Here is a 138978-nt window from a genome sequence, read left to right as displayed (position 1 = left end):
TCCTTTTTTTTTTTTTTTGAAAATTTCTATGTATCAGGCCATTGAATGACCGTTATATCGTCAAGGTTTCAGGTTTTTGTAAAAAACGATACCGTTGCTTGAGAATTAAGAAGCCGGACTTACACTTACTGAGCAACCAAACAATAGAAAGAAAGGGTTTAACTGTTTAAGAACTTCCTTCCCTCCCTCCTTGTAGGCGCTGGCTTCAATGGCGCAAAACAGACCCAAAATTGCTCCCCAAACCCTAAAACCCAACTTCTGCAATCAAACTCGCAACAATAATAATTCTTTTGCTAGGTCAACTTCCTTAACTTCTCATACTCTTCTTGCTTACTTTTTTTTTGCTCTTAATTTTTAAAATTTAAGTAACGTTGATTAAATGCAGGAGGGAAAAGATTAAGAAGCAGAGAGAATCCCTACCTATAGCTTCAGGTTTCCTTCTAAACCTTCTATTTGAAACTTTATGCTATTTTTGATTTTAAATTTTCACTGTTTTTTTAGTCAAGGAACGGCTTATTCAAGAGGTCAAGGCTCATGATATTTTGATTATTGTTGGTGAAACTGGAAGTGGAAAAACAACTCGTAAGTCTTAATTCTATTAATTATTTTTGTTAGATGTTTTGCTTTATAGAGTTGGTTTTGGTTTTGGTTTTGAATTAATTTAATTAGGTTTGTGTTTTTGCAATTTTCTCTGCAGAATTACCTCAGTTTCTATATCATGCTGGGTTCTGTCGTGATGGTAAAGTTATTGGGGTAACTCAACCTAGGCGTGTTGCCGCTGTCACTGTTGCAAAGCGGGTGGCAGAGGAATGTGGTGTTGAGTTGGGGCAAAGGGTTGGATATTCCATTAGGTTTGATGATAAAACTTCTAATTCTACCAGGATCAAGTACATGACTGATGGATTGTTGCTCAGGTAATTATTCCCTATCCTCAAGTACAGTTATGTTGGAATTGTTGTGGCTTTTTTATTCATTTAGATCTTTTCGTAAAGGTATTTTTTTGCATGGAATATACAGAAACTGTTGTGATTAGAGATATTGTTTGCTATTTTATTGTGTTTGTCATGGTTTAATTATATGCAACCAGTGATAATTATTATCTGTAAATGTTGGAATAAAAGTGTAAAGGAACTAAAAGAATTCAGAACCTATAATAATTATTACTTTTTTTTTTTTTTTTTTGATACACTGAAATGATATAATCTTATATTGCTCGCATTGCATTTCTGTGTTTACCTATTGGAAATTTAATTCTAGGTGAAGATGAATTTTTGGTGTGAAGCTGTTTAGGTGCTGCATAGCTGCAATGCTGTTTCTTTGTTTTCCTGTTTAGGTTTTGTCGTAAATCTTTTATTGGGCGTGAACTGATGCAAGTATTAATATTCTCTAGGGAGGCATTATTGGATCCTTACCTGTCTAGATATTCCGTAATCATAGTTGATGAAGCTCATGAGAGAACTGTACATACTGATGTATTGCTGGGCTTGCTAAAAGATGTACAAAATGTGAGGTCAAAGTCTGCAATCAGCCATGATAATATTGCTGATAAGAAGGCAAAGAATGGCTCATTGAATGAGAAAGAAAATGGGACTCAATCCATTAGTTTTCTTAAGCAATGCCCAAACAGTCAATTCCCTCCATTGAAGTTAATCATTATGTCTGCCAGCTTGGATGCACGAGGTTTTTCTGAGTACTTTGGTGGTGCCAAAGCTGTCCATATTGAGGGGCGCCAATATCATGTTGATATACTGTATACTGTTAATCCAGAGACAGATTATCTCAATGCAGCCTTGATTACTATATTCCAGGTTGTGACATAATGCTCTGCCCAAGTGTAACCAAGTCGTGTTTTGCAACTTTGCCCAATCAAGCAATTTGAGTTCCTCTTCTGATTACCAAAGAGTTTTATTTGCATTTAAATGATTTTTAACTTGATTTTCCAAGTTCTTTGTTGTAATTCATATTAGTCAATTGAATTCCTCAGTTTTACCCAAAACAGCTTTATTGGAACCAGCAGAAATCATATCTTTTATTGATTTTAGTTATTCTGGAAATACTCCTCAAGTGCTTTAACTTGTCCTCAGAGACCTTATAATTATTTCAAATTTATGTTATGGCTTCTTATATTTCTTTTTACCATGTTTGTTAGATTCACTTGGAGGAGGCCCCAGGAGACATACTTGTATTTCTGACTGGGCAAGAAGACATTGAAACTGTTGAAAGATTTGTGCACGAGCAACTCCTTAAATTACCTGAAGCCAATCGAAAGTTGTTAACTGTCCCCATATTTTCATCTCTTCCTTCAGAGCAGCAAATGCGGGTTTTTATGCCAGCTCCTCCTGGGCATCGTAAGGTATCTTAATGATGCATGTCAATTAGCCTCTATTAGGGATGGTTGTTGACATAATATCTACATTGGGATTAAGGCTTACATGGGTTCTATGGTATTGTGGGCATAAAATATTTTTATTGGATCCATACATATTTGGTTTCTTTTGAGAATTGTGAAGAACTGTGTTCGATTTCCCATTTCCCTGATAAAAGGGAATTTATTGATATGAGGTTGTGCTGTGCATGTTATATGCCTTTAATTGAATCATATAGGAGCTAGAATGATTTGTACAATGGGCAATAAATTCAAGAATATTTACTTTCCTAATCTCATTCTTTTGTAAGCCTTATCTGTTGGCCTTAGAACTCTGGCTGGATCCATGTTTCCTGCTCTGCTTTATCAATTCATATGGATCAGCGAATACCTTCAGATATTTATTTCATTTACATACATGTAATTGGTTACTTTATTTACCCTACAATGATGATAATTTTAGTCCAAGCTTATATTATGATATTAGGAGAACAATAAAGCCTGGGATATAGGTTACTGTTATTTAATTGTAATTTTTGCTTACATATTCAAGAATCCAGTCTGTCCATATTTTAAGTACGTGTAGACAAAAGTCACATGGAAACACTCACCAGTTAATGCATATAGTTATATATGCAATTCTGTACTTCTAATCTATATGCTTTTGGTTTTCTGTAATCCAGTAAGTACTCCTATCATATGTGGTAATCACGCTCAAGCTATAATTCATTGTTTTGTAGTCATTTATATTTAATCCAATGCTTTTTATAGGTAATATTGGCAACAAATATTGCGGAGACATCAGTGACAATACCTGGAATCAAGTATGTTATAGACCCTGGATTTGTAAAAGCACGTTCTTATGATCCAGTCAAAGGGATGGAATCATTGGTAGTCATTCCAACATCAAAAGCTCAGGCTCTTCAAAGGAGGTAGGCCTGTTGAACTATGCCTGGGGTAATATAAAGGGTAAAGTTTTCATAATGTTATGGCGCTGCTTGACTTAGGGTAGTTTTACTGGTATTTAGGGTGTTTTTATTTAGTTATTCAGTGTTTATCATGTTATTATCAGTTTCTTTGTTAGTGGTTATTAATGGGGTGGTTAAGCAAGTTACTTATTGTAATGGGTAGTTATTAGTGGGTAGTGGATAGTTTTAGCTTTACATTTAGTTGTTTAAAAGGCTGTTATATCGGGAAAAATGTAAGCAGAATTTTATGAAAAGGTTTTGAGTTCCTAAAACTCAGAGATTGTAGAGTTCTCTCTTAACGAGCTCTAGGAGATTGCAGATTCTCTCTAAGTCTGTCACCACTGATAGAGGGAAGAAAACTCCTTCTAAGATACCCATCTCAAACCTGATTCCCCTAATTCAAAGACCCATAACTAGATCCAAATTTGGGACCATAACAGTAAAGTTTTCATAATGGAAAATATAAAGTTTTTCAAGTATTTTCAAGAAGATTTGTGGGTTTTAATCACCATTGACTAGTAGGTAGCATCTAGTGTTTTATGGTTGTCTAGTTCTGTTAACTGGCATATTATATTGGTAATTGAACTTCCCGCATGACAGACTGGTTCGAGGAAATGTGCAATTTAGTGTCATCATTATTTAAACTGTGAATGCTGTCTTTTTTTTTTTTTTTGGTTTTTGAATCGAGATTCTGAATGGTGTTCATACTTTGTATATTCATTGATTTTCAGATCCTGTATTAGTGCTATCGGATATTCATTACCGTCTCTGTCTTTGTCCCCTTCTATTGCAAGCTCTGAACTCAGGAGTCAAAATTTAAATGATCTAAGAGTAATTTTGAATCATTTAAATAATTCTTAAAATTAAGGTTGGTCTATAAATCTTGTTATTTTTAATTTTCCTTAGTGACACCTATCTAAAACATCTTATGTCCTCATAGTTTAAAGATCAATACATATGATTATTTATATAGAGAAAAGTGGGGCAAGGTGCAACTGCTTGTTTAAAAATTTGTGTTTATGTGTGGGTGTTTTTCCTTAACCTATACTACAAACAATGTTTTAAATATTTATCAAATCAACAATTAGTTATTTGACTTAGAAAGGTTGATTTTATTGTTATTGTTTTATAAATGAAAAAAAAAAGTGGGGTGCTAGTTGTCATGATGAAATTAATTAATTAGTCAATAGACTTATTTTGAATTTTATCTCATACATTGCCACATAAATATATGATTATTTAATTGAATTAATATTTTTATTAACATTTAAAGACATTGTGGTTAAATGACCTTACTAAGTTTCATCAATTTTTTTTTTTTTAATAATGGTAAGGAATATATATATATATATATATATAGAGAGAGAGAGAGAGAGAGAGAGAGAGAAGGGGGGGGGGGGGGTGGAAGAGAAATATAATCTAATGGGAGTAATTAAGTGAAGTTTAGAGTGGTATTTTTGACACACCTATTATCATGCTTAGTATTTTTGTATAGGGTGCTGACTTAGGTGGCTGGAGGCATAAGGTCATTTGATATAAGTTCTTTTAATTTCATGTTCTTTTAAAAGCTTGTTTGCATATGTGATCTTGTTTTTTTCTTATCCTCAGCTTATGTCTTTATGTTGTCATCGTTAAATGTTGGCTTTGTAAGTGCTGAAACTAGAATTATGTTTAGAACAAATAATTCAAAATGACTGTTAATTTCTCACTGCAGTGGACGTGCAGGGCGTGAAGGACCTGGGAAATGCTTTCGCCTCTACCCGGAGAGGGAATTTGAGAAACTTGAGGATTCAACAAAGCCAGAGATCAAGAGGTGCAACCTCTCAAATGTCATCTTGCAGCTCAAAGCTTTGGGTGTTGATGATATTATTGGGTTTGATTTCATGGAAAAGCCATCTAGGTAAAGTTTAGATGTCCTTTCATATTTCCGTCGGTCTATTTCGACAGTCTATTTTAGCACTTATGCATTTATATGTCCAGTTTCTCCTCCAATTTTCTTCGGTTGCTTGATATCCATCTTATGTCTCCAAATCTCCTCCTGCATTCATATTTATTGGTGTAGCCCAAGGTCAAGTTACCTGTTCATTTATGTTAAATGAAATCTTAACTATTTGGCCATTTATTTAGCCTTTTTTTGATATAAATAAGTTGATTATGTTGATCTTCTTAAAGCCTAGACTAAATTGCCTATAATTGGCTTGCATTTAGCTGGTTTGGGTTCTTGGTGTGTTAATAGTGGGAAATTATTATTCAGGTTGGCCTGAACTTGTGGTGATTTACCTGGATTATGATTTCGGGAGTCCTGTACTGTTTTGTGGAACCTGGACCTCTCAGTTGTTAGAATAGTATGATTCTAGATTCAAATGGTATGTTTTGATTTGATTCCCCATTCTAGTGATTCGAATAAATAGGTCAAATGGAAAAGATACCCAAATCGAGGATGAATCAAGTGAATTAATTTATTTGGATGTCCTCCTAAGGTTTGTACAACCTATTAAACATAACTCTTTGAGTTACTTCAATCTTACCTTGTAAAGGTCCTCCTAACCGTCCTCCCCTGGTATCTTGATCTAAGATTATTATCTTTTTTTTTTAAAAAAAAATGAACAATGCCCTTAAACTATAAACAAAACCATATAATTCTTGTGCTTTGCACAATTTCTCATATTATACTGCTATTCTAACATCCTCTAAGGTAACAGTAAAAATTGTGGTATACAAAAGGTATATTGTTGATTAATTATAATAATTTGAGTGAATCTTACTATCCGAATCTCGATTTTGACAACCATGCTTGTGTGGTAATTTGATAGATTTGTTGGTCCAATTGCTACTGAATGCGTCATCTTATTTGTCAAAGATATATTATTTCCTGAGTTCATCAATCATCATATATTTGAACAGGGCAGCTATCATCAAATCATTGGAGCACTTGTTTCTGCTTGGTGCTTTGACAGATGAATGTAAACTGTCAGATCCTGTTGGGCATCAAATGGCTCGGCTTCCCTTAGATCCTATTTATTCTAAAGCTCTCATTGTAGCTAGTCAGTTCAATTGCTTGGAAGAAATGCTGATAGCTGTTGCAATGCTCTCAGTGGAATCTATTTTTTATGCCCCTCGTGAGAAGTCAGAAGAGGTATGCATGTATGAATTGCCTACTTTTTTCCTGTGATAACATACATCAAAGAGTCATCTTCACTATTACCATTGAACTTAAATAAGTTGAAAAATAAACTGTCATCTATCTGAATGTAGACAATATGAGAATTAAATTAATTTATTTTGGAAGATTATTGTTCACAGTATAAAAACCATGTGTTTTCACTAAACAGGGGTATTAGGTGTTTTGCTGGATTTGGCTTAGGTTTGTTCTCTTGGGACTTGAGTTGGGTCTACCTTTGTGTTGGGTATTAATACGGAGTTCTAATTAGCATGGCTATAGATTCTACTTTTGTATTTGGAGTTCAAGATCCATAAGCACTAGGAGTTTTCATGCTTCAATGGTTAGGACCACATCGAGTCTATAGGCATAAGCTTGTCATGAATAAAATTCCCGCAATTATTCTTCTTGAGTTGTGTTATGCAACCGTACAAAGTGTAGGACTTTACTAATTGGACTGTCCCTAAGATCTGATCTTGGTAGCGCGAGGCTAATAATTTCATTTTGTTTGCTTAGTTTTTGTTTGATTTTCTGAAGATAATTAGATCAGCCTGCTTATGTTAAGCCCTAAATTTTTTGTTTTAAGCTCTACAAACCCTAAGGTTAATCTCTAAAATATTCCTTCGGTGTTTGACTTCATGCCTTTAGCTGAAGAATTATATTTGACTAATATAAAATAAAGGCAGGCCAGGAACTGGTAACATCACATGGATGAAGTGTATGAGAGACTCAGAATACTGGGAGTTCAGTCAGTGATAGAAAAATGGTCATGTTTTTTCCAGACTTGGGACCTATCATCAATTCTGCTTGCTGTATAACTGTGTAAATCTTATTACAAAGAGTTCTGCAGTGTCTTCATAACCTTATTTCCATTATTCCTATGATGCATCTGGACTTATGCTATCCAATTTTTGTGCTACCACTGTTATTTTATTCTCCTTGATGATACTTGCTTTTAAGACTTAAGAAAAGCAATTTTGTATTCCTGTTGGCCAGTGGAAAACTGCAATCAAGTGCTTTTCAAGTCCAGATGGAGACCATCTTACTTTGATTAATGTATATAGAGCAGTAGATGAACTTTTGGAAAAGAAAAGGGTGGAGCTCAGTAATGAAAAAAATCTCAAAGGAAAAAGTGAAAAAATTCTAAGAAAATGGTGCAAGGAAAATTTCATTAATGGTCGTTCATTGAGGCATGCTCGTGACATTCACAGGTCTGCTATTTAGTCCTTTTCCCTCTCTCTGTTTTCCCTTGTTCTCTTAGGTTATACACTTGTTTCTCCTATAGGATTCACTATGTAGTGATCATCTCAACATGGCTTCTGTGATTGAAATTATCCTTTAAGAGGTTGTTCTTCTGTAATTCCTATACTTGGAATGAACTTTTGTGTTCCTTTCTTTTGCAGCCAAATTCGAGGACATGTTGAACAAATGGGTCTCCGTATATCTTCCTGTGGAGATGACATGCTGCAATTCCGTAGATGCCTTGCTGCTTCCTTTTTCCTTAATGCAGCTTTGAAGCAGCCTGAGGGGACATACAGGTGTTGAATTTATATTCATCTGAACAGTGAAGTTCATCTGTAGGTCCTTTACCCTTTGTTTGGATGAGGAAAATAGAGAGGATTTGATGTTCTGTTGTTTGGGAAGAGGAAGTAGAATTAGGAGGGAAGGATATTTTCCTTCCAAAATTTATAACTATGGAGGAAAATAACTCCCGTTCAAAGTTCTCTTTCCCCCAATATTTCCCTTCCCCTCTCTGTTATTTTCCTAAACAAGTTGTTTGTTAGTAATTGGACCTGTTTTATAGCCTCTAACAAAGAAAACCTCAGCACTATAGCCTACCTTTACTTTCTGCCCTCCTGTTTATATCCTATTTGTCTCTTCTTTTCCTCATGTTCAGATCTCTCACAGTTGAACTAAATTGCAGGGCTTTGTCAAGTGGTCAGACAGTGCAGATTCACCCTTTTTCAGTGTTATTCAAGTCAAAGCCAGAGTGTGTAGTTTTCAACGAGCTAGTCCAAACCACTAATAAATACATCCGCAACGTAACTAGAATTGATTATTTATGGTTAACTGAGCTTGCTCCTCACTTCTATGCCAATCAGAGTTAAAATTTCTGGTACGATTTCTGACTGCTAAATATTGACCTGATTATTCTGTTCTATGGTCTTTGATGCAAATGTGGTTCATGAACACTGTTGCTGTCACTTCTGGGCTGGGCTCAGCAATTTTACTGATTGTTATCCAAAAGTTCTACTTCTAGGACGGGAAATAACAAAGACTTCACATCTTCATTTAAGTTTGCCGTGCATTCTTCATTATTGCTAGAAATAGAATTCTCATCATAGACATAGATGGTTAAAAACGTGACCTGGTTTGTTGAGGAGAGTTGAAGAATTTTGGAGGATTCTCATTCTTAACCCTCAGTCTGGGTGAAGTTGGCACTTTTTGGGTATTTGCTATTAGGAGCCTATTACACAGTTCTCACTAGAATTGCCTGCTAATACGAAGATGCTGTTTGAATTTCACCTTGCATATTTTAGAGGACGATCACTCATGGCAGGACTCATCACAAGCTTTGCCTGGAATTTTGTCATGGTGAGGGGAGCCATTAGCGTACAGGACTGATTCCCTATTCACCATCTGGGTATAGCATATTCTCTCTGTTTTTTTCTCCCTTTGTATTATTATTTAAAATGTCTTTGCTTTCAGCAGCTCTGCATTTATTTTTAGTGGTGATGCAGTTGTTATCAAGTTAGTAAAATATTTGCCTTTGTGGCTTTGTATCGGAACTTTGAATATGAACTTGTCATTTTTAATCTATAACAAAGTTACTGACCTAGCTTTCCTTTGCAAACATTAACGCTCCGTTTGGTATAAATGAACTCAAAATGTAGAACTTATTTATAAATGAATTTTTCATGATAGGAATAAATTCAAAAAATTGAAAATTCATTTACTTTTATTTCTAAAGTACTCTTAGCACAATAATTTTTGGAAGGCCAGGAAGATTGACAGTTTTGTCGTAAAGTTTGGATTGTTTAAATTTCGTGGAATTCATTTGAAAATATCATCTTTTTTTTATAGAATTTAGTTTAGTTATATTAAAATCCCTAGAATTGAACTCGTAGAATTTAATTCATCATTTTTTTTTTCCGCATACCAAACACAAATTTAGATTTATAAATGAATTTTGCAAAATTTTATAGAATTCATTTATTCCAAGAAGGGGTTTGAGCTCAAGTTAAGTTTGATTTTATTTAATAGAGTTTATTAAATAAACAAGTTGAGTTTGAGCTCAAGTTTATATATATATATATATATGTATATTAAATTAACTAGAAATTATAAACAAGCTGAATTTAAGTTAAATAAGCTGAATTTAAGTTAAATAGAGCTTGCTCCGCTCGTTTTCATTTGTTTTCTAATTTTAACATGAATGACTTACTGAACCTATATATATGAGAATTCGATTTCGGGATGTTCAAACATCCTGAACCAATGAATTATTATTGCATTATTTGGTATATATACAAAATAAGTAAATTGTGATATTCATAGCTGGTAAATTTAGTATTTGTCTTGTATAAATTGTTCATAAGTGTGAGATCGTCACTCGTCAAGGAGAGTGAAAAAAGAAACGTCCAAAGAAATTTGAGAAAAGATTACTGAATTTAGAATAAACAATTGAACTCTTCAAAAGCATTTTTGAAGCATTATTCTAATGTCTTGATCAAAATGTTTGCATATTTTACTTATATCATCTTCTTTTATATTTGCAGTCAACAAATGTTAATATTTTTTTCTAATTTAAATAAAACAATCGAGATCACCTTCCTCCAAAAAGGAAAAAAAAATCCAAATCCCTTTTTTTATTATCATTCCCAATGAATCAGTGCCCCTATTTTATACAGTTGAATCTATTTTCCTTTTGGCACATCCCATCGGCCAAAAGAAAAGTCAACAATAGTCTTCCTTTTGTTTTTGAAAAATAAAAATGAAGGCTAAACAGGTGAGTAATACTTAATTTCTAATGGAAATTCAAATTAAATCAGTTTCATTTTCATTGAATTCGGATACTTGTTTTTAGAATTCGGTTATCCATCAAAACCATTTAGTTTTTTTTTTATTATTTTAATTTAATTATTATAAATAACTTATCAAATTTGTTTTTAAATTTATAATAATTAATTTGATTTGAAATAATCAAATCTAAATCGATTTTAATTCAATTTGAATCAATTTATATATCATTCAGTTTCAGATTCAATTATTATAAAATTTAAAAGTACATTCAGTTAAATTGAAATCGAGTTAATTTAGTTTGATTCGACTCGGTTAACTGATTATTCATCCCTGAAAAACTATACAACAATCCTTCGGAGTAGAAAAAGGTTTTATATATATATATATATATATATATATATATAAAAGCTGTAAACCTTTGACCATTCTCTGAGCAACAAATTAATATATCAATATAAGAATCAAACGTGACTTCAACTATAATTAAATATCTCTTTTCCAATGCTTACTGTCTTAAACATATATAGATGCATATAACTATAACACCTTTCAACTTATTTTCCTTGAAAATCAAGAAATTATGGGAAATTCATTAGTTTGTATAAACCCATCATCTTCAGTTCTTGATAATGAACAGAGAGCCAAAAAGAAAGTTTCTTCCAGTGGAAAAAGTAATGGCTTCTTCCCTCCTCCTCCTCCTCCTCCTTCTTCCTCTTCTAAACCCAAGAAAGAAGAGTTGTTAATGGATGACAAAGTTTTAGCAGAACAAGCTATGGCTGCTGCTATGCTCTTTCGCCAACATCAAAAGAATGGTAATGATCTTCCATTTCCAAGATCCACCTCTGTCGTTTACCATTCTCATGGATCCAATAAGAAGCAATCTTTTACCAAGAGTTACAGTTCTAGACAACGCTCTCTTGCTCATGATCCTCTGCTTAGACCTAATCAGCTTCTTAATCAGGTTTGCTTTTTAATTAATTTTCTTTCTTTCACTTTCTTTTCAGCACCAGTCTATCTTAATTATAATCTTGATACGCCTTTACCCTTTAAAGATTTGGAATATAAATATTTCTTTCTTTTATTTTTCTCACCTATTTAATTTTTTTTATATATATATTGAAATTTGAAAATATATTATCGGTTAAATTGTGAGGTTGCAAATTCGAACCATGAAAATTTTAATTAGAGAAAAAATAACAAAAAATAAATTCTTATTTATATAAATTAATTTTATATTTTTTTCTTAATGAGGTACTTATATATGAAACTAGTTAAGGTATGCAAATTTATGTTTTATTAGTATTTTTGAATGGGTTTATTTTTTTTGGACATTAATTATAATTTAGGTTACTATAGAAATCATTTCTTTAAGAAATTATTATATAGATGGGATGGATATTGCATTGACTGTTTCCACATTAAAAAGTATAGTTTTCCAACCTAATAATTTTGACTTTAAAAATTATATGATAGGCCCTTATTAATTCCATCTATTGGTTCATTTAATTTTGCATAATATATATAATATAGGTTGACGATTTGGTCAAATCTTGTGTTCTAATGAAATGAACTTGCACGATAACTTCCCTAAGAAAAAATGTTTTGGTCACCTTTTAAGTCTGTGTAATTTAAGAGTAAAGAGTATGTTCAGAAAAATTAGTTGTTTTGGTAATTGTTAACTGTTTGAGTAGCTTGTCATAAAATGTTAAAAGTTAAATGTTACATGAGTTAACTTTTCACAAAATGCTATCTTAATCTTTAAAAATTAGTTCAAATTTTATGTTACCGAACACTATAAAAGTAGCGTTCAACGTTTTGACTAAAAGTTATTTAAAAAATTATTACCGAAGGATGTTGAAAAATCATTTTATAATTTATGTTTCTCAATGAATCTTCATTTAATTCATAGGTAGGGTCATAAATCAGATCTAGACAAGTTTTTCTCATATTTAATTTTTTCTTTAAAATGTTCTCCTATTTAATAGTTAGGATATCAAATATCATAGTTAATCTAAAATCAAATTATATTAATCAATGAAATTTATTATAATTCTAACCCGAATGGGGGTAGCTTAGTGATAAAGAGGAAAGAGTATTTGCGGAATTAATTACCATGTCTTAGGTTATGGGTCCAATCCCTCTGTAATGCAAACTTCTCTCGGGACAACTCCTTTACCTCCAAAGCAAACGGGATTAATCAGATTTATCGTAGGCGATTAAATAGACATGGCCAGGACACGTCGTGCAAGTAATAAAAAAAATGAAACGAATTTTTCCAATTTATTTTATTCAACTCTAAGGCCATTTACACTGAAGATGCATTTCTGTAATTCATTTACTTTGGTCATAGATATATTCTTTTTTTTTTTCCCCTTATTTTTCAGGAACTAAAGATTGATCATCAGAGTGAAACCAACCATTTGATACTAGTACATGGAGGGGGTTTTGGTGCTTGGTGTTGGTATAAAATTATGACACTTCTAGAGGAAAGTGGATTCAAAGTTGATGCAATTGACCTCACAGGATCTGGCACCCACTCTTCTGATACAAACACCATTGCCACTCTATCACACTACATTAAGCCACTAATTGATATTCTTGTCAAGCTTAAACAAGGAGAGAAGGTTTGTGATTTTGATTTTTTACATATACCTGAACTTTTGATATATATATTAATTAGTAGGATGAAAATAAAAACTTAATAGAACTTTTTAAATAATTTATAATATTTGTTAAGAGATTTTCAAAATGTTCAAAGTCGACTATCGCTTTGCCTTACTCTCTATTAGGGGTGAGCAATTCTCAATTTCTAATCGAGAACCAACTAAACTGGATCAATTCGATCGGATTTGGATAGTTGTTTTAGAAATTCACTTACCGATCGGTTTGTTTTTTTAATTTTTAGTTCGGTTATCATATATAATTAACCGAATTAATTTTAAGCCTAAATTAGTTAATTTAGTTTGGAGTAACTGATTTAAATTGAACTGAATCAATTAATTCGGTTTGGATCGATTATTATACTATTTGATTTTGAATTTGGATATTATAAAGACATAGTTAGATAAACAGAAACCGAGCTAATTTATTTGGTTCAATTTAATTAACCGACTGCTCACCCTTACTCTCTATCATCGCGTGTGTATATATATATGTGTATACCAGAGCACATAATTTATGTTATCTAATTTTTTTTTATGAGAGTAGCAAAGTTGATGAGTTTATTTTGTTGGATAGGTGATCCTGGTGGGTCATGATATTGGTGGTGCTTGTATATCTTGTGCCATGGAGTTGTTTCCATCCAAAATTGCTAAATCTGTTTTTATCTCTGCAACAATGTTGTCCAACGGCCAGAGTGCTTTTGATATATTATCCCAACAGGTACAGTATTATTTACTTTTAAAGGGGCCAAATTGAATAAAGAAAAAATAATATTGATATTTTCTTGTAATTTTCACAAAAATAAGGGTGTAATTGCTCCTTTAACCACAGAGTAGCTTAGTTTCACATTGTTTTATTCACTATTAGTGACAAAAATAACACGTTGACAATTTTGGGTAGAAAAAAAATAATAAAAAATTTTATTTTTTAACTAAAATATTAGGAGAAATGCCTCGCATTGTTTTTCTTTTAAGTGAAGTCGATAAGTTGATCCTCGTGAATGAAAAAAAATATTCGTAGGAACCACTTTACCCTTTAGTAAACCTATCCGGTGTAAACATGATTTAGTTTGGCTGAAAATACTTGTGGTTAATAAAAATTAAAACAAATTTCGTACTTTTAATAGAAAATTAAATAAATAAATATATTAATTCAGAACTTTTTTTTTTCTCCTGAGAGTTTCTAAACTGTTGTTGTTAGAAACTCAAATTCCAACTTATATTTTATTCTCTAATTTTATATATTTTGTGATCTTTTTTTTTATTTTATGTCACTAGAATTGCTTTTTCTTTTTTTATCCATTATTGGATCCATGTTTAAAATAAATTGATAAGGACAATAATTAGTGGGCACCCCTACCCTGATCCATCAGGCAAAATGCATCTTTGGAAATTTGTCTAGCTTCTTCATTTTCTGTGAGCGAGAATATTCCTTCTTCACATGGCCAATTGTTCAATAATTCATAGTTCATGCATATTCTTTCTTCCTTACAGACCCTTTTTGTAAGTATTTGGTTTTTCATTGATTTGGCTTTATTGAAGATTTAAATTAAAAAATTTTCAATTTTAAAAATATCTTCAATATCACTAAATTAAAATTCATCGATAACCTGTAAGTATTTATTATAAACTAAAAATCAACAAGCGAATAATTAGGAAATTAAAGGGCAATTAAATATTTAATGATGATTTTATCAAAACAATAGATTCAACTAGTAGCTAATTTCTTGAATTAATTAATATTTAATGTGCTAATTTTCATGCTAATTGCAGACAGATTCCACTGATCTGATGAGACAAGCTCAAGTCTTTCTGTATGGAAATGGGAAGGATAACCCCCCAACAGCTATTGACCTTGACAAAGCATTTTTGAGAGATTTATTATTTAACCAAACTTCACCTAAGGTATTGATATTTCACATTTCATATCAATTTTAGGGTTAATTACCTAAACTAAAAATATATTTGGTCCTTATTATTTTAAAATTTTATTTTTTCGTCCTTGAAATTTGTTATAATTATATGTAATTCTTATTATGTATTCTCAGGACATAGCACTTGCATCAGTATCAATGAGACCAATCCCAATTGCACCAGTTCTGGAGAAGCTTTCTCTTTCTGACAACAACTATGGATCAGTTAGAAGGTTTTATATAAAAACTCAAGAAGACTTTGCAATTCCTGTCTCTCTACAGGAATCCATGATCAACTCCAATCCTCCAGAACAAGTTTTTCAAATTAAAGGTTCCGATCATGCTCCTTTTTTCTCCAAGCCCCAGGCTTTGCACAGGATACTCATCGAGATATTACAAATTTTACCCAAATAAGCCTAAATCTTTATTATAAAGTGCATTTGCCATCTAAGATCTATTAAAATGTCTGGCGGGAAGTATCAGGTTCGGGTCTTTGGCCTCCAACGAAAAAAAAAAAATTGTCCATTTTGAGGTTGCAAGCATCAAAACATCAATGGCCAAAGTTAAATCAACATCAACATGTGCATATATGCCACTGCAAATTTGGCATCTTTCTGTCGTCGAGAAGGCTTTATTATATTCCTATATCATATATGTGGTTATACCTTGTAAATTGTAATGTTTCAGAATCAAAAGTGACATTGTTCTTCATTGGTGAATTGAGTTACTAGTATGGAAATAAGAGTGAAAAAAGATTATGTATTTTTTTAATATAATTATTAGCTATTAAATGTCTATTTTTTAATATCAGCTAATATCATTTCAAAAAATAAAAAAAAAAAAATCAACTTATGTGTTCAAACCATGACAACTTCAAATTCCACCTTCTATAAATGAATAAATCGCTTCCTACCAAATTTTAAAAATACTTCATACTCAAACCTTGAATTCAAAATTTTTAATTAAGAGAATCGACTTTTGTCCATCCTTCAGCCCTTAGTGAATAGGTTCGCAAAAATAATTTAGTAAAAATATTACATTTTATTTTGTACTTCACTACTTATTATTTAACATGCGGTAGATACTCGATGAATATTATTTTGTATTGCCAAATTGGATATGAATATTGTAAAATCCAATTAGAATCCGATACATGATTATCTCTAGTTGTAAACAAAGCATGAATCATATGATTGAGTTCTAATTCACCGGATTAAGCATTCCTATATAAAAAAATAATTTAAAAATGGTGGGCTCGTCCTTGCCCAAGCCTTAGTTTACAAGTCATGAAAGGAGCACAAGCACATATTTAGAAATTGGAATCATTGATGCCATGGCTTAAAAAATATGGAAATTGAATTGTATTGTTCACCAAATGAAAGGTTGATGGAACCAACCAAACATGACAACACTTCCCACCTAAATAAGGGCATATTAATTTTATAGTACTCATTTGGTGATTTTCTTTTTCTTTTTTTTTGTTTGGTTGCTTTTTATGATTTGAACTTAGAAGTAACATACATAGGCTTAATCATCTGCATGAAAATGCCATTAGGTCTATTAATTTTGGATTAGTTACTATCTATCCATGAAGTAGACAATTCCAAAATTCCTTTTATATGCAACTAACAAGTTGAGTTAGTAAGTCTTCCTAAAAAGAGTAAACTACTTCAGCATAATTGTCTGCTTTCTGGAAGGCTTAAACCCCTTTTGCACGAAAAGGATATCAAATTAAGGGTTACATGGGCAATTTACTCAATAATTTACTATAATTTAGATAAATTTAATTGTTTTTTTTAAGGGACGTAAAATGTCAAATGTAAGAAGTATTATGGAATAAAAATACTACTAATTAAGAGTGGTATAATAATTTCACTCAGTAATAACTCGGACAAATTAAATGATTTTTTGTAAGAAACGCAGCGAGTTTTGTGATTTATATTTAACCACCAAAAACTATTAATGTAATGAGAAAATATTTCACCATATGCGGAGAGTTATATTTAACCACCAAAAACTGTTAATGTAACAATAAAATATTTCACCATATGCGGAACGTGGAGACGGCGTTTAACCCAAATACGTTAATTTTATTAGTTTTTAAAAAAATGTAAACAATCATGATTAAAATATTTAAATTAATTGATTGGTCGTTCATGTAAGTTTAACGTCGGAAAAAAAAAAAAGAATAAATATAATATTCCTTCGAAAAATCTAATTATTTATCCGTTGTCTATATGTAGCACTCACATTTCGCTTTCCACCTCTCTGAGAGTCTGAGTTCACTTGCTACTGCTTAGTTCTCACGCTGTCCTGCTTTTCTCCAGATCTGAACCTACTAATCGCTAAGGTATTTTACGAAACCCTAATTCCTTTTACATTAGATAAAGAGAGTTGAATCAGTTTCCTCTTCAATTTCACTTATACGGGTTTGATGTTTTCTCTTCACATTGTTACCATTTTTTGTGATCTCAATTCCTGAAGTTGTAACTCTAAGCTGAAAACGCAGTTTCTTTTGTTAGATCTGTGGTTGCTTTGTACTTTTGATTTATAACATTCTCTTCTTTGTGTGGGTGTTTGGATGATTGTGGATTTTGGAATGGGTTTCTGTTTCTTGCTTGTCTTGAAACTGAAATGAGGTGGATCAACAGTGTTAATTCTTTTGTTGTGGTTTTATATTGTTTATTTCTGTATGGAGTCCTTTGTGTTTGGCTTTTATGTTCTGCTGGTTGTATGTTTGATTTTCCGTTCGATTTTTTGGTTGTTTGTTTCAGTGTCATAGTGTATTGGAAAACAATGAAGTCTTAATGGATCTTTTTCGGAGACGAGATTTAAGTAAATGTTCCATGGTTGGATTTTTGAATAATGGGACCACAATATTTTGGGCACTTGTGCATTTGAACCCTAAATGCTTTTGTGCTTTTTTTTTTTCTTAATAGCAAGGGTTTAGTGACTATGACGAGTGAGGAAGCTTGTTTGATGTCACAGTAACGAATGTTAGTGATGTAGATTGGTATGGAGCTTTAGGATCTTATTTTTTTTACATCAATTATGTGATGCTAAACTGCGTGGTGTATTTTTTAAAATTCCAGGAAAATGACTTGCCTGGAACTCTGTTTATTTTTTCATGATTCATTTTTGGTTATGGCTTGTGATGATTGGGTTCCTTCCAACTTTCTGAAAGCAGGGTTTAAATTTCCTTTTCTTGAGAGTTTAGAGAATGGGCCGTGGTGTTAGCAGTGGTGGGGGGCAAAGTTCGTTGGGTTATCTGTTTGGCAGCGGAGAGGCTCCAAAATCTGCCACAAACAATTCCCAACCTGCCCCAAATGATGTCCAGGCTGTGAATAACCCGCCTCCTACAAAACCTGCTGTGGTTCCTGAGCCAGTAGATATCACCAAGCAGATCCCTGCTGGTATTAACAGTACTTCTGCAAACAACTATATGCGGGCAGATGGCCAGAACACTGGAAACTTCCTCACGGTATGACATTCAGTAGTTTTATATTTTTATTTCGCAAATTTCGTAGATGCTTTACATTTTACATCAGGTAAACTATAGCTCTTTGCGTTGCTACTTCCAAATTTATTAATCTGTTTTTTAGAAGTCAAAATTCCTCTCCAGTTGTTCTATGATAGGACTTCTAAGCTTTTTTATGTATTTTATTTCGGCTGATGGTCATTTTTCTCTCTTGGTCTCCATCTACGCCAAGATTTTTTTAACTTGCATGATCTGCATTGCTTCCTTAGTTATATCTACTGTATTCATTTGTGTCGAAGTTGTATATGTTTTATGTTTGAAGGCTTATCAAGGGAGTAATCAGGGATGTGGTGTCGGCTGCCAAAAGATAATGTTACTATGTGATTTGAATTACAATCATTTTCTGAGCCAGGCTCTTTATAGTTACATGGTTTAAGACTTTCAAGTTGGTAATGGTTTTAGTTATATGCATCCTTGCATTCTTGGTAATCCATTTGCCATGCTCTTCATCCATTTGTGGAGGTTGAAAGGGGCAGGTATAAAGTGTGAACATTACGTCCCTGATTTCTTTGATGAAGCGTCATCTCAATCTTGTTGGAGAGAAGCCATAGTTGAAGATATTTCTATGTTGAAATATCAATTATAAAAATAATAGGCTACTTCCTGGATCATCTGGCAACAATATGCGGATAAGAACTTGCTCCTTGTTTATTATAAATGAATTTGAAATATAAAATTCATTTGCAAACGATAGGAGTCGGTTAGTTTTGTTCAATGCCGTAAACTTTTGTTTTTAGCAGTACTAAACTTCATTTACACCAAACATCAAAGCATGAAATTTCAAATGAATTCCACAAAATTTTTGTGGAATTTATTTGTCAACATAATATAAGGGGTTCTTATGGTGTTTTGTGCGGACCTTTTCTTGGACTTGCTTTTTTAAATGGCCAAATATGTGCCTTTTTAAATATTTCATTGGTTAATAAGCATTACTGTTTCACTGCATGCAAAGTATGAAGTTTTCATTCAGCATCCTAACTACATTCTTGCTGGGTTCAGGATCGACCTTCAACCAAGGTCCACGCTGCTCCTGGTGGTGGATCTTCCTTGGGATACCTCTTTGGTGGTGGTAGTAACTAAGATGTACCTCAATCCCTTAATGACGGGACTGCTGCTTATTGATTCTTGTGGAAACCTGTAATTTGCATGAAGCAATGTTTTCAGCATGTGATGTAATATATAGGCGGTTATGATGTTTTCTTTATTCAGTGAAGAGCGTTGGATTTATATGCTTAGACATCTGTTACAAAATCAATCTTAAACATCTGTTACAAAATCAATCTTGATGTCTGATACATAATACTGATTTAAATTCTGTTGCCAGCATGTTTTGCTTTTCTGATATATATTTACTCTTTGGAATTGATGCATCCTTGCCCGTTCACTTGCTGCGTTGTATCTTATGTTAATGCCAATTTTTTTTTTTTTTTTACCATCTATTCCATCTATTGTCTACTTAAAATTAACATAGTTCTCTCAAGGGGAAAGCAGAAACAACAGCTTGACTCTGAGCTTTATGATTTCCTTGGCATTTCCTGTGGGATACTCAGGTAGTTACTATTGCTCAATTGCAACTAAAAAAAAAACAAAGAAAAAAGAAACAGAAAACAGAAATTTTGTTATAAAAATGCTTGCTGAGCACTAATATTTTGTGGTGCTTGGTCTGCTGTAAATTTACAAATGGATTCAACCAATCTCAATGGATGATGAAGCATCCGTGCATACCTTAAACAAATAACCTTTGTCTGTACGTACTTTGAAACAATGAGATATATAGCAAGGAAATCAGAAAATTGATGCACAACCTCTCTGGTGAGCCAATTGCAATAGTAGTCGACCAGGCTACGTCTTGCTCAGACAGCAGGGGCAGGGGCAGGAATTATACCCCATTTTCTACGGACATCATCAACATCCTCGTGAAAGTGCTTCTCATAATATACACACATGAGATCCGTGCACTGCATTCCTGCTCGGACAGCCCATGGCAAGTAGTGATTGAAGAACAATCTCCTCTGCTTCTCACTAAATCTTGCTGTGCCACCTACCACAGACATTAGACACATTGGAAGATACATTTGCTCAAACTCTATCACCTTGAGCGCCGATTCACCAATTAGGTTGGTGGGAAGGCCAAATAAGGTGTGCCAGAAGTCATGCACTTCGCGAGCTCTCATGGCCACATATGCTAGTTCATCTGTGTCCATGAACCGCACTGGGGGGCGGTCATCTGGGGAAAAGTTCCTGGATCCCATGAATCTTGCATAGGCAGCACCAAATGTGTTTTCTGGCAAATCCCATGCATGCGCAACTTCTGCAGATATGACACGTGGTCTCCCCAAGAGTACTGCCTGTCAAAAAATAGTTTGTTTGTTTTACTTATTGCAACTTAGGTGTCAGATATGACCTGCTTTCATAGAAATGCACAAAAGAATCTTAATGCAAAGTTCTTTCTTTTAAGGTGGTTTTGGGGTTTGGGTGGGGAATTTGGTTTCTAATCTTATAGCAAGCTTTGCACAAAAATTCTCTTCAATTTAAATTGTACATATATTTTCAATAACATCCAAGTTCTTAGTTAAATAATGATTCTAGAAATTGTACAGGGGCAGCAAAATGACGGTATTTTCTCTAATTCTAAGGCGTAAGCTACTACAACAACAAGAGGGGGCGAAAAAGGAAAGAAGATTTAAACATGTAAAGCATACTAACAATCCACAGAATGATAGCAAAATGATGATGATTATTTTATACATTTGGGGCAAAAGCACTTTTTCAACAATTAGTTGTGAGGTTAACTCACTGCCAATGTTTAAATAAATAAAGGAAATGGAAAACTAACTTTTATTGTTATAATATTACTGCTGTTCCAGTACCTGCTTCATTTCTTAAGTACCCAGATAAGTTAAAAAATACAAGAAGAAGTTCCAGAGATTCTTTTAGCAAGACGCCCCAAAAATTATTTTGCTGGAGTTCTGGATAATAACTGATTGCCCACCAACTGTTCGAAAAAAGTTCTGAAAGAAATTTCTAGTTTCTCTAAACATCAGAAAGAAATACAAACTTTATTTCCTAAAGAGATTATCGTTCATAATTTGGAGTTTCTATTCCTCTCAGGACAAAGATTAAGAATGTGACAGTCAAAACCAAAGAGACGTATTAAAGATTTCATCATCAATCATACAAAATACTAAGCAAGTATCCTCAATAACAATTTCATGAGCAGTGATAGTGTTAAAAATTCAAATATATGGAAACTATAAAAGAGGAGAAGAAATCTTGACAAAGAGACTCACTCTGCCTTCTGGGCTCCTCTTCATCCTCTCAAGAACCCTTTCAAACGCAGGCTTACCAGTTGTTTCTCCAAGAGCTGCTATTAAATCTGCTCTTCTTGGGTCCAACAATGCACCAATCGCTGAACCAAATGCAACTGCAGCCTGTTGCCACCGGTTTAGCTGCACTCGTGCACCCATTGTCACCGCACCGATCGTCTCAGCCTCTGGTTATACGAGTTTTTTTATAACGTAATTTTAATTTTAAGAGAGAAGCAAAACAAATAAGAAGGGAAAAGATTGGGCCCAAATGCCCAATCGTTCCCTTTTTGGGCCAATTAGGCCCATTGAGATACAAAGAAATCGCTTTTGGTTCTTATATTGTGAATTTTCACTTGCCAGCAAGCAACGGTCAAAAAAGTCTTGCACTGGATACAGTAATCGTGGGGGAGAAATGGATTACCCGCCCACCGGTCGCCGGACGACGCGCAAAGCCCCGAAGAAATCGGAGATTTACTCTACAGTCGTAGTCCATGATTCTGAATCCGAACCAGAACCCGAAACCAAAACCCAAGAACACGATGATGATATCTATGCTACAATGGTCTATAAAGGTGGAGGATCTCAAAACGACAACGACGAAGAAGACGAAGACTCTCTCCCTCCTCTCCTTAAACGCCTACCTAAAGACTTCGGTGGTGGTTCTACTCTGGATGACGACATGGAGGAGGATAATAGTGCGGATTTTGGAACGATGATTGTTAAAACTAGTAGGAATCGACCTCCAACACAATACTCGTCTTCATTTTCATCAATGGCGTCATCTGTAAGGAAACCTAGAAGCTTGCCATTCACGGATTATAGTAAGAGAATTGATGTAGGAGATGATAGTGATGGTGGCGATGATGGACAGGAGTTTGGCACTTTTGTAGTGAAGCCGACAGTGAGTGGGACTGTGTTGAGGAAGACTGGGGGATTGGAAGCTGGATCGACGATGGGGAGGGCAGTGGCCAGCATGCAGGCGGTGGGGGAGTTAGGATTCGGAAAGCAGAGAAAAGGCAGTGGATCTCTCTCTTCGATGGGAGAAGAGGGCAAGCATCAGCAGCAGCTGAGTAAAATGTCATCGAGTTCAATTCCGGAGAGTGTTACCAGGGAAGATCCTACTACGAAGTATGAATTGCTTAATGAACTTGGTGCGTGTAATTATGGATTTTATTCATTTTTATAGTTCATTTAGCTAAGTTACTATCGAGTGTTTAGTTTTGAAAGCATATCATGCAGGGTTCAAAACAAGTATAGTTTTTTTGAGAGTTGCTTAGCCTACCAAGCTCTATTTTGTATTGTGTAATGGATCAGAATATATTTTATGCATATTAAGATAGCCAAGATTTTAGTTGCACTAATGGTTTTTGTCGGGTTTGATTGGTATTGTGGATGCATAAATGGTAAAAGTTCTGAAAATTAGGGTGTTTATAGCATCATCTGATTTAGTGTAACACAGCTGTAGGATCTCCTCTTGTTCCAGAGTTAGAATTTTGAGCAAGTCAAGGATTTGAGTGAGAGTTTAGGTCTATACGGTTCTTAATGCAGTTTTCATTTTAAGCCAATAACTGGATGATGGGATTTCAATATGGTTGTGATTATTAAGCTGCACCTCTTTCATTTTTTTCCATTTCAAAATTTGTGCTGAGGTTGGCTTTGTGGGTGCCAGGGAAAGCGTCTTACGGCGTATGGTGTCTATAGTATCATCTGATTGAATGTAACACAGCTGTAGTATCTCATTTTCTACCAGAGTTAGAATTTTGAGCAAGTCAAGGATTTGAGTGAGAGTTTAAGTCTATATGGTTCTTAATGTAGTTTTGATTTTAAGCCAATAAGTTGATAACGGGATTTTGATATGGTTGTGATTATTAAGCTGCACGCCTTTCATATTTCCCATTTCAAAATTTGTGCTGAGGTTGGCTTTGTGGGTGCCAGGGAAAGGGTCTTATGGTGCAGTTTACAAGGCAAGGGATTTACGAACCTCAGAGCTTGTTGCCATCAAAGTTATATCATTAACTGAGGGGGTGAGTTTGCTTTAAATATCAAGTCCTTGAACTTTTTGGATTAGTTCACGTACTGGAGTTTGATTGCCATGCTGTGTGTATCCAGGAGGAGGGCTATGAAGAAATTCGTGGTGAAATCGAGATGTTGCAACAATGCAGCCATCCAAATGTTGTTCGATATTTGGGAAGCTATCAAGGTGAAGAGTATCTTTGGGTATGAACTCAACTTTTATACTTGTTTTAAGACTACTGCTGAATCAATATAGTTCAATAGGTTTCACAAAGAAGCATTATTTATTGGCATATATTTGCAAATGCATACATACACACTCACACCTTTTTTTTTTGCTCTCTTGAGTTTGGGAAGACTGGTTTCTTGTTTTCTGCAGATAGTTATGGAGTACTGTGGTGGTGGAAGTGTTGCTGATTTAATGAATGTCACTGAGGAGCCTTTAGAGGAGTATCAAATAGCATATATTTGCAGAGAAGCATTAAAGGTATCTTTGAGTTATGCAGTAGGAAGGAAAAAATTATTTTGAATTACAAATAAGGAACTTTGCATGAAACTCATGAGAGAACAATTGTGCCTTTGGGCATGAACTCAACTTTTACACTTGTTTTAAGACTACTGCTGAATCAATTTAGTTCAACAGGTTTCACCAAGAAGCATTATTTATTGGCATATATTTGCAAATGCATACATACACACTCACACCTTTTTCTTTTGCTCTCTTGAGTTTGGAAGACTGGTTTCTTGTTTTTCTGCAGATAGTTATGGAGTACTGTGGTGGTGGAAGTGTTGCTGAAATTATTTTGAATTACAAATAAGGAACTTTGCAAGAAACTCATGAGAGAACGATTGTGCCTTACCTTTAACTGTGGGTTCATGAAATAAAGTGTAGTTTTACATATTTGCTTTGGTTTGAAAAACAGTAGACCAACTTGTTTCAGCTTATTTACCTGTGCCTCATTAGGAATGTAACTGCCTATGTGCATTTGTTTGTGTATGGTCTCATACATGCACCACAGGCACACAGATTTCTCTTAAGTGACACATGTCCTTGAACTAATGTTGTTTGATTGTCAATTTTTCTTTTATTTTTAAATATACTGTTGGTTTGATTTTTCTTGTTCCCGCTTTTCTCTAAATTTTTTGTAGGGCCTTGCCTATTTGCATTCCATTTTCAAGGTCCATAGAGATATTAAGGGTGGTAATATTTTGTTAACTGAGCAAGGGGAGGTCAAGTTGGGTGAGTACCTTTTCATCATAAAATTAAATAGTAAATATTTCAAATTAATTTAACTTATAAGAAGGAAAAGGAATTTATGTGTTGACTGAACCTTATTACCATGCCATCTAATGATTCTGATAACTTTGCGAGTTACGAAATATCAAAATTTCACTTGCCAGTGATTGGTTTAACTTATGGTATTAATTAACAGGCTCCGTTTAATTTCTGATGATGCTTGTTTAGCTACGATGTGTAGATGCATATGAGATAATCAAGCACAAAAGATGGTTGCCTAATTCATATGCATGTTCAACATTTTAAAGCCTATTGGCTAAACATGTAAGGAAAAAAGAAAGAAGATTCAGTGCATTAATGTTTGATCTTTTGAATGAAACCAAAATTTTAAAGTTGGTTAGTAACTCATTCATTCTTGATTTATAAGATTTAAGTTTGTTTGGCTCGACCGCAAACCCTATTTCCATTCCTTTTGTTAGATTCAATGCCCAAACAATTTAACAAATGATGGGTTCAATTTAGGCCCAACCTTTGCATTTTTTTGTTAGTGATGTACAGAGAAAAAACTAATGGTATTGGCACTCGTATGAGATTTGAGGCTTCAGAAATTGATAAAACTGTTGTCCAGGTTGGTAGTTGATGTATTGATCAGGAGACCTGTGGCTTGGGTTAGTATCCTGCATTTCTGTTTTGGAGCCAGCAGGTGTATCTGCAGTTTCACATTCAATTATCATGGGCCACTTAGCCTCTTGAGCAATAGCTTATGTTGTTAACCTAATCAAACTTTAATTGTGACCTTGCTTTTATTAAAATTCCAGCAGAGCAGTATTCTTTTTTTTTCTTTTTCACTTCTTTCATTTTTGTTTTTACAGTGCAAGGTTACAGGCAACTGATTTAGGAATTTTCTGTTACTTTGATGACCTTGTGAGCAGGTGATTTTGGGGTTGCAGCACAGCTTACAAGGACCATGTCAAAGCGCAATACGGTACATTTCTGCTTGGCTATTCAACTATTCAACGCCCCTTCTCTAATGTTTTAAGTTTCAGGATTTTGTGTACCTGAATTGCAGTCTGTTCTGCTTTTGGTGGTACATATGTTGGACTGTATTGTATAGAGTTAGGACCCGAAGGGAAAAAGTGAAAAGAAAAAGGAAATAAAATAGTTCAGGAGATAATGTCTTCTATAATGAGCATTCTGTATTGCATTCTTAATTCTCTGAAGTAGGTGATAGGTAGGATAATAGTATTTGATTTCGCCGTTTTAATTGGTCAGTGGTCCTCATTAATAAAAGCATGAAGTGTATAACAGAATTCTGGAAAATTGAAAAATTAAAAACAGAATGCCTGTCAAGAGATGGGCAGAATATTTTCCTTTTTCACATAAAGACACCAACTAGAAATCAGTTACCTTTTAATCAACATTCGGTTTACTTGCTTTTTAACTTTTGCTATTTTAGAAGCAAACTGCAATTTTTGAAAAAACAAAAATATTATATTCTATCACAAACCAAAATATATTTCTTACCAGAATTGTATTTTTTTTTAATTTAAATATATATATATATATATATATATATATATATATATATATATATATATATGTTGAATATATTTTCTTATTTTTCTAACTGCTCTCTAGAAAAATCAAAATTTGAAGAGAAATACCTTTTAAGAAGAAAAATAGCAAAAGAGCGAATGAATGGAATGCAGACTTGATTTAAAAACATCAATCAGTTATGTCTGAAAGAAGAGTATTCCATGCAAAGGAAGCTACAACTTTAAAGCAACTTGCTGGGGACTCCTCTCAACCACTTGATTCAACTTAATGGAATTTGTTTGTGTTGCATTCCTTGTTGTCTCCTTTTGGTTTTTAATGGTCCTCTTTGTACTAATTCTGAAGCTACATTGTAATTGTTGACACGCCTTTGCATCCTGGTATTTATTTTAGTGCATTCTTTTTGTTTGAGCCCCTGCTCATTGTATCAAAGTCACTTGCCTCTGTGTAATTCCTGTTGCTATAAACATATAGTTATAAGTCAGTCATACTTCATTCTGAAGTACCTTCTCTAGATATAGTTTTTCTCAACTGCAGTTCATTGGCACTCCACATTGGATGGCTCCAGAAGTTATTCAGGAAAGCCGTTATGATGGAAAGGTATTATATCCTGACTGCTGAATTTGATTCTATTTACCAACACATTCTTGCCATTTAAACAAGCAACAATATTAGGTATTATATCATTTGCAGTGAGGTCGTTCACATGTTTTCTTTGACATGTTGGTCATGGGTCCATAAGCATCTTCAAAATATTATGCTCTGTCTTAACCATCACAAAAGAAATAAGTTTGTACTCTCTGGAACAGTTGGCACAGCTCGTTAGTTCTGTGTGAAAGTTTGACCAACATGTGCATAGCATTCACGAACCATAAAAATGAGAAATTGACTTGTCATGCAATAAATGTGCACAAAGTCAATATAGCTCCATAACTTGGACTGTAGATGCATATAAGGATGTGTGGACTTGTTACCAATTCTGATTAATGAGTGCGTGCTCCTGCAATATGTTTAAGGACATGGTGGTGCCTTGTTGCCATGGAAGTTTTCCATGTGATCTGCATAATTTCTGAAGATGCCACATTAACAAGGAAAGGATTTAGAGTGTGTAAGAAAATATGCATCATAGCATCTGAGAAATAATGTCGCATCAGAATTTATGGACTGGAAAGGCATTCAAATGAAAATTGTCTATCAAAAATTAGTTCTCTGAAGTGTTAACATGTCTAGGAACAAAAGAGATACGTAATTGAGTTAACATGTCTGAGCAAGGTTGAAATTTGTTGATACCCTGTAGATTTCACTGCGGATAACTATTGGTTGTATCACCTGCCCGGTTCAACTCAAATAAAACATCAATATTCTTACACCTGCCTGCGGTTAGGTCCTAAATCAAGACCTACTTACCTCAAGCAGGGCCAATGTCCTGTTGTGGCTAGGGTGGGAATGGGTGAGACAGCCCAAAAGCAAGAGTTTGGGCATAAATAATATGTCTATAAATGTGTACTTAGCTGACTAAATACTTTTTACTTCCATAATAAACGAGAGAAAATTTTGGCATATGCTAGGACCTCAAAACGGAAACTATAGCGGGGTGCAGCCCATGCCTATCTCTAGTTGGGACTGATAATTTGACTGATACATTGAACCCTTTCAACATAATTTTCATTGGTTCAGTAATTTTTTCTGATTTTAAATTTTGTTGCATTGCATTATATCATTGATGTAAATTCTTACAGGCATCAGTATTCTAGAAGTTCATCAATGTTATCTAATAACTGTTACTAGCAACTTTTATCATTTAATGTTTCCTTCCAGGTGGATGTATGGGCTCTTGGTGTTTCTGCAATTGAAATGGCTGAGGTATATTTATTCAGGGCATGAGTCTATCAAAACTGTATTTGTAAAAAGTTGATGATCTCCGTAATTGTCAACTTTATTAATGAGTTTGTTCCTCTCTTTTTAATGGTAAATGACGAAATATGCCAATTCTTTTCCGGGTAGAAAAACTTTTTAGGGCAAATGAGCTGAACTTCGGTTATGTCAAGCTTGGCTTGTAGGGACGAGCTTTTGGTTCAACCAAACAAAACTATTACTAACTGAACTTTAAATTACTAGCTTTCTGAAGGAGCTGATTTAACTGGAAAATAGAACTGACCAAAATAGAATTAGGTTCAGTTTGGTTTTCCGGTTTGAACTGAATAAATTTTTTTTTTTTTAAATTCAGTTATTTCTGTCTATCGAAACCGAAAAAGCGAATTCTGATCGTTAACTAACTGAACAGAACAGTGTCGGTATTAGAACCGAAGTTTTCTCTCCCCTGTTGGCTTGTAAATGAGCTCTAAATAAACGAGATCTAAATCAAGGCTCATGCTTGGATCACTTATTAAATAAGGCAAGCTGAACTGAGCAACACCTTTTTCATGAAAGGTCACAAGCTCACACTCGCCAAATCAGGCTGAAGTTTTTTTTCGTTTTTCATAAAATAGGGTTATAAATAAAAATATTAAATAGTTTTAAAAAATTTTAATTTTTTAATTATAAATCTTATAATATTTAATAATATATATTTTTAAATAATTTATATGATATAAAGCACAAACGTTAAAAACTTCTGACCGCATAGCTATATGTTTCAAAGTTAAAATCAAATATTATTTTCTAATATATTGTAAATAATATTATTACATGAGTAACTTTTTGTCAAATTGTAAATAAAAACACATGAATCTTAATCTAAAATTAAATTTGTACTAAAATTTTCATTGTTCTATTTCATGAGCCTAAAACAACCTGACTCGCGAGCTTAAATTAGCTGAGTTTTACCTAGCTGAAGCTTGAGTCATTTAGCTAATGAATCAACTCATCAAGCTTTTACGGAGCTGATCCTCGAGTAGCTTGTGAGTGGCTTGGCTAGTTTCAGCACTAAATTCGGTTTGTTTCATAAGTCTCTTGATTCACTCCTACAACTGTATATGACAACAAAAAAGGGGTTCAGGGGCCTCAGTCAACACTTTGCAATAATCAACATCAGTTGAAAGTGGCACAAGATGATGATAATTGTGTTTTAATCAACCCAGTTTACACCAACAACAACTAAGCCTTAATCTCAAACTAGCTAGAGTTAAACTTGACTCCCTATAACAGAATAAAAGACCACGAGGCTTCTATGTAGATGGGATTCAGACCAGTAACCAACATCAATTACACTTAACCAAGGATGAAACAGCTCTCTCTCTCGCTTCTTCCGTTTATCTTGGGGTTGGAGGGTTTGTTAGAGGTGGACTGATATTCTAATTATTGATATGCTTGTTTATGAGAATCAATTAATGACCATTCATTACGATTTTTCACTTATATTTTTAATTAAATTTCTTCAGGGACTTCCTCCAAGATCAACGGTACATCCAATGAGGGTTAGTGAATAATGTTCATGTCTTTAGACTCTTACTTGTTTGTGCTTTTACTTTGCTATTTTTTTTTTTTCACCTTTTGTTTCCTGGTAATCAGGTTTTTGGTATTTAGTATCTTGCATGTATTGGTTTGATTAAAGAAAAATAGAGAGGTTAAGTCACACTAAATGAAGTTAGGAAATAATCAAAATGAAATTCTTGTGAAATAGTGTAAAAGTTGCTCATTGTCATTAGTTGTTAAAAAAGGACACTGTCAATTTGTCTATTATGTTAGAAAGAATGGTTCGTAGGCCGGTTTAGTTTATTGATGCTAGATCCTAGTACTGTAAGGAAAGTATGATGCACACTTTCATTTGATGAACTTTAACTTTAATCATTTTGCACTTGTGGATTTTGGTCATGGTTTTATTCTGAAGGATTTTAGTGGAATATACTCCTATTGTGTACGGGTATATGCCTCTTAGAATCTTCTTGTTGAAGCTGTGGTACATATTTACAGAAGATGGTGCAAAATAAAAGCTCTAGGCAAGGGTAGTATGGGTGGTAGAGGTGGTTCTAATTGTGGGGGTATTTTTGCAATTGTGAGTTTGTCTTACTCCTACTTCTGAAGGGAAAACTTCATTATTTATATAAATTGCCCTTGTGAACTTTTCCTTCATAATTAAAAAAAGAAAAGAAAAGAAAGATGCACATGTGGCTCTCTTGGATCTAGAAACATTGCCAAACAATGTAAATTGCTTCTTTTTTATTTATTTATTTTTTCTATTTCTGCATTCTTATTTAGTCTATGTTTAAGTTGTCTATTATTTGTCGACATTCCTTTACTAGAGCATTACTTTTGAAGATAGGAAAAAAAAATGAAATCAAGAGTTTGTCATTGCTACAAAGTGTATTACATCAGGTTTCCACTGCTGAGTCTAAAATAGAGGAGAAAAACTAAATATATATCAGGTGGTTTCTATTCAACTTTATTAATGTTTTCCTTCTTTTTTTCCCTTTTGTTGCCTTCTGTTTATTTACTACATTGTCCATGTTTTGAATTCTTCCATTGATATGTTAAATACTGATTGAGCTTATTTGGGTTTAGAATTTTCAGTTTTGAATATGCTACATTTATGGTAGGTTTCTAGTTCTGATATTTAGATATTTAACCAAATTGTCAAAATCAGTGATTGCATTTTTCTTTGGGTGGGGCGTGAGAGTGAGATTTTTATATATCATATTCTGGTTCAGCAGGATTAAGTGGGTATAGATTTGATTTCCTAGCTCCTCCAAAGCGAGGGCCATTGAAAGTTATTTCAGACCCTTGTTTAACAGGACGTCTGCTCATAAGCACAAAAAAAAAAAAAAAAAAAAAGTTTCTTACGGAATATATTTATAATTGTTTTGAGTTCTATTCATGTCTGTCTGCTCTTATATTCGGAGCTATATTTGTGTCTTGTGTAATGTGTACAAAAGGAGAATGGATAGGGTATTATATTTTTGATCTGAATTTTTTGAAAGATTAACTTCTCATGGGGGTAAATATCACATCTACGTTTGGCCAGAATTGTTGTTTGTATTTGCCAGTTACTGAAATCAACTTATAAAATGGTCCAGATATGAAGTACTCATGTTTCACTTGCTGCGACCTGGTCCAGTTACTGCATATAAATGTTCTATTTGGGTCTGCAATTGAAGGAAGATACTCATGAGTCACAGTTCATGTTTTAACTGAAGGAACTTAAAAACTGTGAAAAACTTTTTTTGAGTTTATTCATGCTCTAAGTAGCATGATATGTAAATGTATGTGTTTTGGGTGAATTTATTATGAGAGCACTTTCTTGGCCAATTATAGTTTTCCTCGTAAATATCTAATTTAGATACGATTCCTATGTGTGTTTTGATTTGTGACTTCTTCTTTTTTTTTTTGTCAATTCTAGAAGCATTTCTAAGTTTGTCTGACTTATTGTTTTTGGTAGGTTTTATTCATGATATCCATTGAGCCAGCTCCAATGCTGGAGGACAAAGAAAAATGGTTCGTTTTATAGTACTTCGTGTCCACAATACTCTGATAGCAATTTCTGTCGGCTATGCTATTCCTTTGTTGTGACTTATAACAGCATGCATTGTGGTTGTTCAAGCGTGGGCTGTTTTCTATGGCAGGTCTCTTGTGTTTCATGATTTTGTTGCAAAGTGCCTTACCAAGGAGCCTCGTTTACGTCCAACTGCATCTGAGATGCTGAAGGTGTGGTCATAGAATGATAAGTATAAAGATAAAAAATTTATGTATTTTGGTGAAATCTTAGTGTGTTGGTATTCACACGTGTCCCATCATATATTTTGCACTAACTAATATTGACAGGGTTGTAACCCGTTACTGCTAGCTGTTATGTTATTTATACTTGTTAAATTGTTCAATGTACCTTGTTCAATCTTATAATGTGAATTTGGTTGGAAATTGCTCCTCTATTTGTTCAAATAAAAATTAATTTTATATTATATTATGGCTAACTTGAATTATTTTCCTGTATTTGGAACTCAGCACAAGTTTATTGAAAAATGCAAATATGGAGCCTCAGCAATGTTGCCAAAAGTTGAAAAGGCCAGGCAAATTAGGGCTTCAATGGCTCTGCAAGCACAAAATCTTGTTCCAGTTGCATCAGAAGTGAGTCGATTGCAGAATTTCTTCCTTTCTGCAATTTCTGGTTACTTTCTGTTTAACTCTTTATGAGAAATCATCCATCACTCTATTAATATTTGAAATAGTCACCAGAAGGTCCAAAACTGAATGAGGATTATGGAGATACGGTTCCATCTAAGCGACCTCAGATGGCAGATGAAATACCCACCTCTACGGATGGCATGGAACTGGCAGGAGAAGGTATAACTTTCTGCTTGAATCTTATTTCTTATATTCTCTAGGAAGCTCCTTAGTAGAAGAAAAGTTAAAAACTTAAAAGTGTGTCAAAACTACTACTATATTTGGGAGTTCGGGGAGAGGGCTGTCAACAATGTTTTCGTGAGCTACTACAGAAGTTGCTAAGGAATATCACATTTTTTTATCCTGTGTGAAGATTTTTTTCATTATGTGCCTCTACATCTTTGTTTAAGCTTTAATTGCAAAGAATTGCTGCTCTCAACTTCATCTCGACTAGCAAGCTGAGAAAGGTCATCAAGATAGTTGCTTGTGAGCCATATAATGGTTGAAGTTAATAGTTACACACACTACGTGCTTACTAGGCTGCACACCTAATATGTTGCTATGGATCTGCCTTCCCACAGTTAGGCCTTGACCAAAGGTATTGATCTTATAGAGCCAGCTGAAATTTCTGGAGTTTATACTGGCATAAAAAATGAAATCAGAATTCCTTCCTCTTTTCATTTTGCTCTAACCCCTATAATTTTTTAACTCCATTCCTGCTGAAAATTGTAGTTTCTGCTGAAATTTTAATTTCCAGGCCAGCGTGGGTTTCATGCTATTGTGAAACAGGGTTGCATTTCAAGCTTACTGATGAATAAATGTGATGGACATGTAGGAATTTCTCATCCTTATGGACCAAACTAATTGTTTGGTGTCTAGGGCTCACTATCAACTTCTATTTTATTTTGCCACACAGATATGTAGGTGTTTGCCTAATTACCATATCATTGCAGATGTTTAAGTCCTTAGCTTCTTATATACTGGGTTTAATGTATCAGTTGAATGCCTATAATTAACGTGATCATTGGTATCTCTGCTCTGGAGGTAAAAATTGTTCTGCTATCGAACCTGAAAAAGTTTTCCCGAGTTTATTAAAGTACCAAGGTAGAATATATAACATATTCCAGATAGAGCTGGTGAAATGTTCATGTAGACCGGGCAAAGACTGGTTCTAAACCAGTGCCATACTGTGGGCTCAGCCCAGAGCAGTGAGGCCATTGTTCAGTCCCATTTCACCTAGGAAAGGAACTGGCAAAAAGAAAAAAAGGAGAGAATTTGTGTTTTTGCCTTTCATTTTTATTTTTTTGGTGCAACCACATTGGTTAGATCCAGTGGCAGATGACCCCTCTTTTTTTTAGAATTTTTAAAATATATATGTATATTTGTCTAAATTAATTCATAAAGTTTATTTTATTTATGTCTTTGACTCCTCTTTTTTCAAAAAATTATATATTGACCCCAAAAAAAATATTTCTAGATCCGCCACTGGTTAGATCTATGTTCATGGCATCTTCTGATGAACAGTGAGGGTATTTTCTTTTCTTTTTTTCCTTTTTTATTTTGGCATCCTAAAGTAAACGTAACATATAAATCAGGTAGACTACTTAGAGTTATATCTCTTTTATACAGGATTAGTAAATTCAAGGCATGGATAAAAGAATATGATTTGCTTGTTGGGGAATGATGATTTATGTGATATCTAGGAACAATGAGGTTTACTTATTTTTTGCCATAGCCAGGCTATTATTATTATAACTCTTGAACTTTGTAATTCTTCTGAAACACATAAGCATTTGGAGTAATGTTTTGCTATATTCTTAATTGCCCATTCTTTATGATTTTTGTATACAGTAGACTTTGGAACTGTAGTGATTCATGGCGGAGAGGAGATGGACAAGACAGCTACTCAGACTGCTTTTAATGATGCTAGAGAGTTGTCACAGGATCTAGGACATGTTGAAACCCCATCCACTAGTGGCACGGGGGGCAAATCAGCTGACTCCTGGTATTTCAGTGACCATTTACTTTGTTGTCTATTTTCATATATAACTTTCCTGTGTGTGTGTGTGCCCGTGCGCACCTGGTTCAAGAAAAGAAAAATGGAAACTTAAGTTTGTTTTTTGGAGGATTATTTTCAACATAGGATCATATCAGTGATTTTCTGTTAATAATCTATTTTTCATTCAAGTAGACAATATTCCTGAATAAAAGGGTTCCCCCTTCATCTGTCTCTATTCAAAGCTGATATTTGGTTATTTCTATTAGGGCGGATAATCCAAGAGTTGATGCTGCGAAGGACGTTTTGTTTGGAGAATCACATCCTGTATTACACACTATAAGGGCAACCCCATCACAATCTGGCTCTCCTATGCATTATCTCAGGAAGGGTAGCATATCTAGGACTATGGACACACCGACTTTTATGAATGAAACTGTCAGCAGAAAAGCTTTTGCATTGCAAGACAAGGTTTTTTTTTTTTTTTTTCTCTGTAACTGTTTTTTTCACCAAATAATAGATGAAAAAATCTCCAATTCAAGTTGTCCTCGAAGCAAGCATGATCAAGGAATAGCAATGAGGTGGGACGGGCAATTTTTTCCTTTCCTATATCCTCCCCGTAAGGAAATTGGCATCGCTAAAGATGAACATGCTTTACAGATATTTATACAAGTCAAAATTATAATATAAAGAAGTACTTTAACACTGAGGTAAAATTGCATTGTGGTGGCTTAAAACTATCTCCTGCTGCTGCCTGTATTAGTGAAAAGATAAATGTGATTGAAATGGTAAAATTTTCATTTCTAGATCAGGAGCATAACTTCAAGTCATGATCATTTTGGTGTGAACTGATTTGTTAGTTTAAAATACCAAATACAAACTATAAAAATTTGGTTTTTCCTATGTGAGATTTAATTAGGAATTTCAGACCTCTTATTTTGAGTTAGAAATAGGTAATTGTTTTGAAGTTTTCCCTCTTTGCTTTCTTGTTCTCTTATTTTCTTTGGAAAGAGGACTGGGTAATGGCTTGTCATAATGTTCCTTACAGTCTTTTCGTTTGGCTTTGTTTATGGGCAATTGTGGCTGCAATATGAATCCCAGCTTATTTGCAAGAAATTGTTATGCAGCTTTGGTCCATATATGCAGCTGGTAATACAGTACCTATACCATTCTTGAAGGCAACCGATATATCTCCAATTGCTCTCTTGTCAGACAATGTGCTTGGAGGTGTGCAGTGGGATAATAACGAAACTCTACTGCAAGACCTTTTTACCGGTGATGGACTGTCTAAGAAGGGTCGAAGGGTGCAAAATGAGGTTATGATCTCTCTCTCTCTCTCTCTCTCTCTCTCTCATGTGTGTTTATGTACACATTCTTGTCCAAATAATAACTTCTGATTAGTTCATTGTTCATTTAATGAGTTGCAGATGCCCCTTCCTCCAAGCGTGTACGAAAGATTAAGCACAAGTTCTACACTGCTGAATCTAGCACGGGCGTTGGCCTATCACAAAATGTATATACTTGCTTATTTGTTTCATTATATGTTTGCTGTGCCTAATTCATTTCGAAATGACCTTGATCCGATTGTGAATGTCTGCAAATATTTTTTGAATTGTGATGCCTTTACACATTATTTTATTGATCGTCCTGATGTAGAAATTGTTGCTAGCTTACCCATTTGCTTTTGCATTGTCACAGGTGTTACGAAGATATGCCTCTCCAAGAATTGCAAGCAACGCAAGAACAACAGACCATTCAAAATCTGTGTGATACACTTCGAACTATCCTCCGCTTGTAAATTGTTTGAAAACAATCAGAAAGCGAAGACTGAAAGTGAGAGAGCAGTATTCTTTTGCTTTTCTTTGGCTTTCAGAAACCCAAACTTTGGGCATCAAATTTGTAGTTAAAGCTGTTGTAAGCTTTCTGGTCTACAGCGCTTACTGTTTATATTAGATCTTAAAGAACAATAATAATATTTATTAGATCTTAAAGAAGAATAATAATATTTAGTCATTCACGTCATAATTTCTGAATTTATTCAAATAATAATAATAATAATAATAATAATAATAATAACTATTAGGATTGAATCGTAATGGAATGAAACGTATTGTAATATTACTAATTATGTTTCTAATGTTTCATTATGTGACACTACATTACCGACTCTACTCATACTGGAAATTATGATCGAGGATTACTCTATCAATCGCCGTCTACTTCAAAGATCGAATGGGAGTAGATAAGAGGCTCGTAGGATTGACCTGAGGGGGTAGGGGGCTATATGTCTACTTCAAAGATCGAATGGGAGTAAATAAGAGGCTCATAGGATTGAACCGAAGGGGTAGGGGGGCTATATTTCTTGGAGCGAACTCTAAGCGAATATGAAGCGCATGGATACAAGTTATGCCTTGAAATGAAAGACAATCCCGAATCAGCTTTGTCTACGAACAAACAAGCTAAAAGTAATGCAACTAAGAATCTCCATTAATTGAGACTCGCTAAATGCACTTTTAATCGTTATAAAAAATTATTTCAAGAGCTTCTTATTAATTTTTGCAATATTATGCAGCTCACCTGTAAACACATTTGTATCAAACCGTCATTGTTTTAAATATTATTGGCTTTTCTGTTGTTTTTATTTTTAACTCCAAACAACCGAGTCGTCGTTTCACTTTGTCGGGCTTTTCCATCCGTCCACAAAAACCATACGCGCCGTCGTTAAATGTTCCTTTTCACCTACGGCCGGCTAATGATGGGCTAATTTACGTCACGTCGTTTCCTACTGCATCATGCGTTTTATTTGCGTTCCATTGTCAAATTCAATTGCCTGAGGAAAAATGAGCAGAGGGAATGTGATTCACCGCCTGCTGCATCTACATGCTCCTGGCCGGTGGCTTTACTCTTCTACTTCTTGCCCTAACAAAAGACTTTGCTCTTTCTTGACACACTCACCAACAGAAAGCAAAATCGCCATCGAAACCCTTCAGTTGCAGCATCCATTTCACCATTTGCTTGGTTTCTCTCTTGAACCACTCATCTCTGCTGCATATCATTATTCGTCTTTAACTCCTCGGTTCTTGAACACCAGCTCTACCCAGAGCAATGATCAAGAGAATGCCAACAGCAAAGAAAACCCACTTCTATGTAATTCCTTATTGGTTTCTTTATTGTATACTGTTGCTTGTTTCGCAGTGCAAGTGTTTGATAAAAGTTCTTCAGTCTTTTCTTTTTTCTTGTGTTTGAAGTGATTTTTATTTTTCACTGTTGTTTGGGTTGTATCTTGTTTTTGGGGGAGATAACAGGTCATCTGTTGGTCCTATGGTGCCTGGCCCTTGCATAAAGTGAGAGGGGAACAAAAAAAAAAAAAAAAAAAAAAAAAAAAAAAAAAAAAAAAAAAAAAAAAAAAAAAAAAGAAAGAAAGAAAAGATATAAAAATTATTTTTGGTCACTTGGAATTTTATCAGTATTGGAAAATTTCAATCCGTTCTCATTTTATGAACAGAAGTTTCCATTTTTATTCTAAGTTTAAATATTATGAGGAGATTGTACTTTTCTGCTCTCTTCCTTCTGACAAAGTGAACGTAAAACTTGGTTTTCGGATTTGAATTCTTGCCGTGTTATATCTTTTGTTTATATTTATTTACGAATCCAGAAGGGGATTCTTAACCAGCTAAAGCTGCTAGTAATTTTAACCTTTTGAGTTTTCTTAATGGATGCAGAATTTTGATGCCTTATATGCTCAATTGTGTTGTGATAATTGCAGATGGAACTTCTGAAGAGGAAGAAGCAAGTGGAGAAACAGATGGATGGGAAGAGGAGGAGGAAGTGGAGTCCAAGGTTTGGTGTTTTGACTTGAATGTCTTTCTTGGCCTTAAAATTCAGCTATGCAATTTTCTTTATTGTCAATACTCGTTAATGTAGGCTGGTGATGGTGGGGATGGTGGTGGAGTTGTGTTGCAAGGCGTTCCATGGGGTGAACGGGCTCTCTCTATTGCCCGTGAGGTCTTGTTGCAATTTGATGATGACATAGAGCTCTATGCTTTCAAGACTACTCCTCGTGGATATGTTTATGTGAGACTGGATAAGTTGTCAAATGAGTAGGTTTCTTCTTTTGTAAATTACAACACACAAAAAAAATCCTTGCTTCAGTTTTTGCTTTTGCAACATGGATGGCTACTTAAGATCTCACGTATTATTGATTCCAATAGAACAATTTTTTTCCAGCACAAAGGTTTATGATTGAAGTTGTGTATTACTATCAGAGTTAATACTACTTGATTCTGTTTTCCATTGAGAATGTTAGCCATTGGTTTAAATAGTCTATGTTCATCTGTTGCTTTAGAAAGACTTTTTGAAGACAAAAGAGAAGCGAGACTTATTGTGTATCGGTAATGGGATAGTTTGTCTCCACATTTATAGATATTTTGGTCTTGATAGTCACTTTCATCAGATATGGATGTCCTAGCATGGAGGAGCTTGAAAGCTACTGTCAAGAATACAGGAAAAAGTTGGAGGAAGTTGGAGCACGGGGAGAAATACCTGATGATTTGGCTCTTGAGGTAATTAATGGTTGAACCTTCTTCTCTACTTTGCACAAACTAGGTTCTAACTATCATTTCTTGAGATAATGAAGGTATCATCCCCTGGGGCAGAGAGGATACTGAAGGTACCAGATGATTTATCTCGATTCAGAGAAATGCCCATGAGAGTATGCTACGTAGAAGATCATGGCCCAGAAAAGGATGGAATCTTCTTTCTTGAGTCAATAGAAACAGAAGCCGAGAACTGCATATGGAAGTTGGCAGACGTGAAGGAAAACAGGGACCCTGAAAGCAAAGGTAGACCCTTAAGTCGTAAAAGGAGAGATTGGAGATTAAAATTGCCATTCAAAATGCATAGAAAGGTAACCTTGTACCTTGAATTCTGAAATTTCACTGAGTACATTGCATTTCTCTGACCTACTTTTGTCATTAGCTTTCAAGAGTTTTGTTATGATATTTTAGAAATGGTATTACATATCTTTGGAGCTTTTATGTAGGATTACTTGGACTTGTATTTAATTTAGCTATGTTTCTTGCTCCTTATAATTTGTTAATGAAAATACAGAGAATGCAGTTTTCTGATGTATAATATTTCAGTTACTTCTGTCGGTTGTCGTTTTCCAGCTTTCTCTGCGATTCAACTTGTTCTTTTTCCTTCTTCCTTGATAAATTTTATTAGCAGAAGAGTGAGCTAGATTAATCTCATGATCTGCAGTTAGAGGGCTTTCCCTGGGTAGCCAGGGGCTCAAGCGGGCCCGTGAGTACTTGTACTGGGCTTAATGTTCCGGCATGGATTGAAATGATACTGTTTGCTGATAGCTACAAAATCTATTTAGACTATGTTTAGTAAGCCATAATCAAATGTAATGTAATTTTTTGATTTAGTTCAACTCTAAGGGAATTAATTGAAATTATGTAGTTGATAAATTATAAGGAAATAATAGTTCTAATTAGTTAGAAAATTTTGTTTAATTACAATTACTGTCATCTTAAATTTGTCAAAATTTCAAGGGCCTAATCATCAAATATACTGTCAACTATGCGGATTGTAACAATTATATCCTAAAATTAATTTAACTCTTTAGGACCTTAATTTTTTTTTTTTTTTTGGTTAAAATATTATTATCTCGAGGACTCATTTTAATTTATTGGGTTCACTTAACCAATGGATGGTTAACTGAAACGGGGCGTTTTGTCTCGTTAATTTGGATATTGAAATTCAGATGGTACATATCTAATGGATGCATGGTTGTTGCAGTTGTGGTCACTCGTCAGGATGAAAAGTTTTATAAGTGTAATGCAGTGAGATTGGAAGTTGAAAACTTCATATCAAGTTGGAGCAAGAAACTGACAATTGCATCAAATATTTATCACTAGTTTATTTTCTTCTCAAACATCACTTGTATGCTTCACATGAAATATGAGAGTAGACCAAGAATTCCTACATCAACATTAAATTTGTCTCCGTAATAATCCAAAGGGTGATATGAGACGAGTCGGGTCTTTTCTCCCTGAACTAGAGATTTCAGATTGAGTTCTAACACTTGGGAGGAAACGCTTGTGGGTCTACCCAATGCGAATCTAAATTAATATACTTAATAAACTTCTAATACTAGATGGTTGAATAAAAAAAAAAAAATTATCTTCATGATGCCAATATAAGTGTAAGGAAGAGAACTTTGGCATTATCATACTTTTCTTTGAGATGCTCATTTTATTTTATGAGTGTATATTTGATTCGCACCAATCTGAAATCTGAATGAATAGAATAAAATTTGATTCGAACCTATTTGAATTCGGTTCGATTATTATTTTTTTTTAATTTTTATTATTAAAAAGGGATTCGAATCTAATCTATTATCATCAGATTATAAATATAATTATGATTAAGTTATGTCTTAATAAGTAAAGTGAATTTTTTATTTTAAATGGAATTCAATACAAACCGTATGCCATCCATGGTAAAACTTAGTCTTTTCTATGGGCTAAAAGTAGCTTTTCTTTTCTCATAATTTGAAAAGAAAGTATTTGTGATTTAAATTGGCATTTGGAAAAGGAAAAGAAAAAAAAAATTAAAAAGTTAGATTGATATTGACATAATGTTTGGTGTCGTCAGAGGTAGTTGTTTGTTGGGTTTTCGGTTGATCTGTCCTCTCTATTTTGGTTTGGTTTCTAATATCATTTTAACCTTTCCATCTTTAGAAAAACACTTATACATAGAAAAGGCGAAAAAAAATAATAATAAAAAAAAAAGAATAAAGCCTTGAATATTATTGGCATGACTTTGATCACACAAGGAATATATGACCAGGAAATATGCAACATCAAGTCAGGAAGAAAAAATCATAATATATAACTAAGGAATAATAATAATAATAATAATAATAATCACAATAATGCCAGATACAGAGTTATTTTTAATCATTCAACAATCAATTCTTAAAATCACATATTAATCATTCAACTCATTAATAAATTTTTATTCATATTTAATATTTAAAATTCAACCCAAATAAGCGATTCTTAGAAATCATTTTGATTGATTAAATTTGAGTGATGAAATTTAAATATTTATAATAACCTTAATTTCTACCATTTTGAAATAGAGATATCCCGCCTCAATTTACTCAATTCAAACCACATAATTTCATTTAAAAATTACACTTCAAATCTACATATTTCATTTTCTAAACCAAACGATAGAATCCAAATTTTAAAACTCTACAAAATTTATAAAACATAAAACAGAAAATCAGGGTTTTAATAGTTAATATTATCATTCTTATGAGAATTTGTTAATATAGAGAAAGAAATTATAAAACATATATACATGTAATGTGTAGATATGTTTTGATATGGCTGTGAGAGAGGGAATAGATGAAAGTGGAGGATTAAGATAGAGCATAAAAGGAGTTGTCAAGAAAAGAGAATCAGTCCATTTCTGGGAGGCCCTCAAAGGGAACGTAGGAGGTTGAATTACAGGTAAGTGGACCATTAGCAAACAAGTGGATTTTTCGAATCCATCTTTTATATGATTTGGACATTTAAATTGGCACTCATGGACAATCCCAAAATTAGGTTACCCCAATTCCATTGGCTCAGAGAGGTTTTTTGTGCATTCAAAGAGTCCCTTTCTAGCCTTCAAATTTGTACATATTTTGTCATTGTCGTAATAAAGTTGGTTAACATCAAATGGACATTAACATTTTGGCAATTTCACAAATATTCTAATAGCCGAAAAGGCTAAAATTCCAGGATGAAGTTCGCCTATTAGGATGCCAAAATTACTTGATTACGTTATTAGTTAAATTTTGTAAATTTGATCATAACTTATTAGGTATTCAGTATGTAAGAAATCAGATGATTTGAACTTGATATGATATTTTTTTTCTCCGCTGATGAAGAAATGTAAATGTTCAATTATTAACATTATTGTATACTCTAATCCATAAAAAATGACTCTTAGTGATGAGGGACTTCAGTTTAGTAGATTTCTCTAAGGTTAAGGAGTTTAACTTGCAGAAAAGATATTTATGAATATAGACAAGGAAAAATTATGATTTTATCCCTATGTTTTGTAAAATTAACTAGTTTATCCTTGTATTTTAAGAAATATTATTTTTTTTCTTATATATTGCCTCCGTTAAATGCTATACCCTTCATTTAAATTTCATACGTTGAAAATTCTATAAAAAGATTAAAAAAAAAAAAACCCGTATTTTAAGAGAACCACATCTTGATCTCTCCCTTGTAACTAACAAAACCCTAATTCACTTTTTCTCTTTCTTTCCTCTTTTTTCTCTCCATCTCCACCTTAAACCAGTCCAACACATGCTCTTCACAGCCCTCACTGCTTGACTTGTGCTTATATATCTCATTGCAAAAGAGGGAGTGTGAAGGTGAACAGTCTCTCTATTATTAGGATGAACTCTGTTTCTTTTTATACAGATGTTGATCTGGTCTTAATAAAATAAATTTTAGCAATTTCAACTTCTTCCTGAACTTCATATTTAATGATAATTTTGATAATGCAATAATCCTTATTCTTCTCTATTATTTCAAACAAAATTCTATACAAAATAAATCCATGTGGTTAAGGGTAGTTTTGCCATTTTGATGGGTGATAAACGATAAAACCCTAGAAAAATAGACAGAAGGGGATAGCAGTCTAATGAAGGCAATATATCGGGAAAAAATAGTGTATTTTTAAAAAATATAAGGATAAAGTAATTAGTTTTGTCAAAATATAGGGATAAAATCATAATTTTCCCTATGGATAATTATAGATCTCGAAACGAGATTAATCTCATCAGATATTAGCTCTCAAATTGTTGAACTATTAGTTTAATACAATTTTCTCATTCATTCAATATTTTCCAAATTAAAGATATGTGGGTAGGTGTTTATAATCATCAACAAGATGAAGAAATGCTATTAAATAGAAGAACTAAACCATTGATTGGAAATACATAACAAGGCCCACTATTGATACTGATTTGTCATACAATAATTCAAACCCTATGGCCATAGCCAAATGAAAATTTGCATCACATGGAAAGGGAAGGGAACAAAACAAATTTAGGGTTTGCATGTTATCAAATCAAAATGGGTATGCAATACACACATTAGATATTTTTCTAGGTCTACAGTGACATTTAAAAAAAAAATTTGTATATGAGAATATTAGATTTTTTTACATATATATATAAATGGTGGAGTTACTATAGATTACTAATTACTATTTGCTCCTGAAGAGACAGTAAAGAGTGGAGAATCCATGGAGAAATGTTGAGACTATGTACAAGAATCTTTCAAGTGCAATTATAGAGATACTAAACTGATTTAGAGGCTCCATACACATGGTGTGTATGAGTGCTCTGCCATCAAATGGGAGAAAGAATCTTAGAACTTGACATGTCTAATTATTATTAACTTATAATTTGTGATATCTATTCATCAGGCCAATAGCTTGTGGCCATGTGGTAAAATGCCGAATATTTTTTAATTTATATTTTCACATTTATAAAGATTAAATTTGTTTATCATCTCAATTAATATATTATTGTAGATTTCTATAAGTGCATTTTTACTTACGTTTTCTTGTATAATAAGTCGTAAGTCTTCATAGGATCTATACATGCTGCAATCTTATTAACGAGAATAGTAAATCCTAAATTTGACTCCATGAAAGAGCAAACATAAACCTTAAATTTGCTTTTCATCGAATATGTATTCATAGACCATTAATAATTACTTAATTGAGAGGAAGCTAAAAATATGAAAATTATTGTTACAAAAGTTGTATTAATAACATATCAAATTAATATTTTACATATGAAAAGTCAAAAAATTTAAAAATTTATTATTTGTAGCCTGACAAAGTATGAAATTATTAAAAAAAAGGAAAATTCAGAATACTACAAAATGGATTTTAATATTTACGATGCCACAATATTTTTTTATTAAAATTTTATAAGTTAAATTATATATTTAGCCTAAATTCAATCTTTAATAACCTTTTCTTTCAAAAATTTTGAGAATAGTAAAATAAATTAAACCAAATTTTTTATTTTTTTATTCATATAATTAATTTGACAATAAGCGATGAAGAAAGACAGATAATAATGCAGTTTATACAATGTGTACAATGAAGCTAATTATGTGGCAGTTTTTGTGTAAGTTTATTTGGGTGAGTAATCTTCTTTTAGAATAATAAATAAATAATTAATTAATTAATTAATTTATATTAATAATAAAATAAAATATATATTAATTCTCCATTTGAAATATTATGGATAATATTTGAAATCATTATTATATTCACGCTTAATATAATAATTTAAAAGTTATAATAATTTTAATTAATTTTTATATTGTATAACAGTTTAAAAATTAAGAAAATTATAAGATACAAAATATTATAAAAATTATATCCTTATTATAAATTTTTTATTAATTAGACCCAATTCTAATACCATTTAACCGATAACGACTTGTATTTATAGTAGTTATTAAACATATGACTATCAACTACCGCCAACTATAACAGTGAAATGAAATAAAGTAACATTGCAAAAAAATTATTTTTTTTATCCTTATATTTCATCAAAATAAGAATTTTGTCCTTTCATTTTTAGAAATACATAATTTTGTTCACATCTTTTGCCTTGATTACGTTGATATATCCTTTTGTATTTTTTTTTGGTACTTTTTTAATAAATACAATGACAATTCAGTTAATTTTGAAAAATTATAGAGATAAAATAGTCGGTAAATACAAAGATATATTAGTTAATTTTGACAATATAGGGATGAAATAATAATTTTTGACAGAAAAATATAAAAAATTAATAGAATGATGCAATAGTGTAACAAAGAAAAATAAATAGAGATAAATTTATGTATTTCTAAAAATATAAGGGCAATATTTATATTAAAAAAAATATAGAGATAAGATCATAATTTTAATTGTAGAAAAATTCAAGGATAATAATTTGAATCACGGATTTCTGCCTACCATATATTGGGGTGTGTATTAAATGGTTCAAACAACAACATAAATAAAATTATTAGCTTTAAATAATTTATTTATTTAAATGGTTGATTTAGAATTTGATAAATTGGTTTTAAAATGATTTAATTTAATTTGTATTTAAGTAAAAACCATTCAAAATCGAATTAAACTGCGTTAATTTGAATATAAAAAAAAAATACCCTTCACTAATTGAAAATGATAAATTATATAAATCAATAAAATTTAAAATTTAAAATTTTAATTTCATAAAATTTTGTCAAGTTCCATAAATTTTAATATTCTCAATCTAGACATTTAAGACTACCTACATTAATTTGCAAATCACTTATAAATTCATTTATCGTCTTTAGTAGTTGAATATTAAATTTTTAGTTTTTTATTGATTCATATTAAATCTATAAAATTTTATTTTTAATATCAAAAAATATTTTATGGAAAAATTAAAATTAACATGAAATTCGTTCATAATGCTTTTTAAATTACTAAATTATAATATTGCTTTGAAAAAAATTACTACCTTCGTTCTATCAACTTTGACACTTTTTAATTTTTTTTTTTCACTTAGATGACACTTTTAGAAAATTAAGAGTATTAATTATGTTATTTTAAATTTATTCTTGTTTATATATCTCCATCAAATTTAATTTATCTTTCTTAATTTATTACTGTGCAAAGTAAAAAATGTCAAAACTATCGGAACGGTATTTAATACATAAAATTTAAAAAATAATGATACATAGACAAATCTTTCAATTTTTTCTAACTTTAATAATTTTCATGATATAAACTTAATTTATATTTTTTAATTTATTAAATTTTCATTGATGAATTTTCCATCAATATTTTAGTTAATTATACTAAATCACTTTCAATGTAATTTGATTTGGATGGAAAAATTCTCAAACTGAAATTTCTGATTAGATTTGAAAATTTATTCAAATCGCAGGAAATTAAACTGTACATACCCATTCGGTCCAAAAGCAGAATTTTGATTGTGTTAGCTTACACGCAATTCAAAATCAGTTTAACCAATCAAATTAACTTCTTAATTCATGAATTTATAAATATAATATTCACAAATAAGAAAAATAATATTAATATTTTATGATAAAACATTGACAATTATGATATTCTGATGAGCATATGCTTGTAACTTCTAAAATCATATATATGAAAAACAAACATAAGTTTAATTCGTATAAGTTAACTCAAAGATACTCTTGACAGTTCTTAGTGACTTGGAAAGTGATTGAAATGTACAAGCAGCCAATCAAAAGTTAACCATACTTGCTAAACCAATATTTCTCCTCTTACTTTATTTATTTTCATGTTAATAAATCAATATTGTTCCCCGACAACGCGCCAAAAACTTGACAGTGATTTTTCGCAAGTATATAAAAATCGCAACAAGTAATATAGAATGATTTGAGTATCGTTTTCCACATGAATTGTATACCAAGTACAAAAATTATGTTAACCTATTATTATTTAAATAGCAATAATGGGAATTATTTTAAATTCAACAAATAAAAGAGAACAAAAAGAAATCAAGCAACAATATTTGACGAAAAGAAATCAAGAATTTAAAGACTACTAGGGATTTTGACTTCACTTAATTCTATCCAATTTATTTTATTAGTTTGATAATCAATTTTAATTATTCAAGTAGGGAAAATAACCCTAATATCAATAACAAGCTCTCCCGATGTATTGTTACCTATTTTAACCCGGTCTAATTACCTATCTTCCAATAGTGCAATCAAACATGAATTAAATCATTAAGATTTATGGTTTGTTTATGAATTCATAACCTAAGGTCATTAACTTATGAAAACTCTTATGAGTCAAACCATATAGCTTCCGCATCAAGTTATTATTCTCATGTAAGTTATTACCCTATTCATATCAAAAACTCTTCTCCCGATAGTGATTAATGAAATAAGTCAATCCAAAGGAAAAACTCTGGTTGAAAGCATTAAGTTCAATAATAAATTATATTATGAATAAGGAAAACCAAATATAATATTATAAATTGAAATCAAAATTAAGCTACATCAAATTCCTAGTATGAGAGTTTTAGTTCAACATAGTAATTAAATAAAACTCAATTAAACTTGTAAATATTCTCATAATCAACATGAATATTGAAAATAAAACAAGAAAAAAAGTTTAGAAATAAAAACTAGTTAATGTTGACTTGTGCGGCTTCCTCGAATCTTAACACAAATCTTGAATACTTGAAGTCTTGGAGAGAGAGAAAGAAAACAATAGAACAAAAGATGAAATATACAATGAATCGATCCGTCTTTATGGCTAGTCTCTCTATTTATATAGACTTTCTAGAATATTTTAATGTTCGTTTTGAAAAGTGAATTTTTATTGAGGAAGATAACTTTTGGAGATAGGAAATTATTTAGGCTTTGTATTTCTTCCCAATTAGGACTCTTCCAGCGCCTAGATAAGAGTTAAGCTGGTTTCCAATAAAAATCTTACAAAATTCCTTAAAATCAAGTGAAATATGATTAAAGGAAACTTTACACAAAAACATAAAAAGAAAAAACATAAATAAAACTAATTAAAATAATTAAAAATACTAAAAATCCTAATAAAAATTATATTAAAAATACTATAAAAATAACACCTATCATTACTCTCCTATCATTTCTCTCCTAAAATCTCATTTGCTCCTATGTTTGAAATGCTACCATTTGATCTACTTTTCTACTTATCATACAATGTTTGAACAAACAAACTTCTCTTCTCCTTGTGAAAAGGATCTCATACCATTTTATCTTAATTCAAATCCTTTATTTCCCCCAAATTTAACAATCACATGAGGATGATATTGGCAATATAAATAGTATTATGAAATGAAATTCCCGATAAACGATATTGGTGCTTCCAGTAACGTGCGTTTCCCAGAAATCGAATTTGTATTCTCATCCTTATGAGGATTGAAGTTGTTTACCTTCCCAACTAACACTTCATTGGTTAATATAAATAAATTTTATTGGAAAAATGATATATATATGGGTATAGGATAAAGGAATTGCAGTTGAAACTCGAGATTTCAAAAGCATGTTGGGGAGTTGGAAGGCATAAAATGCATGCTCTAAACTTGACTATTTTCTGGTTTAGGTTAGATTCATCACATCAACAAGGTACAAGAGACATAATGGTGAGAAGCATAGCAATCCTTGTTTTAGAGGAGACCAATTATGGTCTTGTAGTTTTAAAGTACCTACTTCTATTTCTCACAATTTTTTTTTTTTTAACATTCCAAAATTATATATATATAATTAACATTCCAAAATTGAAGTTACTATTACAAAATTGGAGAAAGTTCCCTTTTTAAAGATGATTGTGCAAAGTTCAAGTAAAGGAAAGCAGAAAACAAAAGATGGAAAAAATGAATAATATTGATTTTTCTCCTTGCTCCTATTTTGTTGTAAAGAAAGTTGAGAAGTAGCTCTCAAGGAAATAGCTGAAGATACAATGTAGGATTGATAAGAAGTAGAGTTTGTCTTTTGTGTACAAAGTCGGAATAAGGAATGGGTTCATTTCATGGCTCTCCCTAAAAGGAGTAAACAATGTAGTGCCTACATCAGTAAGTCTGGCTTTTTATAATGCTAGATTCCTGAAACTCTTTGATTTGTCATCATGTGGAGTTTTTTTTTCTTGGACTCTTTTTATAAACAACTTCTCTCTCTCTCTTTCTACTGTTTCTTGAAATTGATAGGGTCAGATTCCCAACTTCTCTTGATATGTTCATCATTATTTTTTTTTTCCTTTTCTTTCTATGGTGGTGGAGGAGGTTGGAGAAACCAGAGAAAATGATGGCTGACATGATTTTTTCAATACAATCAATTTGAAAGGTGACACAATGCTTGTTTATCTCAAAAAAGAAAATACCTCCAAAGTTTCAAAATGGCATAAAACACACTTTCAACTACAACAACACATACAACATAAAATAAAACAAACTCTTTGGATGCTGCAAACCAAGTAATAATTACATTCATTAAAAAATTATTTGTTTTATTGATAGATAAAGAGATGGGTGTGAATGGGGTAAATTACACTAATAGCCACCAAACTTGACATTTAGTTTCATAAGATCAGGTCTTTCACCAGAATAGTAGTCTTTATAAAATGTGATTTACCCATTGTAATAAAAATAAAATATTTTATTTTAAAAATTTATAGAGATAATACATTAATTTAGAATCTAGCTATTAATTTATTTAACAACTAATTTCATTTATAACATTTTTTCCTTTTCTTTTTTATATTCCTTTGTGACTACGATTTTTTTTTTTTTGTGATGTATGTAATTTTAATATTATATTATTGTTTTGATTACCGGATTCTGATAAATGACGTCCCATTTGAACAAAAATTAAAATTCAGTGACTAAAAAATGACAAATTGAAAATATATAATCTAAATAAAATTAAGTGCAAAATTAGGTGACCGTTAATATAATTTATCCATGTCAATGAGTTACAATACTTGGTTATTTAGATTTGATTTGCAAAATATTGAGATTTAACTCAATATTAATATTAATAAAATAGAGTTCAAACTCAATAGCTAAAAAAGTAAGTTGAATTAATTAAGATATCACTTGATTTTGGTAATTTACAAAAATAGTAATTAACTTTTTTAAATTGATCTTCAGTTTTTCACTATGACTTTTTATTAGATCAGCAAATTATTTTAGTTATGACAATTTTATTTTATATATGGTATTTAAAAAAGGAGTCTTGTCTTTCCATTATTTTTTTTTTGAGTGGATAATATTATTTATTTATTTGTATGGATTTGAAATGATTAACGAAATTCTAATATATATTATCTTAAAAGGTCTTAGAAAATTTTTCTATTACTTAAAAAATATGTAGCTTTAGATTTATTGCTCAACTTAAAATAACAACAACAATAATAATAATAACAATAATATTAATAACAAATAAACTTTCTAAAGATATATCTCTTTTTGCAACAGAAAAATTGTAAAATTGTTCTTATAAATTTCATATGGCAACATCTCGTCCATGTTATTCTATTAAAGGAATTAGTTGGCATGAAAAGAATTTAATAATGTTAAACTAAGTATCTAAAATCATTAGGGGCCGTCCATATAAAATCAATGGTTACCTTAAAGCGCAGCATATCAAGATCCAATGTGGAGGATTACATATTATATAATCTCCAGTGGGGGAATATATGGGATCAAGATTCAAGAATGTGATATAGGTAAAGTGTAAGTCCACAAATACATACAGAAACATATAAAAAGTGTAAATTAGCTGGTTTTGGGGAGACAAGCTGAAAGAAAATTTAAAAGAAAGCAAAGGAAAGTAAAAGAGAGAGACAGTCTCTTAACAAAAGAAAAATAAAAACCAGATAGAAAGTTAAAAAAAAAAAAAAAGTTGTAGTTTTAGTACTACAAGACAAAAGTCCTAATTGGTGCATATGTCAGCTTATGATTTGGACAGGTGTTTGGTTTCATAGGACTCTGTTTCTCTCTCTCTCTCTCTCTCTGTTTCTTTTTCTTTTTCCTTTCTCTTCTTTTTCTCATTTCCTTTATATCCCAAAAACAATAAAACCCATCAATTTTACACCTCTGATCATGTATTAGAAAACCCACTTTCCTTTTCTGAATTCTTTGTTTTATTTTTCAACAATGATTGTGGGTTGGTATAGTCGGTAGTTAAAGGGTTAAAGGAGATAGATAATAGTATATTGCTTTAACGGTGGAATATCTAATTAAGTCAAACCAATATGGAATTCCTATCAAGTTACTTCAACTGAATTTCGAACCAACTCCTTCAAGTTTATCTAACGTTTAAGAGAGATTTTCTCATTAAGATGACAAGACAGAGAGTTTTTCGTTTCTTTGCGCTTTTTTTTTTTTTTTTTTGCCTCTGTCTATCAATTTTACCTGTTGACTGTGAGAGAGAGAGAGAGAGAGAGAGAGAGAGAGAGAGAGAGAGTTTTGAGTGTGTGTGTGTGTTTTGTCACCATCATTGGATGCACGTGGTAGCCCAGAAGGTAAAATTCTTCTCAAAACAGAGTTTTTATTTTATATATAAATAAAATCAGTAAATGGATTAAGTTTGCATATAAATAATTATATAATGTTAATAAATCATTTATGTAAATGCATATTTTATATAATAATTTCGTGTTTGTGTTGATACCCACCTTCCATTTTCGTCAGTTTTTTCTGCTTCCCTCTGTCAAACCGTCTTTCTTCTCCTTTTACTCCTTCTTCTTTGTAAGCATTTCATTCCTTGGCTTTCTGTATTTTATACTGATAGCAGTTGCATATACACATACCTTTTTGATTGCATGAAAACTTCTTCTTCTTCTTCATCTTCTTCTTCTTTTGCCCTTTCTGTTGAGGGATGATTCCTTTCACATGTTTGTTTTCTATAGTTATTGCTGTAATGGGCTTGAATTTTTAGACAGTTTTATGATCTGGGTATGTTTTCGTTTTGTTGTGAAATTAATCTGTTTAATGTATATCTGATGGATTCAGTTCTATTTATTTGTTTGTTATGTATCTTTCTTTTTTCTTTCTTAATTTCAATGACCAATACCAGGTAGTTGAATTGCTATTATATTGCCAATCAGGACTCAATGTGTGCGGTGCTTTCTTTGATGTTTATCCCTAGAGAAAAAATTTACTATATGATTTTAATTCACAAACTCTATATATGGGAGAACTGAATTACTTTATTTTTACTAATTGAATTCTGTTTTGGAGAACTGGGTAATCTAATTTTGAGTCATGAGCTTTGCAAGGGGGGATAACGATCTCTATCCTTAATATTTCTTTGTTTTCAATGTTCTTGAACCTTGAAATCATTGGCTATTTGAGGATCTCTTCCATTTTCTTTTCTTACCAGTCTGTCCTCATTGATTCTCTTAGTATTGATTCCAAATAGTGTGTGATTTGTTTCTTCTTTTGACCATAAATTTGTTTGAGGTGTTGCATTTGTTTAAACTTAATGATTGAGCTTCTACACTTCTGTTTTAAAGGATGGCTCTTTCTGGGGTTCATAAAGATAGAGGAGAGTTGAGGATTCATGAAAGTTTGGATGAGCTTGGCACTGATTTGGCAGATTATATTGCAGAACTATCTGAGGCATCTGTAAAGGAGAGAGGTGTTTTTGCCATTGCCTTGTCTGGTGGTTCTCTCATTGGCTTAATGGGGTATCAGTCACTTCCTTTTTTTTCATTAATTTGTTCTCAAAATATTTGTGATGCTTGTGTTTTGATTTCAACTTCTGTTTGGCAATAGGAAACTTTGTGAAGCTCCATATAGCAAGACTGTAGACTGGGCTAAATGGTATATATTCTGGGCGGATGAACGTGTGGTGGCAAAAAACCATGCTGATAGCAATTATAAACTAGCAAAGGATGGCTTTTTGTCCAAGGTTTGTTGTTTTATTTTTCTTCTCTTTTTTAATGGTTTTTTTGCTTTTGCTATCTAAATATAGGTGATGTTCAGTAACCAAAGGGAAGAAATATATGAGAGGGAAGAAAGTATTTCATGGTTGCTTTGTCAAACATTAAGAGCATTTTGTTTTCCTTCTCTTAATACTCCTAAGCAACAATGGATTGGCCTCCTGTTTTCCTGTTAAAATATGCTAGCTGGTCTTCATCCCATTTAGTTTTTAGATTATTCCTCTTTTAAGTGGCTAATTTTTATTTATAATTGGTGCCTAGTCTCTCCTGTAACCACTTTAATATGCTCATTTTTGCAATGGTGATTAGTCAAATATGCAATTTTTATTTTGTGAAATTGCATTTGATAAGTAACATATGTCTTTTTCAGCCCTCCATTTTTTTTACTATGTAGACCCTTGCTTAATGCTTTTTTTTGATTTCATTTAAAATATCTACGTTCTCTTTTCTATCCATTTGCTACTTAAATTCAGTAAATTCCACAGCTCAAAAAGAAGTGTATTTAACTTCTAGAGGGTAGGTTATTGCCCAATATTTTTCTGGTTGCTTTTGTCAGCCATCTGACATAGTGGCTATTTTTTATTCAACAAAATGCAGTGACTAGATACATGGTATAGCCTTTTCCCTTCTAAGAGCTGTTATGTGATATATTACTTTCCTCAGCGCTTTTTTTATTTTTTTGTTTCTTTTCTTTTTGGTCTTTTCTTTTAGATGCCTACTACATAGGATTGGCGGAACAAGTTTTTGAATCAGTTTTGGCTTTTTAACCTTGAAGGCCCATAATCATCAATAGATCCTAGCAATTTTTGTTCGTCAGCCACTCAACCGTTTTATCATCTTTCAGCCTTTCTCATGTATGTCCACCCTTTCAACTTAAACATTATTATAGGTGTTACACAGAGTAGCAACTCAAGTTTAGAAGAAAAAAATTAATTAAAGAAAGACATCTGTATGTGTGGTACCTGGAGAGAGCATTTACACAGTGTCTCACATTCAAATCCCAGATTTCGCATGTAGAAGACCGTCTATTCTTTAAAAACTTACAGATACTGTCTTGAGTTGTTATCATCTTATTCCAGTTTACCATTTTTGTTACTAGAAACTTGCTAGTCAATTCCAATTAATCCCTTTATAACCTGTTTGGTTGGACTTGTGCGATTTTCCAATATGTTTTTGACAATTTCCATACAATCTTCTCAAGTAGCCAAGTAAAGATATAAGTTCCATTGTTAATGGAGGTGATTACTAAATTTCCTTAGAATTATCTGTTGAATTGATGCATGTTCCATGACTTTGGTTCATGAGACTAGTTCATTATGAGTAAATTTATGTTTTCATGCTCAAGTCAATGTACCTGAAATTTTTATTTAGGTGAATATTCCCTTGTTGTAACCTAAGAGATGAGTCACTGTGCCGAATAAGGTTCTATCTTTTTTTAACAAAAAAAAAAAAAAAGAAAAAAAGAGAACATTTGGACCAGATAATATAATACTTCTGCGATCCATGATTCTAGATTCTTGACTCATATGTCTCTTTTATTGCAAATGCAAAAACCTTAAAATCATCTAGGCTTGATTGGGAAGACACATTTGATGGATTTTGCTTCCAATTCCTTCGTGGGAAAGTTAGTTGATAAAATGCCTGAACAGCTACTAAAATTAGAGTACCTTGAATATATGAATTGAAACAAGGAGATTTTTTCCCGTCTTGTCACTGGAATGTGTTTCCATATTGCGCATTATCATGCTTTGTCATTGCATCTTTCCCTTGTTTACTAGATGTTATCACTCTCTTACGAATTTGCTACCTTTGAAGTGCAAATTAACATGTCTTCTTTCTTGAAATATGGCCATTCCCTGAACAAAAGCTCAGGCAAATTTGTGTGCACCGCATAAAATAGCATTTGTTGCCATTTTCTGGTCATCCATTTAATTGTTCAAGGAAATGAATAGCTATGGCATCTCAATTCATCAATTTTTTGAAGTATGGCAAAATATAGCACATCAAAACTCATAGAGAAGGAAAGGAAAAAGCAAAGTTAGGGCTTGTGGGTAACCTACTGTAATCAAAATTTTGAAATTTTTAGTTCGGTAACATACAATTGGTCTGTAGGCTTTAAACAGAATGGATTAATAGGTTCAACCTTTTCTTTCTTTTTCTTTAATTTGGTCATTTGATTGGCAATTATCTAAACTTTTGTAATTTTATGCTTGTTCTATGTTAGCAGGTCCCGATTGTGCCGAGTCATGTGCATTCCATCAATGATTCAGTATCAGCAGAGGAAGCTGCAAATGAGTATGAGTTTGTTATTCGACAATTAGTGAAAACACGAACAATCAGTGTTTCTGATATTAGTGACTGTCCTAAGTTTGACCTCATCCTTCTGGGAATGGGCCCTGATGGTCATGTTGCCTCTCTGTTTCCTAGCCACTCTGTACTTGATGCAAATAATGAATGGGTTACTTTTATTACAGATTCCCCCAAGCCCCCACCTGAAAGAATCACATTTACCTTGCCTGTCATCAACTCAGCATCCAATGTTGCAGTGGTTGTGGCAGGTGAGGGCAAAGCAGAGGCTGTACACATGGCAATTGATGATATTGGACCTGACTGCCCATTAGTGCCTGCTCGGATGGTTCAGCCAACAAAAGGGAAGCTGGCGTGGTTTTTGGACATGCCAGCTGCCTCGAAACTCAACAGCTATGTATTTTCTGAGTAGGATCAAGATTTCATGGCCAATGTGTATGTTTGTATGTAACAGAGGGGTTGAACAGATGTGGATCCTTTTCTCCCCTTGATTTTGGGTTAAATTCTCCATTTTGGCTTTTATGCTCTCTTCTCTGGAGGAGTTGGAGAAGTGTGATTATCCTTTTTGTATGAAGAATAAAATTGGAGCCTCAGTGCAAAGGCATTTCTCTGGTTTTGATTCTTATTACGATTGTGTTTTGAAGCTTGGATAGTTGTCTAATGGGAGACCAGAGCATCGGAATGTTGATACGACCCTCTCCCACCTTTTTTATGGTTTACACTCAGATGAAAACGTTCCGAGGAATTAAAAATTTTGATGTACAAGCTTTTCTCCATTGAAAAATGGACAACCCTGTCTAATTGCCAATAATAGAAGTCATCTGGAGATAATTGTATAAACTAACTAATATATCCAAGAATCTGGCATGGGAGCAATTGTACATCAGTCTCTACATGTAGAGTGGCGCATGATAATTGGAGAGGCATTTATGGGCATTAATCATTCAAAGAACTTTCAAAAACTGAAAAACAAGAACTTGACATCGCTGTCCATTAAAATCAAGATTAGCTTCTTTACCAACCCTCAATTATCAGCAAATAAATAAAGATGACACCATCTCTCATCATTTCTTTGAGAAAGTGACTTCACTTGAGTGTGTGGGGTTGCATATTTTTTGCACGGTTAAGCTAACTTGTCCTCAGAATTCATAGATTAAGTTCATTTCTGTCTAGGTGGACCACACAAAATTACTCTATAATAGGTATTGTCCCTGTAATAAATTAATGTGCTAACCTAATAATTTAATGACTAATGATACCACCTCACTTCAAGTCCTAACAAGCCCCACTTCACTATACAAGTGAAGAAGATGTACTATAATTTCACCATAGGGTATCTTGGCCAGTCTCTAAAGCATACACATTTCAGAGCAAGATTGCTCCAGTGGAAAAAAAAAATTGCCCCTGTCGATTCTGAGCCTGATTATATTCACTTCTTGACAAGTTGAAATTGAAATGAACTATATAATAGGAGGGAAGTTTTCTCCTTTTTCAAAAACGTCCTTCCCCGTCCTTGTGTCGAACATGAGACCTCCCAATAAGAACATCAATTCTTGACCACTGTGGCATCTCCTTCTGAATGAACCTGATTAAAATAATGAAATCAATATTTTATAAGTCGGTCTAATTAAAGAATCAATCACTAATTCAGTTGAATAAAATAAAGAAAAAGAGTATACTTGTCAAAGGAACACATGGATTGTTATTATAGATGTGGTAAACTACAAAATTGGAGTTTCACAATTGGCTCACATCCGATAAATCTAAAACCAAAAAAACAATTTTGCTTTACAGGAGGAAGAAAAAATCAGGCCTTTCAGAGGCATATAACTGACAAACAAAGATATGTCTATTAGCCTAACCAGCAAATCAACTCACAGGCTCAACTGTGCGGTATTCCCTTTCCGTTATTGATCTAATGCCGTTCATATCAGGCTCCACTTCTTCTTCCATGTCTTCCTTAGGGGGAAAGCCACGCACCCGTCCTAGCAGCCACTGATCTATGACTCCACAGTCAATAGCATACTTGATTGTGTGCTCCAAGTACCCTTTATCAGTAATGAGGTGTGGCTGAACTGAAAACATTCTCAAGATGGCTGAAAGCATGAAAGAAAACATAACTTAGAAAAAGTAATAGTTTGTGAATGTAGAAATTAAATAAAATAGCAGCATGAGTTCATATCATCCCGACCATGTAGCAGACACATTTATCTATATACTGCTGCCATTTCAACCAGGAATATGAAAGTCATAAAAACAACACCTATTCAACAAATAAACTAATGTAAACAAATTATTGGGCTTCTCCATGCTTCTTGTAGAGCACATGCTACTCTCACAACCTGCCTCCTGAGATAACATGAAAATCTAGGTGAAGAGTAGGCAAGGTGCAAAAGTGCAAAGCTCAACTGCTCTCTTTGTTAATTCTATCAGCTTAACATATCACCTACTCTTGGAAATCTAGGGGTGGGGGAACTTTTATGAATAATTGTGCACATGCATGATACTGTACCTGCAACAATGCCATCTCCAGATGCAGACATATCACATGTGAAAGGCGTAATTGGAGCATCCTCCATGCCATGGACTGAGCCATTGTGCTCCTCGGTGTAATAATGTATCTTTGAAGTCCCATTTGTCACAAACAAAACCTTCAGATTTTCATGCCAGAGTGGTGCCACCACTTCTGGTCCATAATGGACAAACTTGGATCTGGCATTATTCTTGGTGTCAAATTCGTCAGCGGGCTTGATCCCACAGAGAAACTCAAGCTCTTGCTTGGTTACCTCAATAATATTTGCATGATTCCACACTTCTTGTATGAATAATTTGGTTTCTTCACTGGACTGCCACAGCGGCAATGGAAGGTTTAAGTCATAGAAAATAACCCCTCCCAACTTCTTTGAAATCTTGATTGCCTGCAATGTAGCTAATCGCATGCTTCGAACAAGCAGGGAATGTGTAGTGAAGTAGAACATTTTTGCCTGCATAAAAGGTGGTTAAAATGTTGAATGAACTGACAAAGAAATACAGCCTACCAAAGTTTACTTACCAAGCAACTTAAGCACAAGGATAAACACAGACATATTAAAACGTGTAACAATAGTGGCAAACATTTAGTGATTTCAGAGAATCAGCTGTTCATAGAAGTCATATTTTAAAGAAACACTAATTGCAACTGTGTATCTTTAAGCAAAACATAGGATTGCAAAATAAGAGAAGTTTAGACCATCCTTCAAAAGTTCATAACAGAATAAGATACAAAAAGATAACACCATCCAACAATCCCTTCATTTAAGAGAGATGTTAGAGATTGGAGAAACAAAGAATTGCATAGTATGCCTATTTGTTTATTTATCTTGTAATACGATAATCTGTTTGTTTATTTATTTTGCTTGCTGGATTCCTTCAAAATAAACTGGTAAATCTTTCAAATCTTTTTTTATCTAGGCAGTCGATACCTATCATTTTTAAGAAATGCGTGTAATTTACCAATAACGGAAGTTTGATGCAACATGAAAAAAAGGGAGGGGGGGGGGGGGGGGGGGGAGGGAGAGGAGGGGAGGGGAAGTTGAGAACAAAATGCTACCTCCTTCAACACATCAATGTTTATTTCAGATTTAGAGAAAGAATCCTCAGCACAGGGTTTGACACAAGTCATTCTCAGACGACCTTTCTTAGGAATCTTCATCTGTGATACAGCCGTTGCCCTTTTACTATCAGTGCGAACAGATCGTGTTTGAACATTGTTCACGTTCATATAGTATAGCATGGATTGACCATACTCATCATCTCCAAGTTTTCCCATAAAAGCAACCTTACCTCCCAAGCTTGCAAGAGCAATTGCAACACTCCCTGCAGATCCTCCAGGTGCTCTTACAAAGTTTTTTGGTGCCCATAATGCATCCTTCATTCTTTCATGGATTTCATAATCTATAAGTCTATTAGCTGGCCTTCCTGATGGCACAAAAGCATGCTGCGCAGCTCCAAAGCAACAAACAAGGGGAGGCCAGCCATACGTGTAGCTAATATCCTCTCCATCATCTTTAATCAGTTCTAAGTCTACATCACTCTCATCCTCAACATCTGGAACAAATCCAGACTCCTCTAAATCGCTAACATCAGATTCACCACCTTGATCCTCAACATCCTCGTCCACCTTCTTAGTCTTTCTCCTCCTGATTTTCTTCTCAGTTTTCTCTTCTTCCACCGTGGAGGCAGCTTTTGTAGCTATGGATGATAAAGCAATGAATTTAACACATACAAAACAAACAACGTCTATGTTAAGAATACATATACATCAAATGATAAAAAGTCTACCTTTTCTTTGAGTCCTCCTTCGGGTTTTCTTTGAATCTTCACTTGATGCAGGGACAACAGTTTCCTCACTCGCAGCATCAGTATTTATGATCAATTCAGAACTCTCATCTGGTATATCAGATGTTTTCTTCCTAGTTTGAGTAGTAGCTCGTTTAGACTTCCTAGTTGTCCTCTTTTTTGAAATGACACCATTTTCACTATGTTCTTCTTCAGGTAAAGACTCGGAAATTTTCTTTCTAGAAATAGCTGCAAGACAACATTTATTTTGCAATCGAAAATCTTGAAGTTGAACAAAGTTCAGGGAATGGTTATTTGGGCAAGTTGAATACCACCTGCTGATATGAAGAGTCAAAATTAGTAAAACCCACGCAGCAAATGATTTTATTCTTCATCTTCTAAACAATACTAAAAAATTTGAAGTATTGCCCATAAGCCGAAAGTATGACCATCCACAAAGCCTCTAATCAAGCAAATAAAGTTCACTTATCTTTGAAACAAAACATACATTCATAACAGAAACGCAAACACTGCAGCATTTTCAAAGACAAAAATAAATACTCATATATTAGCTGTTGTTACGAGTCAATAAAAATGATATATAGATACGAAATTATTCTATTCAGAGCCCAAATTTTAGCAGTTGAAAGGAAGTTAAGTTGAAGAATAAGAGTTCAGAGATAAGAGAGAACCTGGGCAACGAAAGGAAATGGGTTAAAGAGAGAGACGCCATTAACAGAAGTTAGTAAGAGCTCTCCGTCCACCGATTCTCTGAATTATCGCCGGTGGTTTATCCTTTACACGAATTAATTGCCCAAAAATGCGTTGGGGTTTATGCAAGTCAGGGGGTTTAAGAACGGAAAAGCGTTCATTTCATCTCTCAACAGCAATTAGCGGGAGAGGATTTTTATTTTATTTACGTAAGAAGCCTTCCAATAATTACGGCCTTAGGTTTCAACCTTTGACCTTACAGAAAAACTTAGACATCCGTTGCAGGTAATTTGGTTGGAGATGTGATAATTGTTTTTTTTTTTTTTTTTTTGGGAGGATACGACATGTAAAATTATTAACCATATAAGTTAAAAATTAAAAACTTTGGGCAGTATTTTATTAGTGGTAATTATAATTATAAAAATAAAAAAGTAGGTGTATATATATGTCATTTTTTTATTACAATATATAATAATCAAATTTTATGCCGTACACCTTGCGTGAGAAGTTATTAATGATGTAACATTAGCGAATGAGTTTAAATGTAAAAAAGTAAATTAATTTATTGCTATTTTGTGATAAAATATTTTCTGGAGACACATTTTAATAAGATTAATAAAAAAATAATGTGCTAAACATTTCAATAAAAACTAACATAATGCTCGATCTTTATGGAATGACAAATGAGTGTGTATATCAAAAACAAAAATGACAACCAAACCATTAATTGCATGGAAGCAAATGGTTTGTCTATATGAGTGTTAGCATTCAAAGCACACACAATGTCTTGTATTAGAGTTACTCAGAATTAGCCTAAAAATGCATTTGACAAGAAAGACATCCATCGTTTCATCACATCAGAAGTTAAGAGCTATTCTGTTTCAAAACTTCTGCTTCAGCCCTTGCCATTGGGTCATCCTTGACTTCCACTGCATCTTCCTTTTCCCCTTCTCGCTCTTCTGCCATTTTCTTTCTATGCAATTCTTCTGCAGCTTGCATTGCAGCCCTGTTCTCCGCCTGAACTCGTTCCATTTCCTCTTGTTGTTGTTGCCGCTCAAACCACGTATCAGCATCCGCCCAAACTGAAGAATTGAAGAACAAAGTCAATCTCACAAGCATATAAATTGATCTCTGTGACTTTCAGCCCCATGAAAATATAACCCATGGAAAATGTCTGCTTTTAACGCTAGAATCCTAGAAGTCTACTGCATCAAGACCTGATGGGTTTAATCTTCGATTAAGATATGAAAAATGTCTGCTTTTAACGCCAGAATCAATCGATCAAATTTAAGCAGATAAAGGACACCACTTGCAATCTCCAAAAGCAAGACATATTGCATATGTATTACATGCAAAGAGCAGTAAAAGCTGATGGCACAAATTTATGTAACCCGCCTAAAATGCTATTGACTCAATGATACCTGTGAATTGTGAACAAGTTAAATCTTCAAAAAAAGCTACTGCACCAGAGACAATTTTACTCCATGTAAGATTGGTATTCAAATGGTTTCCTTTTTACACCACAAATAACTAAGTGCAGATAACTCATGAACTTTAACATTGAGAAACAAAACTCAATACCCCCTTTACATAAATAATTGAAGTTTTTCCAATCGCATCTTAAACAATTGATTAACTCATATGCATAAGATGTTTGCAAATACAAGTTCCTCCTTAATTTGATTGTTTGCACCAGCAAATTCAGTCACAGTAGAAAATGTCAAGCACGTGCTAGCAACAAGTTTCTGATCTCATCTAAATCATAAGACTCACGTTCATCAAGTCCCACATCAGAGTTACACATCATAATACACACATTTATCAAGTCCAAATCAGGGTTCGACAAATTCTTGTAACTATTCTTATCAATGCATCCTATAAAAGACAAAGACTTCTAGCTATTGAAGAATTGCTTGACTAGTTTTTGAGAAAGCCAAGCATTTAAACAATCACAACGGCCATCAACAATCAAAACTTGAATGCATTAAGAGGAAGATTAGCTACGTATCAAAAATTATCCACCATCTCAAGAAATTTTGATCAAATAGTTCGTTGTTATGATTCTTCAGTTCATTGCCCAATTAGCTATAATCAATCAATTCAAAGCAAAAACCCTAAACCCCGAATTACCATAGATATTACAGAGCGTAACCTAAAATTAAACTCAACCAAAAACCAATCCACCAATTCAAAACCATCAAAACCCAATTCACAAAGAAGACAGAGAAGATTGCGGTTAGGGTATAAGCATTTTAGACTTTTTGAAACAAAATTTAAAAAGGGAAAAAAGCAAGAAGTTATATTGAAGAAATAGGAGAGGAACTTACTAGGCTGGGCCGCCCAACCCTGTTCACCACCCTTGATGCGTTCAGGAAGAGCGTAATTGACAGTAAGAACACGGCCATAGAGCTCGGCACCGTCCATATTGTCCATAGCAGCGGAGGCGTCCTCTTTTTCAAGGAAAGTAACGAAGCCAAAGGACCGGTGCTTCTGGGTAGCTTGATCCAAAGGAGTTTTAACGTCCTTAATGTCACCAAAAGGGATAAAAGCGGCGTGGAGAATAGACTCATTCACTTCCTCTGCTAATCCTCCTACGTACAGTGTGTTCTTCTGCACTTGTAGTTGCTGCTGCTGCTGCTGCTGCGCCATGGTTTTATCACTATTAACAAAACTATCACTCTCTCTGCTTCTTGCAATCCGTTTCTTTCTTTCTTTTTTCTGTTAGAGAAGATTTCTGATTTTGTTTGGTGAGTTGAAATTCGGAAGGCTAGATCAGGAATTCTGGATGGGACTGTTTTGCTACTGATAATTAACTATTTAGACCCTAAATGGTCGAAATTTCAAATTATTATTAGATTCTTACCGTTTGTAGTAAAATCACGGTTAAATGAGGAATTGAATAGTAATTTTCTTTTTTTTTTTTTTTTTTTTGAAAGGAGAATTGAAGAGTAATTTAATTATATACATGAATGGCTAAATAATAATATTAGCCGTAAATGATAATAATTAAAAATTACAAGTATTTAACTGTAAAGTGTGAGTACTAAATAATTTAATGATGTTAAATCTCCCAAACCAATAAATAATTTTGATAACAAAATTTTACAAAAATTTAAGAATTAAATAATTAATTAACGATGATTATATGATAATGCTTTTCTATTGTTAGCTCATATGTATATTTATCACCGCGATAACACTCACTTTGACATACAATTTATTAAGAATTGGCATCTTGAGTTGCCTCTTATATTCTTTTCTTTTTTACTATACTCAAGAAATGGTCGGTTGTTATTTAAAAAATAGTTTTGTTAATTTAAACCAAAATCGAACCGTAGTTTGGAATTATCAATTTCAAGAATATCATTCCTTCTTTATTTTCTTTTTTAAAGACATTAAAATTCTTGAATGACGTAGAGACATTTTGTGCTAACAAATCATGTTCATATCATGCTGAGACACTAGTACAACGGGCTATAACCATTAACTTCATTGCATTGCATAGAATATCCAACTGCAACAAGCTTCAAATCTATTCAAAAAGTTATTTCAGCGAGTTACTTATTTCAAGAACTGTTCAGGAATAATCTTGCAGGTGCCCATGCCGAGACACAGAAAAGATATGCGAGAAAACACAAAAAGAAACAGAAACAGAAAAAGAAAAAGAAACCCCAAATCAAAGTAACATGATGGAAGTAAACCAGTAAACGTCAAGCATTCATTCATCTGCAATTTTTGTATGCATAAATTTGCAGCGAGACTTACTCTCAACTCCTGTCGTGATGTAAATAAAATCATAGCATTCACTTCTCAATCCATTCATCTTTCTAACGTATAAATGAATTGTAAAATAATGATGGAGCCGCTTATCTCAATGATTAACCTAGTCATTCAAAATTGTGACAACAAAATCTTCTCAGCAGCCAAGATAAAACTTTTGGATTACTCTACTTCTTACGCAAGTATAAGAAGCCAACAACCACAGAGATACCAACAATGGCTACTGGAAAGGCCCAATATTGCTTTGTCAAGTCCTTGAGCTTCTGGACATGCTCTGCTGGTTGTTTGTTGAAGTCAATTTTGAGTTCTGGGATAACCGGGGCGGATGGATCAAGCTCACCAATGCAAAAGCTTTCTAATAGCTCCCTTGCACTTTCGCTATGGCCAGCATCTTCAAACTCATCTGTTGCATCTTTCCCTTCAATGAAATTACAAGCACTGATTAGAATACTGATTCATGACTAAACTATTGATAGTTGACTTATTTTTTAGTTGAAATTTCTGTTGAGGCATTTTATTTTCACAAGATTGAAAAATAAAAGAAAAATACCAATTGTAGCAAGGACAACATCGTCTCCACCCGGGTGCTCATCCAAGTATGAACTCACATCATATACCTGGTATGGGCCGAAAAAATTAAATACATATTTATGCAAAATATAGGGAGGATAGGGGGAAGGGGGTTTCATGTTCTCATCATGAGATAAGAGACGATGATAACAAAATACAAATTTGCAATTAAATTAATCAGTGAAAATCCAGCCATGTGCTGACCACTGCAGTAATCATTAATCGCAGATAGTGTTAAGCAAATTCAGCAGCACGCAAGGCAGCCAACAATAGAGTTCATTTTTGACCGATAGACAGCATTTAATAGGATCCTTATAGACAACATACCTATAACAATTTCAGGTAATCCAAAAGAGAGTCTATTTGTCTAGAAAAAAAATACTCGAGCAACAGAGATCCACCGTTTCAGGTAACTGGAAAAGCCCTTGATAAGTACAAGCAAGAATAACTCATATCTTAAAATTAATATTAAACCCTTCTCATAATATTTTTATTATGTATTGACCCCTATAATTTTTTTTCTAGATTCGCCTTTGCCTATACCATAGAGAAGCAACAGAGCTCCAGGCCACTGTTTTCATTGAACATTCGCAGCATTAAAGAACAGGAGAAACTCAGATAGTTATCTCATTCATAAGAATTTTAAGCGCTAAAAAAGTTGTCTCAGTAACTGAAAGTGGATGAGGTGGCTTTGATACCTTACTAACTAGAGCACATGGTACTCTTATTTTAACTGTATTGCAACTATAGTTAGCCACTGTTTTCTAAGCATGCAAGCAAACGATCTTAACAATCTATCTATACTACTGTACATGGGAAACCAATTTAAGCGAACACCTACCTTTTAGTGCAGATTAAGGACCAACCCTGTTTAAACTAAAGTGATCCAACCTGAGTCTTGCCAGTTAGAGCATATGCTCTTGCAAAATCATGCACACAGGAAATCTTTTTTTTTTTTTTTTTTCCCTTTAACTACCCAAGGAAAAAGAGAAAGATACAAGACAAAGAATTCCATTAAAACATAAACCTAAACAAATGGAATGTGTCTTTCGCCCCTTTTAAAATACTAGAGTTTAAGGTATCCAAGAAAAGCGTAATCAAGCCAGTTTATTAGCACAACATAAGTTATACCCCAAAGTAAAAAGGATAAATTCTGCAACTAAATTCCCATGACCAACAGGCATAATCATTTAAAATTTAACATTGTAGACATCATAAAAAACACTTCAATCACTAGAATAAGCTGTTAATCCAAAATCCCCACACTAACTAACACAAGGCCGCCTATTGCCTATAGTCTATAATGTATATGCACAATTAATAAAGATTTTCCCAAGAGCCATTATTCCATGTTTAATTCAAAAAATTTATGTTCTAAAGGGATTCAAGCAAGAGCAAACACATCAACTACAGTTTGAATTGAACTATTACTAATTCAAATTCAATACTTCCACAGGCAATTGTTCCTTTTGAAACTCCAACAGAATAGATATCTACAGCCAATTATTATAATCCAAATTATTATAATAGCAACATAAGAATTTAACAATAACCCAGATCTAAAAACATAATAATCTAGCTATAAAACCCAAAAAGGAACAAGTTCAAAAGAACCAGACAACACATAAAAATATGACCCATATAGACTATAATTCATGAAACCCAGAAAAAGATGTAAAAATGGTACCTTGCCATCAATAACGATCCAGCAGTCGTCCTTTGTATTGTGTTCGGCTGCTTCTTGCATCGTATAAAGCTTCGTAAGAGTAGGCATACTGTTTGTTGGTCGACTATCTCGCTTTCTCAGATATTCGGTATCTCAAATTTCTTTTTCTCTGTTGAATCTTTGTTGGTTTTTTCTTCTATTAGTTATCACATAAGCCCTCTCCCTTGCTTGTCGTACGGACAAAGATGATTTCTGAATTGGACTTCTCTGACTCTCTTCTCTGCTAGAGAGACCAAACCTAAACCAAATGGTCCAAAACCCAAATAAGTCGGACTTGAGCCTGATCCAATAGGATCCAAAACGATCGTTCTTTTGAACATGTCGTTTCCCTGGACGACAGGAAAATCTTTTCCATGGGAAAAGTTTCCTTAGCAAGTAGTAAAATATTACTGTTATTACGTGTCTTGTGAACCAAATTGTGGTTTAATATGTTTCTTCGAGTAACAGGAATTCAAAGCTTGTGTACGGACAAATCTCATGCACACTTGCCACTAATCTATATAAATTTTATATGTTCATTAAAGAATAATTTATTTAGAGAATTAAAAGAGTAAATAAACACCAGCTAATTAAAGTTTTTATTTCTCTATACCAAAGGCTAAAATAAAAGAAATATGTTAAACTGAAACAAGTTCACAAGACAACAATATCATAAACATCCAAATGACCAATTATTATCAATAATTTTTCTTATTTGGAAAACAAGTTTAATACTAAGGGTAAAATATATCTCAATCCTTAAATTAATACTTTCTCTCTTTACTTCCAGAAAATAACTATAACATATTTAACTTTGTTTCCATTTCATTATCGGATCTTCTGTTTAAAAAAGAGTTTGTATCTTCAATTAAAAAAGAAAATGATTAAAATGACTTTTCTAAATATAATTATTTGAAGTATTCCCCTTTGATAAAAAAAAAAAGTAATCTTTGATTATGTCGTAATTGACACATCTGTTTCTTTATTTTAAAAAATAAATATGACGTCTCTAAATAAAATGATCTTTCTAAATTGAAAAACCTGAAGATGAGATAGAAATAAAAGTTAGAGATGTTATATTTAATTCTTGAAAGTGAACGTATAATCTAGGAATTCAGATATATTTTACCCTAACACTAATGACTCATAAAGGAAAAATCTGAAAAGGTTTAGCTTTTTATGCTATTTAGAGTACGTTGAAACCAAAATGGATTTCCTTATGAACCACCCAAATAAAATGTCATAATCTACAGGATTTTTACGTTAATGCTAATATCAAAAGGCAAAAGACCTTATACTATTAATAATTCCCTCACAATTCTTCTTCTCCTTCTTCTTCTTCTTCTTCTTCTTCTTCTTCTTCTCGCTGATGGCTCGTAATCTAATGACTACTGTGGCTTTATTCATAGGCTTAACTTTACAGTATTTCATAATCACGGCATTTGCTTGCAGTAGTGGGCAATGCAAGGTCTTGACACTATTACATATATTCTAATTTCTTTTTTTTTTTTTTACTTCTCTTTTGTTTCCTTTGAATTTTGAGTTTGATTATTGTTTGCTTTGTTTTGTACTGTAGCTTCAAGATCAATGCTCTTCTGATGCAGATTGTGAGGCTGGGCTTTATTGCCTGTCTTGTTCTCGAGAATTTGAAGGTTCAAGATGTGTAAGATCAACCATAACAGACCAATTCAAGCTTTTGGTAATTCTATTTCTTTTTTTCCCTTCAATTGCCAACTTCCAATTATCAAACAATAATGGAACATAAAATGAAGGAATTTTTTAAATATTATTTTAAAATAATTAGTAAAAACTTAGAATAATCATAGTTGATCACTTAATTTTTTTTTTTTTTTTTTTTTTTTTTTTGAGAATGGAAAATTGCTTCTATTAATTAAGAGGATTGTCCAACAGAACAAAAGGAACAATAGAAGAAGGAACTTCTTCCATCCAAAACAAAGCATCAACAGAAAATTGAGCCAGCTTGGCCAATTCATGAGCTACCTGGTTTCCAAGCCTACGAACATGAGAACATTCAAAAAAAAGAAAGACTAGAAATACATGCCTGTGTATCCAAAAAAAAAAATTAAATACATGCCTGCTCTACTAGGTTTTGTATTTATTACATTCAGCCGATAGTTAATTTTTATTTAAAAAATTGTCACTAATTATTTTTTTTCTCTTTTTTTATCTTGTAAAAAGACACTCATGCAGTTATTTATGCAATTATCTATTACATTTAGTGACATACATTAAATCAATAATTAATCGCCGTTTAGAGAAAAATTATCATAATTTGTTACTAGTTTATCCCTTTTTTTCTAGGAAAAATATTTGTTGATGCGCATGGCTCCATTTATAAGCCAAATCAGTGAAAATAAAAATTCTTTAAAAATTGTTTACACTTTATCATTTTTTTTAAATATGATAAAAAATATACTCGTTTTTCATTGTTTTTTGCTTTTTTTTCAATGAGAATACACTACCAAACTAATGAAAATAATGATTTTTTAAATATTGTTCTTATTTTTATCTTTTTTTTTTCTACTATGGTATGAAATATTTTGGTTTCAATAAAAATTCTTATTTTTAATTAGTTTGGTCCATGGATGAGGCTATAAACTCAGTTTAGATAAGTATTTTCCTTTGTGTATTGTATGCTGCTCTTATACAAGGTGCTGGTAAGTCTAACTTGAATGTGTAAGTATAGGATTTAAGGAGATTTCAGAATTAACTTTGTTTTTGTATCAGGGCTCTATTCTCATCAATCTCATACTTGATGTGCTAATTTACGGTGATTAAAAATTCAAATCTTGATTAAGAAAATTATTTCACTGATCTGCAACAGAACAATTCTCTGCCTTTCAACAAATATGCATTTTTGACAAGTCATAATTCATTTGCCATTAAAGGAGAGCCATCTCGTACTGGAGTTCCTCGACTCACCTTCACAAATCAAGAAGACACCGTCACACAACAGCTAAATGTAAGCCTATCTCTGTATATCTGTCTGCGTATGTATATATATCTCTATATATTTCTTTGACAGAAAAGAAAATTCAAATGTAGCATGGAGTTCGAGCATTAATGTTGGACACTTACGATTTTGATGGAGATGTATGGTTATGCCACTCGTTCAAGGGCAAATGCCGGGACTTCACAGCATTTGTCAGTAATTCTTGTGTATATATATTTCTCTTTATGTTATTATTAGAATATTTTTGTTTCTTTCTTTTTATTTGATATATATATATATACAGGAACCTGCTATAGAGACGTTAAAAGAAATAGGAGCCTTTTTAGCAGCAAATCCATCAGAAATTGTAACGCTGATCCTGGAAGACTACGTGAAGACTCCCAATGGATTGAGAAAGGTTTTTAAAGATTCGGGTTTGATGAAATATTGGTTTCCATTGTCAAAAATGCCTGAAAATGGACAAGATTGGCCACTAGTTAAGGAAATGGTTGCCAATAATCAGAGGCTTATCGTCTTCACTTCTGTCAAATCCAAGCAACAAACTGAAGGAATAGCATATCAATGGAACTTTATGGTCGAAAATCAATGTAAGAAACTGAAGAAATATATTCAGTCATCTTATAGTTAATTTTTCTACTGATGTTATTTTTATTATTTGATTTCATTTCAGATGGGAATAAAGGGCTGCATGAGAACTGTAAAAACAGAGAAGAGTCATCAACACTTGATGACAAAACTAAGTCTTTGGTTCTTGTAAATCATTTTGGATCAATTCCTGCGAGGACACTTGCTTGCGGGTTGAACTCTGAAAGTCTTATCAATTCCCTTCACAAATGTTACACCGCATCCGGTAATCGATGGGCTAATTTTATCGCTGTTGACTATTACAAGGTATATATATATATATATAATGTAAAGTTATGAGATTTTTTTTTTATTATTATCTTTTTACTTCCAATATGCCATTTTTCTATGATGATTGACATTTGACAATGGCGCAGAGAAGCAATGGAGGTGGAGCATTTGAAGCCGTAGACACACTAAATGGAGAGCTATTGTGTGGCTGCAGTGATGTACGCGCTTGTGCGGTAAGATTTTATGCTTATATGAATCATATAATATAATTTGCAAGAAAATATTAATTGCCATAGTAGTAATTTATATCATTCAAAATTCATGAATAATTAATTTCCATCCATATTATATTGCTTGCAGCGCGAATCACCGACAAGATGTACTCATTAAGGAGGAAAAATAGACAAAAAATTGTAACTCTCTTGAGAGTGTATAAATTATTATTAATTATTTAATTTATGTATTATCAATTCAATTATCTCGAAAGTAAGTCGTTCTACTTCATTATGTAAGAAAGGAACTTACTTTATATAAAGCTTTGTAAGTTGCATTTTTTAATTACGTACAATGAATTTACCAAATTTAACATATAATACATTATTATCTAAATGCACTTCAAATCATATTGCATACGTTATTGTCTTTTAAAATATCAATTTTAACCTTAATACATTTGCAATCTTTTTCCTGCCACTTAGGAAATGAACTTCTCTCTATTAACCTAATTTTCTCTTTCCTTTTTCCTCCAAAAGCTCATATCAGCTCCAAATTTATAAATGTTTCGAGCCAGAAAACAAAGAACCCCCAATGAAAAATGAAAAAAAAAAAAAAAAAAAAAAATCTGATGCATTTAGTCTTCTCCAACAAGATTTGAAAAATGTTCCTGAGAAGTAGGTTTCAATCCCAAATCATATTGACTTTAAATGGTTTAATTCCATGATCCGAAACGGCGGCCAAGGAAACGCAGAGCCATAGCACATGGCTTTCTGATTTCTCTGGTTCTAGTGTTGTTTATTTAACTTTGACTTAGATCAAGATTGGCTACAGGAAAAAAGCAATTGAAACAAAGACAGACCATACAAAGCATTAGCAACAAAAAGATGGCGGCGAGAGGAACTCACCACATGGTGGTTGGTGGCTTCAACTTAGCTGTGGAGCCAATGCAAGATTTATAGTATCTATTCTGCAACAAATTGAAGCACTTTTGTCGGTCTTTACATTTTTTTTTTTTTCTAACATGAAATAACCTTAAAGATAGCCTATTTTTAGTCCTCTAAAGTAAGAGATGAGGTGAATTATTAGTGATTACATCTCAATGAAACTTTGTTTCTCTTGATATTGGATTAGTTCACGATCCTAATAATCATTATCTGTCTCTGCTTGCTTAAATTCAGTCCGTAAATCTATTTATAGATCAAACTAATGAAAATAATTTTTTTATTGCAACGAAGATAGTTATAATCATTCATTGGGAAAAAAAAATAAAGTGAAAATAAATTTTTTAAAAAATGAGTTCGGTCCATAGATGGGGCCGTAGACCAAGGGTAGGCAAGTCTAATCCTTCTTATATATCTCTTTTTTTAATGTATCAAATAAAAAAAAAATCATCATTTTGACCTCGAACTGTTTTGATTATTTGCTATTGAATTTAGTAATTCAGTAATCGAATATCTATTTCATATTATAAAAAATTCAAGGACCAGAACTCTAACAAGTTATATATCTCGTTTTCTTGTGCGTCAAATAAAAAACATTAATGCCAACCAAGTTTGGCATGTTTGGTCTTTTCACTAACGTGAGTAGTTGGAGGTTTCGAGTTTGATTTTTCTTGACCATAAGAATTCCCACTAATTTGGTGAGTTAAGGTGAGGTATGCATTTATTATGTAGGACATCGTGTTATTTCGACCCATTGGACCTTCTAATGAATAAAAATAAACTTTAATTTTTATCGTACAAAGAGATTATTTAATTATTAATTAAAATTGTAATTTCAAATCTCAATTGAAATCCAATAAATTAATTACAAGTAAAAGACACAATTTTAAATAACATTAACATGAAAAAACTTGCTCATAAGATTATAGTATTATTTGACATGATGTGAAGAACAAATATGTGCCCTGTAATTATTTTTTGGTGCCATTAAATTGTAAGGTACAAACTCCTTTCTTTTTTGTAGCTAAACTTTTTGTTGAACATGTAATGCTGTAATTAATAATGGCTAGCTTGTCTTTTTTGTGGGTCTAATAGATATAGGAAGGCAAAAAAATGTTGAATAGACGTTCTCATTTTGGTACCACATCAAGAATTCAGAAGAAAAATAATTATTGCATTTGCATGTTCTATTATGTACCAGATGAGAAGACGTTGAGAAAGAAATATATATATATAAAAAAAAAATATATCACCCTCGATTGGACTTGAATATTCTCCAATTATATTCGTTGATTTTTCCTTTTCCATTGCTTATATTAAAAATAACGATAAATACTTTAAAGAGGATAGTAATTTTTTTTATTAAAATGAGAGATAGAAATATTCATCTCACTTGCATTAAAGAAATAATATAAATTATAAGAAATATTTTTTTAAAGCAAAGTCACTAATTTAAATTACATATGAAGAGATAAAGTTTCATGATACTGCCGTAATCTCAAATGTAAATATTACAATACCGATCAATACTGAACGCTCTTAAAAACGGGTCGTGGATATCATATTTCATTCATTAATTAAATTGCGTAGATATTATAATAATATGACTTAGTGGTTCGTATTTGGCAATAGTTTTTTATGTATTTTTTAGCATTTTGACTGAAAACATTAAACTTCTAGAGTATTAAATAACTTTTAATATTTTGACTAGTCAAAATATTAAATTTTTATAATGTTTCGTAACGTAACATTTGAACTAATTTTTAAATATTAAATCACCGAATTATAAAAGTTTAATGTCTTAGATTTTAACTATTCATGAAAAAAAAGTTATTTTAACAGTTATAAACACTATGAAAAAAGTTAACAGTTATTTTTATTGACTCGACTCGATAATTAAGGGCGGCAAAAAGAAGGATGGAAAAGCAGAAGAAGCAATCAGTTAAGAGCAGAATTTCCGTACCATATAAAAGCAAAGAAATGCACGTGGGGACTGTGAAGAAGACATACTTCTTGCAAGTTCCATTAAAAAAGTCTCACCCACTCACTCTCTGCCTAAAGTCAATCTTTGCGTCAATCTTCTCTTGTCCCCATCATTTCATTTATTATTTTCTTTTAAGAGTAGATCTCTTGTCCCCTTTCTTCAACATTGGATCCCTCTTTACCCCCTTTTTGTGCTTCAATTTGTCCTTTCATTTTTGAAATTGCCCAATTTTGTGAATTTGTGTGTGTGAGTAATTCATAATTTTGATTCTTAAATACTTAATTGGAGATGTGCCATTTTGAGGAGGTGAATATGAACAAATTTTTAAATTCAAATGCGGATCAAACGGTATTGTGTCATAAAATTCATTCAAAAAACAATACAATTTCAATTGTTTTATAAGTAAGATACTCTCAATTAAACTTAAGAGTTTGCTTTTATATGAATTGAGTTCATGAATTGAAATTTTTGAGTGAAAATTTCGAAAAAAACCCATTTCATTAGTGTTCTTTTATAACCTAAATTGGAAGTAATAATGTGCTTTCATTAGTTTCTCTATAAAATAAAGTATTCAGGATAAACGTAAAGTTTTATTTTCTTTCAGTATCTTAATTTCTATTTCTTAAACTCTAATTTAAAAGTGTAAATTAAACTTTTTATTGCTAAACTACCATCTGAAAGTAGAAGTTCAATAATCTGAAACCCTAGTTTCACTCCTCTCCTCTTCTTTATCCTTTTTGGCTCAAACTTTCCTCTCTTTTTTTTACGTTTTTTTTAGCGATCACTAGTGATAAATTGAACAAATTATATACTCTGTCGATCTTATCAAACCCTTTAAATCCTATTAAATTATTTTTATATAAGTGGTTTGATTTATTCATACAAAAATATATTTTTTTTTATTTGTACTTTATTCTTGTTCTCTATTCCTAATTAATGAAATACCTATTTTATCTTTTTCCTAAAAAAATAAAAATTGAATATTTGAAAGTTCATTAGCAAGAACATTTACAAGATATTGAAAAATGTAGATTTCCAAAATAATAATCCATAGTAAAAGATATTCCAAATAGTATAAACAAAATCACACCAAGATTTTATATATGAAAAATTCCTATACAATTTATTGTTTTCAAACTTTGAATATTTTGGAGTCCTCTTCTAATGCTTTTGCTAGTATTCGCCGTCGGTTTGGTGTTCCTTGGGTGGCCCCTCAAGAAGTTTGGGTTAAGTTGAATTGTGATGGTAGTAGCATTTCAAATCCCGGTTTCACTAGTGGGGGTGCTTTGTTTTGAGATTTTATGGGAACATGGTTGGGTGGTTTTCCATTAACAGTGGCCATTCAACAATATTGGTAAGAGAACTCACTTTTCTAAACATAATTATTTAAAGTATTCCCCTCTGATAAAAAAAAAAAAAGTAATCTTTGATTATGTCATAATTGACACATCTGCTTCTTTATTTTGAAAAATAAATATGATGTTTCTAAATAAAATGATATTTTTAAACTGAAAGACCTGAAGATGATAAAAATAAAAGTTAGCGATGCTATATTTAATTCTTGAAAGTAAACGTATAATCTAGAAATTCAGATATATTTTACCCTAACACTAATGACTCGCCAAGGAAAAATCTGAAAAGGTTTAGCTTTTTATGCTATTTGGAGTACGTTGAAACCAAAATGGATTTCCTTATGAACCACCCAAATAAAATGTCATAATCTACAGGATTTTTACGTTAATGCTAATATCAAAAGGCAAAAGACCTTATACTATTAATAATTCCCTCGCAATGCTTCTTTTTCTTCTTCTTGCTGATGGCTCATAATCTAATGACTACCGTGGCTTTATTCATAGGCTTAACTTTACAGTATTTCATAATCACTGCATTTGCTTGCAGTTGTGGGCAATATTGGTAAGAGAACTCACTTCTATTAAAACTGGTTTGATTATTGCTTAGGACTGTGGTTTCAAGAAGGTTGTGGTGGAAACTGATTGTTTGAAAGCTGTTCGATTAGTCTCTTCATATTTGGAGTCTTCTCATCCTTTAGCGATTCTTGTTCTGGATATTAAAATTTTATTGGCTTGGACTTGGGATTGTTCTCTCCATTAGGTTTTTTGCCAAGTTAATTTTGCAGCTGATCTTTTGGCTAGGTTAGGTCATTCTATCCCCTTTCTCCTTATTTATAAGCATTTCTTTTTTTAAGTTATGACAAACTTTGATATATGTATTAGAAACACTTTCACAGTGAAAATGATTCGAATTTGACATGAGATAATTGATTAAATCAAATATAAGTGTCTTGAAAATTTAAGTTTTGCTTCAATTACTTTTAATCAAAGACTTTCAAGAAAAGAGTTATATTTTTTTATGCTTTGCATGTTGCTTAAACTCATTATATATGTCCGTGATTTAATTTTTTATATCTAATTTCTATTAATTTTTGTCTACGATTTGATACAGTAATAATTTCTTTAACTAAATAATAGTATTTTACTATTATAGTAAAATATTAAAATTTTTGGCAAAACATTAACCCTTAAAATTCCTAATTGGATAGGGAAATTATAGATAAATACTTCTCATTTTTTCAACTTTAGTATTAGAATATCTAATTGAGTTTAAATAACAATTATTTATTAGAATTCTTAACTAAGTAATGATTTTCATTCTTTAATCTTAATTTTAAGATTCCTAATGTTAATATTAGGTCAAACAAACAAAATTTGTTAATAGTCAAGCACCTCATTTAAAACACTTGTTAACCATACATCAATTTTCTCCATTAACTGAAAAAATTAACGTTTTTCTAAATTAATAAATAAAACTTTGTTTTAAGTATTAAGAATATATATATAAAATGAAATTGTCTTTCTTTTTTCTTTCAAACAGTTTTTAACTCTTTTTATATTAAAAAAAAAAAACTCAACTTTGATAAATAATTTTTTATTCAATTTTAATATAATATCTTCAATTATAAGAAACTAAATTGGACTTTTTTTTTTTTTTTTTTTTTGAATGGAAATTGGACAGTTTAAGCTAAAAGAAACCCTATAATCGGAGTTGTTAAGCTTTCGATTTTGGAGGGAAACATATATATGCTATCAACATAATGTAATAAAAGAAGCATGAAAAAAAGAAACAGAGAAGAGAAAAACAACCGATCAAAAGAAAGGAAAAAAGAAAAGAAAGAAAAGGTAATTATACACATTTGTATTGTCTCAATATAATGAATGTTCATCTCTCCGTCATTTCAAATTTGCAGACTTCCTTAAGTATTAGTAATGCTCATACTTCATTTTAACTAGCGAATTTGAGTTAATTATATTTACTATACAATATGATTGCTGAATCGTAGTCTTAAACATTAACTATCCAAATTTCAAAATTATAGAAATGGCCATAATAATTACTTTATTTGTTAGTTTTATTATTCAAAATGATATAAATTCATTTGTTTCGTTACAAGATCAGCGAACTATATTAACTATTAATAGTAAAGTTCTACGTCTAGTTTATATGTTTATTTGTAATTCTTGAAATTAATATTCATGAATTACATTTTCAAAAAAAAAAATTACTTTATTTGTTTTAATATTTGATTAATGATAATACTAGGATATTTTTTATAGAGATGTATATTAAATAGGAGTAGAATAGATTAAAAAGATATTAGTTGTGGTGGTAAGTAACCTCAATCCCTATAAGGGTGAAAACATATTTTCGATAACCAGAAACATTTTACTGGGAGATCAAAATTAGACCTTTATGTTTTACTATATGAGAAAATTTCTCCTACTAAGTTTATAAATTGATAAAAATATTATTAAGAATTTTAATTCTTTAAGGATTTTAAATTTATTGAATAAAACACAAAGACAATTTAGTTTTGATTGGTTATATTAATTCCTATTTAAATCTCAATTCCATTGCATAAACTAAGAAATTAAATTTTATACTGAATAAGGTATATATATTAAATATGTTAATTTTATTGATTGAGAGAATAAAGGTAATTTAATTTTAATTGGTTATATTATACTATATAAAGTACATATTAAATATGATAAGAATATAATATGCTTAATTATTATTTTTAATAAATTTTTAATTTGATTGGTTATAATTCTACAAATAACTTATTTTACAAAGAATAAATGTAATTTGTTATTATATATTAAGAAATATATTATAATATTTAATATATAATATAGAAAATAAAACTAATTAGAAATATATATATATATAAAAGAAATTATATTATATACTATATATAGTATATATAAAATATAATAATACTATTCGATTCCACCGTTCTTATAATTAGAACCGAGGGTTTTGAAATCAAATCATATAATATAATATTAAATAAAATATAAAAAGTATTAAATATGGTAATATAATATAATATGGTAATACTATCATATAGTAATATATATATATATATATAGATATTTATATGGTAATAAAATATAATATGATAATATTATTAATGGATACTAAATAAAGTATATATTAATATGGTAAGAATATAATATCTTTAATGATTTTACTTTTATTGGTTGAAAAATAAAGGTAACTTAGTTTTGATTGATCATACTATACTATATAAGGTATATATTAAATAGGATAAGAATATAATATATTTAATTATTATTTTTAATTTATTTTTAATTTGATTGCTTATAATTATTTCTTCCAAAAAATTTATTGTACAAATAATAAATATAATTTATTATTATTTGTTAAATATTATAAGATTTATTATTATATACAAAATAGAAAATAAAACTCAATATGTATGTTGATATAACGCGTTATATTAACATACCATATAATATATTGAAAAAATTCTTTTCTCAAAAAACAACTTTAAAATTAGCTACATGCTCGTATACTCCAGAAAAAAGTAAAAAAAAAATGCAAAATACCAAAATCATAAATGATAATCTAAAATATAATGATAATAAAACACTATCATATTATTAATATTTTTTTTTTCAAAAATATTATGGTATAATTTTTTTTTTTTTTGAAAATTGGTATAATGTTATATTTTTATAACACTGTAATTTAAACGATTTTTTTTTAACACAATTTAAAAATTATAAACTATAAACTATAAACTATAAACCATTTAACGACATAACTTCTAGACAAATCATCTGGTTATTATTAATATTTATTTCTAACAATTATGACTTTATTTTATTTTTTATTTTTTAATTAATATTTAAAATTTTGGAGACAGTAAGTACTATTATGATATGAGGTACCATGACAGGAAATAGCAGAAAATATATATTAATGCTAAATTCCAGAAATAGCTCTCTGATAATTCTGAAAATTTTCCAGATTTAGGTTCTTGCAATGCTTTACATTACTTACCCGTACAGGTACAGTAGATCAACTATTGAACTTTTAAGCAAGACAACTTTCTAATTAGAACAGACCGAATTTATAATATTAATATAATAAAAATAATAAATTGGAGTAATAAGAATTTACACTGCACTTTCTAAAAGTAATAAATAATTTAATAGGAATCAAACAATTCAAAATAGATATGATATTTTCAACGTGGTATTTTAATATTCAAATTATAATATATTAAATCATATTATATATATATATATATATATATATATATATATATATATATATATATTTGCATGTAAGTAATTTCAATATTCAAATATAATAAATTAAAAGTTTTCTAATTGAAATTAAAAGTCGATTTACTATAATTGAAAATGCTCTAAAAAGATATAAATTTTTCTATCATCCCCAACAAGAATTAAAACAAATTAAACCTATAACAATGTAATTTTGAATAGTTACAGAGTGATTAGATTGATACAACTTTCCTTGTGAAATGGACCAAAGTGAATGTAGAAGATCAGGCTCGTGGGAACCCACAGTAAAGCTTACCTGACAAATTATCTTAGCCATACGTAACACGACAATGGTTACCCAAAAATTTTACATAGAAGAAGATTCTGCTGGGTATTTAGTACAGACGACCACAAGTACTACATATATTGTTCAAGTGGAGTGAAAGATAGTGAAATTTTTTTTGCCCGCTATAAATTACTACTGTTAGGATTAATTCAAAATAATATTATTAAAAATATTTTGGGATTTCAATTTTATTTAGCGTAGATTTTCTGCATAGAATTTGATATTTTTATTATTAGGATTAATGATTTTTAGAATTATTTTTAGATCTTATTTGATTCGCTTGTAAGCCTATAAATAGGCACATTTTTTTGTTAATTCTACGTAATGCAAAACATTATTAATCTTCTCGTGCATTTTTATTTTTCCTTCCAAAATTTCAACAATTACTCTCTCTCTCTCTCTCTCTTTCTATATATATGCGAAAATAATAGGTCACTGAGTAGGTGCATGGTCTGGCCTATTCAGCATTTCCTTTCTGTCAATATCTCTATCCTTATAACAAAACGCCTGAGCAAGCCATACCAGTTTGCAGCAGCAAAGCACAGAACACAACTCTTTAGAGAAAGAAAGAGAGAAAGAATAGTGGGATTTGATTTCCTTTTTCTTGGGAGCATCAATGGCAGTGTTAGTGATGGTGTTTGGTGTTGGGCTGTTTATGGGATTGTGTGTTTTATTTGCTATGTTCTTGAAATGGAATGAAATAATGTATGCAAGAAAAGGGTTGCCTCCTGGTACAATGGGTTGGCCAGTTTTTGGTGAGACTATTGAATTCCTCAAGTTTGGACCTGACTTCATGAAAAATCAAAGAGCAAGGTATTTTTATTTCTTTTTTTCGTATAAATTAATTAAAATTTTAATTAATTTTCTTGGTGCACTTTCTTTTCTTGTTAAGACTGATAATCAATTCTTTCATAATCTACAGTTTTTTCTTTAAAAAATTGAAAAAAAAAAAAAGGGAATTCTTGATCACACTATATGTATATAAATATAAACATTTTAGAGGAACTAATATTGTTCATAATTTTCTTTTCTTTTCCTTCTTGATAGGTATGGAAATGTCTTCAAGTCTCATGTCTTGGGTTCTCCTACAGTTATTTCCATGGATGCAGAGCTCAATAGATACATTCTTTTAAACGAAGCAAAAGGACTTGTTCCTGGCTACCCAAAATCCGCTCTAGACATACTTGGAAGCTGCAATATTGCCGCCGTGCATGGCTCTACCCATAAACACATAAGAGGTTCAATGATATCCCTTGTTGGCCCTCCCATGATCAAAGAACACCTTCTGTCGAAAATTGACAAGTCTCTGATATTCTTTCTTGCGGACTGGGAAGGCAAAACCATTGATATCCAAGAAAAAGCTAATGAGGTTGGTTTGTTTATTTGTTTTCTTGCTCGTAAATAAAAAACAAAAGGTTTAAGCCAATTTGGTTTAATGGCACTGTGGTCGTTTTCAAGATTAGGGATAACATTTCATCTCAAAAAAGCCCAAAAAAAAAAAAAAAAAAAAAAAAAAAAAAGACAGATTAGGGATAACATAAGCCGGTTCCGGTTCATGTCACTCTTTAACCATTACAGGACCAGCATTCCAGTGAGATTCAGGCCGGTTAGAGGTGCTAAAACTAGAATTGGGCCGGTCCAATCCTGTTCAGAAATTGACCTTCGATCATTTGGATCATCCTGACAGACTAAAAAAAAAAAAAAAAAAAAACACCAGCTTAAATGTCGTAGTCTATGTTACTATCCACTATAGTTTAATGGCAAAACCATCTAATTCACTGTTTAAAAGTCTTTGTTTGTTGTTATTCTCTAATTTTCTAGTTACTTTGTTTAAATCCAGACAAAAATGGCCGATTAGCTTGTTCCTACTACTGTGAATTAGGAAACTAGAAGGAAAGCAAAATCTTTTGAGCTTTTAATGTAACTTGACAATATCAGTTACAACTATAGCTAGCTTTTAAACCCAATTCCTTAAGTGCTTAATTAAAGCATATTAATTGAAGATAGCTCTAGTTCACCATTTGATGTGCATTTAGTGTGGTCACTAGCCTACGTGAAAATGACATTTGAACGAATATTTATCCAGAAAATATAAATCAAAAGCATATATTTTCAAGATTGCAAGATCTCTTTCCTTTCTTTTTTCGGTTTAATATGAAAAGTAAAATATTTTAATTAATGTTTTTTTTTATTTTGTCAGATGGCGTTATTCATAGGCTTCAAGCAGATTCTCGAAACTGAATCTGGTTCAATTTATGAAAGTCTCAAATCAGAATTTGATAAGCTATTACTAGGAACATTGTCACTTCCTATCAACATTCCAGGCACAAATTACTACTCTGGATTCCAGGTTGATTTTTTGAAGGCTGAATTATTGGATTTATTTATTTATTTTTGCATATTTAATCTGAAATTCTTTGCAGGGAAGAAAAAGAACTGTCAAGATTCTGAAACAAATTATTCAAGAGAGAAGAGCTTCTTCAATAACTCATAATGACATTCTGGGTCATCTTCTAAACAGCAAAGACCCAAAATACCAGTTAAATGATCAAGAAATACTTGATCAAATTATTACAATTCTATATTCAGGTTTCGAAACTGTCTCAACTACTACAATGATGGCCATCAAATATCTCTATGAACATCCTGGAGTTCTTCAGGAACTTAGAGTAAGTCATATTAGTGTTCTCTAATTTTCATTTTTCAAATGTCCTTCCTTTCTTCACTAAACTTATATTTGGATTCGTACTATTAGGCAGAGCATTTAATGATTCGGCGAAGGAAGAAGGCAGGGGAGATGCTTGACTGGGATGACTACAAGTCCATGAATTTTACTCGTGCTGTAAGTAAATTGCAAAGCAGAAAGGAAGGAAGTCTGTTGCAATGTTGAAAAACTTTTCAAAGAACTTCAATCGTAATTTTTAATTTTCAACGCAGGTGATTTTCGAAACATCAAGATTGGCTACAGTTGTAAATGGAGTACTAAGAAAGACAACGAAAGATATTGAATTTAATGGTATACTTTTGCCTGACTAAATAGCAGCAAACATTTATGAAAAGTAACATTATTTCTCAAGTTTATGTGAGATCTTTTCAGGGTTTTATATTCCAAAAGGGTGGAGAATATATGTTTATACAAGGGAGATTAACTACGATCCATCGCTATATCCAGAGCCTTTGACCTTCAATCCATGGAGATGGAAGGTATATATAGCTCAAGTTTATTCAAATTATGAAGAAAGCTAGTTAGAAAGCTCATGTATCCAATGAAATTGCAGGATGCGAATTTGGAGTCTCGCAATTATTGTTTCCTTTTTGGAGCAGGAACAAGGCTATGCCCTGGAAAAGAATTAGGCATAGTTATAATTTCTATATTCCTTCACTATTTTGTCACACAATACAGGTTAGTTACATTATATTCTGCTTTGTACAGTAAACTTGCCTTTTGCCATTATAAAATATAAACTTGTTCTTAGGTCAAATTCCTCTTAGAAAATTTGGCCTTTTTCTAAGGCTCGGCCATCCGAAGTTTGTGAAGCAGCTGCAAACATGTCACATAATAATATCTTATAATAGCAAAAGGCAAATGAAAAATCAATTTCAAAAAAAAAAAAAGGGGTATAATTTTGGTTTCCTTTTTGGGAATTGAATATTAATAAATTTTTCTTGTTGCAGTTGGGAGGAAGTTGGGGGGAATGAAATTCTGAAGTTCCCTAGAGTTGAAGCACCAAATGGGTTCCATATAAGGGTATCCAAGTACTAAAGATTAATCAGAATTATATTTAATATTTAAATATATAGAATAAACAAATTATATAATTGCAAAGTTTTTAGCTTGGTACTTATAAATGATTAAGTGAGAAGAGAAGGACAAAAAAAAAAAAAAAAAAAATGCAGAGCTTCAGTTCATTAGAGTTACAGTAGCTAACTGCTGAAATGTGAAATTCAGAACATTGAAAATGTAATTCGACAATTTAAATGAACAAAATTATACTGAATCTTCTCCTCTTCCATTTGATTTTCTTTTTTTCTTTTTTTTTTCTTGTTGGGCTATGGATTTTTCTGAATGATTTTGGCCCCAGAATTAAAGTTCTTGGGCTCTGCAAAAGTGAAAAGTGAAACCAATCAGCCTAATAATTCCTTTCTTCTTTTAACAAGTATTTTTATGTCCAAAGATCAATCAAGTTTTAGATTAAAAAAAAAATTATTTTACACAAATATATAATAGTGAAATAATAATAAAAACTGCATCTTGCATGTAAAGAGGCTATATATATATATAAAGCAGCATGTGATTAGTGATGGTAAACACGTTGATGGAGAGGTGTCAACTGCAAATTATGGATACATAAATATAAATTATAAGAAATAAATAAAAATGTATTTGTTGTAGTGGTGAACATGAAAAATTGCAAAGCGTGAATGGTTTTTAGCTGTCACGAAAACCCCAAACCTGCCCATATTCCTCTTTGACAGATGCAATTTGCTGTAATAAATTCTCCTGTTAGGAGCTTAATTAATATATATGCAGCTGCTGTGCTGGCCTTTCTAGTTTTTAATGTGCAAGATAATTTTATATATTATGATCCTGACACAATATGAAATTATTGAGATAAATATGTAAATTCATATGACATCCGATATAACTCATATTTAATAATTTGTAATTGTGTTTACCTAGTTGGTGTAATTGTGTCTACCTAGTTGGCACTTGAAGTCAAACCTTATAGAGGTTTGATATGAAATTGAATCAAAGGATAATTTTTAAGTGTAGATTCCACCAAAATAATACTCTCCAAAAAACTATTTCACAATCTAATATCATTTCAAAACTATTTACCAATCTAATATTTGTCCTGATATGAAGAGAGAGTGTTGGTAGTTTCAATGCAATAGAAAAAGTTGCTCATACTGACAAACGGTTGGCAAAAAATAATTATATGAATAAACAATAATTTTTATTTTGTATCGAGATCACTAATCCAATTGTTGGTTTCAATACAAAATGAAAATTTGAAGTTGTCAATTTACCTTTTCACTAAATCACACAATTTATTTGGTGGTTTTAGTGGAGCTATAGGATGTGACCACTAGTCAATAAAAAGTATATGGAAAATAGTATTTTATTAAAAGTCCACCAGATTAATTAGTGGTTTCAATAAAAAAAATATTTGTTCACGCAAAATATTTTTTCAGCAAAACACACATATCATCTAGTGGTTTCGGTTCACAATTATTTCAAGTTAAGTAATAACAACATAATTTTTCTTACATAGTTAAAAATTACCAAGAGTAATAAAATGCTGCAAGTTGAACTTATATTATGTTAAAAATGTCTTAATAATAAATACATGAAGAATTAATCATATTAATGTCTACCCACATGTCCTCCTGTACTACACCCTGGAGGCCTCTATTACGATGTGGATTTCTGTGTACTGCATCTTCTTTAATACCTTGGTATTTTTCTCCATGCTCAATATTTATATAGACACTCATATGAGGAGTTTGAACCACATTCACAAATGATTGTTGTGGGCTAGAAAATGTCAGATAAGTCTACCACATTCATATATGGTTGTTGTAAGCTAGAAAATGTTATATAAGTCTATTGATCGGGTACCATCACCATATCAAAGAAATCATTAAATAAGTGTCTAGCATGAGATGTAGATTCATCACGTGTACCGAAAAACATCGTAGAAGTATTGAAAGCATGTATTGTATATTGAAATGGAGTTGCCTCGCCTATTTCGAAGAAAGAAGTATGAGTTTGCTGGGTTGTCATTATCGGAGTGTAATGAATGTTCAATAGTATTTCTAACGCTGCAGATGGTACACTCAACTCAGATTACACCCAGATTGTGGTGCAGAAGATGATGTGCCGGGCATATTAGCGCGATAACATTTATTATAGTTATATGCCATAGGGGGGAGGGACTTGAGGGGCATGTTGAAGCATAGGATGAGTTTCGGTGCAAATTTCTTCATTCATTGCACCAAATAGGCTCTAATCTTTGACGGAATGATAGATCTCTAAGTGTTGGTGATGTTGAACTGTGATATATATGTTGGAGCCTATCTGCTTGTATTAAAAATATATTATGGAAATAAGAGCAAATTTTATTATTCAATTAGATTAAGAAATTATAAGATAAGATAAAAAGATATTGAATAATTATCACAGCTCTAACTTCTACACCTCGAAATGAAATCCAACGTCTAGTTCGTTGCATATACCATTGCACAACCACCAGAACATATGTGTGTTTTGGTGAAAAAATATCTGGAGTGAGCAAATATTTTTTTATTGTAACCACTAATTAATCTCGTGGACTCTTAATAAAATATTATTTTCTCATGTACTTTTTATTGACTAGTGGTCACATCTCATAAATGCACTAAAACCAACAAACAAATTGTGGATTTTAGTGAAAAAGCAAATTGACAATTTTAAATTTTCATTTTGTATTGAAACCACCAATCCAAAATAAAAATTATTGTTTATTCATAAACTACTTTTTGCTGGCTGCTTGTTAGTACGAGTTACTTTTTCTATTGCACTGAAACTACTAATTAAGTTGGTGGTTTCAATACAACAATCTCTCTCCATGTCAGGACAAACATTAAATTTGTAAATAGTTTTAAAATGACACTAGATTAGGAAATAGTTTTTTGGAAAGTATTACTTTTTTCAAAAATCCCAATAACTTCATGTAAATTTCATGATATATATTTAATTGAGCTGAATAATTCAGCTCGATTTATTTATTAAGAAGCCAAAATTAAGTCAATTGAAATTAAGTGCCACAACTTAAATGTAGTACTAAAGGGCCATCTTTTTTTTTTTTTTTTTTTTTTTTTTTTTTTTGACATTTGAATGATGGTTCATATTATTAATAAAAAAAAATGAGCAATACAAGCGGGAACACTATCTCAAGTTTGAAAACAAGCCTCACTAGGAACCGATTTAGCCAACACATGAGCTATATCATTTGCTTGTCTTCTAATCCAAGCCAAGGTGACATTAGACAATTGGACTAAGAGTAGCTTACATTCAGAGATGACAACTCCAAACTCGGACCAGTCAGGAGCATGACTCTTCATAGCATGATAAACTTGCAGGGAATCGGTCTCAACCTGAATCGTTCGATTAGGATGGCCTGACAGCACCCAGGAAAATACCTTTCTTATAGCTTCAGCTTCTACTACTGCTGGAGAAGAACAGCCTTGCAATGAAGACGTTACTGCTGATACAAACCCGCCATGACAATTTGAGATTACAGCACCAACAGCTCCATGGCCTACAGAGGGCCATCTCTTCTTTCGCCCAACAAAGTTCACATGATACCTTAGTACGTTTTAAATCTTCAAACTGTCGGTGAGAGGAACAACCCAATTTCCATTAACAAATCTCAACTTTGATTTCATTCTTAAAAGAAAAAAAAAAAAAACTTTGATTTCATCATTAATACTAATAGCAATATATATATTAAAAAAATAATTTTTTATAGTATATAATTCATTTCAAATTGTATAATATTAAATAGTATTCATACCTAGAGCGTATATTCATAGCGTATATTCGTAGCGTAGAGACTCGAACTCGGGACTTCTCACTCTTTATATTTTCTATAAAAAAAGTAAAAAAACCAATAAGACTACACTTTATTAACAATATATCTTAACTTTATCAATGGATTTAGAGTGTATATTTATACTAATATAGTATTGAAATTAAATATTATATGAAAATTAGTTGTTGAGTTGTAAAATGCCATAACTCGATAGCTTTATATTTAAACTATATTCGGCAATAATTTTAATGTTTAGAATTTGAGGAAGTAGATTTTAAAAATGTTAATTAAATAGTTGACAGTTATTATAATAACCAGTAGTTATCAAAATAGCTAATTTTGACGAACAGATTCTTACTCTTATATATTTATATATTTATAAACTCTTGGAATACAATTAAATCAAAATTAATAATTTACAAACTAAATTAATAAAAAAATATCGATTAAAAAAATATATTATTAAGTAAAGAAAACAGAAAAAAAGGGAAGAAAATGATTATATTTGTTTCTCTTTGGCTTTTGAAAATTGGGTTTAACTACCCAACTATATATGAAAATCATCATATTTTATTTATAAAATAATTTCATAATTATTAATTTTTGGAGGGAATTTTATACCACCTTGCAGGTTATGTTATATTCAAACGAATAATTGCATAATCGACATACTAACTATATTGGATTTGAAAATATTAATGGCAAAGATTTTGAATACCAAAAAATAACATTAGCAAATTCCAAATGGATCCCGACGGATGCAATAATTGTTTTAAAAAATAAATTCACGGTGTTGATTGAAAAAATTAAAAGAGTTGATAAAAATTGTTAAAACATGTAAAGTTCAAGATTTATTTGACCATTCCATCTTTTAAATTTATTATACATTTTTAATTTTATTAATTTTCTTATATGACTTTTTTTTTTAATATTACAAAAGAATTCGAATTTGAATCTTATTATTAAGTCATATGTGCACTTATCACCGGTCTATAATTTGATTACTCTTAGGATTGTATCTATCTTTTGTTTTTACGCAAAGATTCTGTGTCGGTTTCATGCAATACAAGTGCAGTGGAGATTGAATAAGAAATGGCTATGCAAACACCAAATCTAACAATACCTTAAAAAACCCCAAATATAATATAAATATAAAAACTTAAATTATATTATTGAAAATTCATTAAAAAATTTATCCATATATGTTTTTCAAATTTAAAGAGCAGTTATGTCAATTTAATGCAATTTGTAATCAATGCCAGCTTTGCTTTTTTATATTCAGTATTTTTTTTTTAAATGCACTCCAAAATACTCTAAAATTAAATATTAGTAATTCATTTTTGAAAAATTACCCAATTTTGTTGATATTTATTGAAGTATATTAAGGATAAGTTTTAATACATCATAATCATATAAATTTTATTTTCTCGGTTGAATCACTGTTATACTAAACACTCTCTCCATCTCATTTTGTTTGCTTATTATTATTTTTTTTTTGGATGTTCTAAAATATTACAAATTTTTTAAGTTTATATACTTAAACAATGATTTTTTTTTTCATAAGAATTTTTATAATTTTTTATTAAATAAATAATTTTTATTGATATCTAAATGAGTTCAGAGTAAAAAAAAAAAGGTAAAATGATTTTTATTGATTGAATATATGCGTATATGCGTGTTTTGTCAAAATACACAAATAAAATGGAACAGGAAATATTAATTTTATTTACCACATATTAAATGAGAGGAATATATTAAATAATAACTAATACGAATAAAAAAGTTCAAATAATCAATTAATTAACCATAAACAGATGACATTAAACATTATACTTAATCCTCCACAAAGTCAAAGTTATAATTTCCCTTCTGAATTTTTACAAAGTCAAATAAAAAAATGAAAAAAAATTTTCTTTACAAATTTTCCCCATTTTTTCTTATAAATAAATCCATCTGTGATATTTCCTTTTCTGCAGGCTCTCCACTCCACCAGGGACCTAAATGATATTTAATCAAACCTGATTTTTATTTCCATATACACCCTTTAGAGCCTCTATATATCAATTGACGCAGCCAGAAAGACTAGCCACCACTTTCCTAGTTGAAATCCATCTCTTAGATTTCTCTTCTCTGCTTCTACCCTGTTTAGCCATGGCAAGATCTTCGATCAAACCCACTCCTCTTTTGAGAGATGAGCTCGATATCGTAATACCCACTATTAGAAATCTTGATTTCTTGGAGATGTGGAGGGCATTTTTTGAGCCATACCACTTGATCATAGTCCAAGATGGTGACCCATCAAAGACCATTAAGGTTCCTGATGGTTTTGACTATGAACTTTACAACAGAAATGATATTAATAGGATTTTGGGTCCTAAGGCCTCTTGCATTTCCTTCAAGGACTCTGCTTGTCGTTGCTTTGGTTACATGGTCTCGAAGAAGAAGTATATCTTCACTATCGATGATGATTGCTTTGTAAGTTCTTGATTTTTCTTCCTTTTCTTTTCTTTTTCTTTTGTTGTTATATTAGTAATTATTAAAAAATTTGCTTTCTCTTGATTTTGAATTATGAAGAGGGGAAGATTTAGATCTTGGTGTTTGTTTCAGATTCTTTGTTTTTGTTGGTTTGATTTCGAGAAGCAATTAAGAATTTAAAGGTTTATTGATTATGAACATGTTCTGATTTTAAAATTTTCTTCTTCAAGAATCTGGATCTTGATTTCTATTAATTTAAAATGACCTTTTTATTGGTGTTTTGATTCTTTTTTACTTGTGTTAAGTGGGTTCTTATACATTACTGGATTGCTTTTCATATTTGCATTTGTGATTTAGCATTTGTGCAATGCTTATTGGCAATTCTTTTCCTGCTAAGGTGATTGTTGTTCTGACAAGAATTTGAACTCTAGATCTTTGACGCCAGTTAGATCTTGCTTTACTATTGTTTGGAATGGAAAGCTCAGATTTCGGGATTATCATGCATGATAGTTATTTAAATGAATTTTAGGTTTCTGTTAAAGTTTAAAATTAGATTATCTTGATAGTATCATACCAAAATCTGTTAATAAGGTCCGCTGCAGATAGAACTGTATAGTTTTTTATATCCATGAAGAGAACCTTAATTTTTCTCTCTACATGGTATCGTAGAGGATCTGACAACAAAATGGCATCTCAGAAAGCCAGGGCTTTTCTCTCCTGTCGGCTCTTGGCTCGCTATGGTGCCTACAATAACACAACTAAAATCATTTTCTTTACTTATCATATCAGAACAACCTGATGGATTTGATGCAAAAAGAAATAGGTAATAACTATCTTGAATATTAATTTTCAGGTTGCCAAAGACCCATCAGGCAAAGAGATTAATGCACTTGAACAGCACATCAAAAACCTTTTAAGTCCATCGACTCCGCATTTCTTCAATACTCTTTATGATCCATACAGAGACGGTGCAGACTTTGTCCGTGGATATCCTTTCAGTCTCCGAGAGGGTGTTATAACTGCTGTTTCTCATGGCCTCTGGCTTAACATCCCTGATTATGATGCTCCCACACAGCTCGTGAAGCCTCTTGAGAGAAATACAAGGTTAAATAGATTTCAATCCAAAAACTAATTGCTACCACATGGTTTCAGTGATTGACAGTGAGGGATGGATCTTTTTGTTTCTCAATTCATTCATTCATTCATTTTCAGGTATGTCGATGCTGTTATGACAGTACCCAAAGGAACCCTTTTCCCAATGTGTGGCATGAACTTGGCATTTAACCGTGAGTTGATTGGACCGGCAATGTATTTTGGGCTCATGGGTGATGGTCAGCCAGTTGGACGCTATGACGATATGTGGGCTGGCTGGTGCATGAAGGTATTTGATTTCAGATCTAGCGTGTTTAGATGGTTTAATTCATTCATTCTTTTAGAAAATATTATCTCACAAACCTTCTCAACTTGTAGGTATTTGATTTCAGATCTAGCGTGTTTAGATGTTTAACTCACATTTGCTTAATCTCTGAACACTGCAGGTGATATGCGACCATATGGGATGGGGAGTTAAAACCGGTTTGCCCTATATATGGCACAGCAAAGCTAGCAACCCATTTGTTAACCTGAAAAAAGAGTACAAGGGCATATTTTGGCAGGAACAACTGATCCCATTCTTCCAATCTGTTGTGCTTCCAAAGGAATGCACCACCGTCCAGAAATGCTATATCGAACTTGCCAAGCAGGTTAAGGAGAAGTTTGCGGATGAAGATCCCTACTTTGTTAAACTAGCAGATGCCATGGTTACTTGGATTGAAGCTTGGAATGAACTTAACTCTCCTGAAGGAAAATCTGCAACTGGAAGTGCAAAGCTACTCAATGGCACTGCAAAATGAGCAATTTGAAAACCAGTTACTGCTTACCTTCTTAGTACTAAATCTGTTAGTTGCCTAGTTGGTTTAGCTTCAATATTATCATTATTTATTATTTATTATTGTTATTATTATTATTGAATTTTTTTCCACTATTGAATGAATTTGAGAGGATTTCTAGAACTTTTAGAAAGGTAAATTCTAATGTATTTAATATGGAGCTTAGATATTTGAGGCAATGGGATTTGAAATTGAATTGGGCATGATTTACTGGAAATGATGGGGTTTAATTTGAAACTTTTTTGGGTGGGCCGGCAACTTGAATGTTTCCTTAATGTACCTGTCTTGTCTCTGTGCTTTTGTTTTTTGTTCTTTTAAAGAAAGAAATGTTCATTACATCATATTGATAAAGAAGTTGGAAAATAAATAAAATTCATTAAAATTTTAAAACAGTAATTATAAATATATTGAGATTAGGATCTCAAATTTAAAAGCTTTAGTTTTATTAGTAAGGATGAATTTGAATTCAATATGGGAAAATCTTTTGATTTTTCAAAATCTTCCATTACCCACTAGACAAAGCTTTGATTGGTTTGTCTTGATTGGGTTAGGCGGGCTGTAGAAAATTGAATTCCTCTTTTCCTGAAACTGCGGTTTTTATTTGAAAGTGCATTTGTCTATTTGTGTGGAACTTTAAGGCCCACAGCTCAGTCTATGGTGGTCTTGTGTTGGGTTGGCAGATTTGTCAGCTATTATGGAGTGGATGCAATCTTGTTGGAATTTGCGTTTCCCTCCGACACCAGGCATATTTCCTTCGTATCAAAATATAAAATGTTTTTAATGATTGATTTGTTTTAAAATATAAATTATTTCAAATATTTTAAAAGTAAAAAATAACATATTTTCAATATTATTGTTATTTACATTAGTTAAAATATGAAATTTATTATTTTAAAAATTATGATAATTATAAATCAAATTAATATTTTATATATATATATATATATAATTTGGGGGGCTTTCGCATTAATTACCATTTTGGTATTTCAATAGACTTCAAATGAAATCCGTAAAATTGCCAACTCCGAAGGACCCAGAACAGGATCACAGGACACAGGCAACACGCGACTGGAATGCAGAAAATTTAGGGCACATTAGGGTGACGGTAACAAAAATTATATTCATTATTTAATAATATAAAATAAGTTTAATTTAAAATATAATAATATGATAAATTAAAGACAAATTAATCTAAGATTTTAATATGTTTTAAATAATATCTAATGGCTATTTTAATATTGAAATAATTTTAGATACCATAAACATTCAAATAATAATAATAATAATAATAATAATAATAAAACAATCATAAAAAGTGTCAGCATGTTTTGAAAAATTCAAAACACGCATTGAACGCAATGATGCAGGTTGAGCACGTCCATTTCTCAAGGGAATAGACTTCGACAAATTGAAATTAGTCTATTCATTTTCAAAACTGAATAAAACTCAAGCGCAAGAGAAATGTTGAACAGAGAAAAATTAGTAAAGTAAAAACGACACAATTAACTTTATTACACTCAAACTCAACAATTGAATAAGCTTGAAAACGAAGATATGAAGCTTGCCAATTTGTGTTGCTTGGCATCTAGGTTGCAAATATTCAAAAAAAAAAAAAAATTTTTGAAATATTTGCAAATGGATTCTTTATTGAAACTGATTCATTAATCTTCATTTACCATTTTATATAGATGTATCCTTTTTATCATGGTCTGCCTGTATAAAGAAAAAGCAAAAGGAAGACTTTTCACATTTGTTTTATGATCAAAGGCAATCGGAAAACCTTGTCAGGTTATCAATTGTAAACAACTTCTCCAGCAGGTCATGAGCTAACCAGATGTGAATATCAGGAAAGAGAAGAAATGACCTGGTTTGCTCATCTCTTTAATTTATGATAAACCAGTAACTGACCACTTTCATCTGCCACTGCCACCACACCTGACCCTGAATCATCCGCAGCAATGCACGAAACGCTTCCGCCTAACAACACAGGAAAAGGAGTTTATAATGGAAATAATCAAAAATTTCCAACCAAATAACTGATGTTTCATCTTTCTTGATGTTGGACACTGTTGAAAGGAAGGTATTAACGCATTTGGATATGTTTATAGCTAGCCACCCATATTTCTAAAATATAGATGTACATGTCAAGAAGGCCAGTAATTTTAATAGATTAATGTAACATACATATTTGGCGTTCAAAAGAAGTGGTCTGACATCAAACCAGATGAAAAACATAGCGCGCATGCAGGAAGGATATCTCAGAATTTCCTTTTAGATAATATAGTAGGCTATAGGAACCTTAATTGCCAAAACTGAAGTATACCTTTGAATTTATGCAGAGTGCCAAGTTTGTCTCCTGTCAATAATTCCCACATATACACAAGTCCATCAAGTGTACCAATGATTCCATGACCAGCTGATGTACCAATGGCAGAAACCCTGCAAGAGATTTCCAAAGTCAAACTTATGGCATCTCTCGAGTTGATTGTAGTTCAGATGCATGAAAGAACTTTTGTAGATTCAGCCATAAGCACGTAAATCTATTTCTTTTGGCACTAATTGCTTTTACCATCAAATCCACAGCCAGTGATGCATTGTACAATATGCTTCTCGTTTCTTTGAATTTGTCAAACTAATTTCGTGAAAATGCAGAGGGATCAGATTTATAGTCCAAAATGAGGTCGTCATACTTCAAACTAAATTTGTTTCCATCAACTTATATCCAAAGCAGAAGTTAATTAGAGAAAAAAATTTGCAATCTTTGGACAGAATCACTCAATTTAATATTAGGAAATAAATTTTTGTGCACCTTGTATCTAATGCACTTCCCAAGATTATTGTATTTTTCACCAATAGAGCTAGCCTCCACCATCCAATTGGATTTATCTGGGAAGCACTTGATTCATACTTATGCTGAGCATCAGTGTTGAGGGCAGTTGAGACAAGACACCAGATGGCAACATCTTCCCCCTTTAAAGGAGGAAAGGAATGGTTCTTGCTGTGTTCTGAAAACTGAACTTTTGTTGCATCAATGAGTCTATTTATGTGAGCTGCAACATTAGGGTAATTGGAAGCATGGACTTCTCTTTGCCAACTAAACCAACTGATAGGACAGAATTGACAAACTGAAGTGCCTGGAGTAGAGAATCTTGAGACAAAGATACGTCTTGAAATATCCCTGAAAGTACAAAATTAGTAATCAGCTACTTATGAAATTGATGCAAACGTAAAAGATATTACCCTGCAGTTATTCCATGAGGAAGAACAGTGAAAAGGAAAAAGTAAAATATCGGATTGGAGTGCGAGGATGGGGACCAAAACAAAGTGCAATGCTGCACAACAAATAGGGTCATTAATTGCAGAAGTCATAACTTCCAATTGATGAAAGAAGACATCATGTAAGCAGCATACCATAAAGTGAATTCCCCAAAGCCATTATGCCCAATAACTAGAGAAGCACATTCCGGAATTCTCTTCAACTCCATAATGCAAGGAGATATGTAATCGTTAGATGTTATGGTGAACTCTTCTGTTGGAGCACTGCAAATTGTGAAAACAGAAAAATAATAAATTTCTTCATAAGGAGTAGATGGCCACAACAGAAAGAAATATTAGGTTTAGCAAAGATGAAACAAGTACATTACATCATATATATAAAAAGCCTAGTAAAATCATATACATCTTCATTAAATAACAGCTAACCTTAATGAAACAATGATTGCATAAAACTCATAAGCTATTACTGTGAAAAATATGATGAGCTCAGGAAGAGAAAAAAAAATATTGGATTCTTCAACGCTTCCTCAGACAGGGACCATATAGTAAAGCTCAAAAAAAAAAAAAAAGCAACGGAGGCCAAGGGTCAAAATGTTGGAGTGATTGAAGAAAGAAGCAAAAGTGAGCATGAGGAAGCTGTTTCCAGTATGACTTGAGTACATACAATTGCAGATTTATTGCACTTACAATTTAAAATCATAAGGGCACTAAGCCCATGAGTTAACAGTAATAAAAAGAAAAAGCTTAAACTAAAATATTTGGGAATACCAATAAACAAAACAAGGCCATGACAACATTCAAAGAACTGAAGTAAAATCAGGTTTTGCATTCTCTTAATAAATTCACCTCCATGTTGAATTCATGGTCCACAAATTTAGTCCCCTACTCTCTCCAGCAGCAATGATATGGTCAGGTTCACACACCAATATGCATTGCAAACTGTCAGTTGTTCTCAATTTTAGTAGGACTGAAACATATCCATCTTGTACTTGTACAATCTTCACTGTACTGTTCTCATTGCAGTCTGTTGTACATGTTGAGCATAGACAATCTATTCTTCCTTCCCTGGATTCATATATAGCATGTTACTACTCAGAAATTTACTCTTCGGGAGATTTAATTTTGAGTAACACAAAGACAGAAGTAAACTACCTGCAATAGGGTGTCCTTGTGTTGCCAAGTAAAACAAGACATTTTCCATCTGGTGTCAGTTGCAAACCAGATCTTTCAAATGCAATCTAGTAAGGATTAATACAGTTGAGAAATTTTGACAATAAGTGGCAGCACATCAACCAAAGAAGTCAATAAATATAATGACAGAAATGATTTAATATCTTACTTCTCTACCAAAAATATCTGTTGAAGATGGCCAGGCTACTGACGTGTGACCTACAAAATATGGGCATCCTATTTTTGGCTCTTCAACTGCTAACTTGTAAAGAAACAGAGTTCTGTTCTTATCTACCGGAAGGCCACACACAGCACAAATATAGATTTCATTCCCTTTTCTGCTCAGCAACAGTAACAGAACAGGCATGGGGTGGAAGTAGCATCCCAGAAACTCAACAGCATCCTCCAATTCATTGTTAAGCTCCAAATTCCTCTGTTTCTTCAGTTCTGAACTGCCTTGAACTTCCTTAGAAATGAGTGTCTTATTGTGACAGAATAATGTTCCTTGTTTCTCAGATCCAGGATTATTAGCATCTGAAGTAGTTTCATCCCCAACCAGCCCCACTTTAAAATGTGGTTTGGGTTTTTCTGTAGATCGAACAAAAAGATTTGATGTATTCTGGCCTTCTGAAGGGCAGTCAGATTTTTGAGTTTGTGATATCAAATGTGCATGGCTATCAAACACAGGGTTGGATGTTATAGTAGTTTTGTCTGTATGCAAATCATGGAACTGCTCTCCAACCCTCGTATCAGCACTTAACAATTCCTTTTTATGTAGTCTGTCGACAGAAAAGCTCGTATAGGACGGCTCTGATTGAAGCAAAGCTCCTGTAGTTTCTGGGATATAACCATCTACAAATTTTCCACATCCAACACTTTCTAAAAGTGAAGGACTATGTTTTCTTACCATAGGGTCTGTATTTGGGACTTTTTTTCTGGTATATACCTTTTTTGGTTGACTAATGGATATATTGCCGATTCCAGAAGCCCCAGTATTAGTAACAGTATCCTTCCTTAATAAGTGCACAGAACTTCCCAAGGCTCCGGCACTAGCATCACTTGTACCTACAGCTAAAAGAATTAATTGGCTTAGTTGAAATCTGGGATCAAAAATCTTAGAAAGCATAAATTTATAGAGTTTAAAATCATTCAATCGGTTCATATACCGATTTAGACAAAACTACATTGCACTAACTACAGATCTGGAATGTCAGGCAATTGGAAAGGTACTACTGGGTTCCCGAGATATATTATTAATGAAAAAAATAATAATAATATGGAACTACACTTCTTTCAGGAGACAGAAGGTTAAAAATATCAATTTTAGTTACGAACATGTTCTAATTGTGTGACAAAGAAATGCAGAATTTATTGTCAAGGATTCCATAATTAATACCTTCATTACAATGAGATGCAGCTTTGAAGTCGTCAGAATGGATCTCACCACCTAATGAATTTTCAACCAGATTTTTGCAAACATCCTGGTTTACTTCAGAGGGAACTTTCTTGCAGATAGACATGCAACCTAAAATAGACTCAGAGAATTGTAGATCACCGTCCTGGGACCTTTTACTCAAATTCATTTGCATTTTATCATCATGTAATATATCTCTACCCCCTCTAGTCTCAACATGAGAAACCCATGACTCCTTTACATTGATGTTAATGAGCTGTTTCTCAATCTCGGGATGATATGCATCTTTACCAAAACTAGGTTGATCAGCTTCCACATTATTGGAAGGTAATATTAGTTGGTCCATTATATGATCCTCCCGTTGTTCGTCATCTAAGGTGTCAAGAACATTAGACTTGGTAAATTCAGAACTTTTTAGGACAGAGTGATCTACACCAGCAAATTGAGCCTCCACAAAGAAGCCAGTTTCATTATTTTCTTCATGAAGTGCAGGTATAGAAGGCAAATTTTCTGGGGGGCTAACTATTCTCTTTTTCTTGCTTGAGGTTTTCTTGAGCAGAGGAATAGCTTGTGGAAGTAGAACTGTCATCATTGACTTGGCAATATCTTGTCCAACTGAATCGAAATCGCTCCTTTCAGAACTCAAATGTGAACTGGATGTGCCCATTTCTTCCTTTGGGTATGGTTTATTCGCCAATTCTTCAGAATCAGCCACTTCGGTTGCCATTATCTCTTCCTTAATGACACGAGTAAATTTATCGCAAGATCTAGGACCAGAATTGGCAGTATCTGCATCAAAGTAGTGTCAGACACAGAAGAAAGGAGGTTTATCAAATGAATTATATTATCAAGATGCAAAATGAGAGCTCAGGAAATTGCATTTGAGCAACTTAGCACAAAAGTGGGAAGGTTGAGGAACACCTTGCACAAAGTCTAGTGTGTCAGGAGCCCATAGATCAATATCATGGACGCTTGGAGATTCTTCTGGACATAGTGCACCTAAAGCTTTGATCTCCATTGATGCTGGAAAATTGAACCCTTCCAATTCACTTTCTCGCACCCTATCAAGCTGTGAGACATTAAGAATATTTCTCATAGAAACACCAATTGAGTCTGAGAGCATGATTTTTCTGACAACTGAGAGAAATAATAATTTGTTGAATAGGCATGCAAAAGAATGCCCTTGACTTTGATGCGAACTATAACTCATATGTAGGAAGAAAAGAATGTGAGCACAGCTCACAAATAACAAGATATCAACGTCTCAACCAATTCAAAGCTTTTAGACAAAAAAGTTCAGAGGTAATAGAGGGTTTGTACTTACAGGATTTTCTTCTGCACTAAATTTTTGGACTACAGTGGATTTATTATCTTCAGAACTAGCAAGCTTGCTTTCTTCATAGACAGGGACAGTTTTCTCCCCAAGATGATCAGAATAGTCAACAGACTTCGAGGACAGACCATCTTTGGCTAAGTGACTATTTTCTCCTCCAGTTGCATAATCTGATTGCACTCCTGTAGATGATGCTCCTAGAAGTCTACAAGAGTCATCCTTCAGATGAAAACTACAAGTAGAGGGAGATGAGGAACTGCCTTGCTTAGGATTCCCATTTATTGAATTTGATGGCTCAACAATGCATTTCAGGTTTCCAGCACGCAGTCTTTTAAGACCATCAATACCTAAAGACTTGGGATCTATAATTTTAAACCTCTTACTTCTTTTCCCCGTAACTTGTGGTCTTGACAAATACGGTAACAGGTCAGAACAAGTGTGTGAATCCTGACATTGATTATTATGCTCCATATTGGAAGCCCCATTGCAGGTCCCAGAAGGTAACAAACTGTGTTCTGCTACTCCATTGACATTTGCCACCAGTTCCCGAAGTAACCTTTGCACAAATGGATTTCTGAACCCAAAGAACTGCAATCTCAGGCATAACAAAAATAAATAAATAATAACTTAGCAAAAGTATCCCGGTCCTTTTAGTTACAATGTTAGACTTTTGGAACTGGTGATTTTGGAAATAAATACAGAACAAAAACGAAATGTGCATCCTGCTTGCAAGCAGGCCAAGCTGTTAAAAATGCACGCAAAGCCAAGATCATCAGTTACTCCATTCCTTAACATAAAAGACTCAAATTGAACACTTAACATGGGCATGGTTTCTTGGTTTTCACAGTCCAAACATAATAAAGATTACAAGAAAAAATATGCACATCCAATACCCACAACAACATAGACATGAAGAATCAAGAAGGTACAACTAAATAATCAATATAAGCATTTATCACAAAGGTTGCAAATAACAGAATACCATGAATCCAGAAGTGCAGAATACTCAAAACATTACTTGCACACATTTAGTTCAATAATTCAATAACATGGTTACATAAGTCTGATCGTTATGATTTTCAATATCGCATTCACATTCATATATATACATATATATACACACACATTCAAATGTCACAAACTCAAGCAATAGAGGAGCAATATGACAAATTTTAAAGCTTGCAGTTAACCTTAGATGAATTCAAACTTTACAATGAAATAAATGAAACATAATTTTCACATAAGAATTACATAATTCAGCTCCACAAAATAAATCTGACCAGCTTAAAAATGAAATTTTGTTGCTTTTGTTCAAAATTCGCTGTTTGAAACAGAAAATAAGTCAATCGACATAATTATTCCCAGGCATATGAGATATGATATGATTTGATCTAGCAACAATATTCCTCAAAACAAGGAAGAATTTTGTCAGTAACTCATGTTTCTCTCGCACTCAAGATAATAAAAGCAAGATATGAAATTTACACTTTAAGAACATAACGAGGATTTGATTATATCACTAGAAGCCTCTTGTTAACACCATCACTTGATACAAGAAATGATCAGCCATTATTTTCACTTCAGTGAACATTAATACTTCACAGTGCATAATTAACAGATTCAAACAGATATTGATAGAATAACCAAAACAACAACAGAGGAAAACTAAAGTCATACAGAGATCATCAAGATATAACTCTTTGTAAACCTTTAAGAGTATGTGAAAGCCAAGTTTTATCCCAGTTTTTAAAAACTAATTGTACATATGGGGATATGAGAAAGGGACTGACATAATTACAATTTTATTTGTATGAAATGCAACTTGAAACTTAAAGCTTTTTGTCAAAGTTTCTAAGATGTACCTCTATACCATCTATCTTGCACAAAAATCTTTTGCCGTGCCAGATCTTCATTCGTGGGCAACCTTTCTTCTGAAATTTGTCCCAAGCAATGTCTGCTGTTTGCCCAGAACACAAGTGTCCATCAGCAGAAGTAATCTGAAAAAAATGGTAATGCATCTTTTTAGATTTGCATGAAACTAATCAGCATTAGTTGGATAGCCACAGGGTCTGGGTACAAACCACAAACAAAGGCCCTTTATGACCTTCCTGAATTTCCATCTTATAAGTGCCCCCATTATAAGCTCGGCGAGCTTGATATCCCACTGGATAAGGATAGCGATCTTTACCCTAAAAAAGTATAAATTGTGTCAACTGAAAGCATGAAAAAATAAGATGCAGGCACACAGAATTTGCAACAGCCAACGACCAGCCAGGGAAGTCTATGTTTGTTGATTTAATTAGCTATTCTTGTTCACAGGAAACATTCAGCTGTAATCAAAATTAATTCTGCAGCCATCATCAATTTAGCTGTTGTTTTACATGGGAAATTCAATTTTGGCATGGGACCCTTTGTAGGTACATCTCTTTTTTTTTTTTTTTTTTTTTTGGAGTTGTGAAACTGGACATTAAGTATTTGATTTTTCATGTCGGATGGGTTACTTCTCTCTCTTATTTACACATTTACTCTATTTCTGGTTTCCACCTTGCAACAAGACTACACCAGTTACTACAGCAGCAGAATAGCCCACAGTATCTACCTTTTCTGGCATGTTTCACTTCTAAGGTCACAATACTCACTGCTTAGTCATTGCAAACCGCACGTATTTTCCTGGCCTTTGTCACCAGAATCAGATTGACCTATTAAAATTTGCCTTTCAAACCCTAACCTTTTTGCAGTCAGAATATTCCAGCAACTAGATTCCTCATATCTGATCCTCCTTCCTTCTGCCCTTGCATCTCACCCGCATCAGATCACATTTAAAGAACAAACTCTAAACCCTAGACACTAACCCATCAAAGCAGCAAAAATAGATAGATTGTTCTCAGTTGTTACCAATTAATTTGACAGATGAACAAGACAATAATTAAAGAAAGAAGTTACAATAATGAAACCTTGTCAATGTTAAGTGAATGAATGACTATAATCAAAAGTCTCTTACACATAAAAGATCATTCCAAACAACTAAATCCTAACCCAAATTGTTCCTATGATCAGTTGAAAATCAAACAAAACTTGTAGAAATGCAGCAATTACCGACCGATTAGGCAAAATATAGTACTATTGTCCTGGAAAGACTCTCCAATCATTTTACGTCCTCTGTTTGACCAATCTAGATCAGGTTTCAACTGCCCAACTACAAAATTTTCGTGAAACGTATTATTAAGTCTCCTCCTCTTCTTCCTATTTGCCTGGTTTCTATTGCACCTAGCATGAAAAGGTTACTTGATTTGCTCATCTAAATTGGCCCAATTTTTTACCAAATAACAATTTGTGTCAAAATTCATATCCAATCAGCATTGCTCACACTTTTAGATGCACTAATTTCCTATCCTCTTTGTTCATTCAATTTCACCGCAAAATCTGCGTCTCCTTGGCAAAATTCAAATAGTTCGGAATTGCAAATTAAAAAAAATCAGATCCAAAAATATGAGGAGGAGAATATCAAACCAAGTGTAGAAGTTCATAAATAATGAAAGATATTTGAGGATTGACGAAAGGGGAAAACAAACCCTAGAGGAGCTCCAATACTTCTTGTCCCAGGGTCCACTGTATAGAGATCCAACAGAAATTATTTCAAGGCCGTCTGGCTTCTCTTCTTCTTTTTCTTCTTCTTCTTCTTTAGGTTTCGCCATTGGAAGAAAATTGAAGCCCTGGATTTTCAATGAACGGTGATTGTTAATATCCGTAGCAGAAACAAAGAACGAGAGACAGACGGAGGGAGGACTTTAAATGGCGGGAATGAGCACTGAAAGTCTCAAATTCCCTCCACGGTTGAATAAATGATATTTGAAACTATTACGAGTAAAATTTTTATGCTAATTTTCAAAAAAAAAAAAATACAGAAATAGGATTTTTTTTTTTTTTTTTCCTTAAGATAAACAAATTTGCTTAGTAAGTTCAATTTCTGACATTATAAATAATATAAATATATTAATTTTTCAATTTTAAATTTAATACAATATGTCAATGACATGTATCTTACCATCATTAGTTAATAATGAAAGATTTATTTATTTTGAAAAGCATGTATAATTATGTTAATTATAATAAAAATTAATAGTAATAGAAGCAGAAATTGAGGCAATTATTTAAAAAATCTAATAATTCCAGTTACCCTTAGAACCCATTTTAGCAAGTCAATATATATAAGCCAGGTTGTACAAATATGGACACAATGCAAACACGAATGTGGACATGAAATATGGTAATTTTTAAAATAGTAGAATACCGATACGTTTAGAATGTATTATATTAAATAAGTATAATTTATTAATAATTTAAATAATTAAATAATTATTTCCAATAAATAATAAAAAATACTACTTAAATCTTATTTCGAAATAATTAATTAAATTTATAGATTAATATCATTATTGAAGATCATATCATCTCATTTAGAGATAAAATTGAAAATTTCAAGAATCAAACATTTTTAGAAGATATTAAATTAATCTCTACGATATTTGATATTTATTTTGTTTAATACAATATTGTCGACTATTTTTTTTTATATATATATAAAAGCTTTGTGAATTTCTATTTTTAAATTATGAATTAATTCATAAATTTGATAATAATAGATACATAATAAATTACAAAATGTATATTATAAGATAGAGTTTGTCTATTTTTTATTTTTTTTAATTTTATATTTGAAGTATTAATAATTACAAATGTATATTTAAGATAACAATTTTAAAATTTTTATTAAGGAATTTATCTAAAATTTTAATAAAATTTTAAAATATATCTGTAAAATTCTACAAAATGTCTTAGATATGTCTTTAAAGTTTTCTCAAACTAACAAAATAAAATAAATAATATAAAATATCTTTTAAAGGAGTATCCAAATAGTGTCGGCATCCAACATAAAATCTCCACAGAGTATACAAGACTTATACTCAAGAAACCAATGATGAATTTCTACCTCCGAATCTTGAGAGAGGAATCGTTTAATATTCCAAATCAAAGAGTCAAATTTCAGATTAAAAAAAATAAAAATGGAAGTTGCCATCTCACAATCTCTTATCAGGTATTATTTTGACCACGAGTTAAAAGTTTAAAGTCAAGTAAATTTCAAAAACTATTATTCTAAGCACAACGTTAAAAATTAAAAGTTTTAATCGATTATAAATATTTATTTTAGAGTTAATTATACTTGTGATTTCTGAATATTTTATTTTTTTATTTAATGTTTTAAGAGAAAAATTTTATAATTGAATGTCTATACTATAAAAAAATTGCAATCAAGTATATTTACCAAATTATTTTTTGAAACAAATAAAATAAACTATTTTACTTAATAAATGATATCAAACATAAACATCTATTATATATATTTCTCTTTTTTATTTTTCTTTATTTTTTTATTGGATTATATCTCCTTTCTAAAAAACCCTAAAAAATTTCTTCTACTTTTATTTCATTTTTAAATATATAAAAGAACATAGAATAATTAAAAAAAGAAATATCATAGTATAAAAATAAATTAAAATAATCGGACAAAATAGTTTATTTTGATTTTTCAGTGAGAAATTCTAATTAAGTGTACTTAATTATACGAAATTAGTTTGTTAGACAACAATTATTTTTTCAATTCAGACTAAAATATAAAAATTAAAAAATCCAATCACTGCAATTCTACAAAATATAATTAACCCTTTATTTTTACTATTATATATATATATACGGTATGTAAAATATATTTATAATATGTTGTTGCTTATATATATTATTTTGTCTACTTGGGCAATGAAGGTTCATCCTCGCATCGCAGCCATTCCAGCCCTTTTAGTCCCATGAAGGCCTCTCAAGCCCATTTCTACCGATTCTCCGAATTTTAGCACAAGTAAAATTACTTATTTTAGCAGCTATTAATTATTTTAATATGGTTTACCTGTTAGTTATTTTAGTAACTTTTTATTTAATTTTTATAAAATATTATTTTAACTTTTAAAAGCGAGTTCAGACAATATATCACCGAACATTACAAAAAATAAAAACTCTAAAAATTATTTTAAAAGTTATTATCAAACACAATTTTATTCTTTTTATTATTATTTTTGGCATGAATCCACACAAAAATAAATAATTGCAACCTAATGGTAAAATTAATACAATAAATTAAATGCCTAACCTAACTTTACCTATCAAAAACGCTTCAAACAATGGAGAAACATAACAAACAAAAAGCCAAAATATGTATTTGTAAGCGTGGTTGCACTTCATACAGCATTTAGCATTTTAATTTTAATTTAATCAAAATATTATTTTTATTATTTCATATTTATAGTATTCAAGAACGTAGTGTTTATACTAATATTTAGAATTTGAGAGAGTTGATTATGAAATGTTACTCTCTTTAGTGTTTGATAAAATATAATTAAAATAGCTGATAGCTAACAATTATTAAAATAACTAATTTTGTGAAACAAGTCAATGATTATAGTATTATTGAATAATAGTATTATCAAGGTACAGTCGGACTCTAATATTTAGAGAATTAAAGAAAATTTTTAAAAGTTAAGAGGCTAAATAAAAAATATTTTATAAAGTAATCCTCCATTTCTTCGAGTTGAAAGTTACTTAAAGAGAGAAAAACTATCTTAAAAACAAAATTATGCTAGGAATTAGGTAAATAAGCACCCAATTAAGATTATGAAACACCAGCAAAGGTTTGTTGAAGAAAAGCAAACAAATGAAAACAGTTTTGAGATAAAAGAAATGAAAAAAGAAAAGAAATGAAAAGGGGGAGAGAGAGATATCAATATCATAAAGATGGAGATGTCTAATCAGAATTTCCAAAAGGGCTAAGAAAGAGGGTGAAGATAGATCCAATGATTGTGTTCAAATCCGTTAATGAACAGAACTTTCCTTAAAGCAAATGCATTTATATGTATTCATAAGAATCTCATGGCATCCAACACATGTCCTATATATCCACAAAAAATTTTTTTTTAAAATATTTAATAAAAACAAATTAAATTTTAATTTTTAAAGCAATAATTAAAGAAACTATATACATCGGACTAAGAAAAGACCTTGAGGGTAATAGTGACCTAGGGAAAGTCGATTTATACAAGCACAGAAAGTTGTGAATACCAAGTGCTAATGTAGCTTTGTTTCTATATTTGGTAACTGAGGAATAGTCCCATCACAATAACACACAAAACCCATCTTCTTCTTCTCCTTCTTCTGCTTCTTCTTCTTCCTTCTTCCTTCTTCCTTCTTCTTCTTCTTCTTCTTCTTCTTCTAAGTTCATTTACTAGAGCTATATAGGTAGCTAAGTATGTGACAGTGACTTGTGCTTATAGCTTATGTCTCTTTCATTTTACCTTCTTTAGCATTGCACCCACAAAAGACGGAATGCATGGACAGGTTGCCCTCTCTTCACTATCTTTTCATTCATTCAACTTCACTTTGGCCCACTTTAACCTTTCTTTCAACTATCAACTATCTTTTCACTTCGACCCTAATTTTTCTTCTTTTCATATTTCTGTCAATAATGCCATCCTCAAATTGCTAGAGATTAGCTTAGCTTAAGCAGAAAGTGGGTATACTTCTTATCAGGAGGTTTAATTTTTAGTATCATATTAGGTATATCTTAATTCCTTTTTTTTTTTTTTAGAGATGTTTGACTTTAATCATATTTATTAAAGAAATAAATTTAATTCGATAAATTTGATAGTATAAAATAAATTCACGGTCTTGTTTGTTCTATTTAGGTTTGTCGTTGCAATTAGAATTGAGCACTCAGTCGTAATAAGTAATCGTTCATAACTTTAGAAATAATATATAATTAAGAAATTGCAACAAATCTAATAATCATATATGCAAGTGGTTTGTTGCAAAATGTCCAGTCATCTAATTATACATGTGAACTTTCACTAGAAAAATTCAGCTCATTATCACTGGATTCATTAGGGAATAATTTTGGAATTGAGACTCCTTGCAGTATGTTATGAAAATGTCCAAATTATAGTTTTTGAGTCAAATAATTTTAGCTTCTTCAGTGTAGAATGTTACAAATCATATGAATTCCTGTTTGGTCAATATGATCTTAAATTAGTAAGAAACTAACAAGACTAAATGTGATTAGCAATCATATTAATTTTTTTTAATTATAAAATAAAGTTAGATTTAAATCGTAAATTAAATTTTCTAATTTTTTATAATAATAAAAAAAAATACTCAGACTATTAAATTGTTAATAGAAGCAGCATATCACGAGAATTAGTTTGGTAGGTGTAAGTGAGTACTGTATTTAAGCATCCGTACAAACCGCATGCAAATTCAGCTCTGCAAATATACTTTCCTCTCTGCTTCTAATACTACTCCCATTATTCAACCCACTAGCTATACCTTTTCTTCTTATCAAAACAACACAAACCCTAAACACACATTTCTCTTCTTACCTCTCTCTCTCCTTCTACTTCTTCTTTCTTCTTTCTTCTTTCTTCTTTCTTCTTTCTTCTTTCTTCTTGTTTGAGAAAGAATGAACCTAGAAGAAAAGGTGACAATGGACTTGGTTCCACCATCTGAGCATCTCTGCTATGTCCGCTGCAACTTCTGCAACACGGTTCTTGCGGTAATTTTACATATTTAATTTTAACACTCAATCTGTCTCTCCCTCTCTCTCTCTCTCTCTCTTCAATCTTCATGATTTTGTTTCCCATACAGAAACCAAAAACTTATCTATTACTCCTTATATATCTTCTCATGTATCTCTATCATATATCATAAACTTTAGTTTCATGCTATATATTATTTATAGTAACCCTACAAATATGGGTCTATATACAATATCTAATTTTGTTTTCTACTTAACCCTACATATAATTCTCAGACATACCTAGATTTATACTCTATGATCTTTAAAATTAAGGGGAAAAACAAAGAAAATGGTAATTTCTTTTGCAAGTTTATGTAATTGAAAATGGGGTTTGTATTTTTTGTTTCTTACTTTATTTTTTTGTTAATTTCTGGCTCATATGCTTTGAAATTATCTTGTTTGAGTGTTTTTTCTAACCTAATTTGGGTTATAATTTGAATACTCCAAGAACTTAATGACAAAAAAATAATAACATTAGTATCGGTAATTCTATAGGGTTGGGATAATATTATTCTATGCAACAAACCAAAAGATTATACTATATTTTTGTTATTTTCTCATTTTTTTACTTAATATTGGGTAATAAATTAAATGTTTATAGGTTGGGATTCCATGCAAGAGATTGCTAGATACAGTGACAGTGAAATGCGGTCACTGCAGTAACCTATCCTTTCTCAGCACCAGACCTCCACTACAAGGTCAATGCCTTGATCACCCATTGACCCTTCAGGTATTTATTTTTATATCAACTGTTCACTTTTTTTTTTTTTCTTTTGAAGTTTCCTTCTTGTTCTTGGATGATCAAGTAGTTAATTAATGTGTAATTGCTATGTTATAAACCGAAACAAATTCAAATATAATCAGAATTATTCATAATATATAATCTTAATTAACTTATTTTAATGTGAAAAAAAATTAGAACTTCGGGACTTATGATAGGTGCTTATATATGTATGTACCAAGAAGAAGCAGGGTTTTTTCAGTGATCTTAGAAAGGGACAATCTTCTTCCTCATCATCATCAACATCAAGTGAACCCTTGTCACCCAAAGCACCCTTTGTAGTGAAACGTAAGAACCCTAATAACAAAATTTGCTATTTCTATAATTAAATTGAATTATGAACTAATCCAAATTAATTAATTATTTTTTCTTGCAGCACCTGAGAAGAAACATAGACTTCCATCTGCTTATAATCGGTTTATGAAGTAAGAAGAGAATATCATTATAATAAATAAATTTTCTTTATTGATCCTGTTTTTATTTACTTGTAAATATCATGTCAGCTAGAAGTATTTTAATTTCTTTCTATATCTAATCTTATTTGCTGGTGTTAGGGAGGAGATACAGCGTATCAAAGCTGCAAATCCTGAGATACCACATCGAGAAGCCTTTAGCACAGCAGCCAAAAATGTAATTACCAAAAAAATTTATATATAAATCATAATTAATGTTGTTTATATATTTTTAAAAATTTTGTTTAACCTAGTCTTGATTTTTGGTGCAGTGGGCAAGGTACATTCCGAACTCTGCGGGTGGATCAGTTTCTGGAAGCAATAACAATGTTAGAAAAAAAAAAACTCTATCATTCTCTTCTTTGATTAATTAATTTCTTTACATAAATGTAAATGCGGAATTTTAATTAGGGTTTTTACATTTTGCAGGATTAAAGAAGTGAAAGAAGAAAAAACCTAGAGAAGTTTAGACACTAGAAGAGCAAAGCAAAAACCTAGGACTTTGGATTAAGCTTCTATGTGTCAAATGAAGTTTATTGTGTTGATGGTATTTCTTTTAAATCTAGATTGAACTTAATTAATTATATATATTAAAGTTTGCATGAGGATTTGAACTTAGCTATAGCTAGCTAGGTTAAATAATTGTATTAATCATTAATTAAGCATATACATTTGGATGGTTGATTTCCCTAAGCTACTACTTTTACTAAATCAATGCTTTGGTTTTCAATTTAACATTTCTACAGAATTCATAGATAAATGGTAATCACCAACAATTATTCTCCCCATATTCAAATATGCTAATGGGTCGGGTATGGAACGGGTTTTTTTTTTTTTTTTTAATATCCATATCCTATCAGCCAAGAAAAATTACTACTGCCTATATTATTAATATTGGTTGAGAAGAGTATTTATATAAAAATAAATAAATAATAAAGAGTTAAGTCAGGTTGGTATATACCCGTATCTAATTAGATGAGCTAGATAGCTTTTTTTCTTTTTATAATATTTTTATTGTATATAAATATAATTAATAAATAAAAAGAAAATAACTTATAAGACTAAAAGGAATATATAAACAAATGGTTTCATAAATTTAATTCCGTTCACAATTATAACTTTCATATTTATTTATTTGAGATCGTCTATTGGATTAAAAAAAAAAAAAAAGAAAAAGATTTTCTTTTATAAATTTTTATTCTATTCTAAGTGATTAGATTCAAGCTTTTAATATTTTTAATAGAGATTTCAAACTTTCACATGTCATCTTGAAGACAGTGAGAGAGTACGAGAGAGATTTCTATTTCTATTTTTTATTTATTTATAAAATGCGGTATTGAATTGTTTTACATGAGAGAAGAGTGTTTTATAGGAACTAAAATCCTAATCCTTCAATGAAAAATAAAAAATCCGGCAAATTTTAATGAATGGTCCAGCGCAAAGTCTGGTAATTGTCTTTTTCTTCGGTTTATATAAAAACAAAAATAATAATGATTTTTGTTAATATCAAAAAGCAATATTTTTATGGGAAAAACTTACTTAAATCGGATCTATACATTTGAAATAAGAGCATTTTGACTATACATTTAGTAAAAAAAGAATAAAGTCGGAACATTATCCTTAGTTTCATTTATTCGGCTATAATTAGGGTCATGAACCTGATCTAGATAAATAATTTCCTATTTTTATTATCAATCAAATGTGTCTGGTTGATCTTCTCAGTAGTGTGAGAGATAAAAAATTTCGAATTCAAGTCATTTCCACCGTAGTTTTCTACCATGTTTTGTAGCGTATTATATTATTTCAATCTATCGGACATCCCAATAAATAATATTTTTATTAAGACACTGTCGTCCTCTTTCATTTCGCTTCATCATTGTTCCGGACATTCTTTATTGCAATTGATTGGCAAAAGAAGCCATGATGAACCCTAACAACTTTTGCTTTTTCAAATTGTTTGATGGCCTTATGAGCAAAGGCAAGTTGAGGATATAATTTCAGGAGAACAAACTTGTACATTCAATGAGGCTGTGGGGACAGAACTTTCCTTTTGGGTGAGGACGACGCTACTCAAAATAACAATATGTTTCCATTGAAATTTTAGAGGCAGTGGAGTAACTGTAGAGAATTGCCTAATTGCCCCAATTGTACATCCACGTTGCTTTGAGTTAAAGAATTTGACAAAGCTAGTTTATTTAGTTCTTCGGTTTTCTACTAGTCACCTCCTAAAAATACTTCTTCCTTCCATCAAAACCGAATCGACCCAAGTCGCACCCCATCTGAATCTCCTCTCCGCAATCGAAACCACCTACAATTAGCTTCGTTGATAGTGAGAACTGAGCTGCTTCGTTTAGGGTTTTGCAGCTAATAGAGGGAGTATGTAATTATATTTTGAACACAGATCGTAATTAGCGTATTTAACTAAAATCGTAGGTCTAAATAATTAATTTACTCTCACTGAAGATGAACTCAAATCATAAAACATACTAAAAGTCCGGTGGACGATTTTTGCAAGATTAAAAGTTTAATTAGCCTGAATAATATTAAATTTCACAAAAAAAGAAAGATAATCTATTCTTTAAGAATTTTGATTCGAGATCACTCCTTTTGCATTAGTGAAAAAACTAACCAGATCACACTCGATCAAAGTTATTTTCTATGCAAATTTTATTATTTTATTTCCCATAATCTCTTAATCACTGCTGAACCAGAATTCCTCTAAGAACTAACTAATTAATAAATTATATTTATGTACGAATTGCCATTATGCGTCATGAGTGATATCATAGTATTATAACATGCGTCATCACTGACATCAAAGTATCACACATCTTAGACTATAACATCATAAATAAGGTGGGCATAAAAGTGGACATGCACATGTACTTATAACCATTTTATAAGCCTTTAAACATATAATTACTCGCACTAAACATATGTTTTTACATAATTAAGGTATTAATGTTACTTTAAGTCAAGTTGCATTCTTAAAAAAACACAATACCCATTTATGTTGCCTTTTACAACTCACTCTCCACACACCACTGACAAGAATTAAAAATAAAAATAAATAAATAAAAAGACTTTGACTTTTTTTTTATCAGTGAATCAAGTGGTTTCTACACTTTTAAGCGTCAAATGGAAAGATAATTAGGGCTGTAATTATACTATATATAGAAATATTCTCTTTTAAACAATTTGTTCTTTCTTGGGTCTAAGCTCCCAAGTTTTTGGGATAATCTTAATCTATACAATATGGTTACCTGTAAAGAACTGCAAAGAAAGGCTAAATATTCCATTCAACAACATTAAGGAATCAGAATGTTGAAAGCTCATAATTTAATTAGCTCTTCTAAATAAAATATTAAGAACCATAAAAAGAAATTTATAAAAATAAAAAAAGATTACTGCATATTTTTCATTTTGCCTCTTTTCTTTGTCCCTTCAAAATTTGCCCCTTCACAAAGTGATGCAACCCAGAATCTGCTTTGGATAAATAAAAAGTGAAGGATATTTGATGAAATGCCAAGTTGTATTGACTGAGGAACTGAATCCTTGATTTAGAACCAGCATAAAATTTACAAGGCCGGCCAAAATAGAGTAATCTAGAGCAAGAAAGAGTATTAAACTTACATGATCTAGAGTAATTAAACCATATTAATAAATTTCTGTTATATACTTATCAGTAACGGAATGTATTGCATGTTGTATCTTAAGTTTCCACTGAGCTCAAGTCTACCAGCCTTTGTCCACTGCACCATTGAAGTTAGTACTACACATTTGATGCACCATTGAAGTCAGTTCTACACATTTGATGCAGCTTACGTTCAAAATAGTCATTTAACCCTGCATCGACGATGCATTTTACCGTTACTCCATAAGAAAGATTTGGCTAGATTTATAAATAAAAATTGACCGAGATCTCCTATCTTTAGATGGAAATCCAAAGAACGAGCATTGGATAAACAGAACTTTACCAAGATTTTTGATAAGTTTTTGAAAGAATCCAAATTCAGTCGATCCAACAAAACTGAACAATTTCCAAAATTAGCATTAAAAAAAAAAAAAAGGCAAAAGATTTCAAGCTGTTAGTTTACATACCTTGCTCCTTTTATGCCCCATATGTGGTAAGAAAACTGGAAAAATCCTCAACTTCATGCTTCACTTGTGCAGAATTCCTCTGTTGCTCGACCCTATGAAGATGTGATGAAAGTTGAAGCAAATCTACAGTAGATCCATTTTCATCAGAAGCACAGTATTTCGCGTTCAAAAGATCTGATTCTTGAAGAAAGCCGTCTGGTTCAACTTGAAGTTCACCAGCATAAGAGACTGTGAACGATCCCATATGGTTAGATTTAAAGGGATTCAATCCAGATGAATGAAATCCATTCGGCAAATACTTTTCCAAAGACTCTACCCCAAATGGTTTGTCAGAAATGCCAACACTGTGATGGGAACGATTAGCTTGACTGATCGAGGGCCTTGCCATTATAATTCCTGCTGAATGACTTAAGTCCTGTGATTCAGCTGACAGAAGAGAGAGAGCACAACTGGAATGTGACACCCCGGCTAACTCATGAACAGTTGATGCAGTATTAAGACGAGTGAACTCATCAGTTGCTGAAGGACAAATTCCAGAAGTGTTTTGGATCCCATTGCCATGTAGACGGAGAAAGGATTTTGAAACAAACTGCCCATTTGAGTTGTATACTGATTTCTCTTCCAATTTAACTGGCCTATAGCAGTTAGATGCTTCATGTCTATCTGGAGAAAGAATACCACCAGCAAGCATGTTGGGAAACAGAAGAGACGCTCTGTTCGGCAAGCAGGTCCCCAAAAATTTTGTCTCTGCAAAATCATATGCATCAGAAATATAGAAATATACATTTAGCAAATAAAATTTCCAATTTTGTGATCATAATAAATCATTGTTTTTTAGGGACCACTATAACTCCATAACCACGTACAGTAAGTCCCATCAATGCATAATCATGATTTCATTAGCAGTGCATACATTTATATTAGGGAGTTTATGACCTTAAAAACAAATGCTTAAATCAAAACAATTAAGTAAAAACATAAATAAAACTAAATAAAGATTAATTAAAATAAATAAAAATACTAAAAATCCTAATAAACACTATATTAAAAATACTATAAAAAATTAGCCTATCAGAGCAACTTAAAGAGTGAATAAATTCCAATTCCCAGAAGAGCAGTTATATCAGACTATAGAACATTCAGAAGAAAGGAAAATATTGGCTTCAGTCTCACTAAATCTATTGAAATTTCAAGTTAAGATAAATATAGCTCCACCTCTATTTCTCTTTCAAATTTCAAACAATCTCATACTGAATTTCGTAATTTGTTAAACTAATTAATCAAAAACTGAAAATAATTTTAGGAAAGATTTGCACCAAATAACAGAATGTCTTGCAGGTTTACAAATTCCCACATCAAAAAGAAAAGAAAAGAAAAAAAAAGATTGAACATATCAAGTTACCATCCGGGTCTATCAATCACAGTGCAAGCCTGAGCCTAAGAGCAATATAGAATTGAGTAAAACAGAAAGCAAGCTCTTGAAACATGCACTAAAACTAAAAGATGCAACAAAATATTAACTCTTACAATTTCTTTGCCGGAACATATGACTGTAAGAATTGCATGCATCAGATTAGATCATTTATGAACAATTGAATAAGAAAAAGAAATAAGTCATCGATAAAGTAGAAGTACTGTCTACATAAAAACAGTAAGGCCAAATGTAAATAAAAAATTTGAACGTTACATATTTAAAATTTATATACAAATCAAGTTCAGATCCCATCAAGGGGCAAAGTTTAATAAAACCTTAAAAATGGAAAGTCTATACGACATCAATGAGCTTTTTCTATTATTGCCCTGTTCATTCGACTTTTATATTAAACTGAGTTGCATTTTCTGCGCAGAATAAGAGTACAAACAGTTCATACCTTGATATGACTGCAGTAACTTATGTCTACCAGAGAGAGCACCAAACTGAGGCTTCCTTCGCCGTTCATTGTGCCCAGCTAGGCGTTTACGACAACTGCGCTTACCATCGTCGAATTCAACAAGCAAATGAAACCTGATTAATCAAGTCAGAAGAGAACAAACTTACTAAAACAATAGAAGGAAAAGACACTAGAGAATGCTAATTATATACGCGATTCATGCGGTGAAATTACATTACAAAATCAATTAGACTAGTTATATAATTTACACAATCACCTGAAAAAAAGAATATTATTTACCTAAATGCACTGAAAATCTAGATGCACTCTAACCATAATTTTCATCTTACCTTTACTTTTACGCTATTATGCTTCCTCACCCTTTTTTCCTAAATAAAGAAAACCAAGCGACTTGCGCGTACATAATCTTTATAGTAAGTTTACCGTCATCATTAAAAGCCATAAAAAAATGCATTGAATATGGCCCACAAAAAGTAAGCACGCCAAAGTAACTAAGCATCATAATTAAAACAAAGAATGAAGAAAAAGGAGGAAAAAAAGAAGCCAACCTGCTACACTGCTGGCAAAACCTTTGCTCAACACCATTAACAATAACTTTGGGAGTCTTTGAGTGGATCTCACAAACTTTATGCCTCTTGTGGTAATCCTTTAAGGAGCTGAGGTCTTTGTTACAACCATAGACCTGGCAAAGAGGAGTCTGTAATCGCGAACTCATTGTTCGAGCTCGCTTTGGCTGAGAAGTTGGACTTACTGAAGATACCACTGATCTTTCTTTCAAAAACTTACTATTTTGTGCATCTTTGCCATCAATCAATCTACCTAGCTTTAAATCAATTAGTGACGAATCCTGACTGTTAGATTCCATGAGAGAATTAGAATGGTTTGACCCAGATTCCAGTGATGAATTTGAAGCAATCATATAACTAGGAGAAGTTAGTTCTATTTTACAAGAATCAATACCAGCTTCATCACTACCAAGCATCCCCGCACCTGTATTACTACTAGCATGAAATGGCTTTTTCGGAATTTCGCTGAAACTCAAATCTATAAACTCAGTACTCTCGACAGATTCCCCATCCCATCCTGTGAATACTCTTCTATTTCTCCCATACGAATCAATAGATGAATCTATTTCATCTGAGAACAGAAGGCCTTTACCTTCCGCAGCAAAGCGCCAACACTCCATCAACAAAAAAGAAAAGCAATTGCAGAAAGTAGGCAGAGTCTTTAGTGCCCCTAACAAAAATCACAAAGAGAATGCTAATCACCATATAGCAATAATTCATTAAAGTCAAAGAAATTGCAATAGCACAAACATCATGTAAACGGCAACATCAATTATTTCAAGATATGAAATTGACCATAACAAATAGTGGATATAAATCAAATTCAATACCCACGACTCTGCCACTTGATAGACCAAATTTAGAGAGACCCAATTGGTTTCAACATTCCTCATAAGCACATCACAGCAATGATGACACTAACGACAAACGACGACAAAAAAATTTCTAAATTGCAAATAAACTAAACTGCACTGCCTATTTCTTGGCTGAGAAATTTAAAGGACAAAAGAACATAACTTTTTTTTTTTTTTATTTAATCTCAATCGACTCTGTATATTTTCTTTTTATTGTACAACAATAACTGAGGTCTAGAAAATATGGAACTTCAAATTTCTACCCACATCACTTTCCTCCAGTTTTCTCAGCAGCCAAATAGAGAAAACAGAATACGGAGCAGAGTAAAAACCCACAACCACAAGACCCTTAATAATATCTTTAAATGTTCAGTCTAAAACCAACATAGGTAAAAGGAACACAAATCTCAAATCCCAAAAAAAAAAAAAAAAAAAAAATGAGAGAGAGAGAAAATATAAAAACAAAGAACCAGACACAAAAATCCGCCCATTTGAAAAGCTTAACAAATAAACTAGTAAGCTTGATTACTGAGAACTTGCAAGACAAAAAATGGGTTCGTTGCAGGATTCCAAATTTTCTCGTCTTCTTACAATTTCCACAAAAAAAAAGCACATACACCAAAAAAAAGGGAAAAAAAAAAAAGAAAGAAAAACAACCCAGAAAACATGAAAAACAGAGCCAACACAGTAACATTTTCTTTTGTTTGGCTTACCAGAGAAGATAATAGCGACAGATAGCGAGAAAGATGGAGAGAAGGGCGAGAAAGATGGAGAGAAGGGTATTATTTTTCCTTTCAGATAAGTGGAGAAGAAGTCGAAGCAGATATACATGCGCTGTGAGTCAACATGATTTCCACTACTCATACATTGATAATACATACACACTCTCTGGTTTCAAAAGCATGTCCAGGTCTTTTGTAGCTTTTGAGAGTTGACTGTATTTCCTATTTTGTCCATACCCTTTCTATTTTATTCCCATCGCGAGAAAAGCATTCAAAAGCATTATTGTTTTTAAATTTTTATCTTAATTAATTATTTGCAAAATGTTCTTTTTTATCGTTCTATCCTTTTGATTTTCATGTCTCTCGCCTGATATGATCTTGATCTGATCTGCCTCATGTGATCTTGTTTTGCTCTAATTCTTACTTTTCATGTCCCTTCAAAGATAGGACATTTATAATTTTTACATGAATATCATTATCGAATTTACTAAATATGTAGATAATATTTTTTTCGATGCGACAATATCTTTTTTTTTTTCTCAAATATTGATAGAGAAAATTTTAAATATACATATAATACTACTCGAGCCATTAAATGAAGTTTGCAAGTTCGTAAATGTTGACGTTGTTGGTGCAGTTTTTTTAATTTGGGATAATCTATATTTGTAGACAACAAAAAATGAAGTCTACAAGTTAAAAAGCTATGGCATGAATATAAAGATGAAGGAAAAAATTTTCCAATCCCATTTGTTATTATCTATATGTTGTTTTAGCCATGGTTCTTCTAGTGGAGGCATGCTTGGATATTTTTATGCAACTTGCTTTTTTTTTTTTTTTTTTTTCCCCTTCTTTCCAAGGTAAATTAGTATTGTAATTATTAGGATTGAGACCAACTTTAAACTCTTTCATCTTTTTAGGTATTTTCTCTTGTACACAATACGTGTAGAAGAATGAATGAATATTCATTCCATTATAAGTGTCTTTTAACATAATAGCACAATAATTATTAAATAATCTGATTAAAGTATAATTATACGATTAATTACTCATTTTATCACTTCTCTAAATAATTAATATTTATCTGATATTAAAAGATAAGGATATAGTTTAAAAATATTTAATACACTTTTACTATTTTAAAATCACAAATGAAGTAGTAAAGGTATTTGTAATGGAATGAACAAAATAACCGCATAATTTGTTCGGTCAAAACACTGTCTTAGCATTCAAAACGTTATTTTCGTTAACGTTTAATGTTTTATAATTTTTTTACGACACATATCTTTATCACTTGTCTGTACCTTATTTTCTGTTTTTATATAATTTTTTATCGTTTTATATTAAATAGTTAATCAAATAATTATTTATACTGAACATTTTTATTATAAACCGCTTGAACATTTTTATTATAAACCGCTGTATAAACAGCTAACCATTAATAGTTAATATTTAAAAATTAACCACTACTGGTAAAACAACAGCTCACAACGAATAAAATATTTAATAGTTATTAAAACAATTAAAATTATCGATGGACCCTAAGTTCCTTGAAACTTTTATTGACCTTGTTTTTTCGCTCTAATGTTCTGTTCTTTTACCCAATATTCTTTAGCTCGTGTGAATTGGAATTAATATTTTAATTCTTTCATTAGAAATGACGAGATTTCCAGGCAATTGCTCTTTTGGTCTCCCTCGTGCAATGTCTTTTTTCCTTTGTCAATAAAATTGTAAACGTCAAAACTAGATTAGACAAATGATTTTTTTTTTTTTATGAAATTTTGATTTTTTGTTTCAATAAAATTAAATTATAGCTCAAATATGAATTTAATTGTTTATGTCCATTTCTTGGTGTCTCTTTGAGGAAAGAATGGAAAAAAAAAATAATGTATTACTTTTTTTTGTAATCAAGAAATATTATATACTTTATACGGTAATAAATTGATATATAATTGAATAATGTATACATAATTTATAAATTCAAACTGACCAGAAATGGACGTGAAATCTTTTCAACCCCAGACTTATCATTGGATAATATTTTTTTTCTTTAATATTTTCTGCTAAGAATTTAAGAATTGATTTATTTAGGCCAGGTCTTTGAGATCACTCGTGTATCAAACTTATAAAAAATATTTTTTTTAAGACAAATTATTTCTGACAATTCATTGTAAAAAAGATAAAATGGAAATAATATTTCAAAAATCTATATTTTTATTGATTTGGTCTGGATTTATAAACTAAGTTTAGACAAGTATAATTATGAGACAACTAATTGATAGTAATATTTATTATATTTTAATAGATTTTAGTAGAGGTGAGCAATACTCGTTTCCGACTAAAACTGAATCAAATTGATTTATTTTGATCGGATTTGAATAGTTAAAAACTCAATTACAGATCGGTTTGGTGAGAAAAATATTTGCATTTTTTAGTTTTTGGTTCGGTTAACATACATAACTATTTAATTTCGAAATAATCAAATTCAAATGAGCTGAATCAATTTAATTCGGTTTTATATTAATCGATTTTGGATTCAATTACTATAAAATTGCATTCAGTTAGCAGAATTTGAGATTATTTTTAATTCCGTTCGATTATCGAAATATTGACCCAAGTTTCAGTCAAGAATGTCCAACTATTTTGTTTATATATTATTTTTTTTGAACAATGGTTTATAAATTATCTAATTATGAATTATTACCTCACTTTGAGGAAGTTTGAAACTCAAGTTTTGTTTTTGGTAAACCAAGATTTATTTTTCCATGCAACTTTAAAACCTAACCGAAGGTAAAAAAAGTCTCTGTCTACCAAACTACCAAGTAACAAGCACGCTAGTGTCTAAAAGACAAAAACTTAACACTTGCATATCTTAACATGTAATTGAGGACCCATATCGTAAATTAGGTTAAAAGAATATTACCTAAAAGGGTAAAAATATAAAAATTTTATTTTTCTCTTTTTAGACACTACTAATTAGAAAATAACATAGTAACAAGATGATGCAATAACTAAAATAAATTGCTTGCATAAGCTATTGGATTAAGAACAACTGAATTTAAAAAATCAATCAACATATCATGTAAGATATTTAAGCGCAAACTAAATAAATGTCAAAAATAAAGTTTCTGTATTAATAAAAATATCAAAAAATTATAAAATTGAGAGGATGTAAATATTGATAAAAATAAATAAATCAGCAATCCTCAAATTAATCTTATACAACTTATGTGATTCAACAAAGACAACAGCAACCGTAACAGCGACAATAACAACAATAAAAGAATAAACTCATATATAAATAACGAAAATAATATTATTTTAATATTTAAAATCAAATTGATATTTTTTTAAAATAAAATTTCAAAATATGATATTTATTACAATATTTCAATATTTAAATCTAATGAAATCTTAATATTCAATAATTGAGAATTCACATATGCGTATACATAAGCAAATTTATTTCACTGCAATTTAAAATGTAATGGCGAATAAGCTCGTTTCACATAAGTCCAACTTATGACAATCAATTATATATATACATATATAAATAAAGTAGTATGTAAATTATTGACAATTATTGAGCAAAAACACAGTAAGTAAGTAAGGAGGTGATGATGTTTTACATCCAAAGCAAAAAACTTTTGAAGTGGGTGATACTAAAGTAACATGCAGTAGGCATCTAGGCAAAAAAGATTAAAAAGAAAAAGCAAGATTGATCAGAATGGGCGGTGATTGAGCAATTAAACTCCAAAAGGGCAATACCATAAATTTGGCAGAGAAAATCAAATCACATATCAATAAAAGAGGAAGTGACAAGACCCCTGAGTTGCCACTTGTACACCAGGGTGAGCATAAACGTGTCCCAATCAACATCGTAAGGAGACAGAGAGAGTGAGTGAGTGAGTGAGTTAGTGAGTGACTCAGTTGTATGTCTCTGTCTGTGCTGACACCACCAACTTCAACTTTTCCTTTACAATGAGTGCCAACTAAAAGCCAACCAAACCAACCAGCCTTGTTTCTTTCTATCTCACTCTCTCTCTCTCTCTCTCTCTATTAGGAGAGAGGGCCTGTGCCTATTTCTCAACTGCCCCCTCTCAAACGGGTCAGTGAGCAGACACCTCTGAAAGCTGCCTCTCATTGCAATTTTTGTACCCTTTCTTTCTTTCTATTCTATAATTGAGTGAATTCTTGGCTTCTTGCTTTTCCTTTTTCTTGTGTAACATGCAACTAAAGCTCTGTGGTAACATGTGTTGCTCTAGGGATGATTAATTTTATCAAACAAAACAAAACAAAAACAAACCTACTCCTTTTTTACATTCTTGTTTAGTTGTTTATCCACATAGGATTTTTTACTTTAAGCAACACTATGCCACTGTATATATAAGATTTACCGACGGCTGATATATGAATGGTTTTATACACTGAGTTAATACATAAAGAGAATTTTTGATTGATTTAATGTATAGAATTGGCTAAAATAAGTGCTTTTTTATTAAAAAATAAATTGATTTGGGACTTTCATTCATAGGATTTAGACCATGTATTGAAAAAATAAATTTTAATTATTATTTTTAAATAAAATGATTAATTTTCAAGTCCTCTTTAAATTTCTCTCTCTCTTTTTTACATTAGACAACCATAGAAAACTTACCTAAATTGAGTCCATGACCTCAATGCAAGGATCAAAGTAGTAAAAATATAATTTTTTATTGAAACCATCGTATTTCAACCCTACGGTCAGCAAAAAAAAAAAATTTATAAAGAAATAAAAAAGGGGAAAATATAGAAAATAAAGTAGATCTTTTTATAATAATTTCCATTATATAAAATATCATTATTTTCTGTCTAATTGTTTAACCCTAGTTTTAGTTTGAGAGTGCTGCCGTTTATTTTTTTAATAATTTTCATTATATAAAATATCAACTGTAGCCTTCTACCTCATATTTTCTATTAGCTTTTTCGATTCTTTTCTTTTTTTTTTTTTTAATAAATTCAGTTTTGTTTTTCTATAACAGATATATCTATTTATTTTGTTCTAGTTGGTTGTCTCCATATTTGGAGTTTTTTTGTCCCTTCTTTGTAAATGTTTATTATTAAATAAAATTATGATATTTGATTTTATTTGGTTGGAAACTTTAGATTTTGATTTGTAGGTGTGGATCTTCAATCGATGGAGCTTAATAGTACAACATGTTTTTCAATTGATGCTATTGACGCATAGTAGGGAAACTCATCTGAATTCGTCATATGTTGCAAATTATTGAAAAAACAATCAAGTTATAGAAGATCAATAAGAGTTATTATTTTGACATATAAATCAATTAACGAACTAGTTGCTGCTATGGAGATTTATATTTTTTGTTAAGATCTATTCAAAGCGAAAATATTTAAAAATTATATATATTTTTTTAGTTTTAGTTTTATTATTCAAAATGATATGAATTTATTTGTTTCATTAAAAGATCAGTAAACTCTATTAATTAATAAAGTTCTATATCTGTGCTATATGATTATTTATAATTATTGATATTATTATTAATGAATTACATTTAAAAAAAAATCTTATGCTTCGAAAAAAATAATAAAGTATGGAAAATTTTTTTAAAAAGTCATAATTTCATTAATTTGATTCATACGTAAGCTATGAATTTGATCCGACAAATATTTTTGAGATAAAGAGTATAAGTCGTTCCCTCGCGAATTTATGCCAGCAATGGCAAAAAAAAACAAAGCTTGAAACCACAACAATCTCCAAGCCCACCCAAATCTCACCTTTAAGCTTCAACGCTACCGCTGCTTTTTTTTTGGCTCAGATGCCTTCTTTTGCATCAAGAGCTGAAGGACGTGGAGTTTTAAGGGGAATTCAAAAAAGGACAAGGTATTTTCTAACCAAAAAAAAAAAAAAAAAAAAAAAACTACTTATTGCCCTCCTAAAATTCAAAAATTACATTTTATTATGAATGGCAAGATAAGTTACTTATAAGATTTGCCAACACTCATGTATAAAATCACACATACATCAAGCCAATAAAAAAAATATAATTTTAAAAAATTGATAATAATTTTTTTTTTCAATAAATGATTAAAATACCTCTTTTGAATTTAAAAAATTATTTTTAATTGATTGAATATCAACCGATCTGTAACTGAGTAAAGATAACTAAGTACTTCCTATACCCATCATCTCTCCTCAGTGATACGACGGGAAATGTCAAGAAAATAAAGTCCCAATCTCTATCTTAAACTAAAAAAATTTATAGTTTATAAAATATAAGATTATTTGATGTTATATGTATTAATAAAAAAAATATTAATATATTATATATTTTCGTTTCTAGTGCGGTTTATTAATTAAATACCAAAACCGTCCCATACTTAAAAATGTATTCCCTCCATCCCATTTTATTTATATGGTTTGATAAAATGTACATATTAAGAATTTAATCAATAAAAATTATTTTGCTATTTTTCATCCTTAAATCGTTATAATATTAATAAAAGTTCTCATTTAATGAACAATTATAAAAATTATTATGAAAAAAATAATTATTTAGATATACAAATTTAAAAACCTTACAAACATTCAAAAAATAAAAAACAAGTAAATAAAATGGAACGGATATATTAATTTTAAATGTAAGACATGAAGCCTAGAATGTTAGAAAAAATTATCTCGTTTTGATTCGGATTAATTCAAAATTTCTGCCATTTAATACATTTTATTTTATTTCCTTTCAAAAATTATATTTCATTTATAAATTCTACCTTCTACGTCCGCACACTTTAATTAAACTTTATAATTTACATAACCTTCGTCAGCAAGCCCTTCTTTTCTTTGCACAAACCCATTTAACTTTTCTTTGCTTTTAAGCTATTGTCCTTTAGAACCTTGAAAATTAATTCAAAACAATAAAAAAATATATAATCAAGTGTAATTATAATTATAATAAGTACTAAAACTTGAGTTAAAAAAAATCCATTCAACATACTAGAATTCGATAAAAGAAAATTGGGCAGGTAAGCTTTTTTTTTTTTTTTTTTAAAAAAAGATTTGGAAGATAAATAAAATAGAGTACGTGTCATAACAAGTAAGGGCAGGGTGACCAAATGGCAAGCAAGCAAGGGCAGGGAGAGGGTCCTGACAAAAGTTCCTACCGTGCTTTTTAATGTGTGTTTGCATTGCACTGCCAAAATAAGGGCCAATTCCCCACACCCAGCACCCCCCACTTGTCCCTATCTCCACTAATTCTAAGGCCTCTAATTTTTCTGACAACAAAAAAGAAAAAAAAGCAGTTTGCTTTATGGATAACGGCCCATCACCACTTCCTGTCCTGCCATGCAGTAGTCCTTGTTTCACTTCTAATTTTCAGTACATTAATATATTAATTTAAAAGTAAAATCAATAAATATTAATCATTCGATATTAATTTCATATCGTAAAAAAATTATTATTATTTACTGAAGTTCAATTTAGTCTCCAAAATTTCAGTGTTTAAAGCGACGGGATTACCAATATTTTTTTTAGAGAGAAAATAAAATATATTTATCTGTTAGATAATTATAATTGATTAATCGATGATCAAATTATTGCCGTCACTATATTTTTAAATATAAATAATAAATGATAGCATCATTATTCTTAACCACCATATTGTCTATGATAGTACTGTGAGCAAATTTTGATGTTGATCGAATGATAAAACTGAATCAATACAATTTGCTTTTATTTTTAGTTTCAGTTCGATTTTCTTTATAAATTACCAAATGGGTTAAAAATAATAAAATCAGTATTTGAGTTAATTTGGTTCAATTTTTTTAGAAGTTTAAATTGGTCCATTTTGAAAGCTAAAACTTAATAATGTTTAGATATCTTTCGATTTATTTTGATTTTTGTAAATAAAATTGAATTATTTCAATTTGATTTAGTTTAATTTTTCACGATTGAACTGAACTGAATGCTTTCTTAATTTCTATATATTATAAATATGTATAGAATAATGCAGCTAACGGGGAGAAGGAAAAAATTGCTTAATTATTGAATAGAAAGCGAACCCAAAATTTGGCATGACCTAAATGTGGGTTTGAGTCATTGTCATGAGTTTGAAGTGATGCAATTTGAAAGCAAAACGATGACAAAAAAAGACAATGTTGTGACTTGGAAATTGAGTTGACACCACTCTTTTTATGTACCTTTAAAATACAGTGTTATTTTAATTTTATAACACCCTTAATTTTTATTTTAATCTATTAAATATTTCAGCTTATATAAATAAAATAAATATCAATATATACTAGTTCGATTTTGATTATATTAATTTTTAATTAATTAATTAATTAATTAATTTTATATATATATCATTTTAACTTGATCGAAACTTGTATGTGAATTGATTTAATGCTTGATTGAAATATTGACATGGATAAAAAAGAATATATTTAAATTAAGAAATTAATATTATTCTTGAAAAATCTTTAATTTGATTGGTTTAGTTTTCCACTCGAATCCAAATCTTAGAGATATAATTCAGAAATTTTTTAAAAAATTATTCTCTTTCTTTATTAAATATAATTTTAATTTAAATATTTAATTTTAATTAAATAATGAGCTCCATAACCCTCTGTGAAATTCTACATCAATAAAAAATTATTGCTAATCAATATTTTATATTATATCATCAAATCCCTTATTTTCTCCATTAGACAGTCAAGTACAAAACATAATTATACTATTGTATTCAATTATATAATATAAGATACCATAAAAAGCAATTATTAATATTTACCATTATAAAATTAGGTCAAACGAAGCAATTATTAATATCTTGACATTAAGTTAGCGTAAACGGATTGATGTGTGTTTATATATACGGATTGATGTGTGTTTAAAAATTAAAATATAAGAAATTTTAAAATTGTAAAGGGTATAATACAATTACAATATAATTTAAAAATTCAAGAACTAAAATGTAAACAAAAAAAATTCATAGTTTAATAATTAATGATTAAAGCGTTGAATGCCAACAAAAATAGTAAGATTATATTATTTCTTGCAGGTAAAAGTTGGTACATACAATGACTTCCGCTGATCCAACTGGCTCTTGGCTTTTTATAACATTATTATTAATCAACTTATTAAATTAAATAATAAAAAAAATATTAATTAAAGAAGTGAGGCTGACTAGTATTGGGCTGAAATATAAGCCCAAAACTCTTGAGCCCAATCACTTCAAAAACCATAATCAAGCGCCAAAATTTCCAAGAATAAAACTGTGGAATTGGCAAACGGAGGAAGTAAAAATCGCAGCAATCGAAGCGAAAAGGCCAGTAAGGTAAATTATAACTTCTATGGCATTTTCTATAACGTCGTTAGGCAAGATAATTTGTAACTGAATGGTAGGAGGAAAATCAATTAGTAAATTGATTGTTTTTGGAATTTCTGATCATCTTTAAGAGCCTAATTTGAGTTTGAAGAGGTTATGGTATGTTAATTTTCTTTGATCGCCCCTTGTGTAGTTGGATTACCCTTTTTCCTAAGATAATTTGATGCCTGATAAAAGAATCTGGGCAAATTTCGAGTGGAGAAAAGCTAGCGCTGTCGATATTAATCAATGATTGTGTTTTCTCGCATTTGATTGTCTTTTATTCTTATGTTGTTTGGTTTAAACGAATATGTTCATTTCACTCCCCAAAAATCAATTAAAGATAACAGAGTTAAATTCTTCCATTGTACGAGTAAATTCTATACTTAATAGCATGAGAATATCAGAAGCTTATATCAACTACAACGCAACTATAACACTAAGACTTAATCTCAAACTAGTAAGAGTCGGCAATAGGAATCCTTTTTCCATTTGTTGCTTATATAATGGAAAGATTTATGCCTAAACAGGGAGTTGTAAAACGGACACTGACTCTTGAGTGTGCCTGAAATTGTTGTCTTTTTATGCAAAATCATAATTCTGTATTGAGATTTGCATAGGCAACAAGCATCATATTAGAAGACGCTTATAAGTTAAAGGGTAACTGTAACTTTTCAGCTTGTATATTGATGTGCATCCATGGGTGTGACTTGAATTTCAATCTTAGTCTTAATGAATAATAATCATTTTAATTACATGCTTCTGAATTAAATCTCTTTCGTATCTACTAATTATGTTTGTTACTGTTAGTGAAATTCTGAGATTCTTTTATGGGATTATATGTAATATTTATGAACTAGCTTTTTGTATATGTTTAGAGACCACTATCATTTGCTATTTCTCCAGATAAGGTAAGCAAAATTCTTTTGTTCTTTCTTTTTTTTTTTTTTTTTTTTTTTTCCGGAATTGGTATTGCAGATTGCTGAGCTGGTATCTGCAAGGTCTTGCACTGAGGTAAAATTCAGTAGATTCCTTTGTTTATTTCCTTAATCTACTTATTTTTGAGTATGTTAGCTTTGTCCCTTACCCAGCCTTTTCTATCTGCTTTGACACAATTGTCTAGGTTTAGGACAAGTAGTGAACATAGGAATTTTATTTTCCAACTTTTAGAAAAGGAAGGCAGATTTGATTTGTCCATAAGAAAGCTTATCAGGTCTTTACCTTATGGTGTTTGTATGTATCAATCTTCTAATGACATTTCCCTTTGAATAACCCATGTTTGGGCCCTCCACCCACTTACGACATACTTTATATTACCATGACTTGACCCCCCCTTTGATGCCTTATGTATCATTTTCTTGTATCATGCCTTCTTATGGTCTTTTTGGTGCTCTGTGCATCATCCTTTCTAAAGGCTATCCTTAATGTTCATAATCACTCAAATAGCTTCAAGCTTTAATCTTTATAATATGCATGCGTGTTCACGTGCGCACTGAATCTCAATCTTCATATTTAGCAATACATACTAGATAGTTTGGTGCTATGCATTATGATTGAAACCTAATTTTCTGAACAAAACCATTTTAGATGTTATTTAGAATTGTAATTCAATTTTATAAAAAGAGACCCTTAATCTATCTCATTTTTCACTGTAGCAAATCCACCAGTAAATGTGTTGTAGCTCCAGTTTTACTCTTTGGTTTAGGTGGTAGATATGGACCCATCCTTCTCCACGGCCAGCCTTGGCTCATTTGCCTAAAATATTCAAACAAGATATAAAGTGTTTGGTTCTCATTGCATTATAGTCTTGAAACAATATTAAGTACTCAGAACTTAAAATTAGTAAGGTTCAGGGTCTGTATCATGTTAGACAAAAGAGAAAATGACGGATGCTGGCCTTTTACAAGCCCTTGCTAATAGGGCATTATAAGGCTATGCCATTCGTTTGTTTAAGAAAGTGTTTCCATACATAATTAGCATTTACTTTTTTGCACTCATCAATAAATTGCCTTAAAAGTTGAGATTAGTTTAATCAAAATTAGTTATTGTAATCTTGAATGGGCCTCATTTAGTTTTTGTCTTGATTCTGCCACTAATGCTGCAAAAATTGAGAGGCACTTGCATGCTTTTCTATGTTGATAATATGATTAGACAGAAGCCAAAACCATATATCAACCTCCTAATAATTTGAGTTTTGCAAATAAAAAGTGCAATCTTGGGAGGATCTTGTTTCCGTACAACCCAACTTTTGATACTTTCATATCGACCACTATTTTGTTCTATATCTTTCCATTTCATATAGACAATCAATTCAAGTTTCATGCTTGTTAATCTCATATCTTCAGATTCAAGGTTTTAAATAACAGTTGCCGTGTAGTTGTGTTGTGTCATTGTGTAGAGATGATGATTCACTGTTACGATTGGGTTGATATGCTACCTAACAGAGATCTTCAAAACCATGTTTAGATTTACAAAATCCTTCTTCCCTTTTGCAGTCATCTACTGAATTTCCCCTCATGTAATTAACGTACGTGATTAAGTTGGAGAGACTTAGTGGTGATGAAATAGAGACTGCCTAATCCTTCAACTGTGTTAAGCTTCAGGGTAATTGTATGAAATGACAAGCTCTTTCAATAATTTCTTCCTTTAAAAAAAAAAAAGAGCTGAAAAAGAGTGGCAGGTGGTGGATGTAGGAGTTAGGTTAGAAAGAGATTTTGCTCTGTCCTTGCACATACAGCAAGGAGGAAATTACTGTAGAATATATTATTGCTCACTGTCCAAAGTCAAAAGATTTTAAAAGATTAGTGCAAATGAGTTGATATAATGCTTTGTTTCTCTATCAATTTAGTGGAATATCACTAATCATGCCACAATCTGAGCAAGACAAATCCAATGGTAGACTTTTAATGTTCTTGCAATCCAGCCCCAACAACCGAAAAAGTAGAGAGAAAATAAAGACAAAGAAACATTACATACTGTACATACAGAGAAACAGCTTGGAAAGCAAATAGCCATAAGTAAAAACAGAAATTGTAAAATCTAGAACATCATCAAATATTCTTCTCACAACTTCTAATAGTAATAACAACAAAAAACCCATCAACAGAGGAAAATGTAATGTACATTCTCAGATAGTGCCATTGGAAATTGGTGCTCCTATTTTGATGCTATCCATATGTGTTGTCTCATAAACTGGCAGACCACTTGAATAGATACCTAAATCGTAGTTTTGTAACTCAAACAAATCAGAACTTGAATCACTTTCAGCTCCATCATCCACTTCATTGAATTTTCTAAATTCTTTCTCTTCTGATGGATATTGATCTACCCAAATCCTATCTTTTTCTATATATTTAAGACTTCCAAGATTCTTGGATTTCTCAGAAAATCCATCACTGAATTTAAATTTCTCATCCAACCAAGACAAATCTGCAATCCTTTTATCGTCCAATATCTCATTCTGTAAGCCTGTAGATTTCACATTTCCATTGTGCTTCGGCAAGGAAATTACTTGTTTGTGATCTGAATAGCTTCTAAAATCTTTGTAACTCTTTGTAGGAGTATGTGCATAAGGAGGAGGTGTTCTAAAACCAGAACTTGAAGAAGAATACAAAGATTTTGTATCAGCACTACTTGAGCTTCGAAAATGACTAATGCTACTTCTTCTTTTCCTTCTTCCACTAGGGCTTTCATCTTCATCTTTCATTGACTGTGTTGTAGACTTTGACTTTTTCTTTTTGGAACTTGTTTGATTGAAAAGAGAATTCAAGAAACTAGCAAGCCTGCCACCTGGAGAGCTTGGTTGCTTATATTTCTTCTCTTTCAATATTTGCTTTTCAACTGTCTTAGACTGTTGATGAGGCAGTGGAGTTCTCATTGGTACATCTAAGCTCATTCTTCCTCCCCTCCATTGATGTCTATAATCTTCTTTGATAACTTTCTGTGTATAACTTGCACCATTATAGCCTGAACCTTCATTGTATCCTGAAAAATACCTAGCTGCCTCAAAAACATCAAGCTCATCAGAATCGTTTCTGAGATGAAATGTTTTTTTGTAAAGTTTTGATGTGTCTGATGATAGTCCTGTGATGGACATGGTTCTGAATCTCAAAAGTGTTTGTTATTTGTTGTGTAAATTCTGTTTGGAAGTTATTTCACAAGTTGTGAAAGGTACTCATTTATTAGAAGAGAAATTATAAGAGAGAGAGATTGTAGAGAGCGAATGGTTTTTTCTTTTTTTCTTTTTCTTTTTTGAAATGATTGAGAATGGTGGTAAGGATTTTGTTTATAATAATAAAATTTGATTGCAGTGTCTATGATATTATATGATGACGGGGTGTTTTGGGGGAGACCCACATTTGATGTGAATTTTGTGCTTTATGGTTTATAGAAGAGAAGTGGGGTACAAGGAAAACATGCTTTTATCCTTCACATATTGTGAAAACCAGAGGTCTCGTTATGGATGGTGGGTGGCAAGTTCCTGTGCTTCCTTGGATTCTAGGTTTCTACTCTCTTTTAGTGGGATTGGCTTTTGAGTGGGTGTTGGCTATGGGTTTATGGACATGTACAATAAGCTTACCTTTGCTCAATTGCTTATATTTATATGTGCAAATCATCATTATGCAGTTGGAGAATTTGGTAGATCCTAATTAACCTTTCTTTTGAGAGCTTGGAAGTCACTCTTTAATTATTTAGGATGTAATTAGTTTATTTATTTGCTGTAAATCAAATATATGGCCCAGTAATGTCCTTGCCTTTCCTTTAGGGTGTGTTTGTTTTTGGGGCTTGAGTCTTTTGATAGAGTTAGCAAGTTATTGTTCATCTATATATATGTATATATATTCTTTTGGACTAATTTACGCACCTGTGGCGATTATATTTTCTTTTCAAATGAATTTAAAATATATATTTTCATATATAATCTATACATTATATTTTCTTTTGAGTGGGTGTTGGCTATGGGTTTCAAGAATCAAACTCTAATGAAATTATTATTTTCTTTTCAAATGAAAACTCCAATTGAAAATATGTTCAGTGTGTAATTTCAAGAATTGGATGAATAGCGACTCAAAATGACTAGCAATAAGTTAGCTAGGGTTCAAATTTCCACTAACGTATTGGCTGTAAAGTTTGAGATATTAGTGCTTGGACTCTCAGTCCCTGTGGGGGAAAAGATAATCCTCTTGCATAATTTCAAGTGCTCTTTTCACAATGTCCTTATCAGTATGCCATGGTGCTTCTTTTTTTAGGTTAAAAAAGGAAAAGGTAAGTGGAATTTGACACTAGCTAGAATTATGAAAGCTGAAGTTAGGATGGAATATTTATGTCTTAGTAATAAATTCATCTTAACTTCACTCAATTTTCTTAAAAAAGGTCAAAGCGTGGTTTATTTAATTTTCTCACGTTATACGAATATTCTAACAAATAAAAATTTTAATTGAATCCTTTTTATTCAAAAAATTATCATTAATTTAGTGAATATAATTTAAAATGGATATTCTTCATACTATAAATTAAAAAAAAATAAATAAATGGTATTTGTACTTTTAAGCTGACATACATTCAAGAAGGAAGACAAAGAACAGGAAAATTTCTGTATAGCCACATGCATGTAACACTATTTTGTTCATGATTAGTCTCTCTCATATTAAGATTACATATGAACTACTGTGTAATTACATATATGTCCCATCAACAAAGAGAAAAAGAAATATTTTTGAGTTATAGGCACCTTTTAAAGTGCAAAAAGGAATTATTTCTACATGCACATGTACATGTACATGTACATGTACATGAATTGCAAGCCACTTTTCGAATTCTTCTTTTTTTGGTGTATTGCACTAATCTATACAGATTTTGTCCATTAACCCATCCCTTCGTGTTGGAGGAAAACATAGGTTGTACATGGTGGCATGTACACGTGTAAGCCAACAGAAGAACGGATCAGAAGTGCACACGTGACATGCCTAGGTGTCATACATCCCAAATATTTGATCCATCACTGTAGATAAAAAAAAAGAACCAGTAGGCAATCTAAGTTATTGATGATGACAGTTGCATTAAGATCATAAGGTGTAGTCAATTTTAGGTTAAAGGGACATAGAACAGTCCTTTTTAAAAACACAGCCACCTCAATTTTCCTTCTAACAAAATCCAAAGTCTTACTGTCTTTTTCCATGGCAAGATCTGAAGTAATCTCTTTTTCAAGTTCTTGTTAGAGCAAAGCAATTAAAGGGTTCAAAGACCACACACTTGTAATCTTGATCGTGACTCATTGTTTTCATTCTTTGGTCTAAGGAAGTCTAACTCCTACTCTCAGGGGAGGGGACTGATAGGGTTTTTAATTTTTCTTTGTATTATAGTTCTGGTGTTCACATGGGTCTCGTTGGCCTTATTAGGGCCTGGACCAAAACCTAATCTCCATGTTTTCATCAATGAGATTTCTTGAAGGGGAAATATATATGGTGAGAGAGGTTTAACCGTATCATGAGTCATGAATTCTGATTTCCTATATTAAGAGAAAATACTTGATCACTGAGTTTTCTTAACACGATTAACTTCTTTAATTATTACTATCATAATGATATTAAATCAAAATTAGGGATGATCATATTTTGGTTTTGAATTCAATTGGATTTAAACCAATATAATTAAAATCAACACCAAAACATAATCGATGTTTCTATATTTCAAACCATAACCAAAATAGTATCTAAATTTGATATCAGTTCTTATTATTAAAATCGAAAACCATGTTTCCGGTTTCCAAAGAAATTTTTAGTTTATTTATTTATTATTATTACTATTTTGAGAAAAAAAATTAAGATTTTTTTATCTAATTAGTTTAGTTTTTCTTTAATAGTAACATTTCCTATTACTCATTTATATTTTAAAAATTGAAAAAAATTAAAAAATTTTGTTTAATTTCGATTTTAAGCTGGAACCAACGGTTCTAAAAAACCTTTTCGAAAATCATCTAAAACTAATTCGATCATTCTTTATAATTGGCGTCATGCCTAATCAACATTATCATGTTAATTAGGTATACAAACGTGCCTCAAATGAAGAGTTCACACTGAAAGAACAACATTGTAAATGATGAATTTTTTTTATTTTTCTGTATTTTAATTGGATGTGAATTCTTGATTTTCTTCTAAGATAGATATTTGAATCCCTAGTTATTAACTCATTGAATTGAAGATATTCCATTACTGAGTTATTATCCTAAAAAATATTGAATGGAGATTATTACATTAGGGAAGTAGAAACCACAAATTATAAGATAAAAGAAAGTAGCAAAACCCCATTTAACCACATGCCTAATGTGCCTCAATCTAAGGTCCAGGAAGGACCTACCCAAAGAAGCCAGACTGGCCTCTGTCCACAAGTAATAGTATTAGGCCACTTGTTACAGATTAGAATGAAATTGCAATGGCCAATGAAAATTTGTCGCTTCTCAGAATCTTTAGCTAAAATCTACATCCCATTTATAGCCAATTTGTATATAATCTCAGAAAGATACATGTTCTCTGTTTAGTTGCTTTCTTTTATTATCCACCACTCCTTATAAAAGTTACCTTCCATGGTCTTCATTATTTGATGAGTCCCATCTCTCCATTTAATGCCTTATTTCCATCTTTTCACTTGAAAAATCTTTGATTGAACAGATTAGAAATGAACCGAAAGAGTTGGTGTAGTGTGCACTTCTTATACATATAGACTTATTAGTTGTTTCGGCCTTAGATGCAGATGCTGACCCAAACCCTTATTTTGATTCACTTAAACTAGTTTTAGCCCATCAAAAGGTCTTTGATTTAGGTTTCAAAGCCCAATTATTGGGCCCACTGGACCCACTATTGTTCCTTGAGAATCAGACAACATGGACCCCATTGCCCTAAAGCTGTCTCCTAAGCTCTCCCAAAGAATTAATACTCATTGCTGGCTTCCAATCTCCAATTGTTGGTTTGTGAATAAATAGGGCAAGTTTTATCATGGAGATAAGAGAGAGAGAGAGAGAGAGAGGAGATAATGAGATCATTTGGGTATGTGGGTATATGTTGGAATGAATTTGATTGGCAACTATATAAGGTAGAGATTTTTTTTTTTTAAAAAAAAGAAAAATCCTTTTCAGTAATAATGACTGTGAAACCCATTTGATGATTTGACACTTTGGTTTATATAAAGCAAAGCTGTTCAAGAACTTGGTCATTCTCAAGAACAAGAGTAGTGTATGTCCAAACTTTATAGCCAGCCAAAACACACATGGTATGCCCATTTAAAACTCAGGTGAGGACGTAAGTTCTCTTCAAGTAAAGGGTTACCCTTAACCACCCACCCACCCACCCTTCATTTTCTTTGTTTTGTGTGTGTGTGTAATATATATATATATATCTAGGATTTCATTAATAACTTACATTAATGAAATAATATGCATACTACGAGACATTAATGAAAGAAAGAAAACAAATGATAGAACTTACATTATGATGTATAGTACAAAGTAAAACTGAGTGTGAAGACACATTTCCATTGGCTTCAATTCATAGTGTTTCCAATGTGGAAGTGGTGATGATGAGATGAGGTCAATTTAATAATTGATCTCTCACACACAAACAAATCCATAAACTTGTGAAAAAAAAAAAAAAACATAATTTCTTGTTTTGACTCTGCCCTGTGTGATTGCTTAATGTACGTACAAAGCAATTTGGGCCATGCAGGCTCACAATATTATAATTGCTTCTTTGACTGTCCTTTTCGTGATTGCTGAATGTACAGCAAAGCAATTTGGGCCACGCGGACTCATAACATCCATCATTCGTTCTTGACAAATATTTCATTTCGGCCCATTCAGATTCAAAAAAAAAAAAAGGTAAAAAAAAAAAAAAAATTATTTTAAATGGCCCATGCAGGTCTCGAACCTGCGACCTTGGCGTTATTAGCACCACGCTCTAACCAACTGAGCTAATAGGCCGGCTGTTGTAAAAATTTCCTACAAGCTAAATCAGAAATACTTTTTGAAATAATTAAATAAATGCTTTAAAAAGTTCTCCTTACGATATATTCCGCGAGCCCAATAGCAACCAATCATCTTGCCTATTTATCCCAAATTTTCTGTTCCCTTTCGAGATAGTTCAAAATTTTATACAAATTCCATTGTCAGTGGAGGTGGCAATTCCTTATCCGAATCTATAAGTTTACTCTTATTTTTTGGTAGATCCACCGAATATAAGTTTTTTTAATTATTTAAAAATTTGATAAAAGAAATAATCTAATCAAATTGAGGTTGTTCACTTATAGCTTAATTTTTATATAATTTTCTAAACTAATACTTGAAATGGGATAGAGAGAGTAATCAAAAAGTCTGATTTTCTGCTCATCTTTTGTAAAACAGAGAATGCCTTCCATGGCCTTATGATGTACATATGAATAGTGCTGTTTAATTAGAGAGTAGAGAAGCATATATTCTCTATATAAATTGAAAGAGTTAAATGTAAAAAAAGAAATATTTCATTTTTCTTCCTTAATTTAAAACATAAATTTAGGTTGGTTCTATCCTTTCTTTGGTTTAATATTTCACGTAATTTTCCTACAAAAATATTTTTCATTTATGTAAAATCCGAATCGCATAAAATGGTTATCCTTTCTGTTCTTATCGGTTTCTTTTTCTTATACAGACAGTTTAAATTGTAATCTTAAACGCGAATCATGTTCCTTTATCTAATTTGGTTGAGGGTTTGTTTTATCTGTGATCTTGGACAGAAGGAATAAAGCATGCATGAGCACTTTTTTTTTTCTTTTATCAAAATATCTTAAAAGGGAATAGTATGTCAAGTTAGTCTACTGAGATGTACACATTTTGTAGGACAATGTAAATTGCTAGTTAAAGATTTCGTTTGCATGTTTCTATATGTACATATTACTTTGGTTTTTAATTTTTTATGGTTAGATGTTGAGCGCTCTCTCGTAATGTCAAATGTAATTTTTGTGGGTGAATTTAGTATGAATTTCGATTAGTCAGGTTGGTCGTGAGTCTCGGATATGCCAATATGATTATTTTTCATGTGAATATGATTAGTATTATAATTCATAATATGCCAATGTTCCTCTTCCAAATGTATTACTAAGATAATCTTTGTGATTAGGGAAAAGCATTATTATTTCAATTCTATAATACTTGTCACATTTAAAATTTTACGTTTTTTAAAATATCATTAAATTTATCTAAGTTGCAATAAATTATTGAATAAATTGATTATATTACTCTTAATTTAATTCTAATTTTTAAGAAAACCATTAAATTAAAGTAATAGTTATTGATCGTATATAAAGGATAAATATGAAAAGAAAAGATTTATTACTATAAATGTAATCAATATTTTAAAACAAATTATTTTAAATTCAAATTTAATATATGATTTGCATTATTATTTCTTTTTCTAAATTCAACTCTGTCATTCTCAGTATAGTTAAAAAATATGAGAGGATCAATCACACCTGACATTAGCTATTGTTATTATTTGCATTAAATAAAATAAAATAAAATAAATTCGAGCGAGTGACACATGTGACAACCCTAAAGTCCGAGGTTGACAGATTGGGCATTAGAGTTTGGACAATAAATTAAAAGTGAAATTCTGATCCAGCGGACAAGAGAAAAGGGCAATTGATGCTATGCAACCAGTGACAAGTGGACACGTAAAGGAAACAGTAAGTGTTGTCATTACTGACCGGTGACTGAAAGGCTTTCTCTTGGTTCAGTCTAATGGTGTTTTATAGTACTGCGATGATGCCCTTATGGGAATGGCTGCCCCTCCCTGCCCTGCCTGCCTACGCTAAATCATGCATTATGGTTATGGACGCTCCATTTCTATACCTATCTATCTCCTTTTTCCTGACAAATATATATATATATATATATATATTATTTCAATCCTTGCTGGAAATTCGAAAGAGGAGCAATTCTTTTCTCTTGAATTCTAAATAATAATATAAACGGTATACCGGCGAACACTGTATATATGATAATATTAAAAAAATTTACTTAAAAATACAATTTATTTTTACTTATCATTTGGCATCTATATTTTTTTTTTGAGGGAAAAAGAAAACCTCTCTCCCTTGTAATAAATTGATGGAGAATGGAGAGTTGCATTTTTCTGATACATGATATGATTTGTCGGATACGTGGGTAGCTCGCCATCCTTATGTGACGCCTCTGATTCTGAAATGTCCCCCATTTTCTTCATGTAATTTTCAATTCAGTTGCAACTTTATTTTTACAGAAATTTTGTTTTGTTTAAATATGTTAATGACGTAAAACTATATAAAATTTTTTATAATATTTTCTTTTTTTAGTTAGAAAATAAAAACAATAACTATAATATTCATAAACAATTCCAAAATTATTTTTTCCATCGAGCTATATGTTTTCTTATAGCTTAGCTTCTTCCAAATTTTAATTAATTGGTCTTCTTCTTCTTCCTCTTAGATGCTGACTGATGGATTCCTGGACTAGATAACTATGTACCGGGGAGCATTTTTAAGTCTACCTGTCGATTTTTAACATTTAACGTATATAATTTTATTAATTGAAATTTACAGTTATATAAATATGATATATAACCAACATGAATTTTTATTTTTATTTTCAACTCATTTATTCTTTTGTGCTTATATTTTTAAATTGTTACAAGATATGAAAGAAAAAACTCTTTATTTTTTCATTTCCTCAAGTTTTTTTATTTTTCTATAACAAAATTAAAACGAAGACAAAATTGTACGAATGCAATTTAAATTTTTTAACAAAATAAAAATAAAATAATATGAAGATTTTTAAATATTTACGGTCATAATTCTTATAGTACTTCTTTGAATTATTTCATATATATATATTTTTTATATTTAGAAAGTGATAATAACCTTGCATTGCATATTTTTGAAAGTTATTTGTTACTATTCCCTCGCTCTAAGAGTAAATTAATCAAATTTAATTTAATTTTGTATTTAATATTAAATTTATAATGAAATTGACTTAACTTTAATATAAAATTATTTTGGTTGGTTCATCCTTTTCATTATATGTCATTTATTTAATTTGTATTTAACCAATATGGGATTATGCACACACTTCAATGGAAATTATTGAAATTTAATTTTACTTTTACCATTATTATCTGATTTGGATCGAAAAACAAAAAACAATTAAGCATAATACACCGATACATTATGATCTAGCAATAGATCCAAATTGTAATTTTATCTTCGTACTAAAAGAAAAAAGGCATAGATAAGATGGGTTTACTGCCAGCTTTGCAACACGTATGTACTATGCCCTTTTGGGTTGCTTTGACCACTGAAAATATATATTTTTTTGTATTATACCCATTAAAATTTTGTTACCATATTAAATATTATACTTCAAAAATCTTCGATTGCTAACTATAAACCTTTTTTTTTTAATTTTTTTTAAACTATAAAAGCCTTTTCTTTTAGAAAAAAAAAAAACAATAGTGATGCATGATTTTAGCCTTTTTTTTTTTTTGATACAAACTAAAAAAAAAAAAAATTGTCCAAATCTTACAAGCTTAAACCAATATGGATAATATATAAAAAAAAAAGTTACAGGACTTTGTATTAAAGTTTACTTTTGAACAATTACTTCTGGGGATTGTAAATCTATTAATTTTTATTA

The 138978-nt window shown here is 31.4% G+C and overlaps 17 protein-coding genes, 1 long non-coding RNA gene and 1 other non-coding gene across 34 annotated transcripts in view; 11 read left to right on the top strand and 8 right to left on the bottom strand.

Moving 5' to 3' along the window:
• The window catches only part of LOC105630557 (RNA helicase family protein), a 9519-nt gene extending 172 nt beyond the window's left edge, over positions 1–9347 (top strand). Inside the window, exons 1-12 of one of the 3 annotated variants that reach the window (XM_012212406.4) lie at positions 1–297; positions 386–432; positions 502–582; positions 698–914; positions 1391–1808; positions 2150–2353; positions 3137–3297; positions 5048–5233; positions 6238–6469; positions 7490–7704; positions 7897–8031; positions 8418–9347. The exon at positions 1–297 is cut by the window's left edge and continues 169 nt beyond it. In XM_012212406.4, the coding sequence (XP_012067796.1) occupies positions 209–297; positions 386–432; positions 502–582; positions 698–914; positions 1391–1808; positions 2150–2353; positions 3137–3297; positions 5048–5233; positions 6238–6469; positions 7490–7704; positions 7897–8031; positions 8418–8601 (2169 nt within the window). In that variant the 5' untranslated portion in view covers positions 1–208 and the 3' untranslated portion in view covers positions 8602–9347. Of the gene's footprint in view, positions 298–385; positions 433–501; positions 583–697; positions 915–1390; positions 1809–2149; positions 2354–3136; positions 3298–5047; positions 5234–6237; positions 6470–7489; positions 7705–7896; positions 8071–8417 lie in introns of all 3 variants that reach the window. The other 2 variants (XM_037635949.2, XR_016320962.1) reach the window with 2 other exon arrangements.
• Positions 9348–10945: 1598 nt separating this feature from the next.
• MES15 (methyl esterase 15) lies at positions 10946–15857 on the top strand. The gene is made up of 5 exons (XM_012212408.4): positions 10946–11477; positions 12901–13140; positions 13754–13897; positions 14950–15081; positions 15225–15857. Exons 1-5 carry the CDS (start codon positions 11097–11099, stop codon positions 15501–15503), a joined length of 1176 nt encoding a protein of 391 aa, XP_012067798.1. The 5' UTR covers positions 10946–11096; the 3' UTR covers positions 15504–15857.
• Positions 15858–17282: 1425 nt separating this feature from the next.
• SP1L2 (SPIRAL1-like2) lies at positions 17283–19907 on the top strand. Its single transcript, XM_012212410.4, has 3 exons — positions 17283–17439; positions 18277–18570; positions 19627–19907. Exons 2-3 carry the CDS (start codon positions 18310–18312, stop codon positions 19705–19707), a joined length of 342 nt encoding a protein of 113 aa, XP_012067800.1. The 5' UTR covers positions 17283–17439; positions 18277–18309; the 3' UTR covers positions 19708–19907.
• A 317-nt stretch (positions 19908–20224) lies between these two features.
• LOC105630561 (coenzyme Q biosynthesis Coq4 family protein / ubiquinone biosynthesis Coq4 family protein) lies at positions 20225–22164 on the bottom strand. The gene is made up of 2 exons (XM_012212412.3): positions 21918–22164; positions 20225–20975 (listed from the first exon to the last, which is right to left on the bottom strand). The coding sequence occupies exons 1-2, from the start codon at positions 22092–22094 to the stop codon at positions 20481–20483; spliced, it is 672 nt and encodes a 223-aa protein (XP_012067802.1). The 5' UTR covers positions 22095–22164; the 3' UTR covers positions 20225–20480.
• A 119-nt stretch (positions 22165–22283) lies between these two features.
• On the top strand, positions 22284–36856 carry SIK1 (Protein kinase superfamily protein). 3 transcript variants are annotated; one of them, XM_012212414.4, is made up of 18 exons: positions 22285–23086; positions 23871–23959; positions 24045–24152; positions 24328–24435; positions 25098–25188; positions 26118–26170; positions 27277–27339; positions 28558–28602; positions 30120–30155; positions 32114–32169; positions 32298–32379; positions 32677–32799; positions 32901–33015; positions 34690–34840; positions 35101–35302; positions 35959–36147; positions 36259–36344; positions 36530–36856. In XM_012212414.4, the coding sequence occupies exons 1-18, from the start codon at positions 22348–22350 to the stop codon at positions 36627–36629; spliced, it is 2436 nt and encodes an 811-aa protein (XP_012067804.1). In that variant the 5' UTR covers positions 22285–22347; the 3' UTR covers positions 36630–36856. The 3 variants fall into 3 exon arrangements, with proteins under 3 accessions (XP_089577580.1, XP_012067804.1, XP_012067803.1); XM_012212413.4 differs by having other exon boundaries at positions 34687–34840; XM_089721454.1 differs by lacking the exons at positions 36259–36344; positions 36530–36856 and having other exon boundaries at positions 22284–23086; positions 34687–34840; positions 35933–36141.
• Positions 33022–34413, top strand: LOC149496413 (uncharacterized). Its single transcript, XR_016320893.1, has 2 exons — positions 33022–33433; positions 33593–34413. It is a non-coding gene; the product is annotated as an uncharacterized LOC149496413 (long non-coding RNA).
• Positions 36857–37363: 507 nt separating the features above from the next.
• LOC105630563 (uncharacterized) lies at positions 37364–39983 on the top strand. The gene is made up of 5 exons (XM_037635716.2): positions 37364–37978; positions 38598–38671; positions 38756–38931; positions 39285–39393; positions 39468–39983. The coding sequence occupies exons 1-5, from the start codon at positions 37672–37674 to the stop codon at positions 39759–39761; spliced, it is 960 nt and encodes a 319-aa protein (XP_037491644.1). The 5' UTR covers positions 37364–37671; the 3' UTR covers positions 39762–39983.
• An 11868-nt stretch (positions 39984–51851) lies between these two features.
• On the top strand, positions 51852–56321 carry PGL1 (6-phosphogluconolactonase 1). 3 transcript variants are annotated; one of them, XM_012212419.4, is made up of 4 exons: positions 51852–51967; positions 52961–53134; positions 53223–53358; positions 55617–56321. In XM_012212419.4, exons 2-4 carry the CDS (start codon positions 52962–52964, stop codon positions 56106–56108), a joined length of 801 nt encoding a protein of 266 aa, XP_012067809.1. In that variant the 5' UTR covers positions 51852–51967; position 52961; the 3' UTR covers positions 56109–56321. The 3 variants fall into 3 exon arrangements, with proteins under 3 accessions (XP_012067809.1, XP_012067807.1, XP_012067808.1); XM_012212417.4 differs by lacking the exon at positions 51852–51967 and adding an exon at positions 52035–52193; XM_012212418.4 differs by lacking the exon at positions 51852–51967 and adding an exon at positions 52218–52400.
• A 498-nt stretch (positions 56322–56819) lies between these two features.
• On the bottom strand, positions 56820–60965 carry FLN2 (fructokinase-like protein). 3 transcript variants are annotated; one of them, XM_020677992.3, is made up of 6 exons: positions 60706–60965; positions 60017–60351; positions 59286–59926; positions 58209–58680; positions 57575–57792; positions 56820–57281 (listed from the first exon to the last, which is right to left on the bottom strand). In XM_020677992.3, the coding sequence occupies exons 1-6, from the start codon at positions 60744–60746 to the stop codon at positions 57243–57245; spliced, it is 1746 nt and encodes a 581-aa protein (XP_020533651.1). In that variant the 5' UTR covers positions 60747–60965; the 3' UTR covers positions 56820–57242. The 3 variants fall into 3 exon arrangements, with proteins under 3 accessions (XP_020533651.1, XP_012067810.1, XP_089577725.1); XM_012212420.4 differs by having other exon boundaries at positions 60017–60348; positions 60706–60964; XM_089721599.1 differs by lacking the exon at positions 56820–57281 and having other exon boundaries at positions 57376–57792; positions 60017–60348.
• Positions 60966–61362: 397 nt separating this feature from the next.
• Positions 61363–63524, bottom strand: ATE1 (ATPase E1). The gene is made up of 2 exons (XM_012212421.3): positions 63052–63524; positions 61363–61806 (listed from the first exon to the last, which is right to left on the bottom strand). The coding sequence occupies exons 1-2, from the start codon at positions 63371–63373 to the stop codon at positions 61589–61591; spliced, it is 540 nt and encodes a 179-aa protein (XP_012067811.1). The 5' UTR covers positions 63374–63524; the 3' UTR covers positions 61363–61588.
• Positions 63525–64420: 896 nt separating this feature from the next.
• On the bottom strand, positions 64421–67013 carry LOC105630567 (cytochrome b5). Its single transcript, XM_012212422.4, has 3 exons — positions 66762–67013; positions 65055–65121; positions 64421–64922 (listed from the first exon to the last, which is right to left on the bottom strand). Exons 1-3 carry the CDS (start codon positions 66846–66848, stop codon positions 64672–64674), a joined length of 405 nt encoding a protein of 134 aa, XP_012067812.1. The 5' UTR covers positions 66849–67013; the 3' UTR covers positions 64421–64671.
• Positions 67014–68069: 1056 nt separating this feature from the next.
• On the top strand, positions 68070–71083 carry LOC105630962 (PI-PLC X domain-containing protein At5g67130). The gene is made up of 8 exons (XM_020678000.3): positions 68070–68247; positions 68356–68478; positions 69625–69762; positions 69846–69944; positions 70037–70340; positions 70424–70644; positions 70755–70841; positions 70969–71083. The coding sequence occupies exons 1-8, from the start codon at positions 68149–68151 to the stop codon at positions 70996–70998; spliced, it is 1101 nt and encodes a 366-aa protein (XP_020533659.1). The 5' UTR covers positions 68070–68148; the 3' UTR covers positions 70999–71083.
• A 9049-nt stretch (positions 71084–80132) lies between these two features.
• Positions 80133–83529, top strand: LOC105630569 (cytochrome P450 85A1). Its single transcript, XM_012212423.3, has 9 exons — positions 80133–80523; positions 80758–81079; positions 81911–82060; positions 82134–82379; positions 82466–82552; positions 82648–82726; positions 82808–82914; positions 82989–83113; positions 83386–83529. Exons 1-9 carry the CDS (start codon positions 80327–80329, stop codon positions 83471–83473), a joined length of 1401 nt encoding a protein of 466 aa, XP_012067813.1. The 5' UTR covers positions 80133–80326; the 3' UTR covers positions 83474–83529.
• Positions 83530–89348: 5819 nt separating this feature from the next.
• Positions 89349–91813, top strand: LOC105630570 (UDP-arabinopyranose mutase 3). The gene is made up of 4 exons (XM_089721449.1): positions 89349–89762; positions 90616–90866; positions 90975–91143; positions 91301–91813. The coding sequence occupies exons 1-4, from the start codon at positions 89439–89441 to the stop codon at positions 91652–91654; spliced, it is 1098 nt and encodes a 365-aa protein (XP_089577575.1). The 5' UTR covers positions 89349–89438; the 3' UTR covers positions 91655–91813.
• A 1503-nt stretch (positions 91814–93316) lies between these two features.
• Positions 93317–102704, bottom strand: LOC105630963 (DNA binding protein). 4 transcript variants are annotated; one of them, XM_012212963.3, is made up of 13 exons: positions 102456–102704; positions 100965–101072; positions 100746–100880; positions 98875–99471; positions 98472–98619; positions 97533–98339; positions 96306–97207; positions 96119–96204; positions 95813–96031; positions 95102–95230; positions 94500–94868; positions 94014–94129; positions 93317–93667 (listed from the first exon to the last, which is right to left on the bottom strand). In XM_012212963.3, the coding sequence occupies exons 1-13, from the start codon at positions 102576–102578 to the stop codon at positions 93564–93566; spliced, it is 3843 nt and encodes a 1280-aa protein (XP_012068353.1). In that variant the 5' UTR covers positions 102579–102704; the 3' UTR covers positions 93317–93563. The 4 variants fall into 4 exon arrangements, with proteins under 4 accessions (XP_012068353.1, XP_020533646.1, XP_020533647.1 ...); XM_020677987.2 differs by having other exon boundaries at positions 96306–97201; XM_020677988.3 differs by lacking the exons at positions 100965–101072; positions 102456–102704 and having other exon boundaries at positions 98875–99457; positions 100746–100875.
• A 4476-nt stretch (positions 102705–107180) lies between these two features.
• On the top strand, positions 107181–109483 carry CRC (Plant-specific transcription factor YABBY family protein). Of its 4 annotated transcripts, none has more exons than XM_020677971.3 (7): positions 107181–107533; positions 108159–108287; positions 108497–108626; positions 108715–108763; positions 108893–108968; positions 109063–109119; positions 109220–109483. In XM_020677971.3, exons 1-7 carry the CDS (start codon positions 107441–107443, stop codon positions 109223–109225), a joined length of 540 nt encoding a protein of 179 aa, XP_020533630.1. In that variant the 5' UTR covers positions 107181–107440; the 3' UTR covers positions 109226–109483. The 4 variants fall into 4 exon arrangements, with proteins under 4 accessions (XP_020533630.1, XP_012067816.1, XP_020533631.1 ...); XM_012212426.4 differs by having other exon boundaries at positions 107182–107533; positions 108530–108626; XM_020677972.3 differs by having other exon boundaries at positions 107182–107533; positions 108521–108626.
• Positions 109484–112174: 2691 nt separating this feature from the next.
• Positions 112175–117107, bottom strand: LOC105630572 (Squamosa promoter-binding protein-like (SBP domain) transcription factor family protein). 2 transcript variants are annotated; one of them, XR_005177148.2, is made up of 6 exons: positions 116917–117107; positions 115332–116019; positions 114763–114896; positions 112892–113638; positions 112768–112820; positions 112175–112636 (listed from the first exon to the last, which is right to left on the bottom strand). XR_005177148.2 is itself a non-coding variant. In XM_012212428.4 (5 exons), the coding sequence occupies exons 1-4, from the start codon at positions 117080–117082 to the stop codon at positions 112902–112904; spliced, it is 1725 nt and encodes a 574-aa protein (XP_012067818.2). In that variant the 5' UTR covers positions 117083–117107; the 3' UTR covers positions 112175–112636; positions 112892–112901. The 2 variants fall into 2 exon arrangements, 1 of the variants encoding a protein (XP_012067818.2); XM_012212428.4 differs by lacking the exon at positions 112768–112820.
• Positions 117108–129162: 12055 nt separating this feature from the next.
• Positions 129163–130893, bottom strand: LOC105630573 (suppressor). Its single transcript, XM_012212429.4, has one exon. It carries the CDS (start codon positions 130381–130383, stop codon positions 129415–129417), a length of 969 nt encoding a protein of 322 aa, XP_012067819.1. The 5' UTR covers positions 130384–130893; the 3' UTR covers positions 129163–129414.
• A 4291-nt stretch (positions 130894–135184) lies between these two features.
• On the bottom strand, positions 135185–135258 carry TRNAI-AAU (transfer RNA isoleucine (anticodon AAU)). The gene has a single exon. It is a non-coding gene; the product is annotated as a tRNA-Ile (tRNA).
• Between the last annotated feature and the right edge of the window lie 3720 nt (positions 135259–138978).

Source organism: Jatropha curcas, chromosome 5 (assembly GCF_041381405.1).
Source record: "Jatropha curcas cultivar XTBG-Jc1 chromosome 5, XTBG_Jcur_1.0, whole genome shotgun sequence".
NCBI classification, from domain to species: Eukaryota; Viridiplantae; Streptophyta; class Magnoliopsida; order Malpighiales; family Euphorbiaceae; genus Jatropha; species Jatropha curcas.
The sequence above is the reverse complement of the archived record's forward strand: the minus strand, read 5'-3'. Positions and strand labels throughout refer to the sequence as shown.

What these genes read in the sequence shown, in the direction of transcription:
- MES15 (XM_012212408.4), top strand. Translation starts at nt 11,097, where the DNA reads ATGGGAAATTCATTAGTTTGTATAAACCCATCATCTTCAGTTCTTGAT. An exon ending in CTAATCAGCTTCTTAATCAG is followed by an intron (nt 11,478 to 12,900) that starts GTTTGCTTTTTA and finishes CTTATTTTTCAG; the next exon opens with GAACTAAAGATTGATCATCA. An exon ending in TTGATATATTATCCCAACAG is followed by an intron (nt 13,898 to 14,949) that starts GTACAGTATTAT and finishes TGCTAATTGCAG; the next exon opens with ACAGATTCCACTGATCTGAT.
- SP1L2 (XM_012212410.4), top strand. Translation starts at nt 18,310, where the DNA reads ATGGGCCGTGGTGTTAGCAGTGGTGGGGGGCAAAGTTCGTTGGGTTAT. An exon ending in ACACTGGAAACTTCCTCACG is followed by an intron (nt 18,571 to 19,626) that starts GTATGACATTCA and finishes TGCTGGGTTCAG; the next exon opens with GATCGACCTTCAACCAAGGT.
- LOC105630561 (XM_012212412.3), bottom strand. Translation starts at nt 22,094, where the DNA reads ATGGGTGCACGAGTGCAGCTAAACCGGTGGCAACAGGCTGCAGTTGCA. An exon ending in AGAGGAGCCCAGAAGGCAGA is followed by an intron (nt 20,976 to 21,917) that starts GTGAGTCTCTTT and finishes ATTTTTTGACAG; the next exon opens with GCAGTACTCTTGGGGAGACC.
- SIK1 (XM_012212413.4), top strand. Translation starts at nt 22,348, where the DNA reads ATGGATTACCCGCCCACCGGTCGCCGGACGACGCGCAAAGCCCCGAAG. An exon ending in CAACGGTACATCCAATGAGG is followed by an intron (nt 30,156 to 32,113) that starts GTTAGTGAATAA and finishes TGTTTTTGGTAG; the next exon opens with GTTTTATTCATGATATCCAT. An exon ending in GCGTTGGCCTATCACAAAAT is followed by an intron (nt 36,345 to 36,529) that starts GTATATACTTGC and finishes GCATTGTCACAG; the next exon opens with GTGTTACGAAGATATGCCTC.
- LOC105630563 (XM_037635716.2), top strand. Translation starts at nt 37,672, where the DNA reads ATGAGCAGAGGGAATGTGATTCACCGCCTGCTGCATCTACATGCTCCT. An exon ending in CTGGATAAGTTGTCAAATGA is followed by an intron (nt 38,932 to 39,284) that starts GTAGGTTTCTTC and finishes CACTTTCATCAG; the next exon opens with ATATGGATGTCCTAGCATGG. An exon ending in CTGATGATTTGGCTCTTGAG is followed by an intron (nt 39,394 to 39,467) that starts GTAATTAATGGT and finishes GAGATAATGAAG; the next exon opens with GTATCATCCCCTGGGGCAGA.
- PGL1 (XM_012212419.4), top strand. Translation starts at nt 52,962, where the DNA reads ATGGCTCTTTCTGGGGTTCATAAAGATAGAGGAGAGTTGAGGATTCAT. An exon ending in TCTCTCATTGGCTTAATGGG is followed by an intron (nt 53,135 to 53,222) that starts GTATCAGTCACT and finishes GTTTGGCAATAG; the next exon opens with GAAACTTTGTGAAGCTCCAT. An exon ending in AGGATGGCTTTTTGTCCAAG is followed by an intron (nt 53,359 to 55,616) that starts GTTTGTTGTTTT and finishes CTATGTTAGCAG; the next exon opens with GTCCCGATTGTGCCGAGTCA.
- FLN2 (XM_020677992.3), bottom strand. Translation starts at nt 60,746, where the DNA reads ATGGCGTCTCTCTCTTTAACCCATTTCCTTTCGTTGCCCAG. An exon ending in CATTTCCTTTCGTTGCCCAG is followed by an intron (nt 60,352 to 60,705) that starts GTTCTCTCTTAT and finishes TCTTCATATCAG; the next exon opens with CAGGTGGTATTCAACTTGCC. An exon ending in ACATTGATGTGTTGAAGGAG is followed by an intron (nt 58,681 to 59,285) that starts GTAGCATTTTGT and finishes CCTTTTATGCAG; the next exon opens with GCAAAAATGTTCTACTTCAC.
- ATE1 (XM_012212421.3), bottom strand. Translation starts at nt 63,373, where the DNA reads ATGGCGCAGCAGCAGCAGCAGCAGCAACTACAAGTGCAGAAGAACACA. An exon ending in GGGTTGGGCGGCCCAGCCTA is followed by an intron (nt 61,807 to 63,051) that starts GTAAGTTCCTCT and finishes TCAATTCTTCAG; the next exon opens with TTTGGGCGGATGCTGATACG.
- LOC105630567 (XM_012212422.4), bottom strand. Translation starts at nt 66,848, where the DNA reads ATGCCTACTCTTACGAAGCTTTATACGATGCAAGAAGCAGCCGAACAC. An exon ending in GGATCGTTATTGATGGCAAG is followed by an intron (nt 65,122 to 66,761) that starts GTACCATTTTTA and finishes GGCCCATACCAG; the next exon opens with GTATATGATGTGAGTTCATA. An exon ending in TGTTGTCCTTGCTACAATTG is followed by an intron (nt 64,923 to 65,054) that starts GTATTTTTCTTT and finishes ATTTCATTGAAG; the next exon opens with GGAAAGATGCAACAGATGAG.
- LOC105630962 (XM_020678000.3), top strand. Translation starts at nt 68,149, where the DNA reads ATGGCTCGTAATCTAATGACTACTGTGGCTTTATTCATAGGCTTAACT. An exon ending in GCCGGGACTTCACAGCATTT is followed by an intron (nt 69,945 to 70,036) that starts GTCAGTAATTCT and finishes ATATATATACAG; the next exon opens with GAACCTGCTATAGAGACGTT. An exon ending in GTGATGTACGCGCTTGTGCG is followed by an intron (nt 70,842 to 70,968) that starts GTAAGATTTTAT and finishes TATTGCTTGCAG; the next exon opens with CGCGAATCACCGACAAGATG.
- LOC105630569 (XM_012212423.3), top strand. Translation starts at nt 80,327, where the DNA reads ATGGCAGTGTTAGTGATGGTGTTTGGTGTTGGGCTGTTTATGGGATTG. An exon ending in ATTACTACTCTGGATTCCAG is followed by an intron (nt 82,061 to 82,133) that starts GTTGATTTTTTG and finishes AATTCTTTGCAG; the next exon opens with GGAAGAAAAAGAACTGTCAA. An exon ending in TCAATCCATGGAGATGGAAG is followed by an intron (nt 82,915 to 82,988) that starts GTATATATAGCT and finishes ATGAAATTGCAG; the next exon opens with GATGCGAATTTGGAGTCTCG.
- LOC105630570 (XM_089721449.1), top strand. Translation starts at nt 89,439, where the DNA reads ATGGCAAGATCTTCGATCAAACCCACTCCTCTTTTGAGAGATGAGCTC. An exon ending in CTATCGATGATGATTGCTTT is followed by an intron (nt 89,763 to 90,615) that starts GTAAGTTCTTGA and finishes ATTAATTTTCAG; the next exon opens with GTTGCCAAAGACCCATCAGG. An exon ending in GGGCTGGCTGGTGCATGAAG is followed by an intron (nt 91,144 to 91,300) that starts GTATTTGATTTC and finishes TGAACACTGCAG; the next exon opens with GTGATATGCGACCATATGGG.
- LOC105630963 (XM_012212963.3), bottom strand. Translation starts at nt 102,578, where the DNA reads ATGGCGAAACCTAAAGAAGAAGAAGAAGAAAAAGAAGAAGAGAAGCCA. An exon ending in ACAAGGACACCCTATTGCAG is followed by an intron (nt 96,032 to 96,118) that starts GTAGTTTACTTC and finishes ATATGAATCCAG; the next exon opens with GGAAGGAAGAATAGATTGTC. An exon ending in CACTCTGCATAAATTCAAAG is followed by an intron (nt 93,668 to 94,013) that starts GTATACTTCAGT and finishes CTGTGTTGTTAG; the next exon opens with GCGGAAGCGTTTCGTGCATT.
- CRC (XM_020677971.3), top strand. Translation starts at nt 107,441, where the DNA reads ATGAACCTAGAAGAAAAGGTGACAATGGACTTGGTTCCACCATCTGAG. An exon ending in ATCACCCATTGACCCTTCAG is followed by an intron (nt 108,288 to 108,496) that starts GTATTTATTTTT and finishes GACTTATGATAG; the next exon opens with GTGCTTATATATGTATGTAC. An exon ending in TTAGCACAGCAGCCAAAAAT is followed by an intron (nt 108,969 to 109,062) that starts GTAATTACCAAA and finishes TTTTTGGTGCAG; the next exon opens with TGGGCAAGGTACATTCCGAA.
- LOC105630572 (XM_012212428.4), bottom strand. Translation starts at nt 117,082, where the DNA reads ATGTATTATCAATGTATGAGTAGTGGAAATCATGTTGACTCACAGCGC. An exon ending in TGTCGCTATTATCTTCTCTG is followed by an intron (nt 116,020 to 116,916) that starts GTAAGCCAAACA and finishes GATTTTTGTTAG; the next exon opens with GGGCACTAAAGACTCTGCCT. An exon ending in GTTACTGCAGTCATATCAAG is followed by an intron (nt 113,639 to 114,762) that starts GTATGAACTGTT and finishes ATGATTTTGCAG; the next exon opens with AGACAAAATTTTTGGGGACC.
- LOC105630573 (XM_012212429.4), bottom strand. Translation starts at nt 130,383, where the DNA reads ATGTCCATCACAGGACTATCATCAGACACATCAAAACTTTACAAAAAA.